The sequence below is a fragment of the Eupeodes corollae genome, chromosome 3 (assembly GCF_945859685.1).
Source record: "Eupeodes corollae chromosome 3, idEupCoro1.1, whole genome shotgun sequence".
Classification (NCBI taxonomy): Eukaryota; Metazoa; Arthropoda; class Insecta; order Diptera; family Syrphidae; genus Eupeodes; species Eupeodes corollae.
In genome coordinates this window covers 74429123-74573301 of record NC_079149.1, presented here as the reverse complement: position 1 = coordinate 74573301, position 144179 = coordinate 74429123, and the positions used below count along the sequence as shown (strand labels likewise).

The 144179-nt window shown below is 34.4% G+C and overlaps 2 protein-coding genes, 4 long non-coding RNA genes and 1 pseudogene across 12 annotated transcripts; 5 read left to right on the top strand and 2 right to left on the bottom strand.

The window, feature by feature from the left end:
- Nucleotides 1–31148: 31148 nt before the first annotated feature.
- Nucleotides 31149–32215, top strand: LOC129952809 (eukaryotic translation initiation factor 6). Its single transcript, XM_056065656.1, has one exon. The coding sequence runs from the start codon at nt 31323–31325 to the stop codon at nt 32058–32060; it is 738 nt and encodes a 245-aa protein (XP_055921631.1). The 5' UTR covers nt 31149–31322; the 3' UTR covers nt 32061–32215.
- A 5310-nt stretch (nt 32216–37525) lies between these two features.
- LOC129952810 (uncharacterized) lies at nt 37526–38971 on the top strand. Its single transcript, XR_008782393.1, has 3 exons — nt 37526–37691; nt 37745–38774; nt 38839–38971. It is a non-coding gene; the product is annotated as an uncharacterized LOC129952810 (long non-coding RNA).
- A 47451-nt stretch (nt 38972–86422) lies between these two features.
- LOC129950602 (U4/U6.U5 small nuclear ribonucleoprotein 27 kDa protein) lies at nt 86423–89239 on the top strand. The gene is made up of 2 exons (XM_056062533.1): nt 86423–86433; nt 88963–89239. The coding sequence occupies exons 1-2, from the start codon at nt 86423–86425 to the stop codon at nt 89237–89239; spliced, it is 288 nt and encodes a 95-aa protein (XP_055918508.1).
- An 11449-nt stretch (nt 89240–100688) lies between these two features.
- On the top strand, nt 100689–103717 carry LOC129951139 (uncharacterized). 6 transcript variants are annotated; one of them, XR_008782139.1, is made up of 5 exons: nt 100689–101590; nt 101642–102046; nt 102105–102418; nt 102475–102834; nt 102901–103717. It is a non-coding gene; the product is annotated as an uncharacterized LOC129951139 (long non-coding RNA). The 6 variants fall into 6 exon arrangements; XR_008782140.1 differs by having other exon boundaries at nt 100691–101816; nt 101877–102046; nt 102901–103716; XR_008782142.1 differs by having other exon boundaries at nt 100692–102050; nt 102105–102200; nt 102255–102418; nt 102901–103715.
- A 164-nt stretch (nt 103718–103881) lies between these two features.
- On the bottom strand, nt 103882–106012 carry LOC129951331 (uncharacterized). Of its 2 annotated transcripts, XR_008782172.1 has the most exons (6): nt 105272–106012; nt 104961–105189; nt 104538–104898; nt 104333–104469; nt 104106–104272; nt 103882–104040 (listed from the first exon to the last, which is right to left on the bottom strand). It is a non-coding gene; the product is annotated as an uncharacterized LOC129951331 (long non-coding RNA). The 2 variants fall into 2 exon arrangements; XR_008782171.1 differs by having other exon boundaries at nt 104333–104898.
- Nucleotides 106013–107825: 1813 nt separating this feature from the next.
- Nucleotides 107826–109646, top strand: LOC129950601 (tyrosine--tRNA ligase, mitochondrial-like; annotated as a pseudogene).
- A 10440-nt stretch (nt 109647–120086) lies between these two features.
- On the bottom strand, nt 120087–120722 carry LOC129952847 (uncharacterized). The gene is made up of 3 exons (XR_008782400.1): nt 120530–120722; nt 120355–120470; nt 120087–120296 (listed from the first exon to the last, which is right to left on the bottom strand). It is a non-coding gene; the product is annotated as an uncharacterized LOC129952847 (long non-coding RNA).
- Between the last annotated feature and the right edge of the window lie 23457 nt (nt 120723–144179).

Sequence of the window (144179 nt, the reverse complement as noted above, 5' to 3'; positions counted from 1 at the left end):
GAATCCCAAATTAATAAAATGCTAGCCGATGGTGTTATAAGACCATCTAAAAGCCCTTATAATTCCCCTCTTTGGATTGTTCCAAAAAAACCAAATGCAGCAGGTGAAAAACAATACAGGCTAGTAATCGACTTTAAAAGATTGAACGCAATAACCATCCCAGACGCCTATCCCATTCCTGACATAACCAACACTTTAGCAAGCTTAGGTGAATCCAAATTGTTCACAACACTTGACCTGACATCTGGCTTTCACCAGATAAAAATGAAAGATAGCGATATTCCCAAAACCGCCTTTTCAACAGCTAATGGTAAATATGAGTTCACTCGATTACCATTCGGTCTGAAAAATGCGCCCGCTATATTTCAGCGGATGATAAACGATGTCTTGAGCCCTCTAATTGGTAAAACTTGTTATGTCTACATAGACGATATCATCGTCTTTGGGAAAAACGAATTTGACCACTTAAAGAATCTCGACGAAGTTTTATCATATTTAAAAAGAGCAAATTTAAAGGTAAATCTAGAAAAGTCGAAGTTTTTGAAAACCCAAGTTGACTTTTTAGGATACATCATTACCCAAGAAGGAATTCGCGCTGATCCCGCAAAAATAGCTGCAATTCAAAAAATTCCACCACCAACGAATCTGAAAGAACTCAAAAGCTTTCTTGGTCTTGCATCGTACTATCGGAAATTCATCAAAGATTTTGCAAAAGTAGCAAAGCCACTGACAAATCTCACAAGAGATGCAAATGCACAAATAAAAGCAAACCAGTCAAAAAAGGTTGTAGTTAATCTTGACGATCAAGCTTTAAAAGCTTTTAAAGATCTTAAAGACATGCTTATTTCTTCTGATATTTTAATATTTCCCGATTTTGAAAAGCCGTTCATTTTGACAACAGATGCATCCAATTATGCCATTGGAGCTGTCTTGTCACAAGGAGACTTAGGCAAAGACAGACCTATCACCTTCATTTCTAGATCCCTGAACGAAACCGAAGAACATTTTTCAACAATTGAGAAAGAAATGCTTGCAATTGTGTGGGCACTGGATAAGCTAAGAACATATCTTTATGGTGCGAAAAACATTAAAATCTTTACCGACCATCAACCTTTAACCTATGTTAAAGTTAAAAAGGTGGAAGGCTAGAATAGAAGAATTTAATTATACACTCGTATATAAACCAGGACGATCAAATGTCGTGGCAGACGCTCTTTCACGACTCCCTGTACTTAATATTTTATCTTCATCTTCAACTGCAACCCAACACAGTGCTGAAGAAGACAGTAGTGATCTCATTCCACACTGTGAAGCACCACTAAACGTTTTCAAAAACCAAATTATTTTCTCCGAAGGCAATGATATGACTTGCTATGAAGAACCACATCCCAAATACCAAAGACATTATATAAAGATGCAAAATTATGACAGTAATACATTAATTCGATTATTAAAGGAAAAACTCAACCCAAATATTTTAAACGGTATAAAGATTCCAGAAAAATATATCCAACTATTACAAGACATTTACAAATCCACTTTTAGTAAATATAAAATAAGAATCACCCAAAGATTAGTAACAGACATTAATAATGAAGAAAATAAATTTAAAATAATTCAAGATGAGCACAGGCGCGCTCATAGAAACTATATTGAAAATAAGAACCAAATTATGGAAAAATACTACTTTCCAAAAATGACAAGTTTAGTAAAAAAATTGCAACTGCCTGTGATGTTTGTCGTACAAATAAGTATGACCGTCACCCTCTAAAGCCTCACCTTCAACCTACTCCAATCCCTTCATATCCCACTGAAATCTTACACATGGACATTATAGAAATCAAAAAAGAAAAATTTATTACTTGCGTGGATAAATTCTCTAAGTTCACAAAATTTTTCCGTATCAAAAACAAATCAGCCTTACACATCCGAGATAAAATAATTAAAATGATCCATTTCTATTCCGTCCCAAGAATTTTAGTAACGGATAATGAAAGCAGTTTCATTAGTCCCATCGTACTAAATTACATCGAAGGTCTTGGTATTAGCGTCTATTTGGCACCCCACAGAAAAGCGAAGTAAATGGAACAATAGAAAGAGTACATTCCACTATAATTGAAATAATAAGATGCCTCCAGGAAGAATACAGTGATTTATCTATTAAGGAAATTGTCAATATTGCTACCGATAGGTATAACAACTCAATCCATTCGGTAACCAAGAAAAAGCCTGCTGATATCTTTTTTGGAAGATCTCAAAGAATAAATTATCAGGGTTTATTAAATTTCAAAGATATTGTCAATACAGACCTTAAACATGAGATCAAACGCAACCAAGCAAATCAATTAAGGAGATGTAATAAGAAAAGATCACCACCTAAAAACTACAATTCTGGTGAAATTGTTTATAAGAAAGATAAACAAATAAAAGGTAAAGACAAACCAATGTTTCAAAAGGAAACAGTAGGATTAGATAATAAAGTTACCATAACAACAACCAACGGTAAAAGAATTCACAAATCACATCTAAAAAATATACCTTCTGTTACAGATTAAACTCCTTGCTGTGTGCGGACGCTCTTGTAAACATTTATGAACATCAGAGTCCATTAGTAGCAATTAAGCAAGGAAATGGAAGAATTATAAATGGAAGTTATAAAATCATTCATCTTATAAATTTAACTACTTATGAAGGAATCCTAAGTGACATCAAAATGGACATAAAACATTATGTACCCACAACAAGCGCATACCTACCACAGCTAGAACTCCAACAATCAAAAATAGAAATGTTTTTAGAACAACTCCAAAGTACGAGATCAAAGAGAGAAAAACGATCAATAAACTGGATAGGATCCGCGTGGAAATGGCTGGCTGGTAATCCAGATGCAACGGACTGGGATACTATTGTTTCTCAAAATAACAAACTAGCTAACAACAGCAATAAGCAGTACCACTTAAATCAATATTTAAGTGAAGTAACTGACACTCTTATTGATAAATATAATAAAATAATTGACAAAATTAATGTGAATCATACCGAGAAATACGAACAAATTGTCTATAACAAACTTAGCCTTCTAAAAGATGAAGTAGGAGAAATAGTTTTGGCAGCGCAATTTGCAAAAAAAGGAATTGTAAATTCGAATTTATTCAACAAAGTCGAAATTGCAGATATTCTTTCGAAAATAGAGACACTTCCATTTAAAAATGAGCTTCAGGCTATAGAATATGCTGAACCTATGATGCTTGTTAAAAATTCTATTCTACTTTACGTTATTTGCTTGCCTCAAACTGAAGATACAATTTTTAATAACATTATTGTTAGACCAACAGTAAAAAATAATAAAAAGGTACATCTTAGTTTTTTAAATCTATTCATTTCACAACACCTTAAATATGGTATAACAGGAAAGTGCAAAAAAATCGAAGAAACCACGCTTTGCAGTAGATCTCAACTTCAAAAATTAGCTTCAGACGATTGTGGACTAAAACTCTTTAATGGTGAACAAGCAAAATGCGATGTTAACTTTGAAAATAGACCAATAATAGAATTAAATAATGAAAGTACATTATTTCTTACTAATTTTATTGGCAACATTACATACAGTCGAAATTTTCGAAACCTCAACGGTACTTACATAATTAATTTCTTTAACGAATCTATAGAAGTAAATAATGTTAAATATATAAATAGGGAAAATAAAGTATACCACATAATTCCTCCACTGCTTCAAGATAACCTTACGGAAGGTCAAATTAGACTCGACCTTCAATATTTGCATAAGCTACATTTAGATAATGTAGAGAAACTTTCGTATATATCTTCAAACACTGGATTATTCTTAGGTTCAGATTTAACTATTCTTTTTATCAGTGTGGTAATTAACTTAGTTTTGTTCATTTTCATAAGACGACAATTAAAACATAAGAAAAAACTCATTATTCCTCAATTTAATCCAGTAAAACTCAATTTTGACTCACTCAATTCAATTTCCACCCAAATTCCAACACTAGAACCAGTTAAAAATTAAAACCTAATCTGCGAGACGCAGATACTTAAGAAAGGGGGAGTTAACACGACACCTTGCACCTTATCACCCACCTATTCCCAATCCAATTCCAAGAATTGTTGAAAGCAAAATATTATTTCTATTTTTGTTAATTAAGCAATAACTTCTATTTTGTTAACTTAAAATAATATTACTAATAACCAAGAAATTATATGTTTTTTGTTAATTAAGCAATAATTTCTATTTTGTTAATCAAGCAATTATTGGAAATATTGTATTATTATAAATATAGGTGAGAAATAAAATAAAGCTTCACTTTTTAGTCAACCACGAAACAAATTGTGTTTTTTTTAAATCGTGTGGCAGTACACACGATAACTTACATGCGCCTTTCAAACAAAAAAAAAATAATGTTACACACAGCTTATTTTATTCCATTCTCGGTTTTATTGAAACACCCTTTTTATGTTCCCAAAAGCAATAAAAAGCTTCAATTGTGAAAGCTCCATAGCAAAAACGAAAAAAAAGAAACCATCAGCGAACGAATATGGTAGCCATAGACAGACCATATAAAGACTGGAAACCTATCTGTCATTCTGATTTGCCTACAAGTTGAAACGTCAATTCTCAAGCACCCTTATTTCCAATATCAATTCACCACCGCTAACATCAATTCACCACCCGCTAAAGTCAATTCACCAAGAAAATAAAGTAGAGTGATGAGAAATTTAGGGCAGCCACCCAGTGGCTACGACGGCGACATTAGCTATTGCATTTTTTGGGAAATGTACGATAACAAAGGCGACACAGTTTAATGACGGATTTGTATAGAACAGTTAAAAACAATCATTTTTTATTATGGGAGCAGGGGGTCTATTTTCCCCCATTTAGGCGTTAGGGGCAATTTAAAAAAATTATTTCGTTAAATAGGAAAAATAATGGTAATACTCACAACTAAGTTTTATAAATTTTTTTGTCTATTATCTTGTTTTTAAATCAAGTCAAAACTATTTTGGTTCATATAATTACTAATGGAACAGACGTGTGTTAACTTGCATAGTTTTTGTAAAAAAATGTTTTAATCTGAAAATTTGGACAAAAAAGGTAAAAAAGGTTTAAAGTTTAATTTTTAAAACTTTAAGATTATCTACTTTAGTTTTTAGAATTCATTGCTCATATTTGTTTTTGATGAAAAACTGAAAATAAGATGATTTTATGTATTCTAGTTCTTGAGAAAATTTCCAACAATAAATATTTTAATTAGGTAAATAATTTGTTCCTTGCTTGAGTATTTACGTAATCTTATTTTGATAGTAATAGTCGAATATAGATTAAGGTATACCTGGGATAAATTATTTTTTTCTTAACCCTGGATGGTTATGCATTTTTAACGCACACTAAGGATATGCTTCGTCGAATCGACGAAGTTCATCTTAAAACACCCCTACTGCTTAAACTTCGGTAACCTTTTTGTTGAAATTTTTAAATAAAGTTGATAGACATGTTTTTTAAATAATAAATATGATTTATTAAAACGATCGATACGTTTTCTGTATAAAAAAAAATAAAAATATCACTTCATTTTGTTAAACAAACAGCCATTGGTATAAGAAAAATACAAAAAATTAATAAATAAATAGAAGTATCTTAATAAATTATTGTAAAGATTAATAGTTATAATTCATATCAACTAAAAGAACTAAAAAAAAAATTTTTTAAAAAATTATATACAAGAGGCACAAGCTTCAATTTTGTGTTCACCACAGATGCTTTTTTTGCACTTATAGCACATAGATTTTGTCATTCGCCTCTTTGAGTATGGGCAAACCGAGCAAATTTGTCTCTTCCTTTCTATTGTTGGTTCCACAGTGTTGTTCTGGCGTCCTGCTTGAATATCAGCCGAAACATTTTCAATTTTCCCCCTAGTTAAGGCGACCAGAGTAGGCGTATCCAGTCTTCTTGACATATACTGCTCAACAAGGTCACTGTGTAATTTTTTCATATATTCCCGACGGTTAACCGGCTTCTGTTTGCAGTCTAACATATTATGAGTGTATATTATATAGCTGTTTATAAATGCCATGTTTAACATGCCATAAAACTGACACATAGGCCATCGGTTGGCTTTTCTAGAATAACTCATAACACTGCACATTTGGTCGAATGTGTCAACGCCTCCCTTTGTCTGCTTATAAAATTCAACCATATGAGGCTTCTTCGAACTGGGGTTTGGCTTATATGACAGCAGCGGTCGTAGCAAAAAATTGAAGTTTGACATTTGCGACCTTTTTGATTCCGCATTTCCTTGGGTATTTCTCTTTTATTTGCACGCAACGTTCCAACTATGGTCAACTTATAAGGCTCCAACAGAAGTGACTTTGCATGGTTGACAGACGTAAACCAGTTGTCCATCGTTACGTTTCTGTTCGAGCCATGAATTTTTTTCGTCAATTCTTTCACATAAAATTCACCAAGAGGAAGGTTGCTAGAGTTCGACCCCTTACCCAAATAGGGCATTGCATCAACCATATATTTGGTACCACTGTCACATAACAAAACTGTTTTCAAACCGTATTTTGCAGGGCATGTTTGGGTTGAAAAATCCTGGGTCCCAAAAGATATGCTATGGTAACAAATATCTTCCAGGCCATCCTTTTTTTGGAATAATAAATAATAATAATAATAACATTTGCAATTTATTTAAATATAGTTTATATTTCCATAAAATATTGACGTTAATTAAACGGGATTTATGGACTATTTATCACTTTTTTAATTATTCTAGTTTAATTATAGTAATTAAAATTACTCATTTAATATGTCTCCAAGATTGAGAGATTACTAATTTTTTTATTAATTTCTTATATCAAAATACATTTAAATCGATTAACTTTTAAATTAAAATTAACGAGAGACGATTTAGTGAATTCAAATAAAAAAAGCCATAACTAAAACGTATTCTATTTTCCTTTACCGTCTACCAACTGAAATAGGTAGGTGCTCAAAAGGTAGACATGTGCATTCAAGAGGACACAAGCGTCCACAGGTTTTTCTCACAACCCACCTCTGTCCATCGACTCCTACTCTAACCTCCCCACGGTGAACATCGGGTGCCTAGTACCTCAACTGGAGATTGGGTTCCAACTCCAGTGGAAAGTTGTTGGGGGCAGCAAACGAGAGCGGGGGGAGAGTTTTTCCACTAAGGCACCTCTCCTACTACGGCGAATGCTACCGAGAACAAAGACAGCGTCTATTTGGGTGTGGATTTGTTGTTGGAACTAGGCTCAGGCAAAAAGTCTTGAGTTTCAACAGATTGAGCGAGTGCATCACGACAATCCGCATCAAGGCTAAATTCGCCAACATAGGCCTAATATGCACGCATGCCCCAACAGAGGAGAAAGATGAAGACACCAAAGACATATTCTTCGAGCTCTTGGACAAGACATATGAGCAGTGCCCTTGCTATGACATTAAAATTGTCTTAGGAGATTTTAGCTAGGAAGAGAAGACATCTTTGGTGGCATAATCGGGAGATACACCCTGCACGAAACTACCTCCGACAACGGATTCAGGCTGGTCGATTTTGCTGCGGGGCGAGACGTTCTGGTAGCTAGTACGCAGTTCACGCATCTTATTATCCACAAGGGGACATGGAAATCTGCTGATCAACCAACTCTCAACCAGATTGACCACATTGCGATCGACGCACGACACTTCTCCAGTATACACTATATCCGAACATTCCGAGGGTCCAATATTGTCTCGGACCACTACCTCGTTGTAGCCAAGGTACGGCTACGGATATCCCGATCCAAGGCAAAACAAGGAAGTACTGTGAGAAGATTCGACATTAGACGGCTACAATCGCAAGAGACAGCCATGTCCTTTTCTGATCGAGTCTCTTATAACCTCTTAAGGAGTCCTATGCTTCTTGCATTAGGCATTGAATACCAGTGGCAACAGCCATCAGAGATGCCGCCTCTGAAGTGCTAGGTTTCACACGGCCACCACAGCGAAACCCCTGGTTTGACGACGAATGCCGGCAAGCGCACGCAGCGAAACAAGAGGCATTCAAAACGGCACTGCACAAAAGGACTAGAGCTGCTTGCGAGCTCTACGAGCATAAGAGGAGAGAGGAACACCGGCATCTTAGACAGAAAAAAAGAGAGCATGAGAAGCGCGCGATCGAGGAGATAGAGGAATGTCACAACAGGAATGAGGTTCGTAAATTTTACCAAAAGGTAAAAAAACCTTCCAAGGGTACCAGCCACGAACTGAAACCTGTAAAGACGATCAGGGGAACATCGTTGTAGAACCGCACTCGATGCTGAGAATATGGAAAGATCAATTCTCCAAATTATATAACGGCGATGACTAACCTTATTCCGCTGTAAGGCAGATAGAACCACTCAACCTCGGCGCCGCAGATCAACAATTCCGACTACCCGACCTTGACGAAGTGAAGATAGCTATATCTAAACTTAAGTCAAACAAAGCTGCTGGAGCTGACGGCATCGCTGCCGAACTATTCAAAGCAGCAGGCAATGACTTGGTAGGGAGCATGCACCAACTCATCTGTAAAATATGGTCGGAAGAAAGCATGCCCGATGAGTAGAACCTCAGCATAGTGTGCCCGATACATAAGAAAGGAGACCCTCTAAACTGCGCCAACTACAGAGGCATCAGTCTCCTTAACATTGCGTATAAGATCCTCTCTGCCGTATTATGTGAACGTCTGAAGCTATTCGTCAACAACCTGATTGGTCCTTATCAGTGTGGCTTCAGACCAGGAAAGTCCAATACCGACCAAATATTCACACTACCACAGATCTTGGAAACAATTCAGGAGCTTCAAATCGATACCCACCATCTCTTTATCGATTTTAAAGCCGCGTATGACAGCATCTATAGGGAAGAGCTCTACAAAGCAATGTCTAGTTTTGGCATCCCTGTCAAACTTATCCATTTGTGCAGAATGACGATGGAGAATGCACGCTGCTCTATCAATATCTTACCGATTCATTTGATGTCAAAAAATGTTTTAGACAAGGCGATGCACTGTTATGCGACAACACAAGAGGCACAATCTTCCAAAGGTCCATCCAATTGCTCGGATACGCAGATGATATTGACATAATTGGGAGATCAAAGCGTGATGTCAGTGGAGCGTTTTTGAGCATTGCGACGGAAGCGAAGAAGATGGGTTTTTAGGTCAATGAGGGTATGCTGCCATCAAAAAAGGACACTGAACAACGACGTCTTGGACAAAACGTCACCATGGACAGCTATAACTTTGAGGTAGTTAAGGACTTTGTCTACCTAGGCACCGCTATTAATGCAGACAAGGACACCAGCGCTGAAATCAAAGAATACTCTTGCAAATCGCTGGTTCTTTCTACTAAGAAGGCAATTGAGAAGTGAAGTCCTCTCTCGAGCATGTATAATCACCATCTATAAGACATTCATCATCCCGGTTCTTATTTATGGCGCTGAGGCCTGGACCCTGTCAACGAAAGATGAGAGTGTCTTAGGATGCTTCGGGAGAAAAATTCTTCGGGTGATTTTTGGTCTCGTACGCATAGATAGAGAATGGAAGAGAAGATATAACGACGAACTGTACGGGCTGTACAGCGACACTGACCTAGTTAGCAGAATTAAAGTCCAACGGCTTAGATGACTAGGTCATGTAGAGCGGATGGATATCAACGCTCCAGCCCCAAAGGTCTTCGAATCCAATCCCGAGGGACGGCGCAGTAGAGGTGGGAGAGGACCTCAACCAACTTGGCGTGCGAAACTGGAGACAGCTAGCTAGGGACCGAGCTGGCTGGAGACGCTTGTTGGTTGAGGCCCAGGTCCACCCGGACTGTAGCGCCACCTTAAGTAAGTGAAATAAAAAAAAAAAAAAACTGAACATCCAACCGAAATTCGCAGGGTCAATTGATTAAAAAAAATAAAAACAAGTTTTTATGTAGCAAAAATATTAAGGTAATTATATTAAAAATAAAAACATATCTACCTTGCGTCGTCCTGCGGGCATCTTATGAAGAGATTGAAAGTAACTGCATTTTAGGTTACACGCTTTCTTGGGTGTGGAACATGGTATTTGGCTGGCGTGTTCAAGTCCAAGTTCACAGCTTATGTTCCATAGTTTCATGACTAAAACAAAAACAAATACATTTAACAAGTTAAATGAAGCTTACTTTTCATTTAAGTAAGTTAGTTTATAAAAAAAACTGTATGTGACTTTTTTTAAGTTTATACAAATTTGACATCACGTCACAATGTGTAATATATACCATTCAAATAAAGTTGATATCGTTTTGACCATTTTGGTGTTCTAAATTATTACTATATTGAGAAAACCACCCACTGAAATTTTTAAAAGCCCTTTTTGTATGTCTATATCAATTTCAATTTCACAAATCCAAAAAGTGTAGACAACAAATAAAGTAACTTTTTAATACTTTGGTCTTCATGCTATCATACATATGTCATCATTTTCCATATCCATGTTGTAGAATATTCTTAAAGAAGGAAATAATAATAATTATTTTCACTAGTTTTCTATTTAATATTTATCAATAATAATAACCTATATATGTACGTACACAAAAAGTGCTAATGTTCCTACCCACTTACCTTCATAAGTTTTTAACCTACATATTAAAAATTCATACGTGTGTCATACCTGAATATAAAATTTGTATATCCCACCCTTCTGTTTGTCCATACATAAAAACATTTACATTCTCTATTTATTTCGACACTTGAACAATTCAAATAGGATGAAAAGAAATACAGAGCTAACTTTATTGCGTGAATATTAATAATGAATCCTGTTTAAATTTCATACTCCTGCTCTGTGATTCCTTCTAAGAAAATGTTCAGAGATCTTAAAAATATAAACTAGCCATTTTGTTGAAAAAAGGTTAACTATTGGCCCAATTGTAGTACCTGTGGCAAGATGGGGTCATGCAAGGGGTCTTGGGTTCAATCCCTGCCTGTGCCACCTTAATTTAAAAAAAAAAATAATTTGCGCGGGTACTGCCTCTTGCGAAGAATTAACAAATCCTTCAAGAGTAAATCTAGTCATGAAAAAGTGCTTTCTCAAATTAGCCGTTCGGATTCGGCCTAAAATTGTAGGTCCCTTCCATTCCTGACAACAGTACACGCATACAGGAATGGTTGAGAGTTTTAAGTCACTAGGCCCTGGTTCACAATGGACTGTTGCGCCACTCAATTTATTTATTAGCCCAATTTATGTTACACACCAACTGCAAAAGAAATTCATCTTTAAATAATGTTAATAATTTAATAGCATTCTCCCCGATAGTACCGAAATAACCGATCGGAGTTCTTGATGACCGAATACATAGAGAAATATATCTATGTATATCTGGTAAGTACATTACTCTATGAGCGAATAGGAGAATAAATATTAGCGTAGTGTTTTGCTCTGGAAGAAAATCGAGAAAAGAATTATTGTTCGCATGAGTCTGACAATCTTAAAATATATCAAAAGTTTGTTTGAGGCAAAAAATTCATCTGCGATCAAATCCTAAATTCAATCAGTTCGTTTTCAAGTCTAGATTGAAGATCTAGTGAAATTGTTTTTAGGGTTCTATCTTTCGATGGATGTCATAACTTGGAAATCATTTGGAGTGAATTTTAATCAGCTGACATACATTTGTATATCACATCAGTAAATAAACAATTCTGTTGACTTTCATAATATGTATAATTTCTTGATTTTATTTGTTCTTTGATAAACATAATGTTGCATGTGCATGCAAGCTAGCTTGAAATGTTCGGTTCCGGTTCTTTGCGATAAGCAGTTTCCAGAGATCGTTTGGAAAGGACTATTGTGTCGAAATATATATGTACTTACATACGATGTAGAAGCTGCAGCTACATATAAAAATTAAGGTTAATTTTCTTTCAATTAAACTGCTGCTGTTTTGAAACTTTACCTCTTGCCGAGTTCAATTCACATTTAATGAATAATTTCACAACTTCATTTAGAGTGATGAATCTAAATTATGGATCATCTTTCCACATGAAAAAAAAAATACATTTCCAAGTAAATTCAATACTTTATTTATTCAAGTTTTTAAATACCTCAAACCACTTTTTATTTAAACTTTCATATTTGTCGGCATGGTCTATTTTTTATACGCGGAAGCTTTGCACTAATATAACATATTCACGATCGGGTGTAAATGGTCTTGCATCAGTGCATGTGCATATTTTTTGTGCATACAGATGCTCTACACTAACAAAATCTATGAATATGCACATGCTTTACTAGTGCAAATTTACTTCGCAACACTGTTTTGACAGCAATAAATCAGCTGATATTTAAATAATCAACATGGCAGTTAACACCTTCAGGCATTCACCCGAAATATAAAATGCTTAGGTTGCACACACGCCACCAAAACTCAGAGTGCGTTCCCACCGGGAAATATGATGCGAACATTTATGTGAGAAAATGCTGCTAACAGCATATTTAAGTTATTGAATAGGTTTCTTTCAATATTATAATTGTATATTTGATTAGAACTAATTTTGCTTGGTAAGAGGTGAGACCTCTTGAATAAATAATTGTTATACTAAAGGATTAAAGAACCGTGTTTTTATTTAAATCAACGGGACCAGTGGTGGGTCCCGAATATATTTTTTGAAATAAGTCAATAAGAAACCTTTAACTGGCGCCCGAGCAGGGACCTGAAATGTCCTAACTTAAAAGTGAATAAAAATTACCAGTGGAAAAAAATAACATAAAGAAAAAGAATAGTAAAACAGAAATTAAATCTAAAAATTAAGTGTAAAATTGAAAAAGTTTAAAACAAAGAATAAAAGAAAAAACAAATAAAATATAAAAAATTGTTTTTAAATGAAGCAAGTGAATAAAATAACATAAAGGAAAAGAATAGTAAAACAAAAATTAAATCTAAAAATATAGTGTAAGAGTGAAAAAGTTTTACATAATAAAACAAAGAAGAAAAGGACAAAAAGTAGAACAAAATACTACTAAGACCAATTGACTTTTAAACAAAGAAGGTGTGAAGAACGAGAAAACAGGAGCAAACAAGAAGAATCGAAGGAACCCATATTCGGAACGATGCACTACAGAACCAAGGCGATTATTTTAATGTAAGAATTTTAATAATTGAAGCAAAACATATATAAAATATATATCTACATTAATTTCCTTTTATTACTAAATTAAAAAAAAAAAAAAAATTTAAAAAAAAAAATATAATGAGAAAAAATTACAAATTGTAATATTTAAAAAAAAAAGGAATTATAAAAAGTAAAAATTATATTTTTAAAAATTATAAAACAAGTTACATATAACATATTCCAAAGATTTTTAAAATACGAAAAAATATACCTTATTTGCACTGACGTTGCGTATCCACATTCCCCTGATATTATATTATAATTATATCCATTCACTGTGTTGCAATTAACAAAGATTCACGATTTAAATACCCCTTTGATTGCCAGGAAAAAACGTATTGATATCGGTATATTTTTACACACATACATACATACATACATATCCTTCCCAAGAAACTCTTTACTTGAACTTACTTAGAAGTGTTGCTTTCCTTATATTTCTATTGATCCCATAAAATGGACGAATTACAAGCTTCCGTGACAAGGCTTACCGGTGCAGTTAACTCTGTATTGGACCAAATGCGAGGATTTGAAACTCGCATTGTTCAAATGGAGCAATTTGACGGTAGACAGGTGTTCTCTGTTCTGAATGAGCACCTGAAATTAATTGAGACTAGGTTGCAGTCAGTGGAAACTGCAGGACTAACATCAGATTCGTTACGACCTGTTAGTCTACAAGAACCCCCTCGCGGGCCGAGTAGCGAGGCAGAATTAAGGGAGATCGCAAGACTGCCTGATTCTGTAAAAGAACTCCAGGTTTTTGACGGAAACCCCGTCGCGTATGTATCTTGGATACATAACGTCGAAACTATCTTAAAGGATTATGAGATTGTGAGGGATAAGCCTTTGTACAAGGCCATCCTTCAACACATAAGACAAAAAGTAAGAGGCAAAGCTGACTCTGCACTTGTGTCACATAACATTTTTGACAATGAGTGGTCGGATATTAAAAGGGTTCTGTCTCTGCATTACGCAGACAAAAGAGACATCAGGACTCTGGAACATCAATTGAACCAGTTGAAGCAGGGATCATCTAAAATAGATGATTTCTACGCAACTGTGAATCATCAATTCTCCCTGATCATAAACAAAATCAGGGCAGAATCCTATTCAACTGAGACTCTTAATGCTCTGATAGAGACTTATAGGAATAGAGCCCTAGATGTATTTGTGCGTGGGTTGAATGGGGAGTTATCTAAGCTTCTCATGATTCAAAAGCCCAAAACCCTTCCTGAAGCTTATTCTTCTTGCATTGAGATGCAAAATTTAACATTCAGAAACAATTCGGTGCACGTACAATCGCCGAATTTAATTTCTACTCCCGTGCACTACAACTTCAAACCAGAAAAACCATCTCCTTTATCTTGGAGGTCTCCAGACAGATTCCAAAGGTCAACGAATTTATCTGGACAACGGAAGTTCACACCCTGGAGTCCAAGTTATAAAAACAATCGCTATAACCCACCTCCAAGACCAACAGGACCTAAACCTCCTGTAAAAATGGAACTTGGGTCTGAACAAAGTGGAAATATAAACTACATGAATCGACCACAATATCCCTTCAAACGTGAGAACCAGGGATCAGATCACAATGTGAAGAAACAACAAAGACTTTATCACGCAGTTCTCGACACAACATCTGATGCTGATCAACCTAGCTCATCTTCTCCTCCCGAACAGGAGGAAAATTTTATGTCAGGAGCCTCGTTTCCAGCGTACCATACATAGAGTATGGTACAAGAGAAGGCAAAACTTTACAATTTCTTATTGACACTGGGGCAAACAAAAATTTTATTAAACCAGATTTGGCACAGGTTTCACAACCATTGGAAGAATCATTCTATGTTCATAGCCCCGCTGGGAAAATCCTGGTTAAAACTAAAATTTCTGGTAAATTCTTTTCTTTCGTTGGTTGCGATACGGTTGTTACTTTCTATGTATTACCAAATTTAAAATTGTTTGATGGTATCATTGGAGATGACACCCTCAAGGAATTAAAAGCGATAATCGATAGAAAGAAAAACATTTTGACTATAGAATCCGGCATTAAAATTCCTTTAAAAAATAAACCTTCCGTTTTTGTGAACTCCTTAATAATTTCCAATGAAAAGATAAGTGCCTCTTCTAAAACCAAATTAGAATCCTTATGCGAAAAATTTAATTACTTATTCGGACCGGTTACGAACGATCAAGTGAAGACGAACATAAGAGCTGAAATACGTACAACAACAGACGAACCTATTTATACAAAAAGCTATCCGTATCCTGCTTGCATGCGGGAAGAGGTTGAAAGACAGGTCAATGAGCTTTTGGAGGAAAACATCATCCGCCCGTCCAAAAGCCCATACAATTCACCCTTATGGGTTGTTCCGAAGAAACCCAAGCCGAACGGTGAGAAACAATACAGGATGGTAATAGATTTTAAACGTTTGAACGCCGTAACCATCTCTGATACGTACCCTATTCCAGACATCAACAGTACCCTAGCAAGCCTTGGAGAGGCCAAATTATTTACAACCCTAGATCTCACATCCGGCTTCCATCAGATAGCGATGAGAGAAAAAGACATAGCAAAGACCGCATTTTCCACTATGAACGGTAAATTTGAATTCGTTAGGCTTCCTTTTGGCCTAAAGAACGCCCCTGCTATCTTTCAACGAATGATAGACGACGTTTTGAAAGAGCTCATAGGAAAAATCTGCTATGTGTATATAGACGACATAATAATTTTCAGCAAAACTGAAGAAAATCATTTAGCAGATATAGAAACGGTCTTTTCTAAATTACAGAGTGCTGGATTAAAAGTTAATCTGGAAAAAACGCACTTTATGAGCACTAATGTTGAGTTTTTAGGATTTCTAGTTACACCTGAAGGAATTCTTCCGAATCCTACTAAGGTTAAAGCTATTGAAGCCATTCTTCCTCCAAACACTCTTAAAGAGTTAAAAAGCTTCCTTGGCTTGACATCGTACTATAGACGATTCATTAGAGACTATGCTAAAGTAGCGAAACCACTAACTAATATGACTCGCGGCGAGTTCTCACAAGTAAAGGCGAGTCAGTCAAAAAAGGTCGAAATACAAATGTCAGAAGAGGGACTAAAAGCGTTTAACATATTAAAACAACTATTGACTTCGGCTGAAGTTTTAGCTTTCCCCGATTTTGACAAGCCTTTTAACTTGACGACTGACGCATCTGATTACGCTATTGGAGCTGTCCTCTCTCAAGGTGAACCTGGAAAAGATAAACCAATATCTTTTATTTCACGTTCACTTAACAAGACAGAAGAAGGTTACGCGACTAATGAAAAGGAACTCCTTGCCATAGTTTGGGCACTGGACAACCTTAGGAACTATTTGTATGGGGCAAAGAAAATCAGAATTTTTACCGACCATCAGCCCCTAACTTATACTTTGAGTAATCGAAACAATAACGCGAAATTAAAGCGATGGAAATCTCGAATTGAAGAATACAACTACGAGTTGATTTACACACCAGGTAAATCAAATAACGTGGCAGATGCTCTTTCGCCGTTAAGAACTGAAATAAACCATCTCTCAGGACCAAGCCTTCCCTCTTCCCGGACAGATACAGCAAACTCCACTGACACTGAGACAGCAAACGAAGGACGAAATGTACTGACAGACAGCTTAACGACTTGTACTGCGGACGAAGGGATGCGTGAGCTATCACTTGAAAGTAGCGAATCTTGTACTATGCACAGTGCTGAACAAAATAGCTCAGATCTGATACCGCATGTGGAAGCTCCCCTGAACGTCTTTAGGAATCAATTAGTTTTTAAGGTTGGTATCAACCTCTGTTCCTATGAGGAACCACACCCTGGCTTCCATCGCCATTATATTTCTTTAAAGGAAATAAATTCAACCAACCTTACGGAGACGCTTAGAGAAAAGCTTAATCCTAACTTGATAAATGGTATAAAAATCCCAGAAGAATATCTCTGGTTGTTGCAGAATGTATACTTGCAACATTTTGATAAATATAAATTGAGAATAACACAAAGATTGGTTGAAGATGTTGGCAACGAAGAAAGAAGATTCTGCATTATCGAAAGCGAACATCGTAGGGCCCACAGAGCCCCAAGAGAGAATAAAGAACAAATTCTCGAAAAATACTACTTTCCCCAGATGATGGCGCTAATAAGAAAATACGCTGCCTCGTGCGATGTTTGTAATCGCAACAAATACGACAGACATCCTAATAACCCAGAACTACAACCAACACCGATTCCTAAATATCCATGTGAAATTATCCACATGGACATAATGGAAATACAAAACCAGAAGTTTCTTACAGTTGTAGATAAGTTCTCTAAATATTCCAAATTTTTCCACATTAAAGATAAGTCTGCGATAAGTATCCGGGAAAAAATTATTAAAATAGTTCATTTTTTTACAGCCCCTCTTGTACTTGTCGCGGACAATGAAAGAGGGTTTTTAAGTCCAATCGTCTTAAACTTACTAAAAAATCTTGGAATTAGGTTGTACTTAACACCATCATATAGAAGCGAGGTCAATGGTCAAATAGAACGGGTTCACTCTACAATTTTAGAAATTTACAGATGCCTTAGAGAGGAACATAAGGATCTTGACACCAAGGAACTGATCTATGTGGCCGTTGATCGATACAACAATACAGTACATTCAGTCACTAATAAAAAACCTTCTGACATATTTTTCAATAGATCACAGAGAATAAATTACCAGAATCTTTTAAACATACGTTCCAAACTCAATAGGGACCTTAGGGGTATTATTAGGAAGAATATGGATGCTAGAAACAGAAATAGGAACAAAAGAAAAGTGGTTCCAAGAAAATATCAAAAAGGGGATGTGGTATATGTGGCTTCAAAGGGTATACAAAGTAAAAATAAACCCTTGTTCAAAAAAGAAATTGTTGCCAGAGATAACAACGTCACAATAACCACCTTGAGTGGAAAAAGAATACATAAAGCACATTTAAAAAATTTAAAATAAAAGAAAGAAAATGATCAAAAAAAAAAAAAAAAAAAAAAAAAAAAAAAAAAAAAAAAAAAGGGTAATGGGCAGAAGCCTAACATGTAATTCTTACGATGATGCTTGGGGTAAGCTCTTATGAAAAAAAGGGCCGGTTCAATAAAAAATTACTTAATCGTAATTGCGGTGGTGTAGATCCTCGTACCTTAGTAGGCGATTGTATCTTAACCTTTCAGCCAAAACGGATTAATACGAACCTTCCGATCCGCATTGACTACCCTGAAAGTTAATGAAGAGCTTATTCTCACATCACACAAGTAAATTATTAAATAAACATTTTATACAAAGTAAACAAAAAAAAAGAAAAAGAAAACAATGAAAACAATGAATTATATAACAAAAACTGAAAAAGAAAGTACAAATACTTATATATGTATTTATTACATTGACATATATTATTGTAACATAGGTTATAAGAAACTAAAATTGTACTCTTATTAAATAAATAAGCTTGATTACATTACAGATTAGTAGTTCTTTTCACTCCAATGCAAACCCTGCATATTTTCGCTTATAATTCACCGGTGGTAACGATCAAAGAAGGTAACGCCTGGATAACAAATGGGTATTTCAAGTTGATACATATGATTGACTTAACCAAGTACGACTTATTGCTAAGAGAAACGGAACAACTGACTACTAAATACGTCAAGAACGATGAAACTAAAACTGTCATAGGTTACTACCTAGGTCAAATCAAAACTCGACTTTCTGAGCTAAGAAACGCAAGAACAAGGAAAACCAGATCAATAAATTGGATAGGCACTGCTTGGAAATGGATTGGCGGATCTCCTGACGCAACAGACTGGGACAAAGTTATAGAACGACAAACGAACATAGAAGAAAACAATAATCGACAATACTTAATAAATGAAAAACTATTAGACAAAACTCAGGAAGTCACAGACAAACTTAACAAAGCGATTGACAATTATAACAATTTTATACAAAAAGGAGAAACAGACAAGGTTGGACGAGACATACTCAATAAAGTCCTCATACTTAAAGAAGGAGTAAATGAATTAATCAGAGCTTGCCAAATGGCGAAAAACGGCATTGTCAATAGCAATCTTTTGGATTCAGACGAAATAAACACTGTAATTAACGAACTTGAGACACTACCTTATCAAAATGTTGTGGAAGCTGTTGAATACGCTCAACCTTCCATTTATTGCAATGGGACATTTATGCTCTATATATTGTCCTTGCCTAAGATCGATACAAAAACCTACCATCTTGTAACTGCCCGCGCGGCTATTAAAGAGAACAGGCAAGTTGACCTAGAATTTTCACGACTCTTAATGACTCATGACGAAACTTATGGACTGTACAGACATTGCCTTAACATTGGTAATAACTCGGTATGTCACGAGAACGACCTTAAGAAACTAGCAGAAGAATCATGTATACCAAAACTACTCAAGGGCGGTGACGCTCTCTGTGACTACAAGACAAATACTGACGAAATAATCGAACTGATTGGGGAAAACACAATCTTTCTGTCAAATTTTAATGGAACTGTCTTAAATAAAAATTCTTCTATTCCCCTAGAAGGTACTTTCCTCATACAAATGTCTAACGACACGGTGCAGATAAAGGAAAAAATATATCGCAGCGGGACTACTACAATGCCTCAAGCATTGCCACCAGCTCTTTCGAACGTCACAAGTAAAAGAACATCCGCTAGCCTCGAGTTTGTGCATCGTCTCAGCGCAAAGAATATTCATCTTATTCAAAACTTAGATAAGAATCTTAACTCCTCTATATTTACAGAGATTCTAATAATTCTAATTATTCTGATCATATGTTGCATATTCTGGAGAAAGATTTATGTGAAAGCAAACATTCCAGAACTTCGCTCATCATTTCGCCGAAGACCAGTTCTATCACCAGACCTACCCCAAAAGTCAACGACATCAGCGGAAGTCCAGGTCACTGCCCACAGATGAAATGCGATCTGCGGGACGCAGATATTTAAGACGGCGGCAGTTAACACCTTCAGGCATTCACCCGAAATATAAAATGCTTAGGTTGCACACACGCCACCAAAACTCAGAGTGCGTTCCCACCGGGAAATATGATGCGAACATTTATGTGAGAAAATGCTGCTAACAGCATATTTAAGTTATTGAATAGGTTTCTTTCAATATTATAATTGTATATTTGATTAGAACTAATTTTGCTTGGTAAGAGGTGAGACCTCTTGAATAAATAATTGTTATACTAAAGGATTAAAGAACCGTGTTTTTATTTAAATCAACGGGACCAGTGGTGGGTCCCGAATATATTTTTTGAAATAAGTCAATAAGAAACCTTTAACTTGGCTGATCTAATTAAAATAAATAGAAACAGAGAAAAACCGAATAAAAAGTGGTCAATTTCCGAAATTATGTATAAGAATAATTGACTTACCTTCATCAATAATTGTAGCAGCATCTTCTTCTATAAGCGAATCAAGTAAATTCAATACTTTATTTATTCAAGTTTTTAAATACCTGAAAACACTTTTTATTTAAACATTCATGTTTTTCGTCATGGTCTATTTTTTATACGCGGGAACTTTACACCAATACAACATATGTATTGTGTAACAGTTTTATTTCCGAAATTAAGCTCAAAAATGTTCAAATTTAATGTTTGCGGAGCAAGATTTCATTTTGCTTAACATACAAACAATTGTCTAAGATTTGTTCATATTTTTTTAATTGCTAAAACTCACTGACTTTCATTTCATTTCTATTTTCCTATTTCCGAATTTTAGGTCTCTCGATCTGGATAGTAGGACTCCGGTTTGACGTTAGTGCTGTCAGCCTCAAACAAACACCCGATATAGTATCCTGGAGCATCCCTGGTTAACACGTTGATCTTCCTCCGGGTTATATCCAGAGAGCCAACATACATGAATCAATAGTTGAAAATCAGGATGAACAAAGGCGAAGCCGGAACCCAGCGCTTGGGAAAATATTTGGGTCGGCCAAGAAGTTGCCTAAGGCTAGGCGCGCACATGCAACTTTTAGTTTCGAAACTGTTTGGTTTCTAATCTGAGCAGTATAGACTTATACGAGAGTCCGCGCACATGCTCTGGTGGTAGATTCAGTTGACCATTGTTTAGCTTTTTCCCAAAGTTCGATCGCTGAAAAACGTGGGAGTCACTTGCACTCCCCTGGCATCCAATGTCAACGGATAGAAAACAGTAATCCGCGTCTGTAACTGCCAAAAAAAACATTGAAAAATAATTCTTGTAATTCATATACTTCGATCCAGATTTAAATGGCTTTTGGACCCTTATATGTTTGCCGTCAATTGCTCCTACACAATTGGGGAAATTTGTACTTGTTAAAAATATGTCATCAACTTGTTTTCAAGTATCTTCTGTAATTTTCTTTTAGGCATATCCATATTTTGTCGCATGTATCCTTAATAATTTCTCGTAGTGTTGTTTCATTTATAAGAAATTCGTAATGAAAAGACCGGAAACTGTTTCCTGTTGCAAGGTACCTATAGAAAATAATATTTTTGATTAAGGCAATACAAATCAAGAAAGAATCTGGTCTTTTAAAAAAACAAATCGTTATTTTAGAGAAGAAATTAATGTCAAATTATTAAAAAATAAAATGTTTTCTTTTATATTTTTAGTCAAAGAACTTCAAAATAAATGGAAAAATTTGAAGACGTGTTTTCGCCGAGAGCTCAATTAACAAAAAAAAATGTAAGATCAGGCCAAGCAGCGCAAATATGTTTACTTCGAGCAATTATCTTTCCTTTTGTCCTTGTGAAATTGAAGAATTTGATGCAAATTTGGAGGTATTCTTAACAGAAGCACAGAATACACCAGAAATAGTCACACAGATCCAAGCGACTGGATCCAAACAAAAAAAAAAACGACCTATGAGCGGGATTTGTTGGAGATTTTAAGGGAGAGAAAGGATGAAAATGTAGACGTAGACAAAACATTTTTACTCTCCTTGTTGCCTTCCTTTAAATTCAAACGCACATATTAGTGTCAAATCGTAAAAATTTATACCCAGACTTTCAAAAGACAGAAAATACATTTTATATTATTTTGTTTACCAACTATATATCTACTCTTTTCTTTCATAAGCAAAAGAGTAGGACAAATTTGAAACTATTTTGTTTGAGATAGAAATAGTGAATAAATGTTTTCTGTGAATTGGTTTATTTCGTTGATTACATTTGGAGCTGCTTATGTGCGCGATGTTTGGGCAACTGACGATCAAACTATTTGGTTTCGAAAAAGTTGCAAGTGCGCGCCTAGCCTAAGAGTTTATTTATCTTTGATCAATTTTTAATAAAACTTTGATTGGTATATAAGTTTTAATTTTTCAGAAAAACAAACGGAACCAAAAGCTTTCCTATGACGACGCACTTCCTAATAATTTTCTTTTAGCTCTTCTAAAAAAAAACTAATTATAATAATAATAAATAATAAACCATTTGTCTGGATCAAATTTACTGAGCACACGTCTGTTTCATTTTAATTGTTGCTTCGAGTTGCTTCTTCCATAAACTTGACATAATGTCTGAATCATAGACACACCATATAAAGACCGGAATCTTTCGTACGAAACTCATTTGGGGTTGTTCTTATAAATTTTTTTTTTGATTTTTACTAAAAAGTGTGAATGCAACGTTCTTAATCACACTTCAAGAATTCCAGGAATGTACAAATTATTCCTAAAATAACATTATTGTACCAGGGACACGACGAAATGAATTCCAATTTTTGCATTTTTAAACATTTTTGATAGGAAAGTGAATGTGGAAATGCTTACAAACTATTGCACTTCATTATTATTATTAGATTATGGAATGTATTCGTTTTAAAAGTTCCATATCCAATTTTCAACGTCTAAAGAGTGTTGCGGCATAACGTCTCTTTGGATAGTTCTTGAAATTCTCTTTGTACAATTTGTGCGTAAGCCCAGCGTTTTCAGTCTGCAGCAATACAAACAAACAAAGTTACCCCAGAGATAACCACGTACAATTATAGCAACTACAAAGAACATATGAGACGAAGAAGCGAACTCAAAGAATCCGCTTTGGGACATGAGGTTTTTGTTGGTGCTTGTTTTGTCAATGGCATCCTTACGCAGATGCAAATGTACTGCATGAAGGTGATTTTTTGGATTGAGAATGACGATGGTGTTGTTCCTGAAACGATAAAATATCCTTTAACCAAATGAACAAAGCGACAAAGTGTTGTGAATCACAAACCCCTAACGAATCCCTCGGCATTGGCTTATACCGCTGTTATGCATCCAAAATAGTAAAAGTATCCAACGATGTAGTGTGTCAAATTGACTTTCTCTTGGGCGAGATGATTTGCATGAAATTTGTTTCGCTATCAAATATGAATTTTTGTTTACGTTTTAAAACTCACTTCGGCGAAATAAACAGTTATATTATTTGTGATGTTGAGGTGATGCCAAGCTTTTATCATTTTTGTATTTGAAATAGTTAACTTATAGTGTAATTGTTAAAACTTGATCACTGTTTTGTAATTACCAAATACTTTTATGATATAGTCATCGTCTTTAAATTCGAACAAAACACAACATTCAAAAAACATAATTTTTGGAACGTATAATTTTACCTGAATCAGAACTCTTTTTACTACATTTAAATTAAAAAAAAAAAAAACAGTGTTTTATATTTTTGCTAATATATTTCAAGTTTACTTTACATAATGCAACAATTGCCTTGTTCACACAGTTATAGCTTTTTATTGAATTGAAAAGTGTATTATACGTAGTACACACTTTTAAATATTGTGAAGTTAAAAATTAACAATTTCTTGCCCTCCAATCAAAAAGTCTTCAAGCCAAATTTTCTTTTGCACTTAAATTAGCTGGATTTAAGAAAAAATAATTTATCCCAGGTATATCTTAATCCATATTCAATTATTAATATCAAAATAAGACTACGTAAATACTCAAGCAAGGAAAAAATAATTTAATTAAAATAATTTTTGTTGGTAATTTTCTCAAGAACTAGAATACATAAAATCATCTAGTTTTCAGTTTTTGATCAAAAACAAATATGAGCAATGAATTCTAAAAACTATAGCAGATAATATAAAAGTTTTTAAAATTATACTTTAAACCTTTTTTATCTTTTTTGTCTAAATTTTCAGATTAAAATATTTTTTTACAAAAACTATGCAAGTTAACACACGTCTGTTCCATTAGTAATTAGAAAATATCAACCAAAATATAATAATTAGCATTAAGCACGATCGTCTTGATCATAAAATATGATATTAAATATTTTGTTACATGTCAATTTAATTACCGTAGGACCATGTTGTTTTCTTATAAGTGATTCATATATAAGAATCCAAAAGTTCTTTGTTAAACCATCACCCTTATTTTGAGATTCGTTTTCGATCGAAAGTTATTCGAATTCGAGAAGATTTTATTTTGAGATTCGATCGATTCGAAAGTTTGCTGATTCAATCGAAAGTTCATTTAAAAAAAAAACGAAGTAAACTTTGACTTTCGAGTGATTCGAACCAAATGTCATTTTTGTGTCGTTCAGATATTTTCTGGTGAATAGCTGAAGAAAGATGTAAGTTTTAACAATTTTTATACGATAATTAAACGAAATTGGTTATATTGACGAGTTTTTTTTTTGTTATTTCATAAAGGGCACAGTCACATTCAAATTGGACAAATAGGGAACAAAAAGAAATCCTGATAAGGTTGATGGAGGAGAATCCGTAGGTAGCGAAGGGTTTTTCTGTAAACCGTATAGATGTTGACCGGTTTTGGAGAGATGCTGCCGTGAAGCGGTATGGACAAAGAAGTTCCCCTCTGTATCTCGATGGAAAGCTTATCCAAGACATATTTAAATGCCTGTTTATTGAGGCGAAAGTTCCTTACAAATCTACAAAACAAAATCAATCTAGTCACCAATTTTATAGGCACTTACTTTAAATCGTCAAACTCAAACGGATTTGATGCGTCCATAATCCTTCTTCTAAGAACATGTTCTCGTTCTTCGCCATTAGAATTAAGAAACAAAACTATTGCCACTTTCTCCAAAATAAGAAAAACTACATCGATTTGAAGTTTATAAACTTCGATTGTTTTCATTTCAATTGAAAGTGTAACCATGTGTGACGAATATACATAACATATTAAACGGTATAAACACAATATGAAAATTCAAACCAAAATGGTTACGTTAGTTGAAAAAATGTTTAATTTCATGTCTTGAATGTTTTTCTTTATCACGTTATTAACTTTACTTTATTTTTCAATTCAGAAACTGTTAATCTGTGACAAACTCTGAATTAAAAATAAGACTCTTCGAAAATAAAAATTTAGTGTGGTCACACTAAATCAAATCAAAATGTCAAATCATTTACAACAGCTGATCTCCAAAATACTGTTCATTTTGGTTCATTTTCTGCAATGAATATTTTTCATTCGAATCTCAAAATAAACAAAATTCATTCGAACAAATAAATCTAGTCACTCGAATCAACGTTTCGTTCGAATCTCAAAATAAGCATGCATATTTGATGACAGTTTAGAGCAAAAATGTTTTTCGGTGTTAAGGCCCAACTATAATAGGCATAAGCAAACATAAGCTTATGTCAAAAACCCAACGAAAATTCACTTAAGTTTGCGAAATTACTGCATAGCCATAATGCAATTTTGCTTACGTATCTAAATGTCAGATTTTACTCATGCGGCGAGCGACAGGGATAGCTCTTACTTAAGTGTGCTTAAGTTAACGAAACTTAGAAAAATTGAACGAAACGGAGCTAGACTCCATTATGTTCACTCGTATTGAGATTCTTTGTATTCGCACGTTTACATATACGCGCATATGCTAGCTTATGTCTATTATAGTTGGGCCTTTAGTCTTAAGTTGGCATCTAAGATGATCGGATTAATAAATATTTTTTAAAAATATAATATCTCAACGAACTATTTTAATTTGCATAGTTTTGACTTGATTTAAAAACAAGCTAAAGACAAAGGTGTTGGCTTTAAGAAAATTTATAAAACTTAGTTGTTATTATTACCATTATTTTTTCCATTTAACTTACGCCTAAACGGGAGAAATAGACCCCCTGCTCCATTAGTAAAAACTGCTTGTTTTTAACTGTTCTATACAAATGCGTCATTAAAATTTGTGCCCTGACTTATCGTACTCTCCCCAAAAATGAAAAAGCTAATGTCGCCGTAGCCATTAGGTGCCTCCCCTTAAGAATTATTTATCATTATGTGGTGAATTGACTGTAGCGGGTGGTGAATTGATGTTAGCAATGTTAAATTGATATTAGAAATAAGGGTGCGTGAACATTGAAGTTTCAGCTTGTAGGCAAACCAGAATTAGAGATAGGTCTGAATATAAACAACTGTATCAATCAGAACCAAATAAACTCCATGTACCAAGATCGGAATCTTTCAAACGTTTCACTTTCCAAAACTCGTTTGTTTACATTGTTGTATTTGTAATTTTGACAATTAGTCCATGAATAGATGTGAAAACAAACAAAAAAAAAACGATGCAAAGCAAAAACCAAATGGGGAGGATAATAAGTTTTTTTTCAGATTTTTCTTTTTACTTTTTTCGATGAAAAAGTAAATTTTAGCTTTAGTTTTGCAGTCGTTTTGTTGATAGCAAACCAATGTATGTATATTTTTGTCTTGAAAAAAGCATGTTCAACATCAGTTGAATATAATTTATTCACGCATTTACATCAATCACAACGAAATTCTTTGAATTTCATAATTAACTTCGGATTAATGTATCAAAGATGCGTTCGAAGAACCATCAAGTTAAGGGTGCGAGCGCAATTTATTGAATTCAAAAAAAAAATATGTATCAATTTAATTGATGCAAGTATATTTATAGTTTATTTTTGATGATTTAAACTTGCAACTATTTTTCATACCATTTTGATTAATAAATATTAAATTTCAAAATAGAGTTAAATCGTAAAATACCTCATCCATAACATTCTTGATTGATGGAAGTATACATGTATTTGCTATCAAAAAAAATATGCTTTAAAGGAACACCAATATTTAAAAAAAATAATAGGAACGATAATAGCGAACTTGATGAATGAATGCAGAGCAAATAAAATGCAAATTTTGACGTGTACCACAAATTGAAAACGTCAAAAAAACCTTCTGAATTCATGCACAACTCATTCAATAGATCATGTAATCGACATGAAGGTTTATTGTTGACGTACTAATAATAATAAATACTACTGTAAATTTCTTTTTATAAATGCAGAACATATAAGAAAATATACATAAACAATAGTTTTCAGATATAAAGCAGAGGTTACCTTAGGAAAATATTTTTAAAAAAGCCAATAATATTTAAGGTATGTTCATTAAAGAAATTTCCGCTTTAGAAAACCTTTATCAACTTTTTAGAAAAAAATTTAACATTAATTGCAGAAAATTATTGGGTGTTCGGTTTCACCATATTGAAATAAAAACAATTACTTGAATCTATTTATTGCACTCATTTAGTTGGTATTGTGTGTAACCATATTACTTATTTCTATTCCTTAATGATGCTTTACACAAAACAACTTATTTTTAAAACATGGTTCCCTAAAATTTGTATTCCAAAATCTAACTACAAACTCAATTTTTACTCTAACATAGTCCCTCAAAAAAAATTTTAGGAATATTTCTGCAACAAACAAAACTAAAATTTGGTCTTGCAATTACTAATACTAATCTAATTAAGGAATCTGAACTGGCTAAAATTGGCAATGGAACTTCACGAGTATGCCCAACAAATGCTATAAGCAGCCCTGAGCAAGCTACAGTTGAAAAAATGTTCTGTTTTGTTGTTTTACAAAGTATTGAATTACATTTTTGTCCATTTCCAATTATACTTAACCAGTTGCAGCACATATTGCGTTCGCAATAAATAAATATGTATTTGGTCAATATTTTTTCATTTAACATACATTTACAACATTTATTTGGATTGAAATTAAAAAGCTATACAAATCTTCCAATTTAAGACGATGTCAGCACTTCAGGTTTTGTTGGTTCAGGTTGTTTCGTTTTTGAACGAAGGCCAAAATGAAGCATTTGGATGTGCTGAGGACTAAAATGAAGCATTTTGATGGGCCGGAACACTAAATGTGAGAATGTGTTTGGTTTTTGCATCATTTCACGCACACTTTCGCACATTAAGTGTGCAGTTAGCTTGTAGAAAAACCGAAATGTCAGTCTGAGATTCCGATCTTGGAATTGAAGTATTTTTGGTATGTATAAATAAATGATTATTTGAGGGTGAAACGTACGAAGGCGTAGTATCTTCTTATAAGTGTTTTTGAGTATCAGCGTCAGTAGTCATTCGGTACGAAGTTAGAAAGAAAGTGGTTGGTGTTAAAGAAGGGTATAGAATTAGGGAAATGCCGGCGTGGAATAGATACCAATGACAGAATTTCAAAGCGGTCAGTAAATATTTATTTCCTAAGACCCATTCTGTTATATTTTGTTTTCGCAGGTATTTGTTTCTTTTATTTGATCTTGTTCTCCAAGCTTAAAATCAAAAATGGGACGCAGTCCATCACCTGTTCATAGAAGACGCGAAAAAGAACGTAGTGAAAGAAAAAAACGGAGGGAAAGACGTTCGAGAGAACGTGAACGCGAAAGAGATCGTCAAATCAGTGCTAGCGGTTCACATCGTTCCTCAAGACGCCGTTCAAGAGAAAGGGAACGCAATAAAAGTCGCAGTTGTGATAGACCATCTAGAAGGCGCTCCAGGTGAATAATGTGTAGTGTATACGAACCAAACAAGACACGCTAAGTATAAAACTTTTTGTATTAATTTTTAACAAAATCTAAATGATATCTTTAAATTACGTGCATATATATTTTTGATATTTAAAAAATTGTAATCTGTTTCACAATTTTTTTTAATAATTTGTTAAAAAAAATCATGCAATAATTCCTGTCTGTTATGTAAAAATCTCAAATTTTCGCTGATTTTTTGATTTTGAGTTTTTATGTTATTACTGTTAATAGCTTACAAATTTTAGGCATATTTCCTTCTATAACCAATTTTGTTTCAAAAAACACTTCTACGCTAAATTTTGTAAATATAAAATGTTGTTTATAGGATTATATGTTTTATTCGGCGATGTACAAAATTGTAACAACAGTTATGAGCGAATTCATAAAACTAGTCACTATGTAGTCAAACTTCAACTAGCTTTGTAAATGCAAAATTACACTAAAAAGGTATTTAATGTATAACTGTCATATTATTGTCAAATGCAATAATATAAAATAAGAATAATTTGCGTTTTGACGGCTTTAAATAATCTCTTTTGTTTTTAATTTCAATAAAATCAAATATAGAATACAATATAAATGATATAATATATAAACGATTAATTTCAATTTGAGTTTGTGTGTCCTTACCTAGCAGTTGATTGTGAAACGTTAAGATCAGTGTCAACTAACTTTGTGGCCGGAATTTCAACTCATTTTGTAGTTACATTTAGCCAATCAAATTGACTTGTCTACGTATTCACTCGCTTAGTGAATGCCACAAATGAAACAGGAAAGGAATGAATACATTCACTAATGTGATTACTTTGTCAAAATATAACTACGTTTATTTCTATAAAATTGCACACTAAAGCAATTCCTATATCCGGATAGATTTTTGTTACAATCGCTTTTGAAAATATGACTGATGAACAAATCATGTTGGGAAAAACAAATCTCAAGCTATTTGACTCTGACATTTACTTTTAGAATCAGCTGATTATGTTGAGAGCTATCTTTTGGTTTTCTGATGTGTGGTTTGTTGATTGTTCGTTTTCGTAGTGTAAAATTTGGAAAACAAATTCAAAATGCATTAGTATTATTTCAAATAACGATACATAATAAATCTAAAATTCAAAAATGTATGTATGTGGAAAATTATTTTTTAGTATGTAACCTAATCGGAGTTTTTTTTTTCTTAACTATTAGGTCGGTCACAAACATATCCGATACTAAAGTATCTCAAATAGCCTATCAAATTGCCAACGGAGCTATTCCTAAACTATCATATTAAAGACAAATTCTAAGATATAAAATAAAACTTTAAGTAAACTTTTTTTTTAATTTGTTTATATTGCACCACTATTTGTATTTTCTTTTAACAGCTCGTTGTAAAATGTCAGAATCATTGTCCACTACCTTTGAAATCAAAATAAAATAATTGCATGACGTTGGAGGGAAAATTTCATCTCATGTTGTTGCAGTATTCATCGAATCAGATTGAGTTAAATAAGAAGTGAAAACATTACTAGTTTGCAGAAAATTTTAATTATAAAATAAATCAGTGTCATATTCTTCATTCTTTCTGATATTTACCTATAGAAATGTTGAAATTCCTTTACAATTGTGTCAGTGAAAAAAATTTCTAACATATGCCCACATATTGCCGATAATGCCCATCCACGGTTTTTACATTACACTGCTATTGTAGCTAATTATATTTTGTTTCTGAGTGTGAGTGCTCCTGATTTTAATTTTCAAATGCAGAGTTTTACTTTTTCTCCCCTTGATGTTAACACTCCAAACAAAAATTAATTAATCTTATGAAAATATTTTTATTTTTCCCTACATTAATCTGATATTATTCCGCTACATACAAGAAATCTCTACGTTTCAAAATTTTAGTTTAATTTTTTGTGTGAATTTTCTTTCAAGTCAATCAAATAATTTAAATTGTCAGTCTAAAGCTGTATTTGTTTCTATTTGTGGAGTGTTTGGTAGTGTTACACACACTTACTCGTTTTTTATCCTCAACAGCTGATTTTCCTCTTGTTTTTATTCGAAGTTATAACAAAGGCTTACTGTCTCTATAGTTAGCTATCTTCGACTGGAACTGACATTTTATGTTCGCTGAAAATAGTTCCGCTTGTGTATCCATCCATTCTCATTCTCCACGTGAAAGTTGAATCTATGACAGTTAAATTTTTATACACACGGTGCTTTTAATTATTGAAGTTCCATAATTTATTTCAACAATATTTATCATCAAATATAAGTATTGAAAAAATCTCCATAATGGCGTTGCGCGTGCAGTTTGAAAACAATGATGACATAGGTGTTTTTAGTAAATTGACAAACACTTATTGCCTAGTAGCAATTGGTGGGTCTGAAACATTCTACAGTGTTTACGAGTCGGAGCTAGCCGAAACAATTCCAGTGATTCATGCGAGTATCGGTGGTTGCCGTATAATTGGACGTCTCACCGTTGGAAACCGAAATGGACTCATCGTACCAGGCTCCACGACTGATGTAGAACTACAACATATCCGTAATAGTTTACCAGATAACGTAAAAATTCATCGGGTAGAAGAACGTTTATCAGCTTTAGGTAATGTTATTGCTTGTAACGATTATGTTGCATTAGTCCATCCTGATCTGGACAAAGAGACTGAAGAAATTATCGGAGATGTACTTAACGTTGAGGTCTTTCGCCAAACAGTTGCTGAAAACACATTGGTTGGCTCGTATACAGTTTTAAGCAATCAAGGTGGTATGGTACATCCAAAGACTTCCATACAAGATCAGGATGAATTGTCATCGCTGTTGCAAGTTCAATTAGTCGCAGGAACCGTAAATAGAGGTAGTGAGGTTCTTGCTGCTGGTATGGTTGTCAATGATTGGATTTCATTTTGTGGAATGAACACAACAGCAACGGAGATTTCTGTAATAGAAAGTGTTTTCAAACTTAACCAAGCGCATCCGTCTACAGTCACTACCAAATTAAGAGCTGCGCTTATTGAAGATATGTCATAAAATTACTCAAAGGTCTTAAAAATATATGCAACAATGAGTATGATTTAAATTTTTCTTAAATATGTCTATTCAGAAAATAAAATCAAAAAACAATATTACCATACATGAAAAAATAAATAAAATTTCAAAATTGTTGTTTTTCTCATAGAAATTTATCGTTAGTGTTTCTTAATTAATGTAAAAATGCAGCAGTAATGCAAGATTTGCGTTCATAAATTTAAATACACTGCATTACTGAAGTCGGTAAATCTTCAAGAAAACAGTCTGACAGCTGATATGCGATCAAACCTGCAATCATTTTATTTCTGTTACCGCTCGGCAGTAAAATGCCAGAACATTATGTGTAGGTAAAATAATTGAATATTTATTAATTTTTTGGCCAAAAATATACTGATTTGTTATTAATAAGTTGAAATAAAATATTTATACTTCACAAAAATGATTGAATTTGTCCCATTCAAAACATTTAAAATAAGTACAAATAAAACATTTGTATTCAAAATTTTTTGTAAAGACCCTAAAAAACCAAAACCCGCTTAACTCAAAGAAAAAACTTAACTATTTCTGTCATAATTTGATGACATTTATAAACTTGTTTTGATATTGTATATTTGCCGCATTCTTGCAGAAGTTTTTCTGTTCTGCATGAATTGCATGGCTCGTGCAACTAGGTGCATTTTTTGAACTCAACCGCTGTTAAATGGCAAAATTGTTTTGTGGAAACAACTTTTGCACTTAACGGCAAAAAGTTTGATGGCAATTATAATTTCGCCTGGAAAAATAATAGAAACAAGCTATTTTAACTGTAATTTTAAATTAAGGGTCAGTTTTTAATTTATGCAAATATAGGCTTATTGAGTTTGTTTATTAGTTTGTCAGATATTTTATTTTCGATACTAATTTTTTTAAAAGTTGTGTATAATTTTCATAAGTATGGGTCGTGAATTACATTGTCAAGGAATTCTGATTGGCTAAATGCAACTAAAGCACAAAAGATAAGTTAAAGTAATCAAATTATTTTTATTTTGTTTCTTATTTTACATATTTGCATTTGCCAGTAATATGACATTTCCGGATTGACTAACTTTGTAGTGCAATTTTGTATTCACAAAGCTAGTAGCTACGTAGTAACTAGCGCCCATTGTACTCATTTTGAACACGAAGTGATAAAAAAAACTAAGACAAGGTGGAAAAATGATTATTGAATTTGCAAAAACCTTAAACTGTAGAAAAACGTATTTGAAACTTTACATTCACGTCTAAAGAAGAGACAAGATAAAACAAAAGATACATTTCTTTTGATTGGTAAGAATATGTAAGAAGAAACCATTTCTTTCTTTAAGACAACTCAAAAACGGAACAGTGACAGCTAGAACAATAAGAAACCAACTTATAAAAGCAAGTCTTCCTAGTATGAGTCCACGAAAAGTGCCGTTTTTTCACCAAGAAAACCATTATACAAAGACATCCGTTTGCAATCAAACACTTACACCGTTCTTATTGGCATAACGTTTTGTGGTCGGATGAAACGAAGATTTTTTTTTTGATTATGATGAAAAAATGAATGTAAGAAGGGCAAAGAACAAGAAGTTTAACTCAAAATACAAAAAAAAAGACAGTAAAGCACGGCGATTTGAGGGTACTTTTCAGCATTTGGTGTAGATCCAATATTTTGGATAAAAGATAAGATGTGCGATGTGGATTATGTCCGCATCTTAAATTCAGTTATGCCACCATTAACTGAAGAGGTGGTACCAATCAAATAGCAGTTCTTGCAGGATAATGATTAGTAGCACACCTCCAAATTGGCTAACAAATACTTACAACACAACAAAATCAATATTATGGAATGCGCATCACAATTCCTAGGCCTTAACCCACTTGAGCACTAATGGGGCATCCTAAAGCGAAGGATCGGAGAAAATCAAAAAGAAAGACAAGTTGTTTTCGAAAATTCAAAGGGAATGGTACTCCATACCCGTAAAGACATTTGTCAAATAGGTGAAGTCGGTGAGACGAATAGTTGAGGCAGTTATTAATAATAAGGGTGTCACTACAAAATACTCAAAGAATTTGAAATACTTTTACCGTTAAGTAACTTTCTCGCAACAACAAGAGATCCATTATAATTTTCTTTCCTTTATGTTTTCCAGGATGAAACAAAATAATAATCACAAACCTAGTTAATATCATTATTTCCCATTATTATATTAAAAACAAAATTGTTGCATTTAAGCAATATGTTATTCAAAACCTATGTGTAGTTTTTACTTTCCTACTCTTCACAAATACCGTTTTATGTGTTCAAAAGAATAAACACGAAGCTTGTTTCCATTATCCATCATCAAATTGTATAATAAAAAAGCTTTCATGATTTCGTTCGTATCTGTTATAGTTTATAAAATAACTGTAGCGGCAGTGAAGAGAAACAAGGTTTTTTTCGGGTTTATCTTAAAAACTACTTGTCGTGTCAACAAATAATCTTCTACAAAATTAAAGTTTATTAAATTTCATAAAGAAATGTGATATTAATGTTTTAATGTTTGTACTTCTTTTAGTTTGTAAAACAACTCTATAGGCATTTAACCCTAGAAAGATAATCTACGTCTGCGGGACGTATGCCGCGGGGAAAAATTGTTATATCTTTTGAATTATAAGCCGTATTACATTAGTTTTTTATATTTGCTCAGGACTAGGTCAGAGCTTGCATGGTGCATCTTAAAATTCACGCTGAAGATGCATTAGGGCCAGTAATGACTGTGTTATACGTCTGGGAGACGTATGATTATCTTTTATGAAACTTTTGTGCACTGAACAAAAGTATATGAGGAAAAAACTTTTTTTCTCAAAAATTACTAAAACTATTTTTTATAGTTAGCTTACCCCTCAATGAACTAATTTACCAAATATTAAGACTCAAAGTCAACTGAAAGGTTTCTTTAAAAAATAAAGAATTTTGTTCGTTCTGTTTTCAAAGGTGGTTCAGATTTTTTAAAAATTTTGCTCAAATTTTACTTCTTTCGTACTTAATTATTGATTCATTTTACTTAAAATAACCCAAATAAAATGAATATAAATACAAAATAATGATGAAAAATCAATTGTCATCTTTAAACGCGCTAAATAAGTGCCATACGTCTCTAAGACGTATGATTATCTTTCACGCACTAAAAAATATGATTATCTTTCTAGGGTTAAGGAAAACATGGGTTTTTTTACACGAAAAGAAACTGTAGTATTCAATTTTTATGTCCCTTCTTGCTTCTGAAACTCGTTGGCCCTCTATATGGCTCATCATTGCATGCCTAGAGAATAAGCATTGTAGGAAGTTACTTTATCATGTCCAAGAATGCCACTCTCTATTGACATGATTTCATTTGTAACTAGAAATGGAGGATAACTTTGGAACCAATTTGACAGCTTTGCAATCTGAATCCATAAGGCTGATGTTGGCCCTGTAGATTTGAGTTTGTTAAGATTTTACTTTGTATGTAAAGAGGCTGGTCAAATGTAACCACTAGGCATTTTTGGTCAAATTTGCAACACAAAATGCCAGCATAGTGCAATGCTGATATGCGATCAAACCTGCAATCATTTTATTTCTCTTACCGCTCGGCAGTAAAATGCCAGAACATTATGTGTAGGTAAAATAATTGGCTCCCTGAAATTACGCCAAAAACTGTTTTGGAAAAAAAGCCCAAACAATTTTGGCGTAAAAAAATAGGAAAAAGCGCCCAAAAACAAAAAGGAAAACACGCCAAAAAGTGTGGAAATTACGTCAAACTTTTGGAAAAAGAGCCAAAATACTAAAATGGAAAAAACGCCAAAAAAAATAAGAACTTTTTGGTGTAATTTCCAAATTAGTATTGGAAATTAAGCCTTTAAAGAATGAACAGAGCTTTTTCTGGCTTAATTTCCAAAATTAATTTGGAATTAAAGCCCAAAAAGTCTATAAAAGAATCTGAACGTACGACGTAACATGGAGCGGTGCGGTGCAACCCGCGTGGCGTCGCGCCGCACCATCGAACGCGACGCCTACGCGCTGCCTCCCCCGCTGTTGATTATATCATAGGTACTTGTGCATTTGTTTTGTAGGACTTTGTTTATTTCAATTCAATTTTTGTATAGGTATTTAATGTAAACCTGAAGGACATCTGCCACATTTTCCCGACAAAACGGACATTGGTCAACGAAGTTCTTTGCTTTTACACACAATCCATCACTTTTTACTTTCATTTTAGCACCACAATTGTTAATATAACAAATGTAAAGAACATCTTTTTTATACACACATTTTTTTTGTGTATTTGTTTTTGTTCTGTTACGTACAAAAGTTTGCTATTGTTTTGTTTACCACTTATAATTTCAAAATCAAAACTTTCCATTTTGTCCATCGCTTTATCAAAATGCTCTTCTACTAACGGTAGGGAAACAACAAACTATCAATCACTACTGATCACGTTAAAAAAATTAACAAAATATGTTCTTCAAAATTCGTAAAAAACATGTAAAATACTGTTATTTGCCGTTATATAATTTTGTATACCATATGAATACATTCGACAAACATGTACTTTTTTGTTTTTAATTTGGAAGAACGAACGGTTAATTTTCTGGCTTTTTTTTCCCTATTCGATTAGGAAAAAAGCCAAAAAGTTTGTTTTGTGGTGTTTTTTGCTTTAAGATTTGGAAAAAAAACTAAAAAGTTTATTTTTGGTCGTTTTTTCCTTTTTTGTTTGGAAAAAAAGTCCAAAAGCAAATTTTTGGCGTTTTTTCCAAACAAAAATTGTTTGGCCTTTTTTCATTATTCTAAAAGGAAAAAACGCCAAGAAATTTTCGGAAAAAATAGCCAAAAAATCCGGAATTAACACCAAACTCTTTGGGTTCTTTTTCCTAGGAAAAAAGCCAAAAAATTGTATGGAGAATTTTTGGCGTTTTTTCCATTTTATTTTTTTGGCGTGATTTCCTATGGCGTAATTTCAGGGAGCCAAAATAATTGAATATTTATTAATTTTTTGGCCAAAAATATACTGATTTGTTATTAATAAGTTGAAATAAAATATTTATACTTCACAAAAATGAATGAATTTGTCCCATTCAAAACATTTAAAATAAGTACAAATAAAACATTTGTATTCAACAATTTTTGTTAAGACACTAAAAAACCAAAACCCGCTTAACTCAAAGAAAAAAACTTAACTATTTCTGTCATAATTTGATGACATTTATAAACTTATTTTGATATTGTATATTTGCCGCATTCTTGCAGAAGTTTTTCTGTTCTGCATGAATTGCATGGCTCGTGCAACTAGGTGCATTTTTTGAACTCAACCGCTGTTAAATGGCAAAATTGTTTTGTGGAAACAACGGCAAAAAGTTTGATGGCAATGATAATTTCGCCTGGAAAAATAATAGAAACAAGCTATTTTAACTGTAATTTTAAATTAAAAGTCAGTTTTTGATTTATGCAAATAGGCTTATTGAGTTTGTTTATTAGTTTGTCAGATATTTTATTTTCGATACTATTTTTTTTTAAAGTCGTGTATAATTTTAATAAGTATGGGTCGTGAATTACATTGTCAAGGAATTCTGATTGGCTAAATGCAACTAAAGCACAAAAGATAAGTTAAAGTAATCAAATTATTTTTATTTTGTTTCTTATTTTACATATTTGCATTTGCCAGTAATATGACATTTCCGGATTGACTAACTTTGTAGTGCAATTTTGTATTCACAAAGCTAGTAGCTACGTAGTAACTAGCGCCCATTGTACTCATTTTGAACACGAAGTGATAAAAAAAAACTAAGACAAGGTGGAAAAATGATTGTTGAATTTGCAAAAACCTTAAACTGTAGAAAAACACATTTGAAACTTTACATTCACGTCTAAAGAAGAGACAAGATGAAACAAAAGATACATTTCTTTTGATTGGTAAGAATATGTAAGAAGAAACCATTTCTTTCTTTAAGACAACTCAAAAACGGAACAGTGACAGCTAGAACAATAAGAAACCAACTTCCTAGTATGAGTCCACGAAAAGTGCCGTTTTTTCACCAAGAAAACCATTATACAAAGACATCCGTTTGCAATCAAACACTTACACCGTTCTTATTGGCATAACGTTTTGTGGTCGGATGAAACGAAGATTTTTTTTTTGATTATGATGAAAAAATGTATGTAAGAAGGGCAAAGAACAAGAAGTTTAACTCAAAATACAAAAAAAAGACAGTAAAGCACGGCGGTAGGAATATAATGATTTGAGGGTACTTTTCAGCATTTGGTGTAGATCCAATATTTTGGATAAAAGATAAGATGTGCGATGTGGATTATGTCCGCATCTTAAATTCAGTTATGCTACCATTAACTGAAGAGGTGGTACCAATCAAATAGCAGTTCTTGCAGGATAATGATTAGTAGCACAGCTCCAAATTGGCTAACAAATACTTACAACACAACAAAATCAATATTATGGAATGCGCATCACAATTCCTAGGCCTTAACCCACTTGAGCACTAATGGGGCATCCTAAAGCGAAGGATCGGAGAAAATCAAAAAGAAAGACAAGTTGTTTTCGAAAATTCAAAGGGAATGGTACTCCATACCCGTAAAGACATTTGTCAAATAGGTGAAGTCGGTGAGACGAATAGTTGAGGCAGTTATTAATAATAAGGGTGTCACTACAAAATACTCAACGAATTTGAAATACTTTTACCGTTAAGTAACTTTCTCGCAACAACAAGAGATCCATTATAATTTTCTTTCCTTTATATTTTCCAGGATGAAACAAAATAATAATCACAAACCTAGTTGGTATCATTATTTCCCATTATTATATTAAAAACAAAATTGTTGCATTTAAGCAATATGTTATTAAAAATCTATGTGTAGTTTTTACTTTCCTACTCTTCACAAATACCGTTTTATGTGTTCAAAAGAATAAACACGAAGCTTGTTTCTATTATCCATCATTAAATTGTATAATAAAAAAGCTTTCATGATTTCGTTCGTATCTGTTATAGTTTATAAAATAACTGTAGCGGCAGTGAAGAGAAACAAGGTTTTTTTCGGGTTTATCTTAAAAACTACTTGTCGTGTCAAAAAATAATCTTCTACATAATTAAAGTTTATTAAATTTCCTAAAGAAATGTGATATTAATGTTTTAATGTTTGTACTTGTTTTAGTTTGTAAAACAACTCTATAGGCATTTAAGGAAAACATGTGTTTTTTTTTACACGAAAAGAAACTGTAGTATTCAATTTGTATGTCCCTTCTTGCTTCTGAAACTCGTTGGCCCTCTATATGGCTCATCATTGCTTGCCTAGAGAATAAGCATTGTAGGAAGTTACTTTATCATCTCCAAAAATGGCACTCTCTATTGACATGATTTCATTTGTAACGAGAAATGGAGGATAACTTTTTAACCAATTTGACAGCTTTGCAATCTGAATCCATAAGGCTGATGTTGGCCCTGTAGATTTGAGTTTGTTAAGATTTTACTTTGTATGTAAAGAGGCTGGTCAAATGTTACCACTAGGCATTTTTGCTCAAATTTGCAACACAAAATGCCAGCATAGTGCAATGCGGTGTAAAGTGTATTATAGTCGAACGGTGGAGAGTTTATGAAAAGAGCCGTCGGTTTTGTTTCCTTTGTGGAGCTAAGTGTGTCACCACTGTGCAATGTGGTAAACATTAAGCGGGAAACTTCCCGATGGGCGAAACGAGGAGTGGGGAGGTTCATTCTTCAAGGAATCTGGCGAACCACTCTCAAAATTAAAAACTAACAACCTAACGAATTCCTCCGATGAAGCTGGTAACAGTCCAAGCCCGATACGAATTTTAAAAAGGGAAAAGTCCAACGTTGATGTTGATCAGTTTCATCCTATAGAATCACACAATCTTAAGTGTCTTCACGAGCGAAAACTTAATTACGAGAAGGTTCGATCTCGAATTTTCGAAAACAATAATAAACCAATCAGTTAAAAAATCTAAAAAACTCGTCGTTTTCGAAATCGAAAAAAGTTTCGAAAACAAATAATCGAAACGTTAATATCTTCGGATACGGATGGTCGTATGTATGCCAATGTTTTTTTGAATAATGAGTCAGTGTTTGGACTGCTTGATAGTGGAGCATCTTTTTCAGTCTTAGGTAAGGGGTGTTGGAAGTTAGTCCGAAAACTAGGGGATGAAATACTACCATACAAAAATATAATACGTTTGGCTGATGGTAATTCTCATGATATAGTTGGATATTGCGAGATAGACACAAAATATAACAAATCAAAAAATAACACTTTATATCATACACAAAAAGTATATCTGTTTCTGATAGACCACTCTACCAGTTTAAGGTAATGCCATTCGGTTTGAATAATGCTGGACAAACGCTGTGTAGAGTAATGGATCAAGTTATTCCTAGTCATCTTCGAGATAACGTGTTTGTCTATTTAGACGACTTACTGATTTGCACTTCGGATTTCGAGTCACATTTACGGATCCTTAAAGAAGTGGCAGCCTGCCTTCGTCGGGCAAATTTAAAAATTAATCTCGAGAAAAGCAAATTTTGCATGAAAGAAATACAATTTCTAGGGAAACCTGAAAACCAACCCGGATAAAATATAAGCAATGGTTGATTTTGCTGTTCCAACCACCAAGTAAGTAAGAAGGTTTATAGGCATGACAGGTTGGTACAGGAAATTTATTCTGCTCCTTTAACCAACTGCCTTCAAAAGAAGGCTAAATTCGAATTCACCCCTGAAGCACTCGAAGCTTTCGAGAGACTTAAATCAGCCCTTTCTTCAACTCCAGTATTACCTCAACCTAACTTTTCAAAACCTTTTGTCTTCCAATGCGATGCTTCGTCTGAAGGAGTAGGCGGTGTTCTCTTTCAAGTGGATGAGAACGGTAATGAGAAGCCCATTGCATTCATGTCGAAGAAACTCAACAAATCGCAGACAAATTATACGGTCACGGAACAAGAATGCCTCGCAGCCGTGCTAAGCCTTTTAAAATCATTACTGACCATTCCAGCCTTAAATGGCTCATGTCAATGAAGGACTATCAGGTAGACTAGCAAGATGAAGCTTAGAACTCCAAGGGTACGACTTCTCGATTGAACATCGAAAAGGATCCCAAAATGCCAGACTGTCTATCGAGGATGAACATGTAGGAAATTGCGACAGGTGATACTGCTGTAGATAATGCGATTTGTGGAGGTTATTCGATTATATCGATTCAAATTCGGCTGAGTTTGACTCGGAATCTCCCAGACCTTGTCGTTTCCGAGAAATATATTTACCGAAGAGTGAGATTCAGAACCTGAAGTGTAGACGAACAAGATTCTCTTTGGCGCTTATGGCTTCCCGATAATCTAACTCAAAAGTGTATCGAAATGTGTCACAATACCAAACTAAGTTGCCATAGTGGCTTTGACAAGACTTATGCTCGCGTACGATCCAAATATTATTGGCCAAAAATAATTACAGATTTTAAGACTTCGTGAAAAACTGCGAAATTTGTAAAATGGTTAAGGCGCCAAACGAAATTCTTCGCCCACCGATATTCAACCAAACAAAAACGGAAAGGCCCATGCAATGACTCTACGTTGACTTCCTTGGTCCGTATCCGCGTACTAAGCGAGGAAACATCTACGTTCATTCATTGTTGTTGACCATTTTACAAAGTTCATGTTTTTCAAAGCCTTACCAAAAGCTACGTCAAACCGTGTGATTCAATATCTTGAATCAGAGATTTTCCATACTTTCGGGACCCTTGAAGAAGATGCTTTCACCGACGGATAAATGTTCTATGGGTATATTAAATTATTATTATTATAAATATTTATTAACAAGCAGGAACTATTGTTTTTTTTTTTTTTTGAAAATTCAAGTTACAATCTTTGAGAAACTCAGTAATATTATTTATATTTGTTAAGCTGAAATTTTTGAGGATTTCATATACGGAAACATTTTTTGAAATTTTTTTTAATTATAGGCTGCATCAACAGACAATGTACCAAAATATGTTTTAGATCAAGGCGGGTGTTGCAAGTGGAGTAGGTTTGGAGTGGTTTTTGTTGAAAAGTGTTTGTGGGAAGCAGTAGTGTGTCCAAGTCGAAGTCTAGCGAAGTTAGTTATCTTTTGTTTCGAACAGTTAGTAGGGTTCATCAGCGTAGATTTTAAGGGGTTTATATGCTTGTAGTGATGCTGTTATAGGCTTTAGTCGTGGCTATTTTTTGCAGAAGATATCTTTCCGGTATGCTTGAGGAGATCGGATTTGGTGAAAATGTTGAAGATGAGTACAGGTGGGTTTTTGGCTGAGTTCGCTGCACTGTCGGCATATTTGTTTTCGAGTATTCCAACATGGCCTGGAGTCCACATTAGTTTAACGTTTCTCAATTTTATGAGTTGGTATCTAATTGCTGATATGATTTCGGTGTTGTTGTTTGCGTTGTGAATTGCATGGATTACTGAGAAGCTGTCGGAGCATATAATGCAGCTTTAGTAGCTTGACAAATATGGTGAAGATAAATCTCCATCCGTCAGATATTAAGTCAGAGGCGATACTTAAATAAAGTTGGCGATATGTGCTGTTTGCTGTTTTTAATTTTTTATATTTTGTTAGATCCAATATCAGCGATTCAGCATTGATAAACCATTGCGGGTAGCGTGGGCGATGAGTCGTTCTCTTTTGATTGGCAGATTGTTAAGCCTTGATTCTTTAATAATTTTACCGATGGCGGATAAAATAAGTTTAGTTAGTTTCTGATTTGTTATATTTTTGATGTCGTTGTCGATGATGGAGTTCTTGGAGAATACTAGTTTCGTTCTTCGATTATGAGGGGCCTGCTTCAGTTAAGATATTTTTTTATGTAGTTGTTGGAAAAGCGTTTATGCTTCTTCTAGCTGCTGTGTGGTAGATGGATTTTATGATGTTTAAGCATACTTTGGGCAGTGACCATATATAAACAGCCCATAATCAATTTTACTAAGAACTATAGTTTTGGTTATGTATGAAAGAGTGTTAATACGTACATTGCTTTTATTTGTTGTTAAATATATAAATATATATAGGGATTTCTTGAGATCTAAATAATGTTCTTTACAGTTAAATACGAATCCTAAAATACTTAATTTACTAACATTATTTATTATAGTTATTATAGGTTGGGTTGTTGTCAATTTTGTTTGCGATATACATGAAGCAGTTTACATTTTTCAATTGAAAGTCTTGCACCTAATTTTTTTGACCATTTGTAACGAGTTTGTTGTCACTGAGGATTTGCTGGCACCAATATACGGTTTCCCAAGCTAGCTCAACATGGGTCCTTTATCCTTCTCGTTAGCAAAATTAAAAAGATGCCTGTCTTCTCCATCCCGATGTTATCGATGCGCGGGACATTTTTCTAATCCCCCCCTACCTGGTTGTTCGCTCGCCGAACAACCCCTTAAGCTAACGTTCCTCTTCCTCCGCCCTTCTACCTCGGTTTCCTCATCTCATCTCCCCTTTTTTAATGCAAAATCTAGAGATTCATTTTTTTTAATCTATTTGACAAATTTTATTTCCAATTCCAGTTAATCATATTATGATATTTAATTAAGATTTTTAATTTCAATTTTCAAAAATTTCAAAAAATTCATAAATATGTAAAATTTAAATATTTAATCAAAATAAAACAATGGTATAATTATAGTTTAGCACTATTATATCCCTTTGAAGAATATTGGGCAATATTTATAAATATATCTGCCTCAATAGGACAAGTTAACAACAAGCAAATCACTCATCCCTAAATACCGATGCAGTGGCCTCGATGAATCTTGGTTCGATGAGGCGATCTTTAGTACGCCTTATATTTGTATTCAATAAAAGCTATAAATGTAACCACTTCACAAAAAAAATATTATTATATTATTATAATGTAATGAATTACAAGATAATACAATTTAAAGCACTAGCTCTAGGACTATCAGCTAAAAATATAAACAAAAGAGTTTACACGAATTGAGAAAAAGTTAAATAAGCTTATCTAGATTTAATTTTGAAGTGAAGATTTTGTGTGAGTATTTAATTACGAATCACAAAAGCAGGCTTGGGTATAACATATATGTATATATATAAGGCAGGTATATACAACACTTTCTTCTTTTTTGGTTTTAGGTTTTAAATTGAAATTTACTCCTCCTTTTTTTAATGTTAAAAAAACACAATTTTTAGATAGCACTGAATCAAAAAAAACTGAACAATACAAAAAAATTATTGAAGTTTGCCTAAATTTTGAATTTAAATTGATATAGGAAAAGCACTCTTATAGTTGTATGTATATATGTAACTATTCAAATTGATCGGTTTTCCCCTTGTAGTTGGTGGGACGATTTACGGATTTCGGGATTTCCTCGCCCCGTTAATGTCCTTTGTTAACGATCTCTTTAAAAAAAATTGAGGCCGTCAAAAACAACGGCTTAAATGCACCAAAAAATTGTTTTTTTTTAAATTCATTTTCCATCGGAATTATCTTAATGGAAGCTTATCTTAGGAGCGAATTAACAGGCGTATATATATGCATATATGTATATCTGTATATGATTTGATCTTGGACGATCTTTCGTTTAAGGTACATATATATTGCCTATCTCGATAAGGCGAATCCAGCGCTGATGGATTTTTCTTAAAAAATACTAAACTGTCACATCTTTATTCTTAATCAAAACCTACTCACGTTTTATGATTCTCGAACTGGGTTCTTCTTCGATTTCTTCTTTGCTTTCTTAGTCAAAGGTGGATAGTTTTGAAAAAAAAAAGGTACTTACCGACGGCTTTTACTCAGGAACCCTAGCTCTACCTATCTCACTAATACCACCCAACCAGGATTTTCCAGCCTTTGTCTCGTTGTACACCCACTATAAAAATGCAGTTAATCTTTTTATGTAGGTGAACATTGGTGGGTGTATTTTACGCACTTGTTGCGAACGTCTTCGGATGCGAATCGGATTCATAAATGCTGATACTTAATTAGTATTGCGTTAATATCATCGAAATCAATAATAAACAGTATTACCGAGAGAGGTGATATCTAGGGAATACCGTTATGAAGTGGGTAGCTGGAAGAGTAGACGTTATTGGTTTTTAGCAAAAGTTTTCTGTTTGTTAAAAATGATTGTATATATTCTGCTTCCAACACCCCATTTTATGAGCTTATTTAATATAATATGAGGACCTATACGAACGAAAGCTTTTTCGAAGTCAAGAGAGTATGGAAATATGGTTTTGGTTGAAAGAGCATTTGAAATGGCATAGTCGATGTGAAGCAAAGCGTCAATGTAACCTCTTTGAGCCTTAAACTAAACTTGATTGAGGCTAATAAGATTATTCGTTTCAGCGAACCACAACAAACGTTTTGAGATTATCTTTTCCATTATTTTGGACAGACATGGGATAAGGTTTTTCAGCATTGGGTAGGAGATCCTGTCTCTGCTTGGAGTCCTTCCCTTTACTTTATTGAGACAGTTTTCAAATATAATTAAAGTTATTGGGTCTTCAATTCTCTGGGCAGTTGAGTTAGCTGAATTGTAATGCGTTTTTTTTTTCTTTTCTTTTGGGCGAAAAGGTTTGCAATGCTTACTGGATCTATGATAGTTTTGTTGTTGCTGTCTATATTATTTATAAAATGTGGAGTAAAGTCACCGGTGAGGACACGGATATTTTGCCATATTTTTGCAGTGGAGGTGTTTGGGATGATTTTGGATGTCATTTCTACAAAACTGTTGGCTTTGCTTATTTTTAGTAGCCGTCTAAATTTTGCATTTGACTTTTTGTAGACTATCAAGATCCCCAAAGAGTATTCCAGTCGTTAAAGTCACCACCGAGGATAAATAGCGTTTTTATTTGACTAATGATGTTGAACAGCTCGTTACTGGTGAATGATTCTTTAGGAGCTAGGTTTAAGTTTATGTATGTGAATTTAATTTTGTGTTGTATTTCGACGGCTAGTGCTTGCAAATTTGAATTTAAAGATAAGGTTTTGTGTGAAATTTTTTTTAATAAGTAGGGCGATGCCTTGTTTGGCACTGTTATGAATGGGTAAGTTGTGGAAGTAAGCGTTGTATGCTTTAGGAGGAGTCAGATTTTTAGCAAAGGGGCAATGAGTTTCTTGCAGGGCAATTATGGACGGGTTGTGTTTCTTTATTATTTTTATTTATTCAATCTTAAACCTATCTTAAAGCTAGACAAAAATTCATAAAACTAGCCTGATTATCCATAACTTACAAATAACTTAATGGTCCCATACGGACACTCTAAGCTAAACTATAACACTAATTACTAATGCCTTTCGGCCTTAAGATCTATTTTACTTCAATTTAAATTTTATTTGTTTTGTTTTTATTAGAAAATTTTGAAAAAACTAATATCAATAACCTTTTTTATTTATTTTTACTTACAAACTACTTAAAATAAGGTCCTTAAATAAAACTTAAAAACTAACTTAAACTACCTATTCTACCTATAAACTACTTAAAACTAGAACAACCACAGCAGCAAATCTAACTATCTAACATTTTTGTTTTTCATATTTCGTTGTCTTTTTTTTTTTTTTTTTTTATTTTTATTTATTTTTTTTTTAATGTTTTGTAATGTTTTTTTTTTGTTTTTTTTTTGTTTTTTTTTTTTTTAATTTGTTTTTTTTTTTTCGTGCCACCATGCCTATTCTACTTAAAACTAAACCCTAAAACTATAAAACCAAGTATGTAAGCCGGCCAAGGCTTAAAACCCCATCCCGACTACCCAATATCAAGTACCGATTGAAGCCACCAAAACTGGTTCTCCTGCTTCACCCTATCAGATCGGTCCCGTTCGGACACAGCCCTACTGAACCCAAGGAGCTCTGCTCCGCCTTGTGCCATGACGTCCCGATTGTACAGGAGTCGCCTATCCACGGTTCTTCGTCTGACGTGACGTTAACGGAACTGCCAATCTATCCTGTATCAGACCGCATCTATCTAAAAAGAGGAATGCCTCTGGGGGAATGAAGCCGCTCAAGCGTGTACTCTCAAAATACTCGTCGTTCGGATAGAACGCCCCAAAAATTAAATTGTTGGTCGAAGACATAGCTCTTACAATGTGACCTCGAACGAGTTTTATCACGAAATTGTCAATTCTGTTGATTCGAGCCCCGTTGTACAGGACCTCGTTGGAATAATAATGCACATAAGAAGATTCGGCTGTTCGATATAAGCCGGTACAGCGTCGTTAACACTGCCGCTTTGACAACAAACTTTCTACCGTTAAGCATATCATAAAGTATATACAACAATGGCTTGCTAATGCCAAACCTGCTCAATTTTAGGTAAAGACCCTCTAACCATACGGTGTCAAAGGCCTTTTCCAAATCAACCAGGACAGCACCTGTGCATTGTTGTTTTGATTTATTCCATTGGATATCAGAAACGAGTTTAGACGCAGCATGAATTGTGTCATGACCCGCCTTGAACCCGAACTGTTTATCCGGAATTATTTTGTTGTCCGCAGCCCACTTAGTCAGAGCCCTATTAATGATCTTTTCGAAAACTTTGCTGATGCTCGGAAGAAGACTTATCGACCGAAGATTTGACGGGTTGGAGTTGTCCTTTCCCTTTTTCGGGAGAGGATGAACCACAGCGGTCTTCCAATGCACTGGATAATATGCATTATTCAGTGCATTGTTGAAGAGTGTGGTGTAAATGTCAATTGCTTCCGTCGGTAAATGTCTTAGTACAACGTTGGATATACCATCGACACCTGCTGACTTTTTGTTTTTTATTGAGTTGAAGATGAGCTGAAGCTCAACCTTCGTCACTAACAAGGGACTTGGTCCCATTTGCTCGGCGATTATGGCATTTGCCAAGGAATCGTCATTGAACCGCATGAAACCGCGGTTCTCAGATCGCCAATGTGTGATATCATTACGGAGGTAAAAGTGATTAAGTAGGGCTCTGTTTTCCAGGTCGTGGTTGGGGCGAATGCTTACATTCACCTTGTACACTTGCTGAAAAGCAGCTCCCACCGCCTCCACTTTTTCCTTCGGATCTTCAATTATATAAAAGTCATCGTCAAGGATGGCTTCTTCTGGATCTATTTGCGCTGTCATGAGTACGTCTCTGTTTTCTTCGGTTCTTTGGAGTTTCAGACTAGGAAGGTCGTTGTCGTTCTTTTTTCTGAATATCTTGTTGATTTTAGGGAACATACTAGGGTCGCTCGAATTAACTGATCGGATCTTGCGGTCCCAGTACTTGTTAATTGATAACCTGTAGTTCTCCTTAATCAACAGATTGACATTTTTTATTGACGACTTCAGTGTCCTAACCTCCAAGTCGTGTGGGTCTGTAAGTCGTCTGTACAAGTTTTTGAGTCTTGTCAGTAAGCCACTCTTGTGCTTTTGCAGTGCGTCAATTGTCGCGTTTCTGTAAGCGTCCATTTGGTCCCGTTCTCTGTACTTTGGGATTGTCCGTTCCATCGTTCGTTTTATTGTTTCGTCCATTTGTTGTAAATGTTGGTCAATTTCTGTATTTGTCAGGTTTCTGTTGTTTGGTGGGGCTATGTCACTCGAACGAAGTTCTCTCGCTAAGGCGTTGGTGAAACGAGGCCAACGCATCTTACTGTAATTGTAAGAGTGCGTTGCAACGTATTCCTCCAACTCCACGCGTTCGTTCGGAATCTGCATTACAGCAGCCAGTCCGCAGTGATCACTGTCGTACTCGACTGTCTGTAAGCAGTTTCGCGGGTGATTACCCACTTTGTCTGTAACTGTCAGTCTGGTATCGTACAGCAAAAGGTCCAGAAAGGAGCCGCTTCTTGGATACGATGGCCTTTCAGTAGCCAGCAGGTCGACGCCATATTCAACGCTGTAAAGATTCATCAAATTAAAAAGATGATTACCTCTGGGATTACTATGTTGATTTCCCCAATCTTCATGTTTTGCGTTCAAGTCACCGGCCAAGATGAAATAGTTTTCTTCCAAGCTCAGTTTAAGTTCCCTAAAAACAATCTCAAAGTAAGTGACCTGCGGAGCTCCAGCCGCATAAGCCGCAATCATATACATCCGCTTCCCTTGAGAGAGAGAGATGTATACAACGCAAACTTCTAGCGTCTTGAGCTTTCGCAATTCATTGTTGTATATTACTTTATACTTAATGCCTTTTCGTATAAAGAGAGCGACACCGCCCCCTTGAGTGGAGTAGGGCTGGTCTCTTCTTACGATATTGTAATTTTTATGAGTCAATTTGTGTTTGTGGTTTAGCTTAGTTTCGCTAGTTAAAACACATCGGGACTGTAGTCTGTCAACAATTGGAACATATTGGCTCTTCGTTCAATCCTAATCAGTGAATTTGCATTCACAGCTAGGACTTTAAGGCGCGTCTCCGGCAGCGCGCCCATTATTGTCTAAATTACGCCAGGCCAGGCAACAAAGAGTAGAGATGATCTACCCTTTTGCCTTGCTCCTTTATCTGACTTTGCAGTCCTGTTAGTTGACCTTGAATGCTCAACAACAAGGCTACAATGTCAGGCTGCACCTCTGGTGCCTTAGGCACAGGGGCCTTTGGGACAACCGTTGGTGGAGCCTGTCTCGTGTTTCCACTCCCTGACACCATTTGGACGAAAGAGAATTTCGGATCCACGAATTTTTGTGTTGGAGCCTGTCGAACTGTTCGACTTCTTTCGGCTTTTTGACTGGCCTGTTTTTGTTTAATTTCTTGGACCTTAGGGCAACCCCTATAACTAGCCGGGTGCCCTTGGTTTCCGCAGAGGACACACTTGAGCAGGGTCAAATCCTCAACCCGCTCATTCCCCAGCTTGCACTCTCCTTCTTTGTGGGTTTCTCCGCACCTCACACAACGCAACTGCATATTGCAGTTGGCATTGGCATGGCCAAACCTCTGGCACTTCGTACATTGTAAAATGCCGTCGTGCCTTTTTAATGTATCCCATCGTGCAGTTTGATAGTCGAGAGATGTGATTTTCTTCACACTATCGAAACTGCTTTGGGGCGATAATGTTACCAGGAACATTGGCAGCCTATAACCCTCTCGCCTGGACTTCACCGTGGTGAACGGCTTGACCCCGATAAAATCGAGATCGTCCGTGGCTTTTTGACGGAGCTCAGCTAAGAGCTCCTCTGGTTCCGTGCAGGAACTTATGCCCTTCAGAAGGACCGTCTGGAATTTTTGGCTCTTAGGCGTGTAGCTGAAGAACTCAGCGGTGGCCTGTTTGAGCACGCCTTTAAGTAAATTGTATTCGGCCAGTGAGAAGCACTGTACCGAATAACGCTTTTCGTTGTCATTCAAAATTTTTATTACAAATTTGCCCATAGTGGCCGACTTACATACCTGTTTCAGGTCCTGCAGGTCAACCCGGTAGGTCCTTATTGGTGGCACCTTCTCTTTTTTGGGCTGTGGTTGTTGCTGGTGTTGCTGCTTCTGTTTTTGCTGCTGTTCCTGCTGCTGTTGTTTCTGCTGCTGCAGTTTTTGCTGCTGCTGTTTCTGCTGCTGTTGTTGCTGCTCCAATGCTTTAGTTGAGGTCGATGGGCCCTCAACATTTGGGCCTGTCACTGCTGATGGCGGTTTTTTCTTTTGCTCCGCTCCTGTGTTTTTGGTAGCGGGCTTGGTTTGTGGTTGTTTTTGCTGCTGTGGTTGTTGTTGCTGTTGCTTCTGCTGCAGTTGTTTTTGCTGCTGTTGTTTTTGTTGCCGTTGAGCTGCCTCTTGTTGTCGGCGTGCCTCTTGTTTTAGCTTCAGCTGAGTTAGGAGGGGCTCCATTTCTTCCTTGAGCTTTCGGAGGTTTTCCTCAAATTGGCTAATGGCATATTCGGAGACCTGAAGAGCCCCTCTCCACCTTCGGAAACATACTCTGTTTTCTCAGACTCGGCGTAGTCTGAGAACTCACTCTCGGTGGTAATTCCTCCCTTACCACCTTCCATTTCCTTCCTCATATCCCGCCGCTTAGCAGAGTTGGCCCTCTCCACTTTATTTGGGCTATGTTTCTTGATTTTTCTTTTTTTGTTGGTTGTTGTTTTCATCCATTGGTCAGATGCCTGACCTGATGTTGTTGCAGTTGCTTGCGGTACCGCTGCTGGCACCACCGCAACATCGAACGATGTGTTGGCAGAGGTATCTTTCGATACCCCCGCTTTCTTCTCCTTAACCATTTGCTTCTCTTCCCAACTAATAAAGTCCACAATTTCTCGGTTGTGAAAAAAAGGCAATTAATTTTTTGGTAGACTCCGACTGGGACTCGAACCCACGACCCTTGGATCTGCCTTCGGACGCCACCTCCACTGGGCTATCGATTGTTAATTTCTATGGTGGCAAACTGCCAACTTTACTTTTTAATTATAACTTGCACTAATTTAAGTTTGAAATAAAATATGAAATACACTTCTCTACACTTTGGAAGTCAAAGAACGACTGTGTGTTTCTTTATTATAACATTAAGCTCATCGAAATTATTTATAAACCGATTCATGTTCTATTGAAGAATGGTGAGAGCTTTGTTAAAGTTTTGTAAATTCCAAGAACATGTTTTCCTTTGGTAAAAGAAGAAGACTGGTTTCTGTTACGAAAAGGTTTTTTATTTGTGTTGGAAGTTTTTGTTGAAATTTATGAGGGTTGGTAAAATTATGTTGATCGGGGTTCTGACTCCGCGGGCCGGATGCTGAATCATGCAGGCTCTAATTGGAGCCTGCCCGATTCAGTTTCCGAGCCGCAGAGTGAGTGATTGGGTTGGAATTTTTAATATTGCATTTCAGCATCATAGCTATCAATATTATTAACAAATCATAATCATTACTCTCCATAAGTTTTTGAGTAACTGTTGATAAAGGTGATTGAGTGAGAGAGGGATTTGAGTGGTTGTAGGTATGTGTGTTATAATGGGATTGTGTGTAGATGTTGGCAGTTAAATTTGTGGGGATTTGTGAGTTATTTAGAATGCTTTAAGCTGGTTGTGAAAAAGTGTTAGAATTGGATGATGAGTTTGGTATGGAGTAGGTAAAAGTTGTTTGATGAAGTGTTATTTTGATGTTTGGGTTTAATTATTTGTGATTGAGTAGGAGTGGGAGATTTTGGTTCCGTCTGTGTGTTAGTACGTAATGTCTTGGATGTATTGTGATCTGAAGCGTTAGTGTGGTTTGTTGTTGTTTTTGAAATTGATGATGTATAATTAGAGCGGGCCGATGGTGGTGTGATGGTCTGTGATAAGCTTAGTAGTGAGGTTGGGGGTATATGAATCGTTTGAAGTAGTAGGTAAGTACGATGTTTTTTTTGCTGTGTCAGCGAATGTGGAGGGGAGGGGGGTTTGTTTATACATACGTTTAACTTCCTTCATTGTGCATTTATTCAACGTTCTTATGGTTAGAATTTCTTTTGCTTCTTTGTAGGCTGGACAGGTTTTTAATGATAAAGAGTGGGATAGCGAGCAATTAGCACAGATTGTGCGGGTGCATAAGTCAGGCGTGTGAGGGGTAAGGTATCAAGAGTAGTATTTCGTACTGCCGTTGCAGCGTTTCAGAGTGTGTCCAAGCAGTTGGCATTTACGACATATATTCTGTCAATTTAGCAGTGTAGAAACCAAAAGCGACTTCACTAGGAATTTGATAAAGATCAAACGTAAGGAGCATAGGGTTAGGTTAGGTTGAAGTGGCTGTCCAAGATGGAAATGGACACACTTAGGCCACCAGTCTAATGGCCCATTGTGATACCACATGAATTTTGAGACTTCGTCCTAAACTCAGTGGATCCAGTTTGAGTCCCTTAAGAAACGTGAGAGTCTGATTATGCTGATATAATTAAGATCGTTTAAATCGTTAAAGAAGAATTCTCCTAGGTAATTCTTACGCCTTCGAGCCAAAACAGTACATGAGAAGATGAAGAACTGTTTCCTCATCTTCCTCGTCCTACAGCTTCTGCAAAAGTCATTTAAAAATACGCCTTGTCGCGTGGCGTGCGTTCCTATTAGACAGTGTCCGATTAGGGCACCTTTTATCGAGCTTATATGCGATCTGCTTAGAGCACGCACCTTGAACGTTTTTAATCCAGTGTTGACTAGATGTATTTCCTGACCTGACACGTGGTGATATCGTTCTACTTGGTGTTTGCCTTCTTCATAGTGTCTTGCATTAGCAACAGTTTACAAGTAGCGATTGGTATGCCAGTATGTGCATAGGATGGGCTGCTGTACCGTTCCTGTCGAGTTTATCTGCCTTACAGTTACCTGGAATGTCTCTATGGCACGACACGCAACAAAGGTGAATATTAAACTGCTGTGCCATCTCTATTAGAGATGATTGACACTGAGTCCAGAGATTTTATAGCGGCCAGACTATCTGATAAAAAACGGATATCAGATGTTGATATCATGTTTTCATTAAGCTACAATGATTGGGAAAGTGGAATGAGAGACTTAATTTCAGTCGTTCAAAAAACACACCTCCACCATCCCCTCTTTTGTTTTTAAACTATTTGTATAAAAATAGATTGACTCGTCTTCCAGGAATGCCCTTTCCACCCAGAACGATATGGGAGGTATAGAAATCTGGAAGTTTCTGTCGAATTGCTTTTGGGGGATGGTGTAGTCTGTGTGCTTTGGAACTGATTCTAAATACCTAAGAATTACGAAGTGCCCAATGTTGTTGTTAGTCCACTGCGACGAAGCTTTAAGGCGAATAGCAGAGCTTGCAGCTATTTGTTTGCTTAAAATGTCAAGAGGTGTTCCTGCACGTTGCGTTTCCAATTTAGTTTTTTATCTAAGACAAGACCCAGGTATTTAGCCTCGTCTGAGAATTTTAATTGGATTCCTCGAATATAGGGAGGGTTGACAAATGGAATCTTGTATCTCCTCGAAGATAAGACTAAATCGGTTTTGTGTGGGTTAACATCAGTCCACACCGATCAGCCCAAAAGATTAGTTTGTCTAGGACATTTTGTAAGAGTTCTTTTAAGGTGTTCAGATGCTTTCTTGAAATTGCTATAGCAACGTCGTCCGCGTAGGCGATCACGCCTTGCGGTGTCCCTCTACCAACGAATCGTCTGCCAGAAGAGTTGCCCAGTTTTGAGTTAATTATTCTGCTAGTCAGCATTAAATGAATTAACTCCCCAAGCGAGTTCTACGTATATAGATGTCAGATGTGATTGCAGATGTGTCCACGTTGTTAAAAACACCTTCGATGTCAAGGAAAGCAACCATAGTGAACTCTTAATGATGGAGAGAATATTTGATGGTGGGTAACGCTATTTTCACCGATTTAATCCGTAATTCGTCGAATGATGTGTGATGAAGAAAAATTGATTAGCTCTTGGCCTAAGACAACGAGCTGGTGTATGTTTTATAAACATTTCAACTAAAGGAGCACAATCAATGTGTCCTGTTATTACATCTCTAGCAAGTGCAATCAAGAAATAAATTCTCCTAGTTTCTAGAGGTTTTATATCGATTAACGCGCACCGATCTTTATAAGTTGGTAAGGGCAAAGTCCATTCAAGTTTACGAAGAGAATATTTTGTGAATCTTTTTTGAATTCTTTCAATTCTATTAGAAGCATTTTTGTAGTAAGGAGACCAAACTACACAGCAATATTCCAAAATTGGACGAACAAAGCTGACAAAAAGTGATTTAACAGTATAAGGACACTTAAACTCATAAGAATTTCTAAACAAAAATCCAAGCATAGAATTGCCTCTAGATACAATATAGTCAACATGCATTCTGAAATCAAGCCTGGAATCAAAAATAACTCCTAAATCCTTGTGATTGGAAACTCTTCGAAGTACGTTCTCAGATATAGAGTAGTTAAAGACTACTGGATTATAACATCTTGTAAATGTCATTATACAACATTTTTTGATATTTAAATCAAGGTCATTAAACATACACCATTTTGATATACAAGTTAAGTCTTTTTGAAGCTGCATACAATCAGAGAGCGAATTTACTGATCGATATATCTTAAAATCATCAGCAAAAGACAGGCAACTTGATTTTAAAACAACATTAGGTAAATCGTTAACAAAGAGTAAAAACAAGAGGGGGCCCAGATGACTACCTTGGGGTACTCCTGAATAATTAAAAATTAATTCCGATTTAATTCGACCAACTCTAACTGCTTGCACTCTGTTTTCTAGATAGCTTTTAACCCAATTTAACATCTGAGAGTGAAAACCCAAATTTCTAAGCTTTAACAAAAGAATTTTATGGTTAACTCTATCGAATGCCTTTGAGAAGTCAGTGTATATAACATCTACTTGGCTTCGTTTCTCAATTGCATTGATACAATAGTTCGTAAATAATGTGAGATTTGTTGCTGTGGATTTTCCACTGACAAAACCATGTTGATAGGGTGAGATATGTGCTTTAACAGCATCATACATTTTGGTTTTAACCAAGGATTCGAAAACTTTGGGAATCAGTTGGAGCTTTGCAATCGGTCTATAGTTTTCAATTATTTGCTTAGAGCCAGATTTAAAGATTGGTGTGATAAAAGAAAGTTTCCAAGAATCGAGGAAAACACCGTTTGAAAGAGACTGATTGAAAATTATTTGGAGTGGTTTCGATAAGTTGTACTTACAATTTTTAATGAAGATTTCAGGAATATTATCGGGTGGTAGACTAAGACTATTATCCAATTTACCAAGCGCCGACAGAATTTCTTCTTCTGATAGAGATATGATACCGACATCCGTTATAGCAGGGATTTCATAGTTTACTTCTGAGTAAGCTGAGTTTAATATGAAATTCGACTGGAAAAATGAAGCAAAAAAATTACATATATTATTCATTTCACTACTACCAATGCCTTTATAAGTCATATAACTAGGTATACCAAGGGATTTCCTCTTAGAATTTAAATACTGCCAAAAGCATTTAGAGTTTGTTTTAATGTTTGATTCTAAAGACCAAACATACTGTTTATACAAGAATTTTTTTAGAAAATCATATTCCCGACGTAAGCGACAAAATTCACTTCGGAAACCTGAATTGACCTTACTCATACCTTGCATTTTACACATTGCATTTTTTAGCCTTGTTAAACCTTTACTGAACCAAACAGGCTTATTATTTTTCTTCATTCGCTTAATAGGGATGAAGGAAGAAAAAGCTTTGTAAATTAAGTTTAGCAAAGTCTTATAATTTCTTTCAACGTCCTGAAAACACAAGATCGAACTCCAATCTACATTATTTAAAAAATTATTTAGGCTGATGTAATCGGCCTTACTAAAATCGTATTTATAATCCACTTCAAGATTAGAACAATGTGTATTTTTAAAATTGATACACTTTAACTCTAAACGCAAAGCTTTATGATGTATACTATTATTCAGTAGAGGAAAGTCCTCTTCAAATAAGCACATTTCAAGGTCTTCTTGCACAAAGATAAGATCTAAGATTCTACCAATAGAGTTAGCAATATTATTCGTTTGAATACAATTTAAGGCTGACATAGTATCTAATACAAAGGTTTCGATTTCGTTTACAATATTATATGGGATAAGAGCTTTATCATCCTCAGAGAAAATCCAATTAACAGTACTCAAATTAAAGTCGCCTAAGACTACTATGTAAGAGTTACTATCTAATGTACCTTCAATGTCTTTAATATTGTTTACATGCGCATAATAAATTTCAATGTTTGATTTTGGAGGAATATAAGAAACAAAATAATAAATACTTAATTCGCTAAAGTTGTGAATGAAGCTCACATGAACACATAATTGTTCTATCAAACCAGAAGAGTTTGTGAGAGATATTTGCCTACTCTTAAAATTACTCTTAACTGCAAGCAGCACACCACCTCCTCTAGTAAGTTCTGTACAGATTTTGTCTCTATCCCTTCTGTAGATTTCGTAACCAGTATTGCAGATTTCAGCATTAGAAATGTCATCACCCAGCCAAGTTTCTGTGAGAGCGATGATAGCATAATTACAATCACTTACGGCGTTATAAAAAGTAGACAATTTAGATCGCATTCCTCCAACGTTCTGGTAATACACTTGTATGGCATCGGATGAAGGATTTAATTTAGCAACAGAGGTAGTAATGGAGTTAGAATATTCAACAGCATTCAGGTTTTGACTATTGATGTTAATTGTAGATGGGAATGTCATATTTGTGTTCCCACTGACCTGTCGTTCACGTTTTTTGGAAATTGTTGGAAGGGTCTGACGCGTATTCCTTTGGGCCAAAAGTTTGCATTGAAGACAGCATCGAATGACTCAGCCGGAATACAAACTTTAAAATTAACTTTTTTTATTTGGTCGAGATTTACATCCTTTCCTACTAATTTAAAGCAAGAAAGCCTAGAAGGCTCAATACCACTGGATGAAGCAATATATTGAATGATTGATTCAGGACTTGTTGCGGGACGAAAGCTGGATACATGGAGCCATCTACGGCGCTGGATAATTGAATCACCGAAAATGATGTCATCGATCGTTTTATTTTTTAGGATTGACTTACGAGCATTTACCTGTTTTGGGTATAATAACAACTTTAACTTCTCTCCATGACGAGGGAATATGGACCAGGTAAAGGCAGCTGGTAAAAATTGCCTCAAGGATTGGTGCAATTATGTCAGCAGTTTTTTGTAGCTCGGCTGGTATTATTCCAGCTGGTCCTGTTCAATTGGTAGGTTTGTCTCAAAACCCACCTCTGTCTATCAACTTCTACTCTCACCTCCCCGCGGTAAACATCGGGTGCCTAGTACCTCAACTGAAGATTGGGTTCCAACCCCAGTGGAAAGTTGTTGGGGGCAGCAAACGAGAGAGGGAGGGATAGGTGTTTCCACTAAGGCACCTCTCCTTATTCAGATGGCAGCGGACGAATTCTCGAGATAGAATCAATGGTGGCGTCTACAGTGCCAGTAAGGTTGAACTACTTAGTGAACACCTTATAGGGCTTCTTCGACATATTCGGAGCCCAGGCCTGTAAGGAGCGATTTATCCGGCTCCCCTTCCTTGGAGTTATACTAAGGATCTGGCCCTCCAGGTTGGGGGTTGTGCCGTCGAGGTGACTTTCTGACCACGTAAAAAATACCTTTAGTTGCGAAGCACCAACAAGACTCGGATACGGACGGATGCAATGACAACCCACGCAAAAGAAATAAGGACAACGAACTTCGGATCTGTTCGGAAAGATAGGTCCCTTAACAGACCACGTGCAGCCGAGCAATTAGCGGAAGCCCTAAACTGCTGCAAGGCAGATATTACAGCCATCCAAGAAGTGCGATGGGATGGACCGGGCAAACGCAAACTAAAAGACAGCGATATATACTACTGTTACCGAGAACAAAGACAGCGTCTATTTGGGTGTGAATTTGTTGTTGGAACTAGACTCAGGCAAAAAGTCTTGAGTTTCAAAACTGTGAGCGAGCGCATCACGACAATCCGCATCAAGGCTAAATTCGCCAACATAAGTCTAATATGCACGAGTTAAGGTTACTATATTTAAGTTTTATAAAAAAAACAAATTGGTTTTACATGCTGTGCCAAGCCAGGTTTATTTCCAACTTAAAATCAAAAAAATGCTACACAATTCTTTTATATTATTAAATTGCCAAATAGACAATAACAATACAAATGAAATTGTGCTGTGAGGCAGCATTAAAATAAAATATATATTATGTTACAACCGATATTGTGCTGTGAGAAAATGAATAGGTATTATAATTTATTTTGATAATTGCTGATGAGGGTTTATGTTATGCACATGACCTGGATGGAGGTCAGGCATGTAACTCCTCCCCCCCTGGAGTGAGCTACGGTCGAAGAGGCTGTAAGCGTCTTTTGCCGGAGCTAACATTATGTTTACTGCTGGAATCTGTTTGTTGGCCTCGGATGTTGATGCTGACTGATCGTTGGAGATGCAGTTTCTCAGAAGGTATGTTATGATTAGAAATCCGATGATTGTGGAAATGATAGATGATGTAATTGATGATCTGACCCTGGTATGTGCTTTTTCTCAGGTAGTGTATTGCTTTTTTGTTTTCGAAGTGATCATTTTGTAGTGTTTGAAGGTTGATTGTTTGGGATGATGGTTCATACTGTTGAATGATATGGGGTGGATATGCACTTCATCCAGAAACATCTTGCTTCTGCTCTCATATGTTATCTTATTGATTTCGATACTGCACTTTGTAAAATGGATAATGAATGTGCCTTTGAGTTTTTGTAATTCCGGGCCAAATGTTGATCTAACTTCCGTTTCTGGGATGTTTATAAAAAGGATGCAGTTGGGTTCGGGTTGTCAGATCTGGTGCGTTAGGTTCACGTAGGTTTGTTGGTGATTAGGTTGGTGATACAGCTTTTCTCGACATTGGTCTCCTGGTTTCTTTCTTCCTTACAGTAAAATACTCTTTCTATTTGCTCACATTTTTTGTCAAAATATTGAATTTCTTTATTGGTAAGGGTGCAAAAGGGCTTAGTGTAAAGTAACTTGTTTTTAATTAGAATGGGGATTAAGTGAAAAAAGGAGTATATCTCGTTTTTTATAGAAGGTATTTGTACATTAAAGATTATATTTGAGAGGTTATAGTAGGCTTGATGCTCCAATAGTTCATATATGTGTTCGTCAGATTTAATTTCTACTGACTGGTTTTGGAAAAGATCATAGATAAAGGTTAATTCGTCTGTGTTTAATATATGTTTTGATATAATATTTAATTTCGCGAGGATTATGGCTTCGGAAATACTAGCTAGATGATTATTTAGTAGTTCGATGTTGCAGTTAATCTGATTTAAGTATTGCATCCTCCCGACAGCACTGATACAAATTTAAAATAAATAACCAATACATTATAAAATAAAACAAGCAAACAAAAAATTATTAAACTAGACGAGAAAGACATTTATATCACAGCTTAATTTTCAGGGATACGGAGTTTTTAACAATTATAATGTGATTTAATACAAGTATTGAATAAAGAACAAAAATCCCCTGAGCAAGTAAGGAATTCTTACGAAACGTTGGGTAAAAGAATGGAATAAAGTTTTTTATTTATTCGCATTCCAAAAACAAAAAGACCAAAAGAGCCTAATAAAACATAATAAATAAGTATTAAAAAAGAATTGGTCAAACACATACAACAATATACTTCGTAGTTGTTCGTATTTGATATTAATCACGTTAAGTGAGTCATTAAAGCCGTCGATTCTGTCAAAAATTTTCAGGGAGTTGCCTATTATCATTATATTTTCTTCGTAATCTTCTAAACGTATTATGTGTATTAAATTTGTGTACGTCTTTATTGTTTTGGCGGTTCCTAGTTTCATTGTCAGAAGTCCATGATTATTGGTTAGGTTTTGTATCTCCATTTCCTGGGTTGTGGTCGTTGTTATTAGTATTATTTATTTTTGATTATTATTGGTCAGAGTTGTGACTTTCCTATTATCTTTAATTTGTGCCTACTGAATCTCGAAGTGAGTTTATTCCTTCTATTTTCTTTCCTATATATGAATGATCCTGCTTTTATGCTATAGGGTTTTCTCTATTTGGGTTCAGTTTAGTGATATATTTTACTATCCAATTCCCTGCTTTTCTTTTTTCATGGACATTGTTATATTTTCTCTTGAATTTGTATGTCCTTCCGTAAAAGAGTTCGTATGGTGTCAGTTTATTTGCAGAGTGAATGGAGTTATTGTAAGCTATCAAGGTTTCGTTTAGTATGTCGTCGTGGTCCCTATCCCAATGTTTTGTATAAATGAGTCTATAAATTTCTGTGAGGGTAGAGTAGAGTCTTTCAACTGGGGAGTTACTTCTTGATTGTTGTTATGACGTAACATGTTTTATGTTGTATTGGTTGATAAAGTCTTTAAAAACAGTTGAAGTAAACTCAGCTCCTTGATCTGAAATAAGTTTTGTTGGAATGCCGTGGAGGCTCATAAAGTGAAGGAGGAATTTAATTATTGTTAAACTATTTCTAGCCAGAACTGTATATGCAGCTGCAAATTTAGAAAATGTATCTATTATGGTTAAGATTTTTCGATTATTGATACTGTAAACATCGATATGCACGATATCTAGGGGTTTTTCGGAATTTTCTGGAACTTGATACTCTATTTTTTTAGGTTTCCTGTCGTATTTAAGATTTTGACAAGAATCGCAGTTATTTATGACTTTAGTTATTTTCTTTTTCATAAACGGGAAGAAAAAGTCATTAATACCTCTATGGTTATTTTTTATGTGGTAATCATTAATCAATTTGTCTTGGTCATCATCCTCAAGTATGTCTTTCAATTTTTCTGTGCAACGTATTACCTTGAAAGCTTTATTATTAGAGAAATATTTTGAGAACACGCTTTGGACGATTCTGAATGTTTCGTTATCCGTATGTATAGCGCAGTACTTATTTGGGGGCATACAATTTTTAAAAATAGTGATCATGCTATTTTCCGAAAATTGTTCTCTTTTTGTAATTCTCCTTTGCTTATTCTTAAACAACATTTGCAGTTGCATTGGGTGGTCTTTTTCGTTTGTCTCTAGAATTAGTTGGATATTAAATTCGTTCAGAGGTCTTTCTGAGATGTATATATGATCGTCAGGGTTCTCGATAGCTGAATGGATTGTAGAACCGCTGGACCAGGGATGTTATTTGTCTTATTTGTATTAATATCGATTGGATTGTCTTCGTTGCCGATTTTGACTCTGCTTAGGGCATCAGCATTTAGATTTAATTTACCTTTTTTATAGACAATTTCGTAGTCAAATTCTTCGAGCTTCAGACGCCATCGGACTAATTTAGAGTTAGGGTCTTTTAGGTTCATTATCCATTGCAAAGGTTTATGGTCGGTAACGATTTTAAATTTATGACCAAATAGATAGGGACGGAAGTACTTCGTCGCCCAGACAATCGCTAGGAGCTAGTAATAACATTCAGAGTCCGTTAAGGTTCTGCTAGCGAAACAGATGGGTTTGTCGCTACCTATAGTGCCTTGGGATAGAACTGCCCCTATATCAAAATTACTAGCGTCGGTGGTAAGAATAAAAGGTTTAGAAAAATCAGGGTACTGTAGGATTGGATCGTTGATCAGGAGGTCTTTGTACATTTCAAAGGTTGAAACATATCTTTAGTCAAGGTTAATTAATTTTCCTTTTTTAAGGCACTCCGTAAGCGATTTGGTTAACTTTGCGAAGTCCTTAATGAACTTCCGACAGTATCCCAGTAGTCCTAAAAACGACTTCATTTCTTTCTGTTTCCTTGGGATTGGAAATTCATTTACTGCTTTGATCTTGTCGGGGTTGGGCTTTACCCCTTTCCTGTTTCCTTTTGAAGGAATTCTGTTTTATCTAGTTGGACTTGAAATTAAAGTCTTGGAGCCTTAAAAAGACTTTTATTTAAATTTTCAAGATGTTCTTGCAGGGAGGTTGAAAAGATGATTATATCATATAAATAAACTAAACAGACTTTTCCCACAAGATCGTTTAATACATGGTCCATTACTCTTTGGAAGATAGACGGCGCGTTTTTAAGGCCGAACGGCATTCGCACAAACTCGAAGTGACTCCCCTCGATTGTAAATGCCGTTTTTGGTATGAGTTTTGAGTCCATCTCATGGAACCCGCTTGCCAAGTCTAGAGTGGAATTCCCTAATTTATCCACGATCTCCGTGATGTTCGGGAGTGGATTATTATTATTATTATTATTATTATTATTATTATTATTATTATTATTATTATTATTATTATTATTATTATTATTATTATTATTATTATTATTATTATTATTATTATTATTATTATTATTATTATTATTATTATTATTATTATTATTATTATTATTATTATTATTATTATTATTATTATTATTATTATTATTATTATTATTATTATTATTATTATTATTATTATTATTATTATTATTATTATTATTATTATTATTATTATTATTATTATTATTATTATTATTATTATTATTGTTATTACTATTATAATTATTATTATTATTATTATTATTATTATTATTATTATTATTATTATTATTATTATTATTATTATTATTATTATTATTATTATTATTATTATTATTATTATTATTATTATTATTATTATTATTATTATTATAATTATTATTGTTATTATTATTATTATTATTATTATTATTATTATTGTTATTATTATTATTATTATTATTATTATTATTATTATTGTTATTATTATTTTTATTATTATTATTATTATTATTATTATTATTATTATTATTATTATTATTATTATTATTATTATTATTATTATTATTATTATTATTGTTATTATTATTATTATTATTTTTATTTTTATTATTATTATTGTTATTATTATTATTATTATTATTATTATTATTATTATTATTATTATTATTATTATTATTATTATTATTATTATAATTATTATAATTATATTATTTTAATTATTATTATTATTATAGTTATTATTATTATCATTATTATTATTATTATTATTATTATTATTATTATTATTATTATTATTATTATTATTATTATTATTATTATTATAGTTATTATTATTATCATTATTATTATTATTATTATTATTATTATTATTATTATTATTATTATTATTATTATTATTATTATTATTATTATTATTATTATTATTATTATTATTATTATTATTATTATTATTATTATTATTATTATTATTATTATTATTGTTATTATTATTATTATTATAATTATTATTATTATTATTATTATTATTATTATTATTATTATTATTATTATTATTATTGTTATTATTATTATTATTATTATTATTATTATTATTATTAATATTATTATTATTATTAATATTATTATTATTATTAATATTATTATTATTATTATTGTTATTATTATTATTATTATAAGCTTTTATTTGCCATTAATGATATTTTGTACAGTATATATTTACATTTTCTGTTTCTTTTGAATTAATCACTATTTAAATTGAAATATTTTTTTTTATCAACTTTAATATGTGAGCAAATTTTGAATAAATAAATGGATGCTTGTAAAAATTCTATGATCTGGCATAAGCCTCCCCCAATGTTGCCCAAAGATCTCTATCTTTTACGTCATTGTACCAACTTTGTCTTGCTTTAAGCAAATCCTCTGCCCATCTTTGGTCTTCTGCTTTCTGGTGGTGTCCATTTTGTAATGATTTTTGCCCATCTTTGCTCCCTGTATTCTAGATATATGTCCTGCCCAATTCCTTTTAAGGAGTTTTGCTCGTTAAACCAATTCTTCGTCTTATTTCTCTATTTCTCACTCTCTGCCTAGTTCGTAGGTTAAGTAGTTTTCTTTCCATCTTGGTTTGGCATATTCTTATTTTGTCAAGTAAAATTGAAGTCAAGGATATAGTCTGTAACCCATACGTCATAACAGGTAGAATAGTATATATTTTCGTGTTTCGTCCCTCAGATTCGATTGTAATATTTGTTTTAGACTTCAAAAATGTTTCCAACTATTGGTAATGCGTCTAGGAACTTCTTTTTTCTCTTAGTTAATGAATGACTAAGTCTGTCCTAGATAAGTATAGTCTTCTACATATTCTATGTGTTCGTTATCCAGCAATATGTCATCTTTAATATGGTTTTTTACTTATTGATATGAAGTCCAACTTTCTTGCATTCATTTGTCAATTCTATGAGCATATTTTGTTTTTGTCCGGAAGTTGATGAAATGAGAACTATGTCATCATCGAATCTAAGGTTGCTCAAATATTGTCCCCAAATATTTATTTCATATCTATTGACCCAGTTTAGTTTCTTGAATATTTCTTCCAGTAGGGCAGAGAAAAATGGTGGTGACATTGGATCCCCCTGTCTTACGCCTCTCTTTATTTTTATTTCTCTTCCTATTCTTTCGGTTTTTATTTTCAAAACGCTGTCTCTATATATATTTTTCAACGTCCTTATAAAGATAGGATGAATTCCTTGGTTTGTCGACGCTGTCCATATTTCGCTGAAGTCAATATATAAAAGATACAGAGGTTTTTCAAATTTGTTAGTTTTTTTCAATTAGTTGGTTCATTGTTTGTAGAAGGTCTGTTGTTGAAAAACCTTCTCGGAATCCTGCTTGTTCACTTGGCTGATTTCTGTTTAATGTGTCCTTAATTTTTGTGTACATTACTTTGGAGAACAGTTTATATATCATAGAAATGTTGCTTATTGGTCTGTAGTTATTTATGTCATCTTTTGAAAAGTTCTTCGAAAAACTTGGTAGCAGACTCATTTATATCTCTCCTATTAACAGCGTTGTTATTTTTGTTCTTAATTGATGTTATCCACTCTTTTCCGTTGTCAAGAAATGATTTTGCCTTTTTAATAGATTTTGTGTTGCTTAATATATCTTTTATCATTGTTTCGTTATATGTTTGGATATCATTTTTCGCATCTTCTTTTATGGTTTTCCGAAGGTATCTTAGTTCATTTTTTTCCTGGTCTGTTTGTTCTTGTTTCGTAGATTATCTCTTCTGGTTATCAGCGCTTTAGTGTCATTTTATAATTTAACAGGTTTTGTAGTAAAGCAGTCATGATTGAAACTTTCGCCGAGTTCTTTATTATCTGTTCTAATGAACTTTGAAAATTTTCGTTTAGTCTATTTGTAGTTATATTTAGTCTTATTTCTTTCTTAAGCATGTCATTATATTTTCCAATATTTTCGGTTGGTATTATTCTGGGAGTACTGAGTGTTTGTTTGTTTCTTTTCAGCGTATTATGGTCCACTTTTATTTTTGTTCTTACTAGCCTATGGTCGCTATCAAATTTAAAATTATTCATACGGAGATGTCGTTAATAGTTTTCAGTTTATTTGTTAGAATTGTAATAAATAATTGTTTTTTCATTAAGGCGGCGGTAGTCAATTACAAGTCACTATTTTTTTGTGGGAATATCTTTTCCTTTTGGGACTACCCAAACCGGAAAACTCCACGGCGAATGACTTGCACGGATTAATCCTTGCCTGAGTAACTCTTGTACTTGTTTCTGAACCTCCATTTTGTGTACGTATGGATATCTATATGATTTAGTATATATGGGAACGTCTTCGTGGGTTTGTACTTTGTGCTTTACAGCGTTAGTGAATGTCAGGGATTGATCTTTTCGAAAAAAAAATATGTTCGAATTGTTTGCACAGTTCAGATATAGATTTTTTTTCTTCGGGGTTTAAGTGGTCTAGTTTTAACAAATTTGTTATTTCGTTATTTGAAACTTGTTCGTCATGAGCTGATTATGCTTCCGTAACATTGACTTCGCAATATTCTGAATACGAGCACACTTTGATAGGCTTTTCTAGACGAATGTTTTGCTCTTCGTTTGAAGCATTAGTTACTTCCAGAATGCTATACCAGATGCCTTCTGAGATGGAGACGCTTGGTCTAATTTCAGTAGGGTGGATGAAGATGTCACCATTTTGTACATTTACAGGGAAGCGACAAATCATTTTCGTATTTTGAGGTATAATGTATTGGGATGATGTAGAGTTTGGTTTGAGAAGAAGGGGAATATTTTTTAATCAGAATTTGTTTTTCTAAGCTTTGAGTTGAGTAAAGATGTCTAGGCCGATTAGGCCATCGAAGTATCCGTGCAATTTAAATACTAAGAATCTAAATGTGCCATGCGTTTGAAATTCGGAAAAACAAGGGAAGAAAAGTTTTTATAATGGTTTTATCAATGGGATTTTGAAATTTTGGGTCTTCAAATTCAGTGTTGATAAAAGATGAAGATGCACCAGTATCGATTAGGAATCTAAGTGGTCTTGCGAAAGGTGAGGAAATATGTATGTAGGGTAATATATTTCCGTGTGTATTAACATCTATGAATCCAATAGGTTCCCAGGGGCTGGTTGACGAAAATTTTCGGTGTCTTCCGGATGGTTTGCTACGTGGAATTCTTCGAGATTTTGTTGAAACTGTTCGTTGTAGTAGTTATCCAAATTTTGGTATGGATATCCTACTTCAAGGTTTGGATAGTTATTGGGCTCTTCCTGGTAGTCATATTCGGGGTTAGTTAGGATTTCTGGGTATTCTACGTTGATATTGTTAGTGTAGTGTTAGTGTTAGAAGGACCTGCTCGTCCAATAAGGTTATTTTGAGTGTTGGTGCTTCCAGCCTGAGTTGTAGGGCTGAGTTTCGAATATGTAGTACTAGTTTCCATGGGTTCAATTGCGGGTAGTCTCTGTCTAACTGCAGTGGCTGGTAGAAGTTAGTAGAGTTATGTAGCTGTTATACTGGTCTATTACGTGGATTACCATTAGATTCTTATTTTAATGTTTGGGGGTCGATAATTGGGGTTAAAAGGGTTGTATATATAATCTTGAATTTTGCTGAGAAATTCCAGGGAAGGCTTGAAAAGCGTTGTACATCTGATTTTGATTTTGTTGAGGGATTTTAGGGAAAGCCTGAAATTGTTAAGTGGGAAACGAAAATTTCTTTATGGGTTCGTATTTCATGTATGAAATGTTCTGTTCTTTTCTGTAGTACCCGAAAGCTTCAGATAGGGTTGAGGGTCTCATTGCCCTTACTGTAGAACTAAGTGGTTCTCGGAGTCCTGAAAGGAAAGTGTTTAAACACATTTCTTTATATAGGTTACGACTGTTCTCGTTACACTTGTTCTCGTTTTTATAAGTTAAACCTAAATTATTGAGAGTTTTCTAAATTATTGTTTTCAAATAAATTTTGTACATCGTAATCCTCGATATTATTTCCAAAAATGCTTTTCACTTCGGAATTCCCGATATCTAGACTAGTTGTATTATTAAAATTTATTTCTTGACTTAATCTAATAACCTTTTTTGTTTTGAATAGGGATTATTTTTGGTCTTCGGGACTTTGAACATAAGGAAAAGAAAAATTCGTTATTTTGACTAACGTGACATAGAGATTTATTGTATTTCTCTGTTAATTAAGAGGTGTTTTCTTCTGTACTTGTGATCTCTTGGTATGATGATTCAATATTTCTTCGAAAATGTTTGTTGCGGATGTGTTTGCACTGATCACATAGTTGATTCGATATTCTTTCGAAAAATGTTAACAAGAAGTTTATTGTACTGATATGTTTTGCACTGGTGATTCTTTGATATGATAATTCGATGTTCCTTCGAAAAATGTTCATATTAAAATCGTAACGCTAGTATTTTCTCACTTTTTTTTTTCTATAGCCCGATTAGTCCCATGCACCGCACAATTTTTTTTTTCGTGTAACCGATGTTAGATTCGTTCCGTTCGACTGCGCCAGTTAAGGTTACTATATTTAAGTTTTATAAAAAAAACAAATTGGATTTAAATGCGGCGACAAGCCAGGTTTATTTCCAACTCAAAATCAAAAAAATGCTACACAATTCTTTTATATTATTACACTGTCAAATAGACAATAATGTGCTGTGAGGCAGCAAAAAAATATATGTTTATTAAGTTACAAATGAAATTGTGCTGTAAGGCAGCATGAAAATAAAATATATATTAAGTTACAACCGATATTGTGCTGTGAGAAAATGAATAGGTATTATAATTTATTTTGATTTATTATGTTATGCAAGTGACTGGGATGGAGGTCAGGCATGTAACTCGCGCATGCTCCAACAGAGGAGAAAGATGAAGACACCAAAGACATATTCTTCGAGCTCTTGGACAAGACATATGAGCAGTGACCTGGCTATGACATTAAAATTGTCTTAGGAGATTTTAATGGCAAGCTAGGAAGAGAAGGCATATTTGGTGGCATAATCGGGAGATACAACCTGCACGACACCACCTCCGACAACGGATTCAGGCTGATTGATTTCGCTGCAAATCTCCTGATCAATCAACTGTCAACCAGATTGACTGCGATCGACGCACGACACTTCTCCAGTATACAGGATATCCGAACATTCCGAGGAGCCAACATGGACTCGGACCACTACCTCGTTGTAGCTAAGTTACGGCTACTGATATCCCGATCCAAGCCAAAACAAGAAAGTACTGTGAGAAGATTCGACGTTAGACGGCTACAATCGCAAGAGACTGCCATGTCCTTTACCGATCGAGGTTCTAGTAACCTCTTAAGGAGTCCTATGCTGCCTGCATTAAGCATTGAAAACCAGTGGCAACATTGCCTTGCAATCATCAGAGATGTAGCCTCTGAAGTGCTAGGTTTCACACGGCCACAAAAGCGAAACCCCTGGTTTGACGACGAATGCCGGCAAGTGCATGCAGCGAAACAAGAGGCATTCAAAACGGCACTGCACAGAAGGACTAGAGCTGCTCGCGAGCTCTACGAGCAGAAGAGCAGTGAGGAACACCGGCTTCTTAGATGGAAAAAAGAGAGCATGAGAAGCGCGCGATCGAGGAGATAGACGAATGTCACAACAGGAATGAGGTTCGTAAATTTTACCAAAAGGTAAAAAAAACCTCCCAAGCCACGAACCGAAGCCTGTAAAGACGATCAGAGGAACATCGTATTAGAACCGCAGTCGATGCTGAGAATATGGAAAGACCACTTATCCAAAATATATAACGGCGATGACGAGCCGAATTACGCTGTAAGGGAGATAGAACCACTCAACCTCGGCGACGCAGATCAACAATTCCGCCTACCCGACAAACAAAGCTGCTGGAGCTGACGGCATCGCTGCCGAACTATTCAAAGCAGCAGGCGATGACTTGGTAAGGAGCATGCACCAACTCATCTGCAAAATATGGTCGGAAGAAAGCATGCCCGATGAGTGGAATCTCAGCATAGTGTGCCCGATACATAAAAAAGGATACTCTAACCTGCGCTAACTACAGATGAGTGGAATCTCAGCATAGTGTGCCCGATACATAAAAAAGGAGACTCTAACCTGCGCTAACTGATGGCCCACCATTGTGGTTTCATCAGTTACCTCAACATTGCATATAAGATCCTCTCTGCCGTATTATGTGAACGTCTGAAGCCGTTCGTCAACAGCCTGAAAGGTCCTTAGGTCTAAGACCACACTGTTTAGACCAGGAAAGTCTACTATCGACCAAATATTCACACTACGGCAGATCTTGGAAAAAACCCAGGAACTTCAAATCGATACTCACCACCTCTTTATCGATTTTAAAGCCGCGTATGACAGCATCCATAGGGAAGAGCTCTACAGAGCTATGTCTAGTTTTGGCATCAGTGTCAAACTTATCCGTTTGTGCAGAATGACGATATAGAATGCACGCTGCTCTATCAAGGTCGGAAAAAATCTCACCGATGCATTTGATGTCAAAAATGATTTTAGACAAGGCGATGAATTGTCAAGCGAAGAAGATGGGTTTAGTGGTGAATGAGGGCAAGACCAAGTATATGCTGCCATCAAAAATGGACACTGAACAATGACCTCTTGGACAAAACGTCACCATGGATAGCTATGATTTTGAGGTAGTTAAGGACTTTGTCTAACTACGCACCGCTATTTAAACAGACAACAACACCAGCGCTGAAATCAAACGAGAATAACTCTTGCAAATCGCTGCTTCTTTGGACTTAGAAGGCAATTGAGAAGTAAAGTCCTCGCTCGAGCATCTAAAATCACCATCTATAAGACACTCATCATCCCTGTTCTCATTTATGGCGCTGATGCCTGGACCCTATCAAAGAAAGATGAGAGCGTCTTAGGATGCTTCGAAAGAAGAATTCTTCGGGTGATGGAGAATGGAGGAGAAGATATAACGACGAACTGTACGGGCTGTTCAGCGACACTGACCTAGTTAGCAGAATTAAAGTCCAACGGCTTAGATGGCTAGGTCATGTAGAGCGGATGGACATCAACGCTCCAGCCCGGAAGGTCTTCGAATCCAATCCCGAGGGATGGCACAGTAGAGGAAGACCGCGACTCAGGTGGCGCACCCAGGTGGAAGAGCACCTTGGCGTGCGAAACTGGATACAGCTAGCTGGGGACCGAGCTGGCAGGAGACGCATGTTGGTTGAGGCCCAGGTCCGCCCGGACTGTAGCACCCCCTTAAGTAAGTAAGCAGGTCCTGCAGATTTAAAAGATTTGAAGTTGTTGAGATCCCATTAAAGCTTGTCCCTTGAGATCAGACATATTGGATATGTTGTATTGGAGCTACCGAAACTTGCAACAGTAATATACATTTACTGTTGCATGAAAAATAAGTATCCAATAGTAAGTTCAGCGATTCATTACTTGAATTTGTCCAGGAGCCGTCTGCATTTTTCAAGCAGCTTGGCATCGCTAGATTCGTTGAAGGATTTTCCGTGACCTGAGGCTTCAGAAGTTTTTTTTTTATCGTGCCACAGAAGAATCGTCAAAAAGATCGCTTAGATTTCCTTAGTTCCTTCTTGCAAATTCTTAAGGATTCTTTGTAAGAGTCCCAATGAGAGGCTAGTTTCGCTACTTTGGCTCGGTTGAAAAGGTTCCTGCATTCTTTCCGGAGCGAGTCAAGCTCTGAGGCCCACCATTGTGGTTTCTTCTTTCCTCAAGTGTACAAGTAAAATAAATAAATACATTAGGTGGCGCAACAGTCCATTAAGAACGAGGGCCTAATGACTTACAACTCTAAACCATTCTTGTGTGCGAGTAATGCTGTCAGAGATGGAAGGGACCTACAGTTTATATGCCGAATCCGAACAGCTTATTTGAGAAAAAACTTTTTCATGACAAGAATAACTCTTGGAGGATTTGTCAATTCCTCGCAAGAGGCAGTACCCGTGAAAAAGTTAGGTGGCATAGGCAGGGATTGAACCCAAGACCGCTTGCATGACAGTCCAACGCACTAACCATCACGCTACGGGTATTAAGTGGGCAAGCAATTTTCAGCAATCTGTTCATAGCTGAGGTGAGGTGATTGACTTTAGCCGCGTTTTATTATCACCATGATCTGATTTGGATCAGATCATGATAATAAAACAGTATTGGATCATCATATTTTTTTTATTACTTTAGGTTTGGTAGCAGTGTCAAATTCGTTCCTTCAAAGTGAAATTTCAAAATAAAGCAAGAAAAACAATCAAAACCCGAAAATGGAAGCTGCTGTGGTTTATTAAGTATTTAGTTTTATTTGTTGGAAATGTTACTATGGCAATATTGGTTATATTTAAAATAGTTGGTAGTGATACCAACATTTACATGTTATATTACAAATTGCATCCCTCTCTGTGCGAAATAGAGAAATACATTTTGGATTTTAAATTAAGATCCAAACACAAAGCTGGATCTTGATTTTTTGTTGTAATGCATGTAAATCCATGATCTGGATTAGATCATGGTGATAATAAAACGCGGCATTAGAGGAAAGACTAGATAGTCCAGGTTTTAGTAAACTTTGTAATTAGTTCCTGTATGAAGCACAGTTCGATTCCGATAATTTCGAAAAGTCAATGGACTCGGGTTTTCATCCACATTGATATTGAACTGGATATACGAGTATCTACGAGTGGATACTTTCCAGTCCAAGATCATATGGTGTATAGTATCTGAGACAATAATTATGTCTAGGACTTTTAGTCGAATTTTAGTGATGAAGGTTGGTTCGTTTCCAACATTACTTACTATGAGGTTAGTACCAAGAATATAATCAAAAAGAGACTTACCTTTTTCTTTGATATTCGTACTTCCATATCGTGTGATGAGCGTTAACATGGCTCCCAATAATTAGGTGGATCCTTTGCCTTTCCGCTTCAGCGACGATTCTCTCAAGGGTTTTTCCAGGTAAAGTGCCAAGGTGGTCATGGCCAAGATACGCAGAAACTAGCCAGAAACTTACTTTGGTTGTTTCCAGTCTAGCTACGGTGGTATCTTTTTCACTGAAATGATGGAGTAAAAATACATTAATGCTACGTTTCACTAGTATGCAAGATCTAGGTTCACCTTTATCTGTCACCCACAGTGTGTAGTACCCAGGAGTCCTGAGTTCTCGAACAACGGATCCCACAATCAATGGCTCTTGGATCAGGACAATGTCTTCCCCGTTTCTTGCCAGACGGAGAAGAAGTGAGGGCAAGGCCTTTATGGAGTGTTGGAAATTAATCTGCAATAACTGCAGCATTTTGGCTACAATTTTGCAGTTCAACCTCCACCACGGTTTTTTCTGATCCTCTGAGTCTGAGAATGAACCCAAGAGTTCAGCCTCGCTCAGAGGGATCATATTTAGGTCTCCCTCAGTCTCCATTAAGGATAGACTGTCTACGACCACCCTTTAGAGGGTGGAGGCGTGATTGGAGAGGGCATGGTTGCATCGTCACCTTCTGTCAGGAGAGAAGACGACGTCCCAGACCCACCAACCGCGAGTTCACCTTCGGTTGTTTTAGGAGGGTTGTTTAGGAGTGTTAACTTCTTTTTTTTTTATAAATTCGAATTGTAATGGATTCGAAACCATAGTTTGTGGAGCCATTGTTCAAGGCTAGAGGAGCCAAGGATTCGTTATTGAGTACCACAACGCCACTCTTATAAAGACCCTTTACTTCCTCTAGCTTGGTTATCTTCCAGTTATGCGTCGGAAGGGATTGACCATCTCGAGAATGTCCACGATACCAGCAGGTTCGATTGGAATTCAAATGCAGGCTCTAGGTCTGCTAGGAATGTCTTCCTTAGGGACAACCTCGAGCTTCGCACCTGGCCAAACTTCACCTAACCGGCTGACAGCGAGCTGGTCACAAGACCTCTGATCACCACAAACCATGAGTTTGACATGGCCCTAATGCCAACCCCCATCGCTTATGGAAGAAGGTGGTCCTGAAAGCTCTCTCAAAATGCTTAAAAAGCCACCCGAGAGCCTAACCTTGAGCAGCTGCCAACGATCAGCCGATATTATGCCATCATGATTGCTCCTATCAATGACCGCAACCACGACTTTGCCCTTCGTGACGTCACTGAAACTGGCGTTTTTCTTGATGGGATTAAGGGGAGTGCTGGTGATGTCCACACGAGGCCGTTTTGGTGTGGGTATGGCCCCCTCAAGAGGCCTTTCACGTTTAGACGTAGTCTTTATTGGTTCCTGTTGCAGCAAGAATGCTGTGAGCGATTTGCTGAGAGCATAAGACCCGTTGGCTTTTGCTTCTCGTCTTATCCTTTCTTTAAAAATTTATAAACGTCTTTGACACCTTGGGATGTCATTTCGCTTACAATTTCTGTTTCGTCAACCTTGATGAGACACCTTGGATTGATTGAGTTGCTCATGTAATTTAACCGTAATGCGACAGAACCGGCAAGAATTTTTGTACGAAGGAAGTTGTCGGCTATTTTTTGCGATTTTAAAAATAATAATAAACTGCCGTCACGAAGTTGGCTTACACTATCGTAGTCTTTGCTAATACCATCGATTGCTTTTTTTTAAAGAAAAAGGCTCAATGAGGTAATGGGTTTTTCACTGTTTGTTGAAGTTATAACAACGAATTGAATGCATTTAGAGATGTGTTGTTGACTTTGTGTTTTTTTTTTGGTTGGATGTAGAGGCCACAATCAGGATCAAGGGTCCCGAAGCGACCTCCGATGTTTTTTTAGACCTGCCTTAAATGGGCTTAGTGAAGTAAGATCCATGTGTTGTGTGAGGTGTGAATGCGAAGGGGGAAGTTTGAGAAAGAGAAGGTTAAAAGTGATGTACGGTTTAAAGAGAGAAACCGGTTTACGCACTTGGCAGCACGACTAAATCACGATAGCTTGTGGAACGACGTTATCGGTTTTGAGAGCTAGTCGGTGACTGATATTAAATTAATTCGTTTTGCGGCAAATGAAATATTCTTTTTATAAAGTGCGTTAGGAGTTTTTCAACCGAATTGTACTTTTTACATCCCCATACCTGGAACCCATACATATATTTAAATGCACAGTAATGAAATTCGAATATGAGTCGAGGTGGTGCAAAATGCCACTTAGTCGCTAATGTTTCATGATTTAAAATATCCTTGAAATAGAAATGCATTTCATTTGAAGACAGTTTTGTGTGGGTAGTAAAATGTTTTCCATCCCTATCCAGTTTTTAAAAATCAGCGAAGTTTTTACAAGACGATAATCGGACTGCTTACGTTTCAACGTATGACTTTTTTTAAAACTCTTTAAACTTCTTATTAGCCTCTAAATAAAAACCATTAAATAATTCTTGGTGTAGGAATATCTCCAGGCACGCAAAAGATTTTTTTCGAGCTTTTTCACATTCTTTGTCAAACCAGGGGTCTTTTCTTATATTCAGCCCTATTTCCTTTGTTTTAGCTCAGTCCTTCTTGTGTCCGTTCTAACTTGGAAAATTCTCGCATTTGCTGTTATTGGAGTTTTGAACATCTCTTTCCATTTCAGTTTGGGCAGGAGCCGCATAAAGGTTATTTCATCACCATGCTTTATATGAATTTCGATTATCACAACAACAAAGGATATACATAAATATGGCACTTGACTAATCTCGACATTTTTTAACGAACGGTTCCCAATCTTCTTCTCGTGGCTGGTATACACTCAAACGTAAATTCTAAAATTGTATTCTCAATTTTTGCAAAGTTGTCATCGGTAATGAAAGTTTCATATACACAAATTAAATCAAAATAATTGGTAAACATGACACATTATAAGATAACATTTTTAAATACATTTTTAAGTCTATGTCTATATATATATATATATATATATATATATATATATGGTAGGATATTTGAACGCATTCTCATTGAAAAATATATACCTTTGGTTTACTTTTGTTCCTGGTGTAATTGGGTGGTAGATAGACTCATATTCAACATTTTACTTACACTTTTACCAAAAAAAAACTTGGCTGGCAAACACATGTAGAGTAATTATTTTTGATTTTGCCTTATTTTGAATTCTACTTTCGAGTTAAGTAGTTCCCAGTTTATTCGAAAGTTATTAAGAATATAGTTGGCACTACTAGAATTACTCGATTCTCGTTGGTTCGAAAGAAGTCAAATAGATGCATAGTACCAATTTTTGGAATTAGATCAATTTCATTGTAGAATCGAGTCACATAGTAAGGCCCCTGGTACAACTCTGCTGTAATGGTATGGTTCTTAACATTCATTCTTTTTATCTGCACAAGTTGCTTATGTTGTTTCCTCGTTGTTTTGGTGTAGTCACGATAAATAGAGACTTGGTTGTCGGGCAAGTTGAAAGCCGACTTTAAAATACATAATATAAAATCGGTGTTCTGCATTTTCACAATGACATTTGCCATTCTATTGTCTCTTGACCGAATCACTTTCGTTTTTATTACTGATTCTGAATTATATTTTTTGGATGGTTAAAGAGAAGGGCTGGCACTCCCGAAATCTTGGGTTCAGTATCTACCTGTGCCATTTAAATAAAAGAAGTTTTTTTCACGGGTACTGCCTCTTGCGAGAAATTGATAAATCCTCCAAGAGTATATCTTGTCATGAAAAGTGCTTTCTCAAAATTAGCCGTTTGGATTTGGCTCAAAATGTTAGGGCCTCTCCATCCCTGACAATATTACTGACACACTGGAATACTTGAGATTTGTAAGTCAATAGGTCCTAGTTTTCAGCAGACTGTTGCGCCACATAATTTACTTAGGTTCAAGCAGACGCTTTAAGCTTTCTTAATTACTTGGTAATCTGATCGTCTCCTTGTGATGGAATATACAACACCTTAAGTACAAATCATTTGCAGTCAACTTGCTACATCTTAGACTTAAGCAATTCGTTGCTGGGTTCAAGAGACTCTATTTATGTTTTGACTTGAAGCAAATAATTTATTCGAATTGCCAAGCAGTTGGGTTTTATTGGTGCCTTTTTTCTCAGAACTAGTTTTGTTATTTACATTAACTTTCCTTGGTGGGGTTCTTTGCATGCTCTTCATCTTTGCTTGTTATGTTTTTCACTTATATACCAAGCTTAATAGCTGCTCACCTTTAAATTCATGGGATTCTTATGATTTATTAGTTAAATATAAACAATTTGAACAACAAAATAAATTACTTACCAATAAATAAACGAATGTTTTCTTTGAGAGCCAGTGGTGCCCAAACAGTTGCATTGAAAAGCTCGGCATTTACGCCATCCTTTTTAGCTGCATTTTTAGACTTCAGCTTAGGATTACCAATCTTTACTTCGTCTTAGTTGGGAAGAAGGGATTGTTGGCTTTTTTCGTCTATATTAAAATGATCATCCTGCCTAACAGTGGAATTCGTTTCGTCGTTGCCGATATACAGTCTGCAGAAGTGTTCCTTTCATATCCTCAGGAAGGAAGAGGTTTCTGCACTTGTAAATTTCATTTTATCTGCTAATGCAACTTTCGAACTTCATGTCTGCTTTTGAACCTTTCAACATCTTCGACCGCACGCTTCTCATGCTCTATCTCTTTCCTTCCCAGAAGCCGGTGTTCATCTCTCCTCTTCTGCTCATAGACCTCGTGAGCAGCTCTCGTTCCTTGTTGGTGGCTACTGGAAACCAAGAGCACGTCAGATATGTTTTCTCTGATTGCATATTGGCAATATTGCCGGCAGATAACTTTGAGAGAGGTTACTTGTAACTCTGCCGGAAAAGGATTTGGCGATCTCTTGCGATTGTAGCCTTCCGAAGTTGTATCTTCTCTCCGCATCTCTCTGTTTTGCAAAGTTTGGACATCAATGATGGCAATGTGGTTAATCTGATTGACGGTAGATTGATCTGGAGAACTCCAAGTTCCTTTGTGGAAAACGCGTACCATGACGTTTCACACCGCAGCAAATCGATGAGACTAAATTCGTTGTCGGAAGTGTCTTTCTTTCCTGGCTTGGCATTAAAATCGCCCAGGATAATTTTAATATCGTAGCTAGGACACTGCCCACATTTATTGTCTAAAATCTTGAAGAACATATCCTTGGTGTTGTCTTCCTTTTTTTAGGTGGGGCGTGCGATTAGGCTAATGTTGCCTCTTTTTGCCCGGCCCACCCCATCGTATTTCCTAGATGGCGGCGGTGTCTGCTTTATAGCTGTCTGGTGCCTCCCCTTATTCTTTGGCTGCATGTGGTCTGTTAAGAGATCTAGCATTCCACGTGCAAATCCGAGTTCGTTGTCCTTAATTTGCGTGGGTTGTCAACAGTAAATCCTTCCGTATCCAAAGCTTGTTGGTGCTTTGCAACGAACGACCTTCAACCGGCAGGATCAAGTTCTTGATTTAACTCCAACGGCGAGAGCCGGCATAAACTACAGAGATTCTTAGGGTTAATTTAAATTATCTACGAAGTTTTTCACCGAATACATCGGAGCTCACTGCTCCTCTTCCTGAAGACAAAATAATGTAATTTTTGTAATTGTAATCCGGCATTTCAGATACAAGTTATATGCGCTCCAAAATGCACTCCAGCAACAGAGACAAATCTTCAGCATGATAAGAATAGCATCATGTTCATCAAACCAAAATAAGATAACGCAGCTGCAACAAAGTAACAAGATAGCCAATCCTCATAGATATTGTAATAAAAGATAACATAGCACATGCATCAAATCAACGAGATAGCTAATTCCCATAGATACTTAAATAAAAGATAACATAGCACACGCAGCTGTAACAATAAAGATAGCAAAACTGTTGATATAAATAGCACCTGAATAAAATATTGTCTTTTAGAATTAAGAAAGTCGTCAATCTTTGAGGTACTCTCGTCCTTGGTTACAAGACTAAACGAATAAATGTTTAAAATAAAAAACTCTTAGTTTTATTAAACAAAACTTAGATATACAAAAAGATGCATCGAAGGATATTATAAGAAGTTACATCTTACAGAATAGGATGCCAATATGGTATGCTTCCAAGTAGTGTCCGACCGAAGCTTCGGCTTCGGTTCGGCCGAAGTTCGGCCAAAAAAACCACATTCGGCCAAACCTTCGGCTACGGCCATTTTAGGCCGAAGTTTTGGCCGAAGCCGAAGAATCTGTTTATTATATTATATGGAGCATCGTAACAGGCGCCGGAAAAAATTTAAATTTTTGAAATTTTTTAATAGGTATTTCAAAACACCGATGATTTTAGAAGTCGATGATCCCCAGTCATCTTCTTCAACATCAGGATTGCAACATGATGATTTATGGAAATCACATGATAAATTTGTTTTGCCATTCGAGAGCGAAACTTGCTTAAATGAACCTCCTCCGTTTGAGGGACAGCTGTTGTCTTTTTTGAAAGAACCTTTACTCTTACGAAACGCTGATGTATATGCATATTGGGCGTCTAGCCCATACAATTATCGAAGGACCGTAGCTATACAATTTTTGTCTGCGCCACCCACTAGCGTTCCTAGTGAACAACTGTTCAGTGCTGCCGGACAGATATATGCAGATAGAAGATCAAATTTGAGTGGTGAAAATGTTGAAAAACTTTTGTTCTAAGCATACAACATTAGACTCTTTGATTTTAATTATTAATGTATTGAATTAATATTACTACAAATGAATTATTTATTTCTTTTTTCTTTATAATTACTAATTAGTTATTTTTATTTCATTTGTCTTATGTTTTGTAAGCAATAAATTTCAATAAAAATAATATTTGTATCCAATTGGAAAGGAGAATTATTGACTTTTTTAACCTTAGGCTTCGGCTTCGGCCGAAGATTTTCTTTCAGCCTAATAATTCGGCTTCGGATTCGGCTTCGGCTGAAAATCGACCTTCGGTCGGACACTACTTCCAAGAGTATGACTGAATGCGATAAACGATATGCACACATTAAAAAAGAGATGATTGCTATTTTTTTGCTTGCACAAAATTCAATGATTATGTTTACAGACTTAGGATAATTCTGATGTCAGAATACAAATCTTTATTAGGAATACGTATTGAACCAGTGAATCAGATTCATTAAGTAGGCTTCAAACAATGAAGTTAATTAGTTAGATTTTTAAAATATGATATTTGTTTAAAAGGACAATTAACCTCGTTCAAAAGGCTTAGCTGAAAGATCTGTAAGAATTTTTCACCAACAAAAATATAAAAACTATCACGACAATAATAAAGGAAAAGCTAAAGAACAGGATATTAAAAAATGGGATAGGGGTAGTTCAAACAGATAACAAGTGGGTTAAGCCAAGTTCATATCTTGTAAAAACCGAAAACAATAATGTGTATCGCAGGCACTATTCACACACGAAAATCTAGTAATCAAACCACGTTTAATCTGATTCATTTTAAAACGAAAAGAAAAAAAAACATTGTCATCTAAAGAGAGACAGTTAACGAAAACGTACTTACATAACAAGAAAAGGAAGAGTTTCTAGACCACCTGATCATTTATGTTACAATAGTTATATATTTTTTTTAATCATTTTAATCGTATGTTAAGATACATGCATATGTAATTCAATGTATCTAATATTTAATATGATATATTTAAAAAAAAAAACCTTTACGTAGATACTGAAATAAAGAAGATTTGATTTAAGATTTAGAGTTGACAGTTTGAAAGATAGGTACACTTTGAAACACATGAATTGGGACAAGCTTTTTTCGTTTCTTATTTGACGATATTTTTTAAACCTTTATGTTTTTTTAAACAGCCCTAAAGTGAAATGATTGAGGTAAGGGTTTACAAAATATCGTCAAATAGCTTGATACCTGATAGTTTTTTCTAAAATTGAGGGGAACACATATTACGGGTGAACGATTTTCCGGGCAAAACTTATAATAGGGCTGATCGTGTTGGTGGCAAAGAATTTCGAAAAAAAGTTACCAGTAACTTGGTCGGAGAAGATTTTGGCGATTTTTGTATGCTTTTTGCGCTCTCAAGGGGATGCGAATATAATAATTAAACAAAGTGTAAGAAAGTAGGAAGGGAGGATAGGATTGAATAGCAGTGGGAAACTTTGAGCCTGGTATAGTATTCTACATCCGTGTATTGCGACTAAAAAAAGAATTTGTACTTTAAAGTACGACCGAAATTGGACTAACGAGTAAACTGATGAGCATTCCTAGAATAACTGGTATTACGGTTGAATTGTTTGACGACAGTAGACATCACTCAGTTTTCGAAGTATTAAATTCTACGCGGTTTTTGATTCCCAATTGGACAATGCTGTCAAGATTAGTTTTAAATAATCTTATCATTCTCTGTCAGTTAGGTCCACATTCGACAGGCAAGAATGGGAATCTAAACACAATTATGAACGTTGAGGGTACTGTCATCAGCGAAAGAATTGACTGGGTTAGAAGTTTCAGACATAAGATCATTTATAAAAAATAGGAGCCCTGTGGCACATCAGCGTTTATTTTGTGGATATCAGATGGTCAAATACCACTTAAATTTAACGCTCCGAAAGCATAACGGTACGAAAGCTGAAAATTATCAGTGTTTTTACGACCTCGGAAAGAAAGGACTAAGGTGCAATTGCACGACAGTTAGAGAATGCGTAGGATTTGCTTTTTTTTTAGGGACACGTTCCTTCTAGTTTGTATGAAACTTATTGCATATTTATTAGGACCAAACTGTTGTAGAAGTTGATAGAAAACATCATTCCGTACATATACGGATCGTTGTGTGATATTAGTTAAAAAAATATTATTATGTAAATATGTATTTATGCCATCCTAAGTTGTATACATACATATGTATCTCACATTCATACATTTCTTATCTCCCTACTTGTTTAATTTTCACTTGCTGCTTATTATTTTAATTACATCAATGTCAGAGTAAAAAATAGAGAATAAGAAAATCATTAAACAAATTATCATAAATAAAATATCTGTGAGACGAAACAGTCTTGTTTAAATAAATAAAAATCTTTTAAACCAAGTCATCGTCTACAACTTCAGAAGTGGGCCAGCCCTAAATACCTTCAACGTTTTATTTAATTTTCCGAAATTTTGATATTATGTCATCAACAATGAAGAAGCAAGAATTGGTAGCTTGGTTAACCGAGCGAAACATACAATTTGCAGCAGATGCAAAAGTTGCTCAACTACGTGAGCTTTATGAAGAAAATTGTGAAGACAATTATTCCGAAGACCATTTCCTCGAAGCAGAAAATATTGAACGTCCTGGTAAGACAATAAATTCTGATTTGTCACAACAGATTCAAGAATCCGTTCCTGGAAATGAAGCTGAGATGGATAAAGAAATTCAGATGATTGAAATGAAACTTAAGCTTATTGAATTGCGTCGTGAACTAGCTCGACAAGAAGAAAATTTTGCAAGTTCGTCGTCGCTTTCGTATCAACCTTCGTTTAAGGACATTCAATATTCCTTACCATTGTTTTCTGGTGATGATACTTACGATGCTAAGAAATGGATCAGCACTTTTGAGCGAGCATGTGATTCCGTTCACGGTGATAGTGTGTTCAAATTAAAAAGCATTCGCCGATTGATGAAGCCCGACTCCGCTGCCGAAATATTCTTACAAATTGACGAATCAAGTACCTATTCTGATTTCCGGAGCAATTTTTTGGCCAATTTTGGACACACTTATTCAGTTTCCGACATTATTGATAAGATGCGAAGTACTCCATTTGTGTCTTCAAACACATCTATTATGGGCTACATTTTAAAAATGCAAGAGCTTGCATCACGTGCTGATATTGACGAGAAACAAATTATTCAATTTATCATTGATGGGTTCCAAGATCGTTCCGCTAGCATCGCCATATTGTACTCAGCACGCACAATCGATGAATTAAAAAAACTGGCACACCGTTATGCTCAACTACGAGGATCAAATTCAGCAGTTAACAGACCGAAAAATTCCGCATCATATTCAGCGCAAGTTGCTCAGCATCAAAATGAATCGAAACCTAAAGTCAAGTTTTCCGTTGGTGACTCCGAAAAAATGCTTGTTCAATGCTACAATTGCTCTGGCATGGGACATTTTTCCACTTCTTGTCCACATCCCAAACGTCAAAAAGGATCATGCTTCAGATGTGGTTCAACAGTTCATATTCTGAAGGATTGCCCGAAGTTACCCCCCAAAAATGCACGCACTATTGCATTGATTGAAGAATTCTGTTCCGGCCCTAATCAAGACCATTCTGATGTGGATGCCTTATCCGATGTCAAGATTTGTAAAGAAGTAAATTCTGTAAGTGTTGTTTTTCCTACTAGTGATTCTGTTCCGCATTGTAACACATATCTTTCTCTTTTTGATACCGGTAGTCCGATAAGTTTAATTAAGCTTTCCGAGATTCCGATCGGATTACATTGCAATAAGCTGAGACCAACTGGATACTACGGAGTAGGTAGTTTACCTGTTAGTACATATGGAGTTTTTTACGTTAAAATAGGATTTAACGATATTTATAAAAAAATTGAAATTTATGTTGTTCCGGACTCTTGTATTCCTTATCCAGTTCTGTTGGGTCGGAATTTTTTGCAATCGTTTCAAATCAAACTTTGTCTTATTCCTAATACTGTACCGAAACCGAAAATTGAAATTAATGTAAATTCAGATTCAAATAAAATAAAAATTAATGATGAAGTGTTACATTGTGTGTACAAGTCATTAGCTAAACATTATCCTGATATGTCGGTCCATTGTTCGTTATGCGGTCTGCTTCCGCATACGATTATTGCTTCATGTGATAAGCTAAAACACGTTGAAAATCATCAATTACCTTATGTGTTTGCTATAGATATATTTGAAGAAACGCAGGATAAGTATGACATAAATCCAAACTTAAGTTCCGAAAATATTGCAAAAATACACGAGATTGTTCGTTCCGAATATTTAGATCTTGACAATATTCCAGCTATTAAGCACGATTTTTCTATGAAACTTCGTGTTACCTCTAATATGCCGATTAGTTATCCTCCGCGGAGACTATCTTTTTCTGATAAGAAAATTGTTGATAAACAAGTACAAGATTTACTAGGAAAAGGAATTATAAGACCTAGCGAATCTCCATACGCTTTCCCCTTAGTTTTAGTAAAAAAAAAAAATAATGACAAAAGGCTATGCGTTGATTATCGTCCATTAAATAAGATTCTTGTGCGAGATAGTTTTCCTATCCCATTAATAGACGATTGTTTGGGAAGATTGGATGGAAAGAAATATTTTACCATTTTGGATCTAAGAAATGGTTTCCATCATATCCCGATTGACGAAGATTCAATACAATTTACCGCATTTGTAACGCCTGATGGACATTATGAATACACGAGATTGCCTTTTGGTTTAAAAAAAGGTCCGGCTTATTTTCAGAGGTTTATGATATTTATTTTACGTCAGTTTATTGATGAAGGTTCCGTAGTAGTATATTTTGATGACATTACGTTAGCCACTGCGACTATTGAAGAACATATTGTACTTCTCAAAAGAGTTTTAAGGCGGTTGGCTGAGTTCCGACTAGAGATTAAAACGAGTAAATGCAAATTTTGTTATGAAGATATTGAATATTTAGGTTTCACTGTTAGTTCAAAAGGCATCCGGCCAAATAATCATCATTTGACTGCAATTAAGCATCTTCCGATTCCGAAAAATGTTAAAGAGCTACAAAAATGTTTAGGATTATTTTCTTACTTCCGACGATTTATTCCGTCTTTTTCAGCCATTGCAAAGCCATTAAGAGATTTGACTAAACCAAACATTCCGTTTAATTTCGATGAAAAATGTGTTGACACCTTTAAGCTTCTCTGTAGTAAATTGATAACGAGTCCTCTTCTGTCAATTTTTAGTCCAGAAAAAGAAACAGAACTACATTGTGATGCTAGTTCGCTTGGCTACGGTGGAATTCTCATGCAGCGCCAAGATGATGGTATATTCCATCCAGTTGCCTACTTCTCGAAAGCAACTACTGGGTCTGAATATAAATTTCATAGCTATGAATTGGAAACCTTGGCAATAATTTATTCGCTAGAAAAGTTCCATAATTATTTGGATGGCATTCCGTTCCGAATTATCACAGATTGTGATTCTTTAGCATTAACTTTAGAAAGGCAAAAGTCAGTTCCGCGCATTGCTCGATGGGCCCTGAAATTGGAGCAGTATGATTATTCCATAAAACATAGAAGTGGTACATTAATGGGTCATGTGGACGCGTTGAGTCGGCACCATCCAATTTCGATCAAAAATAATGGAGAAAACGAACAAACAATTTGCGTTATCGATTCCGATGACATCGATTTACAGTTGCACCTCACACAAAATAGGGATGAGAGGATTGTACAATTAAGAAACCGATTAGAGATTGCCTCAGTTCCTAATTTCGTCCTTGAAAATGGTTTAGTTTATAGAAAAACTCCTGCAGATAGATTACTTTTATATGTTCCGTCTGAAATGGAAAATAACGTCATTCGTTCTGCACATGAGAAAATATGTCATTTGGGTATTGACAAATGTGTTGACCAGATTAAATTGCATTATTGGTTTCCGAAAATTAAAGAAAAGGTAGAAAATTTTATTAAGAATTGTTTAAAGTGTATTATGTTCTCCATTCCGGTCCAAAATAGAAACAAAACTCTTCATTCCATTCCGAAAAAAGCTATTCCGTTTGACACAGTCCATATTGATCATTTCGGCCCCCTTCCGATTATTCGTTCTAAACGAAAACATATTTTAGTGATTGTAGATGCATTTACGAAGCATATTAAATTGTATGCAGTTAATTCAACAAGTTCAAAAGAAGTTTGTGCATGTTTAGCTAAATATTTTGAATATTTTAGTCGGCCTAGGAGAATCGTAAGTGATAGGGGAACTTGTTTCACATCTTTAGAATTCAGCGAATACTTGGTTAAGAATAACATTGAACACGTAAAAATTGCAACTGGTTCAGCTCAAGCTAATGGCCAGGTAGAGCGAGTGAATCGAGTATTGAAATCAATGTTAAGTAAGTTATCTGAACCTATTCAACACTCTGATTGGACCAAGATGCTAACGAAAGTTGAGTATGCTGTAAATAATTCCGTTCATTCAGCCACTGGACAGATTCCTTCTAAATGGTTATTTGGTGTACAACAAAGAGGAATAGAAATTGATGTTCTTACTGAATACTTAGATAATAAGTTTGAATCAAGTGATCAAAGTCTTGATAAGATGCGAATGAATGCTTCAAAGAACATTGAAAGTTCACAGATTAGAAACTCGGAGATCATTGCCAGAAATTATCGACCCCCAATTGAATTTTTAGAAGGAGATTTCGTGGTTATTCGGAATATTGACACTACTATTGGAACGAACAAAAAGTTTGTACCAAAATATAAGGGACCCTATAAAATACATAAGGTTCTTCCGAATGATAGATACGTGGTACGAGATATAGAGAATTGTCAAATGACACAACTACCATACGATGGTATTATAGAGGCATGTCGTATGCGAAAGTGGGCCGATTGGCGTGATGATCACGGCATGGACTCGGATAATGACCAGGAACTTCAACATTAGAATACCATATTATAAGATAATATATTTGAAAAGATCATTATTTATCAAATTAATGTAAATTATAAAGTTATTAAAAATATTTATAGAACTGATCGAGACGATCAGATGTCAGGATGGACGAGTTGTAAATATGTATTTATGCCATCCTAAGTTGTATACATACATATGTATCTCACATTCATACATTTCTTATCTCCCTACTTGTTTAATTTTCACTTGCTGCTTATTATTTTAATTACATCAATGTCAGAGTAAAAAATAGAGAATAAGAAAATCATTAAACAAATTATCATAAATAAAATATCTGTGAGACGAAACAGTCTTGTTTAAATAAATAAAAATCTTTTAAACCAAGTCATCGTCTACAATTATAAATAATAATTATAGTAATAATAACTGTGGGACTAGTTTGAGTCTCTTACAAGACGTGAGAGGCTGATTATTCTGATATGATTTACACCGTTTAGATCGTTAAAGAAGAATTCTCCTAGGTAATTCTTGCGTTTTAGAGCTAGAGCAGGGCATGTACGGAGAAGGTGAAGAACTGTTTCCTCCTCTTCCTCGTCCATACAGTTTCTGTAAAAGTCATTTGAGAATACGCCTAACCGTGTGGAGTGCTTTCCTATTAGACAGTGTCCGGTTATGACACCTATTATCGAGCTTATATGCGATTTGCTTAGAGATAGTAAGCACCTTGAATGCTTTAAATCTAGTGTTGGCTAGATGTATTTTGTGACCTGACACGTGGTGATGTCGTTCCACTTGGTGTTTGCCTTTTTCATAGCGTCTTGCATTAGCAACAGTTTGGAAGTAGCGATTGGTATGCCAATATTTGGCAAAACGTGGTAGGAAGGGATGCTACAATGATTGGGAAGGTGGAATGAGAGACTTAACACACAGCTACCAACCCCTTCTTTTGTTTTTGAACCATCTGTATAAAAATGGATTGACTCGTCTTCCAGGAATGTCCTATCCTCCCAGAAAGATCTGGGAGGTATAAAAATCTGGAAGTTTCTGTCGAATTGCTTTTGGGGGATGGTGTAGTCTGTGTGCTTTGGAATTGATTCTAAATACCTAAGAATTACGAAGTGCCCAATGTTGTTGTTAGTCCACTGCGACGAAGCTTTAAGGCGAATAGCAGAGCTTGCAGCTATTTGTTTGCTTAAAATGTCAAGAGGTGTTCCTGCACGTTGCGTTTCCAATTTAGTTTTTTATCTAAGACAAGACCCAGGTATTTAGCCTCGTCTGAGAATTTTAATTGGATTCCTCGAATATAGGGAGGGTTGACAAATGGAATCTTGTATCTCCTCGAAGATAAGACTATATCGGTTTTGTGTGGGTTAACATCAGTCCACACCGATCAGCCCAAAAGATTAGTTTGTCTAGGACATTTTGTAAGAGTTCTTTTAAGGTGTTCAGATGCTTTCTTGAAATTGCTAAAGCAACGTCGTCCGCATAGGTGATCACGCCTTGCGGTGTCCCTCTACCAACGAATCGTCTGCCAGAAGAGTTGCCCAGTTTTGAGTTAATTATTCTGCTAGTCAGCATTAAATGAATTAACTCCCCAAGCAAACTCTCTACGTATAGAGATGTCAGTGCAGTTGTCCACGTTGGTAAAGGCACCTTCGATGTCAAGGAAAGCAACCATAGTGAACTCTTTATGATTGAGGGAATATTCAATGGTGCGTACTAAGGTGTGTAACGCTGTTTCCACCGATTTACCTTTACAGTAGGCATGTTGAGACGAAGACAGAAGTCTTGTATCAATACTTGCCCTTTAATGTATATCAATCAATCTTTCCAAAGTCTTAAGAAGGAATGATGATAGACTTATAGGTCGTAGATTTTTAGTATTGATTTGCGAGCATTTACCACCTTTGGGTATAAAAACATCTTAAACTTTTCTCCATGCCGAGGAAATATGGACCAGGTAAAGGCAGCTGGTAAAAATTGTGTCAGGAATGAAGTATAGATTAAATCATTTAATTTTGTATTTATTGATATACAACAGCTGCGTTCTTTAATAAATCTTACATTAATATATTAATAAATAATATTGTATTTAACTAAACAATTTTCGTATTATTTATATTTGTATTTATACGGTACATGACACCAACAAATGACATTGAGAGTATTGATTCAACCGCCATTTAAAATTTTAACTCACTCTGGTATTATAATAAATAAAATTAATATTTTAAAATGCATTATTGTATTTGATAAAACAAGGAGTAATAGTTTGTGCGTAGGACTGTCATGACCTCTGGTTCTTGTCCATGAAGTTCTTTCATGGGTACTTCCTCTTCTCAGGAATTAAAAAATTCTCCGAGACAAATTATTGTCTAGAAAGGTGCTTTTCAAATAAGCCATTTTGATTATGAATACAAAATTTTGTTCCCCTGAATTCCTAAAATTACTTGCAACCAGGAATGGAGAGAGATACTGGACTTTGGTTCTCTATGAGCTGTTGCACCACCTAATTTATTTATTTATATTATATTGTGATATCATAAAACTTGATTTAAAAGAAAAGGAAAGTATATAATTTGTATTGCCTGAATTAAAAATTCTAAACCTTACGCAAAAATCAAAAACAAACATATAAATGTTTAAATATTTTTATTTGTTAACAGATTATTTTTTTTTATAGATCAAAGTCATCACATTCTAGAGATTGTGTGTATCCATCGTCTTCATCCCGTCCCCGAACAGAACGTCCGAAAATTAACGAAGCTGATTTAGAGGGCAAATCACCTGAAGAAATAGATATGCTAAAAACAATGGGATTCTGTAACTTTGATACCACTAAAAACAAAAAAGTAGAGGGAAATGATGTTGGTGAAGTTCACGTTATTCTCAAAAGAAAATATCGCCAATACATGAATCGCAAAGGTGGTTTCAATCGCCCATTAGATTTTGTTGCATAAACAGAGCATTCTGTTTAGTAAACTAAAAATGTTTTCATTGCTTAGCTGTATTCTTTTAATTATGTTTATTCAAATTAATTATCACGTATTTTACAACCAGTTATATCTATATATATATGAAGACAATTATATAGCCTACGCCTTAGAATTCCATTACAATTCAAGCTAATCGTCTTAATTATGTATTAATTACAACTTTGACAATCCTGCAATTTTTTGCCATAGCCCAGTTAACAAAATTTTAAAAAATGTCCATTATCTTAAAAAGTTTTCATAGTGTCGATTTATGACAGGAGCAGTAGAAACAAAAAATAATTTTGTTCCTTTGTTGAACTTTGTCATCTTATTGACGTTAAAAGAGGATTGAACAAATCTAGTTTATTTATATTTGACAGTTTTAATCCCTAATGATGGTACAATCATATGAAGTTTAATTCTTAAAAAACATAAACAATTCTTGAGCAAAAAAAACAACTTATTTTCCAAATCCAACATTCCCCCTAAATTCCTTTCACTATCCTCCACACAATGCAATAGTACAATTTTTTATATACAGAGCTTTATTTATAAAAAATATTTATTTATACACACACCTTCCTACAGGTCATCCTGTAAATATTTACAATACAAACAATAGTAACCCATATCCATACAACCCTAATAATTCCTTCACCCAAACAATAGACCGAAATATTGCAATAGCCAGAATTTTTGTTGTTGTTATTGAAAATCTTAAATCTAACACACAAGTGCCACTATAAAACAAAATACAATAGTTTACCTCAAAGTAAAACAGTAAATACGTTAGACTCAAGTAAATATTTTATATAGAATACAAAAATATTTAAAACATAAATGTTTTTCAATCTATTAAATTACATAAGGAACTTTTTGGGAGAATTTTTGATGTTTAATTTCCATACATTTTTTATTTTGTAACCAGACGAAATTGCAGTGATTTTTAAAAAACTATTTCTTATTTTTTGCATAAAACAGAATATTATAATTTGTTATTTTTATTATTCATTGATTTACATATGTATAAATAAATTTGGCCATTGACTTTAATACGAACGTAAGGCCTGCAGTTTTTCATTACAAAACCTTACAATTTTTGAGACCTTTCTTTTTTAAGCCTTTCGATCGTTTAAACGTAAATGGCTGTTTTATTGCCTCCTAAAAAAACTTAAAAAATATAAAAGCTAATATAAATAAAAATATGTTTAGAAAATAAAAAACGCAAAAATAATTTAGTTATGTATTTGATTTTAAAGCAATAAAATGTATATTATGTTAGCAGGATAAAAATGGTATTAAAACAATAATAAATAAAACTCAACATTTTGTTAAAAATTCATTTTTTTCTTAGTAATTATTATTAACATCCCATAGAAAGTTAATGGAATCGATATGATGTGTCGAATTGAAAATTTTGACCTAAGTTCCCTAGAATCTAAATATAAAAAAAATCAGACAGATATCTGTGTGTCTATGTACGTTAGCACTTGCGTACATTTGGCATACTTTTTTAAGTCGGGGATACATCAAGAACCAGCATAAACTCTTAAGTAAATATTTTCTTACGTAATAGTAACATCAAAGAATGCAGAAAGGACTTTCGACACAATTCAGTAAAAAGTAACCTTAAATATTTTACGAAAAAATAATTATGCATGGAAAAATTTCGTTTTTGACATCTGGTTATATTTTTATAAATATCGAATTGAAATCTTTTTTGATTGAAATATCACGGGCGCAAAAAAGCTATTGAAAGGAAACTTGTTTTATTTTATGCAAAATATTGTTGTTTACATTAAATTATTAATTAAATAAACAACCCGTCGCAACTCGCGCGTGCAAACAAATAAGTAAACCTTATTAAAAAAAAAAAAAAAACGGAACTATCGAGGTAACCATCGGAGTGGAGTTTTCTCCGCAACGAATCCCTCGTCGGAAAATCAATTTCGTTTCGAGGTAGCTTTTATCAGAAGAAATTTTACAGAATTTCGATGACGCATTGTGATGTACCTACGTACCTACGTACATACATATGTATCTATTGTTATGTGTGTTTAAAGAAAATACTTTTAAGTATTTTAACTTAACATAAAATATTTATTTATTGAACCGTAGTAAGTCTAAGTCTGACTTGGTATATTCACGACAAGATTTTGTTCCTAATAATCAAATCGCTCTATTCTGATATGTTCTTATGTCCTCAATTTTCAACCCAACTGTAGGAATGAGAAGGGCCGATTACAGCGAAGGGATTGACATGCTTTATTCGTTGAGAAGGATATACATGTCGAAAATGTGGCTATGAAGTTAAAGGATCGCTGGATCGATTGAAGCATTTGATAGCAATAGCACACGCACGTCATGTGTCACCATATGTGCAATGCAAAGTACTTCTTTCAGCCAGCGGCCTAGAGCGAAGCTACACCACCAGAAGTAAGTAAATATAAGATCAAAAACTAATTTGAATTGATTAAATTACTCGTTTAAAGGTTGTTCCACACTATCCAAAACATCAGAATTATTATATTTTGTTACCGACGACATATGTAGCTCAATTTCAAACTAACCGAAACCCGGTATCCCTAAAGTATGCAACAAAAAGAGGAAGAATACAATAGTTTACCTCAAATTAAAACAGTAAATACGTTAGACTCAAGTAAATATTTTATATAGAATAAAAAAATATTTAAAACATAAATGTTTTTCAATCTATTAAATTACATAAGGAACTTTTTGGGAGAATTTTTGATGTTTAATTTCCATATTAACTTCCCATAGGAAGTTATTGTAATGGGTCCGATTTGTCAAATTGAAAATTTTGACATTTCTCGACGTTTCAAGGTCCCTAGAGTCGAAATAAAAGATTTTTAGAAAGATGTCTGTGCGTGCGTGTGTACGTACGTTCGTACGTCCGTACGTCCGTACGTTCGCGACGTTTTTTTCGTCGTCCATAGCTCAACAACCAGAAGAGATATCGACTTCAAATAAATTTTGTTATATAGATAATAAGGCAGAAAGATGCAGAAAGGGCTCTCAAGAAAATTGTGTGGGTGGTTTTTTTACCATAGCAGTTTAAAAAAAAGTTTAAAATTTTGGTTAATCCTAAATATCTTACGAACCAAAAACGCTAGAGACTTAAATTAAATTTTATATAATAAACTGTAACGTGATCTCAAAGAAGTATATTTTTTGAAAAAAGTCTAACTAACGGTTTTTTTTTCTAAATCAAAAAAACTGAAAAAAAAAATTTGTCACCTCCTAAATTTAACGACTTACATATGATTTCATCTCCAAAACAATTTTGAGCAACGGAGAATAATGTTTTTGAAATCTGATAAAATTTTGAGAAAAATCGAATTGACAGTTTTTTTTATAAAAAATAAAAATCTAAAAAACACATTACTCAAAGTTCGTAATAATTAAATATCGATTCAAATATCTTTTCAAAAACTTGAAATTTAGGCTTCAAGCTTATTTTATCTTATAAGACATATTGTTTTCAACATTCTAAAAAATGTTGAGAAAAATCGAATTGACAGTTTTTTTTACAAAAACATAAAAACCTAAAAAAAAAATTAATAAAAGTTGGTAAAAATTGATTTTCGACTCAAATATCTTTTCAAAACTTTGAGATATTGGCTTTAATTTACCTTTATCTTTCAAAAAATATTGTTGTCAACATTCAGTAAAATTTTGAACAAAATCTAATTGACAGTTTTTTTTATAAAAAATTAAAAACCGAACAAAAATTAACAAAAGTTGGTAAAAATTGAATATGAATTCAAATATCTTTTCAAAACTTGAAAGTTAGACTTCAAACTTATTTTATCTTATAAGAAATATTGTTTTAAGCATTTTGAAATATATTGAGAAAAATCAAATTGACAGTTTTTTTTACAAAAAATAAAAAACCTTACAAAAAAATTTATAAAATTTGGTAAAAATTGATTTTCGACTCAAATATCTTTTCAAAAATTGTAGATATTGGCTTTTAACTACTTTTATCTTTCAAAAAATATTGTTGTTATTTTTTATTCATAGTAAAATTTTGAAAAAAATCGAATTGATAGTTTTTGTACACAAAATTAAATACCTAAAAAAAATTTAACAAAAGTTGTTAAAAATTGATTTTCGACTCAAATATCTTTTCAAAACTATTAAATATTGGCTTCAAACTAATTTTATCTTATAGAAAATATTGTTTTCAACATTCGATAGAATTTTGAAGCAAATCGAATTGACGGTTTTTTTACAAAAAATAAAACTCTAAAAGAATTAATACTAAAACTTGGTAAAAATTTAATTTCAACTCTAATAGCTTTTCAAAAATTAAAAATATAGGCTTCAAACTTATTTTATTTTACAGAAAATATTGTTTTCGATATTCAGTGATTTTTATATAAAAATCCAACAGTCCGTTTTTTCATAAAAAATAAAATCTATAAAAAAAAGTACGCAAATTTGGTAAAATTGATACTAGTACATATAGACAAATTTTTCAGCAAGCCAAATTGACAGACGGGATGGGAAGTTATCAGTGTGGGTCGCATCCCAGCCTCTTTTTTTATTTTGTAACCAGACGAAATTGCAGTGATTTTTAAAAAACTATTTCTTATTTTTTGCATAAAACAGAATATTATAATTTGTTATTTTTATTATTCATTGATTTACATATGTATAAATAAATTTGGCCATTGACTTTAATACGAACGTAAGGCCTGCAGTTTTTCATTACAAAACCTTACAATTTTTGAGACCTTTCTTTTTTAAGCCTTTCGATCGTTTAAACGTAAATGGCTGTTTTATTGCCTCCTAAAAAAACTTAAAAAATATAAAAGCTAATATAAATAAAAATATGTTTAGAAAATAAAAAACGCAAAAATAATTTAGTCTTTTTTTTTTTTGCAAAATAGAAACCTGCATAAAAATTGTTTAAAATTTGATTTTGATTGAAATATCACGGGCGCAAAAAAGCTATTGAAAGGAAACTTGTTTTATTTTATGCAAAATATTGTTGTTTACATTAAATTATTAATTAAATAAACAACCCGTCGCAACTCGCGCGTGCAAACAAATAAGTAAACCTTATTAAAAAAAAAAAAAACGGAACTATCGAGGTAACCATCGGAGTGGAGTTTTCTCCGCAACGAATCCCTCGTCGGAAAATCAATTTCGTTTCGAGGTAGCTTTTATCAGAAGAAATTTTACAGAATTTCGATGACGCATTGTGATGTACCTACGTACCTACGTACATACATATGTATCTATTGTTATGTGTGTTTAAAGAAAATACTTTTAAGTATTTTAACTTAACATAAAATATTTATTTATTGAACCGTAGTAAGTATAAGTCTGACTTGGTATATTCACGACAAGATTTTGTTCCTAATAATCAAATCGCTCTATTCTGATATGTTCTTATGTCCTCAATTTTCAACCCAACTGTAGGAATGAGAAGGGCCGATTACAGCGAAGGGATTGACATGCTTTATTCGTTGAGAAGGATATACATGTCGAAAATGTGGCTATGAAGTTAAAGGATCGCTGGATCGATTGAAGCATTTGATAGCAATAGCACACGCACGTCATGTGTCACCATATGTGCAATGCAAAGTACTTCTTTCAGCCAGCGGCCTAGAGCGAAGCTACACCACCAGAAGTAAGTAAATATAAGATCAAAAACTAATTTGAATTGATTAAATTACTCGTTTAAAGGTTGTTCCACACTATCCAAAACATCAGAATTATTATATTTTGTTACCGACGACATATGTAGCTCAATTTCAAACTAACCGAAACCCGGTATCGCTAAAGTATGCAACAAAAAGAGGGCAAAACTTACTAGCAGGTAGCAATCGTTGCAGATACGGAGGCGGTAAAGTGGAAATGTTGGTTAGGAAGCTTAGGTTGAGTAGAGTTTCTAAGAAGCAACATTTCCACTTAACAAGAAGAGACCAATCCGCGCTATTCAGACGCGTGAGATAAAAACTGGGATTCGTGTGTTGGTGAAGTGGAGAACCATCAACGGGATAGGAGCTTTTCTCTAATATATGAAAATGGGTAGTCCGCAGGTTGGCTAGGAAGCCTAGACCTTTTTCAAAAATATTAGCCCGAGAGAAACATCCTCTAATAAAGAGCAGTCGGTCATATGACAAAAATTAAATTCGTGAACAAGAAGTTAAATATTCTAATTATTGTTGAAGTTTTTTTTACGGAAATTTGTTTAAAAAAAAAATTACATTTGGTGTACCAGAAACAAAAAGGGAATTAATTATCCAACCATCAAGGTAAAATGTCGACATAATTTGCATTTATACGTACGTAGATGCATACATAGAACTACATACATATAAGCATCTGTATTTTGTGCTTCGATTTAAAAGGATTCATTTTTTTTATCAAGCTCCCGAAAGATATCCTGAAGGATACAAAGCATATTAAAGTTCTACAAGGTTTTCCTGGAAATGGATACAATTACAAAGAATCTCAACAGGATTGCGTGGCCGGACTCATCATCAGCATTCAGCACACCCAAGCTATAGAAGCCCGGTAGCTTAGAGTGCCATAATCGCCGAGCAAACGGGACCAAGTCCCTTCTTAGTGACGAAGGTCGAGCTTCAGCTCATCTTCAATTGAATAAAAAATAAAAAGTCAGCAGGTGTATCCAACGTTGTACTAAGACATTTCGTCACCTCAGTATTTTAGTGATCTAAACGACAAAAACGTAGTTTGAATACGAATAAAACAAAAACCTTTCGTAAAATAGCCATTGAAGAAATTTATTAATTAAGTGGCTATTAAGATCTACTTAACGCTTCAATTCTTGTTTTTTTTTTGTAATCTCAAGTTGAAAAAAAGGAAATTGCATATGCATATTTTTTTAAAAATGTACATTTGTATGGTATGAGGCACTTTTTGACCGACCTACGTGGCATTTAAATATTGAACGAGATTGTAATTTTTCGATGTGTATGTGGTATATTTTCATACAAAAGTTAAAATAAAAGCATTTTTTTAAACTACTGTTATTTAATTATTTTTATCGTTTTTTTTATTAAACTTATTTTTTTATGGAAGGAACAAGGTAAGTTATCGTTTCAAAGAAAAATAATGCCGTAAAATAATTACGTTCGTTCATAACTGAGATCTAAAAATGCAATATTTCAGCTTTTTGGAATATTATAATAAATTAATTTAGTCCTTCAGAAGAAAAGAAAACAAAATAAACCAAAATATGAGTATTGTATCCAATTTTTAATTCATAGCAGTCTTAAAAAATATATACACAAATAAATGATATTTAAAAACATAAAAAACTACGTAAACTAAATAACACTTCAATAGTTAATATTTATTTCCTTTAATTAATAAATACAAATAAATTAATACTTTTGGTCTTTTGATCACTGCTTTCTTTTTATTTTACGTGTTGTTCTCCTTGGAGTGACTTCTTTGACTATTTCACACTCAGGTGTATTTGCAATAGCATCTTTAAAGGCTTGATTCTTTCCAAAAATGGCATTATAATATGCCACGTCAACCGCATTAGCATTGATTTTAAATATTTTTTTTTTCTTTTGTTAACAAACATTGGGATGAGAGCGGCTTTAAAACAAAAATGAAAGGAGCTGGACCATTCTTAGGTTTTTTTTAAATAAAGTAATTTTCTCAAAAGGAACATCATTATAATAAACTGTTTTTATATTCTATTATACAAAGGTCTTTTGAGCTATATTTCAAAATTTTTAATTTGCAGAATGGTGGCATGACCAAAATTTTTGATGCAGCAAAGTAAAAAAAGTGATGACCTTGCATTTGCATAATTCGCAAATGCACTATTTCATAATTAATTTTGAACAGTTGTTGAACCAATGAAAGTTTGCTGTAAAGTAAGACACCTCGCAAATGCCTTTCAATGGCACTGTGAACACTATCAACTTCTTGTAGCTGGGAGCGCCCCGGCTCCGAGTACTTTTGGATTATATTTAAAATTTGAGGGTTCCTGGGCAAAAAATTCAAGAGCATAGTACTGTTGACTCGGTTTTTGTTTTGTGCAACACAACTATCAGCCACAAAATAATTTTGGTTACGTCTAGAAGATCGTCTACGACGCTTTGTAGTATTTTATAAAGTGCGCTTGCGAAGTCGTTTCTAGACCGACCACTCTGTGCTTCGGTCCAAATGCAGCAGTATGTGACCTTATTGAGATTGCAGTGACCGGTTAAATTGTAGACTACAAATTTTCTTTTATAATAAAGGCTGGAAACCTCCGCTTTGGGCAATGCAAACACATTTTTATTATCGCAGTAGAAACAAATTTGTTTTTTCTATCTAAATCTCTTTCATTTTTTGCCGAAAGTTTATTCTGTTCATGGACCCTTAGTTTTTCTGCTTCTATTTCTGATAAATTGCCTTTATTTTTTAGTTCCGAGCACAGATCGCATTGATCCTTCTTAGGCATATGACAGCTAAGTTAAAACTTTCGTTGAAAATTTTAGAGTACACATGCTTTTTAACAGGTATTCCTTCACAACTTTCTCTGTATAGGTTATTTATTTTTGAAATATTTAAATTAGAACCCAGATATCCTTTTATTGTGGTTGCTCTGCAGTAGTGAGATTCTACTCGAGGAAAGCTCTCTATGTGCTGCTTTATTTCCTCAATTTTATGTTCTGGTATTTTTGTCTTGATATCTTTTTCCTTCCTGGGACTCCGAGGAATACCTGTTACTTCATCTAGTTTTTTTTTATAAAACCACTGAATCCGTTTAGCACTGATATTAAGTGTACTCAAAAGAAAATATGTTTGCAAACCCGAACCAGCTCGTCCGCATATGAAAAGAAATATTGAAAGCTATACTCGCGTTTTTTAAAGGAGTTTTCTTTGATTTTCGTTTTACAGGGTCCTTCCTTGTAAATTGGGCATAGAAAACATTTTTCGACTTATCATCCAGATTCCAAAATGCACTATGAATCTGTTGCCTTTCTTCCTTGTCAAATTGTGTGTCGCACAAAAATACACATGATTTACAATCAATGGACTTCAAAGTTTTTGCAGGTCGTACCACCCCTTTGTAATCAATATAAGCCTTACCTTTTTGACTTCCAATTTGCTTTATTTAGTATTTTGCGTTCACGCGATGGTGGTGTATTCTTATTGTTTGTTGCTTGAACATAGAGAGGAGTACCTGCTGTTTCCTGGTATGATGATGTGGATGGTAACAGATCTTGTTGGGAATGAGACACACTTCTTTCTGGTTCAAAATACGGAGATTTTAAAGCTCTATTTTTTTTAGTTTTTGCAGCTGGAGCATCATTATCGGACTGTTGAGATTCGCTGTGGCAATTCTACTTTTCTTCAAAAATATAGTTCGGGTCTTTCACAGAATCATCATATTCAAAGTCTTCAAAAGCATTCTCCGTACTATAACCACAGATAATAAATTTATACAGATGTCTCATCCCAGCAGGAAAAAATGAAACATTTTTTTCTCTTAACAGACAAGAGCTTTTAAAAATAAAGCTGAGAAAGCTCTTTTTGCCTTGCATATTTTTTTTCGTTTTAGAAACTTTTCTCTTCTCATTTGCCATTTTGTTTGCCATCGAATGCAAAAACAAAGTTTGGTCCGTTGCATTGCAAATGTATATCTTTTTTTTTTATGCGTGTTTTGGTGCGTAAAAGAAGAAAGGGGTGATAATGTTGGATCTTTTTTTGTTTATTTTTTTGTGAATGTCAGATTTTTAGGTGTCCGGTAAGGAGAATAAAGAAGAAGTTTCTTGTGTATTGCTATATGAAAATATTGTGTTGACAAGTAGGGGCAAGTGAATGTGCAGATGATTTGGTTTCTGTGTTTTCTAATTTTAACTTCCTATAGAAAGTTATTGTTATGGGTCCGATTTGTCAAATTGAAAATCTTGACATTCCTCGACGTTTCAATGTCCCTAGAGTCGAAATAAAAGATTTTTAGAAAAATGTCTGTGCGTGCGTGTGAACGTACGTTCGTACGATTGAGAAAAAATCTAATTGACAGTTTTTTTATAAAAAAATAAAAACCCATGAAACCATTACTCAAAGTTTTTAAAAATTCATTTTCGACTCAAATATATTTTCAAAACTTTGAGATATTGGCTTTAAACTACTTTTTAATTTAAAAAAAAATATAGTTGTAATATTCTGAATAATTTTGAGAGAAATCAAATTGACAGTTTTTTTTACAAAAAATAAAAACCTAAACAAGAAAATTAATAAAATTTGGTAACATTTGATTTTCGACTCAATACAATTTTGAGAAAAATAGAACTGAAAGTTTAAAAAAAAAAACTTAAAACCTAACAAAAAAAAACAATTCCAAAACTTCGTAAAAATTTACTTTCGACTCAAATAGCTTTTCAAAATTAAAAATATTGTCTTCAACTCTTTTTTATTTCACAGAAAATATTGTTTTCGAACGGTAAAATTGTGTTAAAATGTATTTATACATCTTAACACAAATTTGATAGAAACTAACTAAATTTAGATAAATAAATACTGTTAAACACAACAGTTAAATGAAAATAACCGAACGCAATTTTTTTCAATCTAACAATGGACTAACGCTGGATAACTATGTAGTAAAGTTTACATTTATTCATAGAAAATTGACAATATTACTTAAGACCACAAATAAATATAGTTAGTGCCGTTAGTAAGGAACAATAACAAAAATAAAATAATAGAATACTGCTAAAATGTTGATATCTTCGTTTATTTAATAATAAAAGGAAAACATTTTATTAAATTAATTTTGTATAATGTGTTTTAGTGAAATTATCAATTGAATAACATTATTTTTATTAAAAAAATAAAGAATTGCTTCTTACTTACAATAACTTAGTCGAATAAAAGGTAAGTGAATGACGCACGGCAGCGTGCCCGTACCAACATCGCTCGCTGTCCGTCATAAATAAATTGGTTTTTGTTCAATATAATCGCGAGCAGTCAAATTAGTTTGCGGATTCCATTACTTAAATGATTAATGCATAATACCGAGAAAAAAAAATTGTTTTTTGAGGGAGAAGTCATTGAAATTTTCATTTGTTAACTAAAAAGTTAATTAACAATATGAAAATAAATAAATAATTTAAATTTGTATATATCTAATCAAAGTACATCTATTAAGTTTCCTGGAAGTTTCAATAAAATATCTTAAACAGATTTTTATTTATTAATTTTTAAATTAAAAGTCATACAAAATTTCATTAACAAAAAAAATGTTGTTAAAATAAAAATTTTCAAAAACTGTTCTGGGAATTAATTGTTCATAGTACATACTTCATGAACAAATATTCATACCTGAATTTAATAATCAAGTGGAAAAGGGGGGTCCACTTGACGTGATCTTATTCAAATCAGACAATACAAATCTACAGGAAGACCATTATTTGAACAAAAGACAGTACATACATATTTTATTTTTTGCTGCACAAAATCTACTAGTCAATTTTTGAGGAAGTTATCTTTTTGAATAAAAAAAATAAGATCAGTTCTTTGCAAACTAGAAAAAAATATTATTTTAATTGTTGACACATTATGTACAATGAGGTACATACATGTACATTGAACATATGTAGGTACCTCATCATCCAATTGACACGAGTCAACAACACTTCATTACGTTTAAAAACATATAAAACAGAAAAATGTATTTGTGGAGATTTTACAAAATTGAAGAAAAAGATGAATTTATAAAAAAAATCCACATGAATGCACGAAACTAGCATTTACATATCCGATTGTAAGAACTCGAGCTATAAAGACAACCTTGTCCTAGCTTTGTTTTTGTTTCTATTTCCAAAGACAACTGTAAATATTCTTTTTTTCTCGTCGTCGACAAGCGATCAACTCTCCTGCACCTATTTTCAACGCATTACCACCAGCCACACCACACCACAAAAAATCAAAATAAAACAGTTTTGTTTTCATTTGTGAAGAATGATCATGGTGTATTATGTGTTACTGTGCATTAGGATTATGAGAGGAAAAGAACATACAAAAATGATTTCAGATTTTTCCTTGCCTTAGTTTTCATTCATAGGAAAGAACATAGAGGAAATATATTATCTAGAGTCCCGACCGGTACCCGTCCTACCTGAAACACCCTCAAATTTTATTCGAGGTGAACTCTCCCAAATTCGAGGTGAACTCTCACAAATTCTCTATCGGTGAATACATGTGAGTGGAGAAAAAAAAGCAAAATGGGGGATTGGGCTAAAAAGAAACTTATGGAATTTTTGTGACCTGTCAAAAATGACAATCAATTTTGCAAAACAAAACAATGGGTTTCGGATTTTTAGAGTAAGTTTTTGTTAATTGTTTTGATTTTTAATATAATTTGATATTTTTCAGACCAAAATTCTTTATAATGAAGAGGGTATATACAAGTTCACTTCATTGAATAAAAATTAAGTCAAAATGCAGTGAAGGAGGTGCAACAATAATGGATTTATTTTATGCCAAAATGCAGGAAGCAATTTCCTTTAAGTAATTTGGAAAGCAAACCAAACAAGGCGCTGATTTGCAGGTAAGTTTTTTGTATATTATATTTCTCTTAACAAAATAATATCAATGTTTTTAACTACAGATACTGCCCATTGTTTTTGTATGTACTTCTCAACTGCAATAGCTGCCGCAGGTGTTGATGGCGGAGGTGTCACCATCAAAACCATTAGAAACAACACGACCAAGTCAATGATGCAAGTGGAAGTTTTGCCATGTAATAGTCGACCGCTGACGCCCTTCTCCATCAATTGTGTAAGTACGTATCGAAACATTCATACCGTAGTCAACTAGCTTAATCTTCATCTTCTAGGTGTAAAGAGTACTACCAGTCTGCAGTTCTGCAAGAGACGCAAACAAAACAAGAATACAATCGCAGGAAGACTCCAAAAAATGTCCAACCCTGACTGTAAGTGAGTTCAAATTTTAAATCTACAACGAATCCATTCATTTTGCTCCTAAGGATCGCACTGGCTTAACGGTGTCAATCATTCGAAAGCAAATGAGCTGGCCCGACAAGAATCCCCCAAGAAGCCAAACAGATTCAGATCAGTCTCTCGGCAGCTACTGACAATGTCGGCGAATTAAATCTATCGATTTTCACACAGGAAATCAACATCAAAAAAAGTAAGTCAACTTACATTTCAGATTTCCTTATATAATGAAAATTAATTTCTTTATAGTCACGACAATTCAGCAGCGTCATGGTCAACCTGCCGATCAACCATTCACAGTGAACAACCTCTATTCGTAGCAGAAGCGATCTCTGCGTTGTCGACAATGCGAACACAATGTCATCAAGCCGGAGTACCATCCAGGATCGATCAAGTATCGCATTCAATTGTTTGCTAACTACCATGTGCCAGACGTTCTGCTTGTGCGTTGTTAAAAGCCACTGAAGCCTGGCACGTCCACTGAATTGATCCTCAAGCTAACTAACCCAACGATGTACCATATGACCACAACCATTATGAAACTGCTAACCAAGGAAGAAGAACGGCGAATGATCGACTTCGAATAAAAGTTCAACGAAAGGAACCAAAGTAAAAAACAAAAAAAATCGAATTGGAAATTTTTATTCTATGTTGTTTCTCTTATTTTTTTTATAGATTCACCACTTGGAGAAAGTCCAATAACGTAACAATTAAATTGAACTTCACACCTGAAGAAGGATTGAAACCAGGCGATGATGTTACCCTTAGTTTCTTGATGAAATATACTTTTGTGAATACATACACACGCCCGAAAAGAAAGAATGTCAAAAACACGCATTATCATCGAAAGTTTTTGTAAAAGTTGGTCAAATTGAAGCCTAGATTTATTTCTATGTATATCTAGAAAATAATCTTTTTTGCAAAAAAATTGTTTATTTAATTGTTTATTTTTGATGCTGATTACGAATACGAACTTCGATTTTAGCTAAAAAACTATTTTCAACATAATTTTTGTCTATTTTCAATTTACTACAGGAACTTGATGTTTTAACCTAAGACTTCAAATTCGTAATAAAAAGTACGAAACAAATTTGAATACTGAGGAAAAATATTGTAGGTTCGAAAAAACATACATAACTCATTTTTTTTTTTGAAAAAAGCTATTTCATGAATTTAGATTAAAAAGTCTACATGTTTAATGATTTAAATAATTCCTCATCACAGAAAAGAATACAATATTAATATTAAGGACTTTTAACTAAAATGTGAATTTTAATTGCATAATCTAAACAAATTGTTTTTATTCATATACTCATCCTTGCCAACAAAAATGGAACATTAACCATTTTGAACGGATCGATTCAAAATCGAACACTATGAACAAAAGAAAACATAAGAAATTAACAACTTGAAAATCCAAGAAGTTAAACTGCAACAAAGCATTAACAGCACCAACAGTAAATAAATGAACGCTCATAGAGTGAACTATGCCTTCAACGAACCATTAACTCGAAGTGTTAGAGAAATTAATAACTTATCAAATAATATTGACTTTAATTTTCATATTAATAAAAATACCTTCAAATATATGTATGCTTAGTTTATTTTTTTTAACTTTACATTCTTAGTTTATAATATAATATTTTATATAAAACTTGTCATATTCATTAGTCTATTTGAGTATACTCTTAACTCTAATTGATGTAATAAATAAATAAAATACAAAACATATGAAAATGGGAACGGAACACGTAAGCTACATTTACTTTTGATTGATATAGAACCCTCCAGTTGTGATGATTCTGATCGCATCAGCTGAAAGAAGAATTTTAATTTTAAAATAAATTACCTCAAGCAAAAATTTAACACTTTTCACTTACTCTCTGTTGTAAAACATTTAGGTTTTAGTGCCAGATCAAGAATGGATAGTCCAGGCTCTGAAAAAATCTCAACGATCGGATTTCGTTGTAATTCAGTTCACCTAGTCCTTCAACATTTCCCTTATAGAGCGCCGCTGTGACTTTTTCGTATTGTTTTAGACATAACTCTGGAATGAGAAAAACTTAAATAGCTAAAAGAAGTGATTTATTTGTTTATTAAAAATCACCTCCATAGACTTGAAGCGTCACATCTTCTTTGTGCTTTTCTCTTCTCTGGTAATTTTTTGTGTTCTTCAATGAGAAATGCAATTTCTTCTTTGTGGGATAAAAGTGAACAACTTGAGAAGCTTCTCGACTTCAGAATCTGGCATTTTCAAAAAAAAAAACTGATAAAGAACAAATGGCGACATTTTTCTTCGTCCAGCCAAATACCATTGCCAGCAGATTTTTCGAACTTGTCTTCTCCTTCGTTGATCACTATTGGAAGTGCCAATCCAAATACTGATTTCTTTTTTTCTACTCTGCTGATAGTTCGTGGCCAGTCATTAAGTTACCCATTTGTTCACTGCCTCCCATTTGAAAGCGACAATTGTATTTCTGAAGCAAATGCAACAAGTCATAACCCTGGAAAATTTGTTATGTGAATTCGGTAAAGCTTATTCTAGCTGCACTATTAAGTCGCGACTGGACTGACGATATTGAGAGCAGTAATCCCATTCGAAATTGTCTTCCCATATTGGCAACAAAGTCCTCTACATTCAGATTTTCTTACCATGATGCATTGTTGACGACTCTAAAAAAAGATTATCAAAACGATTGAGTTTTTAAAGCGCATTAGGTTTCTATTATAGTTACCTAATTTGTCTCAATGACCGACAGCACTAGTTTATTTCGTTTTGTTTTGCCACTAGGATTACCGATAAGACCCGTATTCCAACTAACGCAATTGGATTGTGTCTTTCTCGATGCCATGCAGAAGTCCAATTATTACCAGGAGATTGCCAACGTTGGACTATCGGCAGCTTGATCAAAGCCGGCGTAGATTGTTTGTTGTTTACCTGTGAAAAGTTTTGCCATTTCCGGACTACCGTTTTAAGAAGAACAGAATATAATTCATTACGATTTCTTATAGTTTTTATAAACATACAAAACAATATACAACTTACCCAGCGGTGTCTGGAAAGAGATCCTGAAAGAATCCTCTATCAGCTAGAGCCAAGTTACGTAGGGAAATACTTCTTCGGATATGATGAAGTCACTTTTTAGATCGATGAATTAGTTGACTCTGGATCATTTTGTATAAAATTATTTATATAATATAGATAAAACAGTTAATCAGGAGTACTATTAACAACTTTGTTTTATTAATTTTCACTTTTGTTTTGATTTATTTGTTTTGATTTATTTAATTTAATTTTCGCTGTCAAAATACTTACCCCGCTGTTGATCTGTCAAAACTGGGTACAACTCAAATTGGGCCACGTTCGCATTGCAGTTCTGGGGTGCGCCTATACTTTCGGCATGATTTATTCTGTTTTTAGCTAAAATTTTCATACAAATCATAGAATTTGTTTGCCAAAAGCATTCAAATATTATTTTTAGCACAGTTTTCACTAAAAAGAAGTTGTAAAATTCATTTTTCTAAAAATATTGCATTCATTTTTCAATTTTTGAATTCAACGGATTTCTTTTTTGAACGTCTGAGTTCACCTCATAGTTTTTTCCCCCGCGGTCGAGCAATGTGGGCACAAATTCCATAACAACTACATTCATAATGGCTTGGTCCCATAAGAAATGCACGGGACCACTAACACATGCTTATCCTTATGGACAAAATCCTCCCAATTTAGCTTGTAGGCCGAAAGAGAGCAAACCCATTAAGTCGGGACTCTAGATAATATATTTCCTCTATGGGTGCGAGCGCAATTTTTTTTATTCAATTCCAATAAATGTTCGTTAATAAACGGCCCAAATATTTATTTTGCAGGTAATTAACCCTGCAGTCGTCGCGCGGATTACTATTGTAATCCACTCCTAGTGGTGGGGATTTCTCGTCTCTTTTAGTACTTACAGTTAAATACTTAGTAAAATAACAGTTTGTTATTATTCGAGGTGAACTCTCTCAAATTCGCTATCGGTGAGTGGTGAAAAAAAAAGCTTTAAAAAATCCAAAAATACTCCATTTAACAAGGTGAGAATCTCAGACTGTATATTAAATAAAATGAATTAGACCAAATACATAGTTAATGATTTATTAGTGCTGTATTTTGTTTACTTAAATTAATTGCGAACACAACATGCGCTGTTACTGGTTAAGGATGATTGGAAATGGACAAAAGAGTAACTCAATACTTTGTAAAACAATAAAACAGACAATTTTTTCAGGTGTAATTTGCTTAGAGCATTTTTCGACGACATTAGAAGTTCAGGTGGAAACAATAGGCGGGTGCCTCCGTATTTTTTTGTTTAGACAATGCTATGAGAATCATACTTGTGAAGTTCCATTGCCAACTTTAGCTAGTTCAGATTCCTCAATAATTGCAAGACCAAACTTTAGTTTTGTTTGTTGTAGAAATATTCCTGAAAATTTCTTTTTGAGGGATATTGTTACAATTAGAATTTTGTTAGTAGTTAGATTTTGGAATAAAAACATTCCTAAAATAATATTGGCTTACTCAAAATTTTTTTTCTACACAAACCTCTGCTTTATATCTGAAAACTATTGTTTATGTATATTTTCTTTTATGTTGTGCATTTATAAAATGTAATCTATGAAGTATTTATTATATTTAGAAAAACAAAAGTATATACGTAAAACTCATTATTTTTTTCATTATTAGCAGCACTTTTATTAAACATACCCTTCAAACAATAATGAGTAAACTTGAACTTTAGTAACTAAACATATTTAAGGAATGAATGAAAATCGTATTTTGCGTTTAACTGTGGGAATTCACTTGAAAAAACTTCTGTACGTCAACAATAAGCATTAATGTTGATCTATTGAATGAGTTGTGCATGAATTCAGACAATTTTATGACGTTTTCATTTTGTGATATATGTCAAAATTTTCATTTTATTTGCTCTGCATTTATTCAACAGGTTCGCTATAATCGTTCTGATTAGTTTTTTTTTTTAAAATTAGTGTTCCTTCGATGCATAGTTTTTTTGATAGCAAATAGGTATAATGATAATAAGATATTTTGCGATTATAACTTTTTTTTAAGTTTAATATTTATTGATCAAAAAGGAATTGAAAAATAGGTGCAAGCTTAAATCATTAAAAACAATCTATAAATACTTGGATTAGTTAAATTGATACAGATTTTAACCCTGCAGTCGTCGCGCACCAAAATGTTACACCAGTCGTCGCGTGGATTACATATGTAATCCATTTTAAAATTAGAATAAAACCTAAATGCTTTAATTTTTACAAATTTATTTTGGCTTAAAAATACTTTCGGCATGATTTATTCTATTTTTAGCTAAACTTTTCATAAAAATCATAGAATTTGTTTGCCAAAAGCAGTTAAATATTATTTTTAGCACTGTTTTCACTAAAAAGAAGTTGCAAAATTAATTTTTCTTAAAATGTTGTTTGTTGTTCATGCCGAAAGTATAGGCGCACCCCAGAACTGCAATGCGAACGTGGCCCAATTTGAGTTGTACCCAGTTTTGACAGATCAACAGCAAGGTATGTAAGTACTTTGACAACGAAAATTAAAAAGAAAACAAAATACAATTTCTGCGATTTAAATTTTAAATAAATCAAAACAAAAGTGAAAATAATAAAAACAAAGTTGTTAATAGTACTCCTGATTAACTGTTGTATCTATATTATATAAATAATTTCATACAAAATGATCCAGAGTCAACTATTTCATCGATCTAAAAAGTGTCTTCATCATATCCGAAGAAGTATTTCCCGACGTAACTTAGCTCTAGCTGATAGAGGATTTTTTCAGGATCTCTTTCCAGACACCGCTGGGTAAGTTGTATATTGTTTTGTATGTTTATAAAAACTATAAGAAATCGTAATGAATTATATTCTGTTCTTCTTAAAACGGTAGTCCGGAAATGACAAAACTTTTCACAAGGAAACAACAAACAATCTACTCCGGCTTTGATCCAGCTGCCGATAGTCTACACGTTGGCAATCTCCTGGTAATAATTGGACTTCTGCATGGAATCGAGAAAGACACAATCCAATTGCGTTAGTTGGAAAAGCTACGGGTCTTATCGGTGATCCTAGTGGCAAAACAAAAACAGAACAAAATAAACTAGGATCGTAGGTCGTTGAGACAAATTAATTGCTATAGAAAAACACCTTAATAGAATATTCAAGAATCATCAGGATGGACTTTAGGGCACAAGTAAAAACATAAATGACCTATCTCCTATTAGGTAACTATAATAGAAACCTAATACGCTTTAAAAACTCAATCGTTTTGATAATATTTCTTTCAGAGTCGTCAACAATGCATCATGGTACGAAAATCTGAATGTAGTGGACTTTGTTGCCAATATGAATGGGATCAATGCCCTCAATATCGTCAGTCCAGTCGCGACTTGATAGTGCAGCTGGAATGAGCTTTACCGAATTCACATATCAAATTTGCCAATCTTATGACTGGTTGCATTTGCTTAGGAAATACAATTGTCGCTTTCAAATGGGAAGCAGTGAACAAATGTGTAACTTAATGACTGGCCACGAACTATCAGCAGAGAAGAAAAAAAGAAATCATTATTTGGATTGCCACTTCCTCTTGTGACCAACGAAAGAGAAGACAAGTTCGGAAAATCTGCTGGCAATAGTATTTGGCTGGACGAAGAAAAAATGTCGCCATTTGTTCTTTATCAGTTCTTTTTTAAAATGCCAGATCCTGAAGTCGAGAAGCTTCTCAAGTTGTTCACTTTTATCCCACTAGATGAAATTGCATTTCTCATTGAAGAACACAAAAAATTACCAGAGAAGAGAAAAGCACAAAGAAGATGTGACGCTCTAGTCCATGGACGTGATTTTTAATAAACAAATAAATCACTTCTTTTAGCTATTTAAGTTTTTTCTCATTCCAGAGGTACGTCAAAACAAGACGAAAAAGTCACAGAGGCGCTCTATAAGGGAAATGTTGAAGGACTAGGTGAACTGAATTACAACGAAATCCGATCCTTGAGATTTTATCAGAGCCTGGAGTATCCATTCTTGATCTGGCACTAAAAGCTAAATGTTTTACAACAGAGAGTAAGTGAAAAGTGTTATATTTTTGCTTGAGGTAATTTATTTTAAAATTAAAAATCTTCTTTCAGCTGATATAATGAGAATCATTACAGCTGGAGGATTCTATATCAAGCAAAAGCAAGGATGCAAGGATGAGTATATGAATAAAAACAAATTGTTTAGCTTATATCCATATTAAATTTTACATTAATTAAAAGTCATTAATAATAATATTGTATTCTTTTTTGTGATAACAAAAAATAATTTTAATCGTTAAACATGTAGACTTCCTGGTTTATATTTTAGTAAAGGTGTAATTTAGCAATTTAATTTATTTATTAAATTAAATCAAAAACTAATAAAGACTTGTTTTATTTCGTTATTAATATGCTATTCTATAGATAAAAAAAATAATAAAGATATTCGAAGTAGAAGAGAAACTACAAGGCTTTTTAGTTTCGACCCGAGAGACCCTGCGCTGGTATACGTATTATTTTTTTGACGCGGGTATAGAAAGGTTAAAATCATAAGAGTTACAATTAAGGTTTTTTAAAACTTGAGGTAGAATCAAATGAAGACTCATGAGTCTGTTGACCACATAAAATCGCGAACACAGGAACATGATAAACCAAAACATCAGAAGAATCAGAAGTTTGAAACGTGAATAATTAGATAAACGAACAAACAAAAACCAGTGCAAAATTTATATGGGTTAAATGGGCGGGTAAAAATTCCAACGAACATTTTAGTTATGTAGGTCCCCTGAAGCAATAAGCACCAACATCTTTGAATTCAAAACAAATTACTTTATTATTAAAGTAAAGTAAATCATAAATAATTTTGAATAAAAATAATCCTAGTCAGCAAAAAAACAGTAGAATATACAATATATACAAAATTACACTATAGCTCAAAATAAATAAACAAGTTGTTTGCAAAAAAAGATTATTTTCTAGATATACGTAGAAATAAATCTAGGCTTCAATTTGACCAACTTTTACAAAGACTTTCGATGATAATGTTTCAGTCCTTCTTCAGGTGTGAAGTTCAATTCGATTGTTACTTTATTGAACTTTCTCCAAGTGGTGAATCTATAAAAAAAATAAGAGAAACAACATAGAATAAGAATTTATAATTTGATTTTTTTGTTATTTACTTTGGTTCCTTCGTTCAACTTTTATTCGAAGTCGATCATTCACCGTTCCTCTTCCTTGGTTGGCAGTTTCATAATGGTTGTGGTCATATGGTACATCGTTGGGTTAGTTAGCTTGAGGATCAATTCACTGGACGTGCCAGGCTTCAGTGGCTTTTCACAACGCACAAGCAGAACGTGGGGCACATGTTAGTTAGCAAACAATTGAATGCGATCCTTGATCGATCCTGGGATGGTACTCCGGCTTGATGACATTGTGTTCGCATTGTCCACAACGCAGAGATCTCTTGACACACACACACTTTCTCTGCGGATTGAGGTTATTCACGCTGAATTGTCGTGACTATAAAGAAATAAATTTTCATTATACAAGGAAATCTGAAATGGAAGTTGACTTACTTTTTTTGATGTTGATTTTCTGTGTGAAATTCGATGGATTCAACTCGCCGACATCGTTAGTAGCTGCCGAGAGACTGATCTGAATCTGTTTGGCTTCTTGGGGATTCTTGTCGGGCCAGCTCATTTGCCTCCGAATGATTACCACCGTTAAGCTAGTGCGATCCTTAGGAGCAAAATGAATGGATTCGTTGTACTGGTCGGGACTCTAGACTCTAGATAATATATTTCCTCTATGGTATAGAGCGTACATAAAGTTATGTAATCTCTATAATACCTCTAAGCGCAAAAATGCTATTTATAAAACTTATGCAAGGTTGCATAGTCCCATAATAAGCTAAACGCGTTTTGAGGTTGAATAGAGCCTACATAAGGAAATTATTGTTATTATTATTTTACCAACTCCGAGAAGTCGGAAAGTTTATAAAAAAAGGTTCCCAATGAGCAAACGAAGAATTTAAAAAAAATATACATTTAACAATTGAAATTATCCGTTCGGATCGCAGCAGCGACAATAGAGGAGGCCACATCCCCATAGATATCCAAGTAAGCAGAATCAGACAACGATTTGATGATAGAGAGTTCAATGGTCGTCTGCTCGGGGATGGTGTACGAGGCCTTTTTGTTTTCGATTCCATTTTTGCACAACACAAATTTCTATATTTTGTTTGTTATGACAAACAGCAGATTTGATAGACAGATAAATGCAATAGATTGCTCCATTTTTGTACTTTTTTTGACATAAGCATTGTATAACTAAAATGTATAGCGGAATTTTTTATAAATGAGAGCAATGTTACATAGAGCCTACATAAATCCTTATGCGCTGTATAACTATTCATCTGTTTAGCGAATTCTATTAAATAAGACTGATAATGAATTTGTCATTAATTTAATCCTCAGATAAAGAAGAAACCAAGGAGAATGTTGCAACCAACAGGGAAAGTGGAATCTGCAGAGAAGGAAGCTACCAACGCTGACATATTATTTATTCTGGTGCGAAAAAATACAATGCTAGGTAAGTGCGTTCATCAAGTTAATTTTAAACTCAAGGTATATGAATATTATTTCGTAGTTTTTTTTAGTTAAAATTACGATTGTCAACAAGATTTTGTTTCTGGCAATTAAATCGCTTTATTCCGATGGCTTCTTATGCCTCATTTTTAACCCGACTCTACTGTAGGAATGAGATTAGAGCGAAGGGATCGATAATGTAGAAGACTGAAAAGCTTTTCAATGAAACCGGTTTGACATGCTTTATTTGTCGAGAAGGATATACATATGTACATGTCGAAAATGTGGCTATGAAGTTGAGGGATCACTTTATTTGTTGACATTTTCCATAGCCATTCATAGCCAAGCCAATTGGATCAAATACAAGCTAAATAAATTGAAGCATATGATAACAATAGCACAGGTACATCATGTGTTTTTTTTTTTTTTAATTCATTTTTATTAATTCATTCTTAACCTATCTTAAAGCTAGACAAAAATTCATAAAACTAGCCTAATTATCCATAACTTACAACTAACTTAATGGTCCCATACGGACACTCTAAGTTAAACTATAACACTAACTACTAATGCCTTTCGGCCCTAAGATCTATTTTAACTTCAATTCAATTTTATTTATTATTGTATTAATTAGAAAATTTAAAAAAAAACTAATATAAATATCCTTTTTATTTTTGCTTAAAAACTACTTAAATAAGGTCCCTAATATAAAACTTAAAACTAACTTAAACTTCCTATTCTACCTATAAAGTACTTAAAACTAGAACAACCACAGCAGCAAATCTAACGTTTTTTGTTTTTATATTTCACTGTCTTTTTTTGTATGTTTTTTTAAATTTTTTTTTTGTTTTTTTTTTTTTATATTCCATGTATTTTTTTTTTTCTTTTTCCTTTTTTTTTTTTGTATTTTTGTATTTTTTTATTTTTTTTGTATTTTTTTTTGTGCCACCATGCCTATTCTACTTAAAACTAAACCCTAAACCTATAAAACAAGTATGTAAGCCGGCCAAGGCTTAAACCCCATCCCGACTACCCACTATCAAGTGCCGATTGAAGCCACCAAAACTGGTTCTCCTGCTTCACCCTATCAGTTCGGTCCCGCTCGGACACAGCCCTACTGAACCGAAAGAGCTCTGCTCCACCTTGTGCCATGACGTCCCGATTGTACAGGAGTCGCCTATCCACGGTTCTTCGTCTGACGTGGTAATTTAACGGAACTGCCAATCTATCCTGTATCAGACCGCATTTATTTAAAAGAGGAATGCCTCTGGTGGAATGAAGCCGCTCAAGCGTGCACTTTCAAAATACTCGTCGTTCGGATAGAACGCCCCGAAAATTAAATTGTTGGTCGAAGACAGAGCTCTTGCAATGTGACCTCGAACGAGTTTTATCACGAAATTGTCAATTCTGTTGATTCGAGCCCCGTTGTATAGGACCTCGTTGGAATAGTAATGCACATAAGAAGATTCGGCTGTTCGATATAAGCCGGTACAGCGTCGTAAACACTGCCGCTCGAACACCCGAAACTTCTCCATCTGGGAAGGGGCAACGTTGAACCACACAGGACAACCATAAACAATCATTGGCCGTATGAGGGCCATGTAGCAAATTACCTTCACTCTGGGGTCAAGCCGACTGCTAAAAAACAGCCGTTTCGTCAGAGCGAAGACTCCTCTAGCCCTGGTCAGAGCAGCATTTATATGTCTGTCGAAATATAAATACTGATCTAACCAGATACCGAGGTACTTCACAACACTTTTGCTCGCTAATGGCTGCCCATGAAGATCAACGATGACCATCTTGCGCCAATTCTTGCACGTATCCCTCGTGGCCCTAGCCAACGGAGTCCGGAACAGAATTGTCTCTGACTTCTGGACATTTATTTTCAGTTTCCATTCGTCGTCGCAATATCGCTGAATCTTGTCGAAATCACGCTGAAAGAGAATTCTAATAACCTCAACCTTTCGGGCCGTTCTGTACGCAATTAGATCGTCGGCGTAAGCAATTGCCTTTGTAAGACTACCTATCAGATCGCTGGTGTAAATGCTGAAAAGAATCGGCGAATTCACCGCTCCCTATTGAAGACCTTTTTTAATTGAGAATGTTGTGGTAGAAGTTACATTGCCACTTTTGACAACAAACTTTCTACCGTTAAGCATATCATAAAGTATATACAACAATGGCTTGTTTATGCCAAGCCTGCTCAGTTTTAGGTAAAGACCCTCTAACCATACGGTGTCAAAGGCCTTTTCCAAATCAACCAGAACAGCACCTGTGCATTGTTGTTTTGATTTATTCCATTGGATATCAGAAACGAGTTTAGACGCAGCATGAATTGTGTCATGACCCGCCTTGAACCCGAACTGTTTATCCGGAATTATTTTGTTGTCCGCAGCCCACTTAGTCAGAGCCCTATTAATGATTTTTTCGAAAATTTTGCTGATGCTTCGGACTTATCGACCGAAGATTTGACGGGTTGGAGTTGTCCCTTCCCTTTTTCGGTAGAGGATGAACCACAGCAGTCTTCCAATGCACTGGATAATATGCATTATTCAGTGCATTGTTGAAGAGTGTGGTGTAAATGTCAATTGCTTCCGTCGGTAAATGTGTTAGTACAACGTTGGATATACCGTCGACACCTGCTGACTTTTTATTTTTTATTGAATTAAGATGAGCTGAAGCTCAACCTTCGTCACTAACAAGGGACTTTCTCCCGTTTGCTCGGCGATTATGGCATTTGCCAAGGAATCGTCATTGAACCGCATGAAACCGCTGTTCTCAGATCGCCATTGTGTCATATCATTTCGAAGGTAAAAGTGATTAAGTAGGGCTCTGTTTTCCAGGTCGTGGTTGGGGCGAATGCTTACATTCACCTTGTACGCTTGCTGGAAGGCAGATCCCACCACCTCCACTTTTTCCTTCGGATCTTCAATTATGTAAAAGTCATCGTCAAAGATGGCTTCCTCATGAGTACGTCTCTGTTCTCTTCAGTTCTTTGGAGTTTAAGACACGGAAGGTCATTATCGTTTTTTTTCCTGAATATCTTGTTGATTTTGGGGAACATACTAGGGTCACTCGAATTAACTGACCGGATCTTGCGGTCCCAGTAATTGTTAATTGATAACCTGTAGTTCTCCTTAGTCAACAGATTGACATTTTTTATTGACGACTTCAGTGTCCTAACCTCCAAGTCGCGTGGGTCTGTAAGTCGTCTGTACAAGTTTTTGAGTCTTGTCAGTAAGCCACTCTTGTGCCTACGTAGTGCGTCAATTGTCGCGTTTCTGTAAGCGTCCATTTGGTCCCGTTCTTTGTACTTTGGGATTGTCCGTTCCATAGTTCGTTTTATTGTTTGGTCCATCTGTTGTAAGTGTTGGTCAATTTCTGTATTTGTCAGGTTTCTGTTGTTTGGTGGGGCTATGTCACTCGAACGAAGTTCTCTCGCTAGGGCATTGGTGAAACGAGGCCAACGCATCTTACTGTAATTGTAAGAGTGCGTTGCAACGTATTCCTCCAACTCCACGCGTTCGCTCGGAATCTGCATTACAGCAGCCAGTCCACAGTGATGACTGTCGTACTCGACTGTCTGTAAGCAGTTTCGCGGGTGATTACCCACTTTGTCTGTAACTGTCAGTCTGGTGTCGTACAGCAAAAGGTCCAGAAAGGAGCCGCTTCTTGGATACGATGGCCTTTCAGTAGCCAGCAGGTCGACGCCATATTCAACGCTGTAAAGATTCATCAAATTAAAAAGATGATTACCTCTGGGATTACTATGTTGATTTCCCCAATCTTCATGTTTTGCGTTCAAATCACCGGCCAAGATGAAATAGTTTTCTTCCAAGCTCAGTTTCAGTTCCCTAAAAAGAATCTCGAGTTCTGAAGCAAAGTAAGTAACCTGCGGAGCTCCAGCCGCATAAGCCGCAATCATATACATTCGCTTCCCTTGAGTGAGAGAGATGCATACAACGCAAACTTCTAGCGTCTTGAGCTTTCGCAATTCATTGTTGTGTATGACTTTATAATTAATGCCTTTTCGTATAAAGAGAGCGACACCACCCCCTTGAGTGGAGTCGGGCTGGTCTCTTCTTACGATATTGTAATTTTTATGAGTCAATTTGTGTTTGTGGTTAAGCTTAGTTTCGCTAGCCATAAACACATCGGGACTGTAGTCTGTCAACAATTGGAACATATTGGCTCTTCGTTCAATCCTAATCAGTGAATTTACATTCACAGCTAGGACTTTAAGGCGCGTCTCCGGCAGCGCGCCCATTATGGTCTAAATTGCGCCAGGCCAGGCAACAAAGAGTAGAGATGATCTACCCTTTTGCCTTGCTCCTTTATCTGGCTTTGCAGTCGTGTTAGTTGACCTTGAATGCTCAACAACAAGGCTACAATGTCAGGCTGCACCTCTGGTGCCTTAGGCGCAGGGGCCTTTGGGGCAACCGTTGGTGAAGCCTGTCTCGTGTTTCCACTCCCTGACACCATTTGGGCGTAAGAGAATTTGGGATCCACGAATTTTTTTATTGGAGCCTGTCGAACTGTTCGACTTCTTTCGGCTTTTTGACTGGCCTGTTTTTGTTTAATTTCTTGGACCTTAGGGCAACCCCTAAAACTAGCCGGGTGCCCTTGGTTTCCACAAAGGACACACTTGAGCAGGGTCAAATCCTCAACCCGCTCATTCCCCAGCTTGCACTCTCCTTCTTTGTGGGTTTCTCCGCACCTCACACAACGCAACTGCATATTGCAGTTGGCATTGGCATGGCCAAACCTCTGGCACTTCGTACATTGTAGAATGTCGTCGTGCCTTTTTAATGTCTCCCAGCGTACAGCTTGATTGTCGAGAGATTTGATTTCCTTGACACTATTAAAACTGCTTTGGGGCGATAATGTTACGATTAACATTGGCAGCCTATAACCCCCTCGTCTGGACTTCACCGTAGTGAAAGGCTTGACCCCGATAAAATCGAGATCGTCACTAGCTTTTTGGCGGAGCTCAGCTAAGAGCTCCTCCGGTTCTGTGCAGGAACTTATGCCCTTCAGAAGGACCGTCTTAAATTTCTCACATTTGGGCGTGTAGCTGAAGAACTCAGCTGTGGCCTCTTTTAATAACTCTTTCACTAGCTTGTATTCGGCCAGTGAGAAGCACTGCACCGAATACCGCTTTTCTTTTTCGTTCAAAATATTCAGTAAAAAATTCCCCTTAGTGGCCGACTTACATACCTGTTTCAAGTCCTGTAGGTCAACCTGATAGGTTCTAATTGGTGGCACCTTCTCCTTGGGCTGTGGTTGTTTCTGGTGTTGCTGCTGCTGTTTTTGCTGTTGCTGTTTCGGCTGCTGCTGTTTCGGTTGCTGCTGTTGCTGTTTCTGCTGCTGTTGTTTTAGCTGTTGTTGTTGCTGCTGTTTGGCCTTAGCCGACGTCGATGGGCCCTCAGCAATTGGGCCTGTCGCTGCTGCTGGCTTCTTTTTATTTTGCTCCGCTCCTGTGTTTTTGGGAGCGGGCTTGGGTGGTGGTTGTTTTTGCTGCTGTGGTTGTTGTTTTTGCTGATGTTGTTTTTGTTGCAGTTGGCGTTGCGCTGCCACTTGCTGCCGGCGCGCTTCCTGCTTAAGCTTAAGTTGACTGAGGAGTGGCTCTATTTCCTCCTTTATTTTTTTCAGGCTGTCTTCAAATTTACTGATGGCGGCCTGTTTAGTTTGCAGTGCCTCCATCAGTTGCTTTTCTTCTTGGAGGATTTGGTCCACCTCCCCCTCCAACGATTTATTTTTGGCGGTTCTGTCTCCGATAGGATCTTGTTCCTATATTTCGGAGACCTAAACTGCCCTTCTCCACCCTCTGAGACGTAATTTGGGCTCCCAGAGTCGTCACTCTCTGATGTTTCGTGCTCTGACGTCACACCTTTCGTTTTTTCTTCCATTTTTTTTTTATTTGCGGTCCGCTTGGCTGGATTAGTACGTTTTACCAAATTGGGAGATTGCCTTTTTCTCTTAACTATTGCCCACTGGTCAGTTGAATGGTCCGATTGTGTTTCGGTAATTTTTTGTACCGCTGCTTGCACCACAGTAACATCACCTGATGTATTGGCAGAGGTATCTTTCGATTCCCCTGCTTTCCTCTTCCTCTCCATTTGCTTTTTTTCACAATCAATAAAATCTACGATTGCACGATTGTGAAAAAAAGCTTCAATATTTTTTGTGCGCTCCGCCCGGGATTCGAACCCACGACCCTTGGAGTTGTGTTCGGACGCCACTTTTTTTTTTTTTTTTTATAATTCATTTTTATTAATTCATTCTTAAACCTATCTTAAAGCTAGACAAAAATTCATAAAACTAGCCTAATTATCCATAACTTACAACTAACTTAATGGTCCCATACGGACACTCTAAGTTAAACTATAACACTTAATACTAATGCCTTTCGGCCCTAAGATCTATTTTACTTCATTTAAATTTTATTTCATTTATTTTTGTATTTATTAGAAAATTTAAACAAAAAACTAATATCAATATCCTTTTTTTATTTATTTTTACTTACAAACTACTTAAAGTTAGGTCCTTAAATAAAACTTAAAACTAACTTAAACTACCTATTCTACCTATAAACTACTTAAAACTAGAACAACCACAGCAGCAAATCTAACGTTTTCGTTATTATATTTTATTGTCTTTTTTGTACGTTTTTTAATTTTTTTTGTATTTTTTTGTTTTTGTTTTTTTTTTTTATATTCCATGTTTTTTTTTTTTTTTAATTTCTTTAGTTTTTTTTTTTTTTTTTTTTGTATTTTTTTTTTTTGTGCCACCATGCCTATTCTACTTAAAACTAAACCCTAAAACTATAAAACAAGTATGTAAGCCGGCCAAGGCTTAAAACCCCATCCCGACTACCCACTATCAAGTGCCGATTGAAGCCACCAAAACTGGTTCTCCTGCTTCACCCTATCAGTTCGGTCCCGTTCGGACACAGCCCTACTGAACCGAAGGAGCTCTGCTCCGCCTTGTGCCATGACGTCCCGATTGTACAGGAGTCGCCTATCCACGGTTCTTCGTCTGACGTGGTAGATTAACGCCACGTTCGGACGCCACCTCCACTAGGCTACCGAGTAGTTGTTGAAACTGTGGCTTACTGCCTTCTTAAAAGGAAAACCTTACAAATGCACTTTTTTAATTTAAAATTAACTATTTATCACTTCGAAACACTTGCTATCGCTTTGGAAGTCAAAGATCGACTGGTACATCATGTGTCACCATCTGTGCAATGCAAATCACTTATTTCAGCAATCGACCGACTATCGAAGGATTGTAGTGTGTACAAGCCATTGACAAATCGTTCTTTTTTAATATATTCGCAGGCAATACAATTTTGCAAAAAAAAAATACAGAGGAATATCTTGTACATGCTTTGCAGAATTCTGTGATGTAAAAGGTAAGGATATTTATATAAATAATAAAGTAAGAACCATACTAATTTTTTCTCTTTTTAATTGTAGGTCTCTTGAAGTTTATTAAAATGCCTTCCAATTGATGATGTATAGCTGTCGATGCCGTCAACATCTTGAATTCAAACCTCGAAAATTACTCCATCAATTTAGGTTTTTGAGATATTTTAAATAAGTTTTTTTTAGTAGTTTTTTTTTCAAAAATATATTTAATGATTATCCAAATCTACTACATATGTATATGTTTTTTTAATATTCCATTTGCAAATGTTTGCTATATCCTATTACGAATTTGTAGTCTTAAGATTACAACATAGAGTTCTTTTAATATATTGAACAAAAAAACAATACAAAAATAATGGTAAAAGCTAGAATACCTTAGTTTGACTTCATGGACATAGCTAAAATTGGGTTCGGATTCGTAATCAGCATCAAAAATTAAACAAACTATTTAAAAACATAAAAAAATACAATTATTTTTTTTTTTCAAAACTTCAGTTAGAGTTAAATGAAGACTTTGAGTCTTTCATAACTAATAAGATATATCCGGTTTTGGATATCTCTAGATGAAGAGAAAACATTTCTGACTAATGCTGTCGACCACCTGAAATCACGAAACCAAAACATTATAATAGGATTAAAAATATTAAGTTTTTAATTTTCTTGAATTAAACATTATGCATGCCTCAATAAAAAAATAAAATCTACTTAAAACAGCTTATTATTTTATTATTTGCTAAAAACGCAACAAAAATAAACAATTCACTATAATATTTCACCTGAACAGATGAAATTTGTTAAAACCAAAAAGAATGTTTTTCTTGGAAAAAAGCACATTGAATTTAGACCAAAAAGTTGCTTCTAAACTGGCATTCGGTTCAGCTACCTCTTCGTCTGTATCAGCATCAACCAACAAGTGTCCGTATAATCCTTTAGTGGCAGCGAAATAGTGACACATTTGGCACGTAACCCTGAATTTAGACCTAAAAGACCAATTTAAAGTGAGTTTATCACGACATTAATCTTTTGATTCGCACTTACACAACTGATCTCCGTTCACTGTTGTACTTTGTTGCCACTGCAAGAGTTGTTTTTTTTTTAACGGCTTTCATTGTATTTCTTGGCAGCTGATGAATAGGCCAAGCATGTTGGAAGCCCTAAAGAATCATAATTTAAAATATTCCTGTTTGGATCACACAGAAGTTAATTCACTAACCTGAATTGCCTGACTACTCCGCAGTTGCTGTTACTTCTGTTGAGTCGTTCCAGCATCAACACTCAGCCGCTGGGAGAAGGGCGTTGGCGTTCGACTTATAAATGTCAAAGCTTCTATTTGCACCATTGACTTGGTGGTGTTGTTGCATCGCATGCATTTGCCTATTGGTAGCAAGGTGACAGCTTAACCGTCAACGCCTGCGGCAGCTATGGCCGTTGAGGTATACACACAACACATTCAGCAGCGTCTGTCGTTAAAAACAGTAATATTCACCCTAAAGTAGTATTCACATGAGCGCTACCAACGAACGACGAATGAATTACAAAATGTGAGTTTATATACTTTTGAAGACATATTTCCACACAAATTCTTAAAAAAACGATAGCAATATAATTTCTATTTGATTTATGATACATACTTTTATTTTACATTATAATGTATTAATAAATTTGAGAAAACAAATTTATTCGTCGCAAAAAAAATTATAGTCGATACGAACTGTCAAACTTTATTCGCGTTCCACATTATCCACACTTGCAACGAATAAAATAATCGCGCGTACTTAACCTAAAAAATCATTCTTGTTTTGGTTTCGGTGGTGTATGGTGTTCGGCTGTGGCTTCATTCGCGACGAGTTAAAAACTCTCATGTGAAAGAAACGTCAACATTGACGAATATTCGTCCATTCGTTGGTCGTTGGTCGTGGTCATGTGAATAGTACTTTATTGTGAACATCAAATAATTAAAATTTTTCAATCAATTTTATTAAATGGTATTGTGAATGTCATTTGTCAATGAATTGTTGATACATTGTGGATTTTGTATCAATAACCTATTGTGAATGGAAAAAATTGGTATTGCGAAAAAAAAATTCATCGACTTTCTTGTCAACTGGCAATTTTTTTCAATCGTAAATTTCTAGTTGATGAGTTCGTGAGTTAAGATCACATTTCTTAGTTAAGATCACATTTCTTTTTATATTTTTTATAACTGCAAAGTAAGGCACTTTTATCAATTGTACACTTAAAAAAGTCATGCTTAAATTCTTAGATTCAAAAATTTATCTGGAATGCATAATCGTTAAAAAATTATTGTCATATAAACAAAACATATAAACAAATATATGTAATGTAAACAAATCTTCGATTCATTAAAAATCTCTTTGTTCATTATAAAATTATTGTCATATAAACAAATCATATAAACGAATATATGTATGTAACATAAACAAATCTTCGATTTATAAAAAATCTCTTTATTCATTATGCATTCCAATGTATCCGATGCTGTCCTCAGCATCTAACATAACGATATCTAACGTTGCCTTCTGCATCGTTCTGTATGAAATATGATAACAAAAATAAACATTGTAATAGAATTCGGTTTGTATATTTCACACTACATTGAGATACATATCGATGTGTGTGACTTATTCAAGAGACTTATTCTGTTCTTTTAACTTTAACTTCAATCGAGGTGGGGATAAAAAATAGAATTGTGAGACCAATTCATAATTTTAAGTAGATTTAGTTTTTAGTTCTAATAAAGACGAGTAACAGTAAAGACTCAAAATTCCAGTTGTTTCATTCAGTTGTTTCATAGGCGGCCAACGTAAACTTCATACGAAGTACAACTCAAAACATATCATAGTGATCAGAGAAAATACCTAATACTCTATAGTAATGGGAAGGAATAATGAAATCTTGATTATGTAAGTAACCAAGTAAACGATGGGTAAAAAAAATTATAGTAAAAATAGAAACATATTTTATTTTAAAAATTGTGCATAAAGTGTAACCAGTGCGCGTTTAAGTTATAAAAGATTAATTCCTGAATTTCTGTCTGTAGATTTTTACTTTTTTGTGTTTTGTTTGTTTTTCGTTACTTTGTTGTGAAAACCAACACAATTCTATATCCTATAGAAATTACATTAAAATTTCACGTCAATTTCATTATAAAAACATTTCGTTGAACGCTGAAGCGATCACAGACCTCGTAACGAGGGTAGCAACAGCTCTGGCAATCCAAACAAAACAAGAAATCCAAAATTCAATTAATGATATAGCAAATCAATTTAACGCTCAGAATCAAGCTGTTGTCGAACCATATCGCGATATAGAAATTAATGAACGAATCAGATGCGACATAAGTCTCGATGTTGTTAAAACCGTTCCTGAATTTAATGGTGCAACAGAAAAATATCCTTCCTGGAGACAATCCTCCAAAGCAGCTATAAAACCTTTTGAAAAATATATAGGTTCTAACCGCTACTATCAAGCAGTAGCTATTATTAGAAACAAAATTGTTGAAAACGCCGATAATGTGCTTTCTTCATTTGATACTCCCCTAAATTTTGAAGCTATTCTAGCAAGGCTTGACCATACGTACAGCGATAAGAGACCATTGCATCTATTAGAGCAAGAATTGTCAACTCTTCGACAAGGTAAATTGTCAATCAACGAATACTATGACAAAGTCTCAAAACAACTAACCCTTATAACAAATAAGGCTATAAAGGAATTTAGAGGAAATAAAGAAGCGTTAAGGGTGATTAATGAAAAATATAGAAGCGATGCTCTTCGTATTTTTATATCTGGACTTAACCGTCCTTTAGGAAACATATTGTTTTCTATCCGTCCAGCCGATCTTCCACGCGCTTTGGCGTTGGCACAAGAGTTGGATATGAACCAACAACGCTATGCATTTGCGAATGCCTTTGCTGAAAGAGGTAATAATAACAAACAACCCTCACCACGCTTTAATCAACCTCAATTTAGATAAAATAATCATTCACAAACTCAACAAAAAGTTGAAGTTGGACAATGGACATAGATCCAACATCGTCAAAATTTATACAGAATCTTAGGCCAAGTACATCTGGATATTTTAGAAACCAGGGTATAAATAGAATGACCCCGAATGGTGGTTCGGGAAGAAATAATTTCAATTCTCATTCAGAATTTCAAAAAAAAAAAGAATCTGATCAGCCAACAGGCTCTAATAAAATTCAACGCGTAAATCATGTCATAACAAGTGACAATAAATCTCATAGAGAATATAGTGATCAAATTTATTACACGAATAAAAATTCACAGTTGCCTTACATAATAAAAAAGTTAAAATGCGCCCAGTCGATTAAAATATTAATTGATACTGGTGCAGCAAAAAACTATATAAAAGAATTTTCGTTTCTTTAAGGGATTGAAAGTTTAAATAAACCCTTTGATATTTCTTCTGTTAACGACTCGACCCGTATAAATAAGAAATGCTTTATAGACTTATTCGGTTTAGTGTCCGAATTTTTTATTTTACCTAATCTTGATAGCTTTGATGCAATTTTCGGTTACGATTTTTTAAAACAAATTGGTGCAACTTTAAATACTGTCTCTAAGAAAATAATTTATAATAATGGTGTAGAATCACTCCGTCAATAACTTATTAGCGGAAATAAAAGATGTTCCAGAAGCAGTATGCTCTGACTTTAATACATTAATAACCAAAAACATGCTAGTTTTCGCAGACCCAAATGAGGCTCTGACCTTTAATACTAATGTGGTAGGAGGAATTCGCACAACTACAAATGAACCTATTTATTTAAGAAGCTATCCTTACCATATGTCGGCTAGGGAGTTTGTCAATAATGAAGTACAATCTCTTCTTAAAGACGGAATAATCCGTAAAAGTCGTTCACCATATAATAACCCAATATGGGTGGTGAATAAAAAAGGTACAGATGAATTTGGAAATCAAAAATTAAGACTTGTTATTACAATACTACCTAGGATCGTTATCCGATTCCAGATTATTCTTTCTAATTTAGGAAAGTCAAAGTACTTCAGTACCATTGATCTAAAATCTGGATTCCATCAGATCCTTCTTGCTGAAAAAGACCGTGAAAAAACAGCTTTTTCTGTAAATAATGGAAAATACGAATTTTGTCGTCTTCCATTCGGGCTTAAGAAGGCCCCTAGTATTTTTCAAAGAACTATAGACGATGTTTTGCGAGAAGATATAGGCATCCGTTGTCACGTATATATTGATGACATTTTAATATTTTCTTCAGACGCTGAAACACATGTCAAGGACATAGAAAGCGTAATTAAAAAACTTTCAAATGCAAATATGAAAATAAACCTAGAAAAAACGAAGTTTTTTAAAACCAGTGTAGAATTTTTAGGATTTATCGTCTGCCAAGGTGGTCTTAAAACGACTAAGGAAAAAGTTCGCGCTATAACTGAGTACAGCTTCCTACAACTCTTCGAGCTCTACGCTCTTTCCTAGGATTATCTGGTTACTATAGACGATTCATACGGGACTATGCTCAAATAGCAAAACCTCTAACTCAAATATTGAGAGGCGAAAACGGTAACATAAGTGCAAATCAATCTAAAAATAAGAAAATTACACTCTCCAAGGAAGCAAAAGAAGCATTTGATAAGTAAAAGGACATATTGGTATCCGAAGATGTAACTCTCCTATTCCCAGATTTCAACTTACCATTTGAATTAACCACTGACGCTTCATCAGTAGCAATTGGGGCAGTTCTGTCTCAAAAAGGAAAACCGATAACATTTATTTCTAGAACTCTTTCTGAAACAGAACAGGTATTCGCCACAAATGAACGAGAAATTCTCTCGATTGTGTGGGCTCTCCAAAAACTTAGAAATTACCTTTATGGTGTTAGTAACCTTCATATTTATACTGATCACCAGCCATTAACGTTTTCAATCTCTGATAAAAACCCAAATATGAAATTAAAACGCTGGAAGAACTTCATTGAAGAGTTCGCTCCTAAAATTCATTATAAACCAGGGCACGAAAACAAAGTTGCAGACGCACTGTCAAGACAGTACATACAACATTTGTCGGATAACTCACTATCAAATCAAAGTGAATATTGTACCAATCTTAGTGAGATCTCATATACACAGTATATTCTCTCAGTCATACAACCTATAAATTGTTTTAAAAACCATCAACTATCACCATCTAAAACAACTGACGTCTTAACCACAACCCCATTTCAAGGATATCGTCGTCATGATATTCGTTTCAAAGATTTTCAGTCTTTGTTTCCTATTCTGCAAAAAGTTATTAATCCTGACACTGTGAATGGAATCCAATGCCGATTGGACACCTTAGGAAAAGTTGAAAATGAGATTATTGAATTATTTCCAGCTGTTCGATTCAAACATACGAAGAAAAGGGTCATATACCTTATTAACGAAGATGATCAAATGGAGGCCATTGCCATGGAGCATAATAGAGCTCACCGTTCAGCCAGAGAAAATCTACTACAGTTGTTAGATGGATATTTTTTCCCAAAAATGCGGTATAAAATTAACACCTTTGTTAAAAATTGTAAAATCTGCATGAAATCAAAATATGAAAGACACCCACAAAAACAAATAATGGAATCAACACCATTGCCAACTCAGCCTGGTGAAATACTCCACATTGATATTTTTAATACAGATAAAAATTATTTCCCTACATGTGTTGATAAATTTTCAAAATATGCTATTGTTGAACCCATAGCTTCACGATCGCTTGTGGACATGAAAGTACCAATTCTTAAAGTTTTAGGATATTTTAAAGGCACTAAATTGTTTGTTTCCGATAATGAACCAACTTTTTGCTCCCAAACGATACAATCTCTTATAAGAGATAACTTTAATGTGCAACATTACACAGTACCAGCTATGCATAGTCAAAGCAATAGTCAAGTTGAACGCTTCCATTCAACATTAAGTGAAATTGCTAGAACTGTAAAGTTGCAACACAACTTAAATGATATCAAAGAAATACTTCAAATATCAGTATATAAGTATAATAATGCTATACATACGGTCACTAAGCGTAGGCCATTTGATTAAATTTTTTCTCTATGTGAAACAGAAAAAAAAGAAATTTACGAATTGCTTCGAAAAGCACAAAATAAACAAAACGAACCTGTCGAAATTTCGAACCAGGGCAAGAAATTTTTGTTAAAATAGACAAACGAAGAGGGAACAAACTTTCTAGTAGATTTATTAAAAAAATTATTCAAGAAGATTTAGGTACAAACGTCCTCGTCGACGGAAAACAAATACATAAAGATAACATTCGCTAAATCTTTCATATTTACAGATTAATCTTCTTAACAACCGTTTCTTCTAATATAATGGACTACTCTTCTGCTCTGTATATTCCGTTCCGAAAAGGGGAAGTAGCAATTTTTGAAAATTATATATATTTAGTTCACACTGTTAATTTAACAGATTTCGAAATACTCGCTACTGATATCAATAATTTGAAACTACTGTTTAGTAATAAGGACATGGTAGCATCACTTGATGCTGACTACAGTGAAATAAATAAGCTTCTTTCTGCACTAAGGCCTCATAGAAGACCTTCCCGATCAATTGATTTTATTGGATCTACTTTAAAATTTATCGCCGGCACGCCAGATCACAAAGATTTCGTTATACTTCAACAGATCGAAATAAATACAGAATTCATGGAAAAGATTAATGAATTAACTACACAAATTAACTCACTAAGTCGCAATTATTATGCAAAAGTTGAAGACTCTAGCAGTCCAGATTTATTTCAATTAATAACAATTTGTAATCAAAGAGCAATAACTCTTTTAGATAATATCGTTTACTCAGTTACCTTTGCACGATTAAATATTGTAAACCCGACTATTTTAACGGGTACTGAAATATCAAAAGTACTAGAACTTGAAGGTATATACTTAAATATAAATGATCTTATGTTAGCATCAAATGTAAAAGTATACTCTGATAAAGAAATTTTGAAGTACTTAATAAAAGTACCGAATGTAAACCAAATATGTCCATTACTAAAAATCTATCCGGTTGTCCAAAAAAATGTTATTTTAGATTTAAGAAATAACCACGCCTCATTATGTAAATCTAGAAGCAGCCCCCTAAAAAACTGCAAGAAATCTTTGGAGATAACTTACTGTCAAGAAGATGAATTCGACCAATGCCTGCTACAAATCATGAATAACAGCAGTGCTACATGCCAGACGACTACAGCGCATCAAACCAAGCCAATCGAGGAGATAGACGAGAACACTATTATAATAAATGATCAACAGGTCACCATAAATGAAGATGGCCATAACTTTACTATTTACGGAACATACTTGCTGAAGTATACAAATGATATATTTATAAACTCCACTAAATATTCAACTACTTCAATGGAATCATCAATGCAACCTGAAATTCCAAAATATTTTAACCTTAATGTTTCAAAACATTCAGAAATTATAACTATTCCCTTACTCCAACAGATGCATTTTGTGAACCTACAGAAGATAGAAAAGTTTGATTCCGCTATAGAAGCCCAACAAACATATTCGTTCATCACTGCAGTAGCTATGATCATATTAATAGTTGCTACCTTACTATATATCAAATGCCGTAAACAAGAGGTATTAATTCAGAACATAGATTCACCTGTCCCCCATAACCATGATTTCAACATGAACCAAGCAGTTAACGTTATCCTTAAAAAAATAGAAAATAACCTGCAACAGACCCGGGACGTTCCTGTCTAAGAAGGGGGGTAGTTAAGATCACATTTCTTAGTTAAGATCACATTTCTTTTTATATTTTTATAACTGCGAAGTAAGGCACTTTTATCAATTGTACACTTAAAAAAGTCATGCTTAAATTCTTAGATTCATAAATTTATCTGGAATGCATAATCGTTAAAAAATTATTGTCATACCAACAAAACATATAAACAAATATAATATGTAATGTAAACAAATCTTCGATTCATTAAAAATCTCTTTGTTCATTATAAAATTATTGTCATATAAACAAATCATATAAACGAATATATGTAACATAAACAAATCTTCGATTTATAAAAAATCTCTTTATTCATTATGCATTCCAATGTATCCGATGCTGTCCTCAGCATCTAACATAACGATATCTAACGTTGCCTTCTGCATCGTTCTGTATGAAATATGATAACAAAAATAAACATTGTAATAGAATTCGGTTTGTATATTTCACACTACATTAGATACATATCGATGTGTGTGACTTATTCAAGAGACTTATCCAGTTCTTTTATCTTTAACTTCAATCGAGGTGGGGATAAAAAATAGAATTGTGAGACCAATTTATAATTTTAAATAGATTTAGTTTTTAGTTCTAATAAAGACGAGTAACAGTAAAGACTCAAAATTCCAGTTGTTTCATTCAGTTGTTTCATTCGTGTTTGCTGAAAAAATAACAAAAAAATGTGAGTTCCGAATTATAAAAATTTATAAAATCGTGATTTTGTATTTTAAAGGTCTCAAAATGTTATTGGTAACAAAAAACAGATATGCAGATTAGTCAAGTTGATGGAACAAAATATTGAACTAGGTAAGGGATTCTGCACAAAAGCTGGAACACATTCAAAATGGGAAATAATTTCTGTAGAGCTGCATAGCTTAGGGTGACCAGAACGTGCTTCAGAGAAGTGGCAAAGAGTAAGGGTCGGCCTAAAATGCGACCATACGAAAAAAAGCCAAACTTAAGTTAAAAATAGAAATGCTGGAGCTGGAAAAACAAAAGCTTCAAATGAATAGATTTTATTTTTTTTAATTGTTATCTTATATGAAATTAATTTATTGCCTTATTTTTTTGTTAAGTTGTTATTTTAGGTTAGTCACATTTGTATGTATAATGTATATGTATGTTACTTTTTGTTTGATACAAATAAAAACATACATACATATTTTGTTTACATGAAACTTAAAATATTGTCTCTTATTCGGTTGGCTTCGTTGAAATTGTCGTCGAATGATTCATCTTGATCACTGTTGGGAATAATATAATCCGGTTCATACTCAATGTTTACCTCTTGTGGAACTTCAATACGATATTTAATATATATGTATGTTATGCAGTGCTGCACAAACACTTGTGATTTGTAATGAAGACCCCGATAGTTCTTTCAATTATAGTTCTTCCATGAGCATGCTTTTTATTGAATCTTGCTTGCACTGAACCTTCCTCAGTATTTCTATATGGAGTCAGAAGATACGGTGCTAAGGAATATCCACCATTTCCTTAAAAATTCAAATCATAAAAAGTCAATCAACAAATGAACGGAGGTAAATACACCTTCATAAATGTCGAATGTGAATGCACACCTACATTTATGTTACCTAGGTAATTTACCGTCAGCAGCGAATTACATGGTCGTATGTATGATTTTTTGTTTTTTTCCGTGCCTCAGATTCAAGATTTTTTTTGTAATTCCCAGACGACAATATAATCTGAGTACATACCAAGAAGCCGAAAGTCGTTGCGTCTATTTCGGTAATCTGTTGCGATCGTGGAATTCTCCTGGATGTTTAGTATCAACATATTTAATACACATTAAATAATCACACACCTTTAAAATGCAATTTTAGTTTTTCTTTAATTAAAAAATGTATCTATTTCAAAATATTTACGATCAAAGCATTAAGGCTGTGGAATCCTTTTCGGTTGTAATACAAGTGTCGAATATTTTTGTCTGGGCCTATGATCTTAATGTGTGTATCATCCAAGCATCCTACCACGTTAGGAATGCCACTTTTCTCAAAATAATAAACTTTTGCCCTCCTTTCTTCCTCCTCAGTGTAATGGAACTTTATCCATTTTGGGCACACATAATTTTCAATTACACCAAGGATTTCCTTTAGGACAAGCGATGTAGTTGATTGGGCAATACCAAGATTAAAGTCGTTTCTCAAACTCAACTGGTAGTTCCCATGTGCACAAAATCTTAGTACTGTTGCTAGTTTTAAAATATTCGGCACGGCTCGAATACTTTTGCAGGGTTTCAACATTCTTTTAAAAGATCATGAAATGCACCCTTGGATAGCCGAAAGTTTTTTAAAAAACTGAAAACGGAGGAGTGCAGGTACAGATTAAGTTATTTGTGTCTGAAAATCAAAACCTTTATACTCAGATTTGGTTTTCCAATTCCAAAGGATTGGATGCATTTCTCAAACTCCTTCGCATAATAATAAAATGATTTTGAAGGCATTCACAACAGCACAATATTTTTTCAATTGATTTTGACAATACCAGAGCAATAAAATATATAGGTACACAAATTTAACTGTGTATCAGCGATTTGTTTGTGTTCTTGAGGGAAGTTGCTTCTTGCATTATAGTATGTAATTGGCAATAGACTATAAATTAAATCGACGATTTTTACTTCTCTTCACTGCAATTTGTAACCGACTTATTTGGCATCGGTTCGGTTTGCCGGAAAAATTCCCACGTTTGGCTAGCTCCGCCATGGGTTCTTGAATCTATTACGATCACAAAAGAAATTTACTTCCGGCCTAAGTGTTAAAGATGTTGATTTACGCGCGAGAATATCGCTCCGACCCACCCTACCATGGTTGTCGCCTTCGCCAGGACAACCCATCGACCACGCTTCTTCACAACGTCATCTTTTCACTCTCCTTGCCTCATCTTTCCCATCCTTTTTTATTGAAAGAAATTAGTTCACCATAATTATTTTACAATTTAATTCAAAGGTTATCCAGATATATTTTTTTTAAATAATATTATTAGTATCAGTATTTGAAATGGTAAGTTTAACTTAATTAAATTTTACGCTTAAGAACAAACAATTAAAAATTAAATATTCTGGTGGCAACTTCGCGGTTTTATTTTCAAAATTTGATCACAAAAAAAATCTTGACCACGTCTTCGATTTATTACCAAATTTGGGATATCCTATCCTCTTTTGTCACAATGAAAAAAAATCTTTATAGGTATAATTCTTTTAGTAGTTTTGTGTAAATATATTGATGTATGTATGTGAATGTTTGCATATATACAGTTGTGTTCAAAAAAATAGGAGTGCCTGTTCTTTTTAGATTAAATCGTGACTCAAAAGTTGTATAATTTTTTTTAATTTATTTTTTCTTTTGTACAAAATAGGTATTCCAGTCTTTTATTATGATGCTTAAAGACTACTTTGTTTAAAACAAATAACGTAGTAAAAACATGAATTTTATCAAAATAAAGCCAAAACAAATTGTTCAAAATAATAGGAGTAAACAAAATAAAGTATAAGAAACTAAAAAAAAATATTCAATATTAAGATTTTTGTGTCAGTATTTTGTGGAAAATCACATGTTTTTTATAATTGCTGCACATCTGCGTGACATAGAGTTCACAAGGGCCTGACAACGCTCAACTGGAATTGTGTCCATGTTTCCTCGACTGCATCCTACAACTGCCTCGAATTCAAGGGTCTTCGTCGAGAAACACCCTTTTTCACATCTGCCCATACATTTTCTATGGGATTGAGGCAAGGCGACTGAGCTGGCCAGTCCATGACCTCAACCCCATTGACCCGAAACCATTCCTTGGCAGAGTTACTGGTGTGTTTCGGGTCGTTGTCTTGTTGGAATACCCATTTAACCGGCATATTCCAACTCGCATAAGGCAGCATCACACTGGATATTATATCCACATAAACGCGCTGGTCCACCGAGCCAATGATTTGATGTATGGGGCCAACACCAGCATATGAGAAACTGCCCCATGCCATCACTTTAGCACCTCCATGCTTTACCGTTTTAATGGTGTACCGAGGCTTAAACTCAGAATTTTCTGGACGTCGGACGTATTGCCTAGAGCCAGTTCCACCGAATAAATCAATTTTGGTCTCGTCAGTCGACAAAATATTTCGTCATTTCTCTGCAGGCCAATTAGCATGGCTTCTTGCAAATTTCAAACTAGCGGCTACATGTTTTTTTGTAAGCATCGGGACTTTTCGTGGATTGCGAGCGGAAAGATTGTGTTCCAACAATCGCCTTCTTATTGTTACGCTACTTACTGCCAGTCCTAGATCTTCCTGGATCATCTTAGAGGACGCAAAAGGATCCTTTCGGCTGTAGCGAACAATACGTCGATCGTCATTTTCACTCGTTTTTCGTTTCCGTCCCCGGGTTTCGACTTTTTTTCATATTTTACAGCATTGGCGATCATTTGGTCAGAGCACCCCAACATCAACTTTATATCCTTATAAGTTTTTCCTTCATTTCGCAACTTTTCTATGATTTCTCGTTTTTCGTCGGTGCAGTGCTTTCCTCGGCCCACTAAAGAACCAAAATTGTTTAGATATTCGATATTCCAACTATTTAATATTCCTATTTTAATTTAGTTACTTACTGTTTATTTTTTTTAAATTTTTAGATTTTTTTTAACGTACAATATAACTCACACTCCTATTATTTTGAATAGCCTGATTGAGAGTAAAGATCATTTGATCTCTGGTTACAAATGTAAAAGGTTATGAATCCCAAACCAGTTCATTGTTTTATCATCTTTAATGTCCAGTTATACTTACCGGTAGAGAAATGGGCTGATTTACAGTATACACATGGTAAAAAAAACACTTGAGAAAATTTTGTAAAAACACTCCTATTATTTTGAACACAGCTGTATATATCAAATAAAGTAAGATTAAAGCACAGATAATAAATAAATAATAATAAATAAATAAATAAATAAATAACTGCTATTGCAAAAAAAACCACCCACGCAATTTTCTTGAGATTCATTTCAGCATCTTTCTACATTATTATCTGTATCTTCTGGTTCTTGAGCTATGGACAGCAAAAAAAAAGTCGCAGTTATGTTTTCATTTGTGAAGAATGATCTTGGTGTATTATGTGTTACTGTGCATTAGGATTATGAGAGGAAAAAAACATACAAAAATGATTTCAGATTTTTCTTTGCCTTAGTTTTCATTCATAGGAAAGAAGACGAGCAGCATAGCTTTTGTGTGTTCATTTAGTGAATTTGTTGAACTTTTTGAAAAAGCTCTTTTTTTGGTTGATTTCAGTTTCATATATCATTTCTCGCCATAAGGGTGAGACATCTGTACATTTATTATCTGTGATTAAAGGTAACAAAAAAACACCCTTGTTCTTCCGTTCGTAGTGGCCACTGCTGCACGACAATAAGATGGTAAAACCTTTTCTTTGGGATAGCACACTTTCCTGTGCCTTTGATTTGTGTATGCACTTAAGGTATGTATAATAATAAATTTTAATTGAGTTTTCTCAAAGATTCAAAAAAAATCTTTCTTCCTGTTCTGGGAACAGGGCAACCGAAATAAAAGACCGTTTTATTTTAATTAAAAACACTTTTATTTAAGCGTCAGATCCCTTACCGTTGGTCGGGGGAAATCATCGGCTATACGTTAAACTTGTGAAAAAACTAAACTAGAAAGAGATTTGGAGATCCCTTTTATATTATTAATATGCTAACGCAGCAAACCTTTGTTTGACTGCGGATGATGCAATGATTCAATATTGTCAAATACTTTTGATATCCATTTGATACTCTTGCACAAGGCTGAAGGCTAAGAAGTGCTGATATGCAATTTATGTTTATTATCGTTGCATCATCTTTGAAGAATTATTACAAAGTGTTTAATTAAATTTGAAGTCAAGATTTTGCGTGGGTTTATCTTTGTTTGAAATTTGTTGGGGCGCACAAGTGTGCTCGGATATAACACCCCCCTCTTTAGATTCTTCTAAGGGTCGGAAATTGACCGTTGGAAGATTTACATTATTTATTATCTTCCTTTTTTACTTTTTAATTTTAGATAAACATAAATTATTACAATTATTAAAATGATTGAAATGATAAAATATATTTTGAAACTTGACTTTTTATGACTACATTTCAATTCTTGTATTTCTTTTAAATTGTTTATATTTTGATATTTTAATTCTTCAAAAGTTAATTCTTCAATTTTAGTATAATTTATATCCAATATTGTATTAGGAATTATAAGCTCATGCTTATAATTTTTCCTTTCATATGATTTATTGTTTATTTTAACTTTACAATTTTCAAATCTAATAAGGTAGTTACCTTTAATTTTAATTGTTTGATTATTACAATTTTGATTAAGTTCTTGTAATTTTACATTAATTAATACAAGATTATTATTTCCTATTTCTAATACTTGTTCATCTATATTTTTTATAAGTTTACAATTCATTGACTTTTTAAGTATATTTCCTATACAATCATCCTTTATTTTGGTTAAATTTTGTACATATTTAGTACTGTTATATATTATTTGATCTTTTGTCAGATAAAGGTGTTTGTGTATTTTTAATTGGGAATTACTATCCTTATTTGGAATGGGTTGAACGTATGTATATCTTTTTATACAGTTCGTTTGTATATTTGGGTACTTTAATTATAAATATAATATTCGTTTTATATAGGGCTAAACTGAGTTTTAATTCTTCCAAGTTATTTATATTAATGCCGTATTTATCTATATCTTCTACAGTTAAAATATCTCTGCTGAGTATTCCTAATCTTGAAGTCATTATTATTTCTTTTATTTTTTCTATGTCTTCATGTAAATATTCGAGGTTTTCTCTTAACTTTATCTCGTACTGTATTTTAGCTATATCTTTTACGTAATCGTAGCTTTCTACAAATGCATTGATTCTTTTAATTATGTTATTAGTTTCATTATTTAAAGTTTCAGTAAGTATTTTGATTTGTTTATTAAATTTTTCATTTATTATTATTTGTTTGTTTAAATTTGTTATCTCATTATGATTGTTTGTTTCTATTATTTTTAGATGTTCTTCGATATCTTGGCGATCATTGTCGTCCATGGTTCCGTATAAAAATTTCATACCTGTTCCTAAAATATTTATTAATCCTCTTTTTTGTCTATTTGATTTAGGATGGGGTAAGAGTACTTCAAACTCTTTTCGTATTTTTGTCATTTTTCTTATAAAGCTGCCATTTTCTTCTGGAATTCTTTTAACATTCCTTTCCATAATTTCTATATTGTTTTCATATTTAGTTAAATTTATATTATATGAATTATAGTATCGTAACTTTCTATTAATGGATATTCTTCTAGTTGGATTAAAGTGAATCCATTTCCCTTATTTAAGTCATTGACTTCCAATTCTGCTCGTACTTGGTTGAGGGTTATCGTAATCATCATTATTATAATTATTTTCTGCATTATCGCCATGGGTTGCAACATTTGATGCAATATCCTTATTGGATCTGAAACTGAAAGATTTTATTTGTTGATATTTTTTCTTCTTCCTAAATTGATCTTTATGAAGAATACGATTAGGAATTTTTTAAATGTATTTCCTTCTTGTAACGTGTATTTTTTATCAGTTTTATTAATAACTTTCACCTTCTTATGTTTAGGTGCGATTTTGTTTTTTTTATTTTCTCTTGTTCTGTTACCTTTGCATAGTTTTCGTCTATGCTTACATCTTTTCTATTTATGTTTAATTTATTTAATATTTTTATTTTATTTTCTTCAATTCGTTTATAGATTATTTCGTTGTCAATTTTATTAAAGTGAACGTCGATCGGTTTTTCTTTGGTAGTTAAATAGATTACGTTATTGTAAGATTCAAGTGCTTTTGTAGCGTGCTTTATTGGTATTATATTCTTCATTGGATAGTTGTAATTGCTGTAAGATTCTCATATGTTCATTAAGACTGCTATGAAGTCTTTCTACATCGGCATTTCCGGTGTGTCTATTTGCTGTGCAATAATGTATGATTATGTTGTTGTTTTCTAAAAAGTTCTTAAATGTTTCTGATACAAATGCGTTTTCATTGTCGAGAGTAATTTTATTTGGTTTCTTCATATATGCAAATATTCTAGTGAGAGCGTTTATTACGTCTACATAAGTTTTTGTTTTGATTGGTTCAATTGCTGCAAATTTAGAGAATTTGTCAATACAAGATAAATATTTTTCTTTTTTATTAACAAACCATATATCGATATGATAGTGTTCGTTAGAACTCTTTGGAGTCTCCGTTTTTTCGTAAGGTAGTTTAATTGGGTTTCTTTCTGCTTTTGCCATACATGTTGAGCAATTGTTTATTATTTTATTGATTAAATTTTTAAGGTTTGGCATATAATAATCTAGTTTTATTTCTAAGAATATTTTTTCGATTCCTGTGTGATTATGATTTTTATGATTTCTTAATATAATTTCTCTTGCTTCTAACTCTTTTATATCTTTTAATATAATCATGCTTCTTTGTAATATTTTATTACTTAATTTATTTTCCTTTTTCCATATATCTTGGAATTTTTTAAATATTTCGTCATCTTTGACATATCGCTCACCGCCTGCAATATTGGCACAACTAATTTTTTTCACTTTTGAGATACAAGAGATTTAAAATAATGCCTTTTTTCAATTAAGATTTCTGTTCTTATAAATTAGGCTATCCTGATACGGATTTGCTATTTTGACGTTAGAATCATTACCTTCATAATAACATTTATCCGAGATTAAAAAGTGGGCGGCAACCGCCCTATTTTGGAAAAGTGTCATTATTGCATTAAGCAGAGTATATCGAAAGTCTTCAAATGCCATTTCAAAGAATAACGGCATATTACAAAATTCCTTAACTATTTACCAAAAACTTGATGTAATAATTGAAAAAGTCGAAAAAAAACTAAATCACGTTAGCTCTCCAAATAATGTTTTTTATTCAGCCAATACAAAATTCATTTCTTATTCATATAAACTTTAAAATAAAAAGTTGAATAAATTTCTTTCTTATAAACTTAAAATTAATTTTGAGTGTATTTTCAAAACACGTAATGGCACAAATAATTATAATCATAATGTTTTTATAATGCACTTTGATGCAAAGTGGCAAAAATCAAAATGTGCCGTTCTTTCCAGATGTAAATATTGAATTCGTTACCATAAGCGGCGTAATAGTGGCACAACTCTATATATGCCATTATTGCTTTAAAAACTAAACAATTTACTTACCTCGATCCTGGCACAACAGTAATGTGCCAAATTTGCTTTAAGAAGGAGACGCGAACACACTCACGATCAAGAGAATACTGAGAGAAGTGCCAGTATTGATATAAAGAGAAAGCACGAAAGCTTTGAAAGTTTGATGGCACTATCTCCATCTTTTGGAATTGAGAGGAAGTATCAATGTGCCGATTTTACAGAAATGTAAGGCGTTAAATTTTAACCATAATGGCGTTCACAGTTCAAATTTCAATTTTTTTGAGTTGTGTCATTATTGCAGGCGTTGAGCGAGATGATGGTTTTGGGTGTGATTTGATTTTCGTCTAGAACATCAAAAATCCTTCAGGATGCTCCAAAATGACTCATCTATATCTATAATGATAGATCTTGATTAGGAGTATCTTTTTCTAGTACAAGTCAAGTATCTATTTTGAACCCTTGATCGATTTTGGGGGTTGGGAAGGATCAGTTGATGGTTTTGGGTGTGATTTGATTTTCGTCTAGAACATCAAAAATCCTTCAGGATGCTCCAAAATGACTCATCTATATCTATAATGATAGATCTTGATTAGGAGTATCTTTTTCTAGTACAAGTCAAGTATCTATTTTGAACCCTTGATCGATTTTGGGGGTTGGGAAGGATCAGGTGATGGTTTTGGGTGTGATTTGATTTTCGTCTAGAACATCAAAAATCCTTCAGGATGCTCCAAAATGACTCATCTATATCTATAATGATAGATCTTGATTAGGAGTATCTTTTTATAGTACAAGTCAAGTATCTATTTTGAACCCTTGATCGATTTTGGGGGTTGGGAAGGATTAGGTGATGGTTTTGGGTGTGATTTGATTTTCGTCTAGAACATCAAAAATCCTTCAGGATGCTCCAAAATGACTCATCTATATCTATAATGATAGATCTTGATTAGGAGTATCTTTTTCTAGTACAAGTCAAGTATCTATTTTGAACCCTTGATCGATTTTGGGGGTTGGGAAGGATCAGGTGATGGTTTTGGGTGTGATTTGATTTTCGTCTAGAACATCAAAAATCCTTCAGGATGCTCCAAAATGACTCATCTATATCTATAATGATAGATCTTGATTAGGAGTATCTTTTTCTAGTACAAGTCAAGTATCTATTTTGAACCCTTGATCGATTTTGGGGGTTGGGAAGGATCAGGTGATGGTTTTGGGTGTGATTTGATTCTCGTCTAGAACATCAAAAATCCTTCAGGATGCTCCAAAATGACTCATCTATGTCTATAATGATAGATCTTGATTAGGAGTATCTTTTTCTAGTACAAGTCAAGTATCTATTTTGAAATCTTGATCGATTTTGGGGGTTGGGAAGGATCAGGTGATGGTTTTGGGTGTGATTTGATTTTCGTCTAGAACATCAAAAATCCTTCAGGATGCTCCAAAATGACTCATCTGTATCTATAATGATAGATCTTGATTAGGAGTATCTTTTTCTAGTAAAAGTCAAGTATCTATTTTGAACCCTTGATCGATTTTGGGGGTTGGGAAGGATCAGGTGATGGTTTTGGGTGTGATTTGATTTTCGTCTAGAACATCAAAAATCCTTCAGGATGCTCCAAAATGACTCATCTATATCTATAATGATAGATCTTGATTAGGAGTATCTTTTTCTAGTACAAGTCAAGTATCTATTTTGAACCCTTGATCGATTTTGGGGGTTGGGAAGGATCAGGTGATGGTTTTGGGTGTGATTTGATTTTCGTCTAGAACATCAAAAATCCTTCAGGATGCTCCAAAATGACTCATCTATATCTATAATGATAGATCTTGATTAGGAGTATCTTTTTCTAGTACAAGTCAAGTATCTATTTTGAACCCTTGATCGATTTTGGGGGCTGGGAAGGATCAGGTGATGGTTTTGGGTGTGATTTGATTTTCGTCTAGAACATCAAAAATCCTTTAGGATGCTCCAAAATGACTCATCTATATCTATAATGATAGATCTTGATTAGGAGTATCTTTTTCTAGTACAAGTCAAGTATCTATTTTGAACCCTTGATCGATTTTGGAGGTTGGGAAGGATCAGGTGATGGTTTTGGGTGTGATTTGATTTTCGTCTAGAACATCAAAAATCCTTCAGGATGCTCCAAAATGACTCATCTATATCTATAATGATAGATCTTGATTAGGAGTATCTTTTTCTAGTACAAGTCAAGTATCTATTTTGAACCCTTGATCGATTTTGGGGGTTGGGAAGGATCAGGTGATGGTTTTGGGTGTGATTTGATTTTCGTCTAGAACATCAAAAATCCTTCAGGATGCTCCAAAATGACTCATCTATATCTATAATGATAGATCTTGATTAGGAGTATCTTTTTCTAGTACAAGTCAAGTATCTATTTTGAACCCTTGATCGATTTTGGGGGTTGGGAAGGATCAGGTGATGGTTTTGGGTGTGATTTGATTTTCGTCTAGAACATCAAAAATCCTTCAGGATGCTCCAAAATGACTCATCTATATCTATAATGATAGATCTTGATTAGGAGTATCTTTTTCTAGTACAAGTCAAGTATCTATTTTGAACCCTTGATCGATTTTGGGGGTTGGGAAGGATCAGGTGATGGTTTTGGGTGTGATTTGATTTTCGTCTAGAACATCAAAAATCCTTCAGGATGCTCCAAAATGACTCATCTATATCTATAATGATAGATCTTGATTAGGAGTATCTTTTTCTAGTACAAGTCAAGTATCTATTTTGAACCCTTGATCGATTTTGGGGGTTGGGAAGGATCAGGTGATGGTTTTGGGTGTGATTTGATTTTCGTCTAGAACATCAAAAATCCTTCAGGATGCTCCAAAATGACTCATCTATATCTATAATGATAGATCCTGATTAGGAGTATCTTTTTCTAGTACAAGTCAAGTATCTATTTTGAACCCTTGATCGATTTTGGGGGTTGGGAAGGATCAGGTGATGGTTTTGGGTGTGATTTGATTTTCGTCTAGAACATCAAAAATCCTTCAGGATGCTCCAAAATGACTCATCTATATCTATAATGATAGATCTTGATTAGGAGTATCTTTTTCTAGTACAAGTCAAGTATCTATTTTGTACCCTTGATCGATTTTGGGGGTTGTGAAGGATCAGGTGATGGTTTTGGGTGTGATTTGATTTTCGTCTAGAACATCAAAAATCCTTCAGGATGCTCCAAAATGACTATCTATATCTATAATGATAGATCTTGATTAGTAGTATCTTTTTCTAGTACAAGTCAAGTATGTTTTTTGAACCCTTGATCGATTTCGGGGGTTGGGAAGGATCAGGTGATGGTTTTGGGTGTGATTTGGTTTTCGTCTAGAACATCAAAAATCCTTCAGGATGCTCCAAAATGACTCATCTATATCTATAATGATATATCTTGATTAGGAGTATCTTTTTCTAGTACAAGTCAAGTATCTATTTTGAACCCTTGATCGATTTTGGGGGTTGGGAAGGATCAGGTGATGGTTTTGGGTGTGATTTGATTTTCGTCTAGAACATCAAAAATCCTTCAGGATGCTCCAAAATGACTCATCTATATCTATAAAGATAGATCTTGATTAGGAGTATCTTTTTCTAGTACAAGTCAAGTATCTATTTTGAACCCTTGATCGATTTTGGGGGTTGGGAAGGATCAGGTGATGGTTTTGGGTGTGATTTGATTTTCGTCTAGAACATCAAAAATCCTTCAAGATGCTCCAAAATGACTCATCTATATCTATAATGATAGATCTTGATTAGGAGTATCTTTTTCTAGTACAAGTCAAGTATCTATTTTGAACCCTTGATCGATTTTGGGGGTTGGGAAGGATCAGGTGATGGTTTTGGGTGTGATTTGATTTTCGTCTAGAACATCAAAAATCCTTCAGGATGCTGCAAAATGACTCATCTATATCTATAATGATAGATCTTGATTAGGAGTATCTTTTTCTAGTACAAGTCAAGTATGTATTTTGAACCCTTGATCGATTTTGGGGGTTGGGAAGGATCAGGTGATGTTTTTGGGTGTGATTTGATTTTCGTCTAGAACATCAAAAGTCCTTCAGGATGCTCCAAAATGACTCGTCTATATCTATAATGATAAATCTTGATTAGGAGTATCTTTTTCTAGTACAAGTCAAGTATCTATTTTGAACCCTTGATCGATTTTGGGAGTTGGGAATTATCAGGTGATGGTTTTGGGTGTGATTTGATTTTCGTCTAGAACATCAAAAATCCTTCAGGATGCTCCAAAATGACTCATCTATATCTACAATGATAGATCTTGATTAGGAGTATCTTTTTCTAGTACAAGTCAAGTATCTATTTTGAACCCTTGATCGATTTTGGGGGTTGGGAAGGATCAGGTGATGGTTTTGGGTGTGATTTGATTTTCGTCTAGAACATCAAAAATCCTTCAGGATGCTCCAAAATGACTCATCTATATCTATAATGATAGATCTTGATTAGGAGTATCTTTTTCTAGTACAAGTCAAGTATCTATTTTGAACCCTTGATCGATTTTGGGGGTTGGGAAGGATCAGGTGATGGTTTTGGGTGTGATTTAATTTTCGTCTAGAACATCAAAAAGCCTTCAGGATGCTCCAAAATGACTCATCTGTATCTATAATGATAGATCTTGATTAGGAGTATCTTTTTCTAGTACAAGTCAAGTATCTATTTTGAACCCTTGATCGATTTTGGGGGTTGGGAAGGATCAGGTGATGGTTTTGGGTGTGATTTGATTTTCGTCTAGAACATCAAAAATCCTTCAGGATGCTCCAAAATGACTCATCTATATCTATAATGATAGATCTTGATTAGGAGTATCTTTTTCTAGTACAAGTCAAGTATCTATTTTGAAGCCTTGATCGATTTTGGGGGTTGGGAAGGATCAGGTGATGGTTTTGGGTGTGATTTGATTTTCGTCTAGAACATCAAAAATCCTTCAGGATGCTCCAAAATGACTCATCTATATCTATAATGATAGATCTTGATTAGGAGTATCTTTTTCTAGTACAAGTCAAGTATCTTATTTGAACCCTTGATCGATTTTGGGGGTTGGGAAGGATCAGGTGATGGTTTTGGGTGTGATTTGATTTTCGTCTAGAACATCAAAAATCCTTCAGGATGCTCCAAAATGACTCATCTATATCTATAATGATAGATCTTGATTACTTACTTACTTACTTACTTAAGGTGGCGCTACAGTCCGGGGCGGACCTGGGCCTCAACCAACAAGCGTCTCCAGCCAGCTCGGTCCCTAGCTAGCTGTCTCCAGTTTCGCACGCCAAGTTGGTTGAGGTCCTCTCCCACCTGGGTGCGCCACCTGAGTCGCGGTCTTCCTCTACTGCGCCGTCCCTCGGGATTGGATTCGAAGACCTTCCGGGCTGGAGCGTTGATGTCCATCCGCTCTACATGACCTAGCCATCTAAGCCGTTGGACTTTGATTCTGCTAACTAGGTCAGTGTCGCTGTACAGCCCGTACAGCTCGTCGTTATATCTTCTCCTCCATTCTCCATCTATGCGTACGGGACCAAAAATCGCCCGAAGAATTTTTCTCTCAAAGCATCCTAAGACGCTCTCATCTTTCTTTGACAGGGTCCAGGCCTCAGCGCCATAAATGAGAACCGGGATGATGAGTGTCTTATAGATGGTGATTTTACATGCTCGAGAGAGGACTTTACTTCTCAATTGCCTTCTAAGTCCAAAGAAGCAGCGATTTGCAAGAGTTATTCTTCGTTTGATTTCAGCGCTGGTGTCGTTGTCTGCATTAATAGCGGTGCCTAGGTAGACAAAGTCCTTAACTACCTCAAAGTTATAGCTGTCCATGGTGACGTTTTGTCCAAGACGTCGTTGTTCAGTGTCCTTTTTTGATGACAGCATATACTTGGTCTTGCCCTCATTGACCATTAAACCCATCTTCTTCGCTTCCGTCGCAATGCTCAAAAACGCTCCACTGACATCACGCTTTGATCTTCCAATTATGTCAATATCATCTGCGTATCCGAGTAATTGGATGGATCTTTGGAAGATTGTGCCTCTAGTGTTGACGGTTGAGTTTTGCACAATAGATCTTGATTAGGAGTATCTTTTTCTAGTACAAGTCAAGTATCTATTTTGAACCTTTGATCGATTTTGGGGGTTGGGAAGGATCAGGTGATGGTTTTGGGTGTGATTTGATTTTCGTCTAGAACATCAAAAATCCTTCAGGATGCTCCAAAATGACTCATCTATATCTATAATGATAGATCTTGATTAGGAGTATCTTTTTCTAGTACAAGTCAAGTATCTATTTTGAACCCTTGATCGATTTTGGGGGTTGGGAAGGATCAGGTGATGGTTTTGGGTGTGATTTGATTTTCGTCTAGAACATCAAAAATCCTTCAGGATGCTCCAAAATGACTCATCTATATCTATAATGATAGATCTTGATTAGGAGTATCTTTTTCTAGTACAAGTCAAGTATCTATTTTGAACCCTTGATCGATTTTGGGGGTTGGGAAGGATCAGGTGATGGTTTTGGGTGTGATTTGATTTTCGTCTAGAACATCAAAAATCCTTCAGGATGCTCCAAAATGACTCATCTATATCTATAATGATAGATCTTGATTAGGAGTATCTTTTTCTAGTACAAGTCAAGTATCTATTTTGAACCCTTGATCGATTTTGGGGGTTGGGAAGGATCAGGTGATGGTTTTGGGTGTGATTTGATTTTCGTCTAGAACATCAAAAATCCTTCAGGATGCTCCAAAATGACTCATCTATATCTATAATGATAGATCTTGATTAGGAGTATCTTTTTCTAGTACAAGT

Coding starts and splice junctions, on each gene's coding strand:
- LOC129952809 (XM_056065656.1), top strand. CDS start 31,323: ATGGCGTTGCGCGTGCAGTTTGAAAACAATGATGACATAGGTGTTTTT.